The sequence below is a fragment of the Topomyia yanbarensis genome, chromosome 3 (assembly GCF_030247195.1).
Source record: "Topomyia yanbarensis strain Yona2022 chromosome 3, ASM3024719v1, whole genome shotgun sequence".
Classification (NCBI taxonomy): Eukaryota; Metazoa; Arthropoda; class Insecta; order Diptera; family Culicidae; genus Topomyia; species Topomyia yanbarensis.
The window spans coordinates 140,144,657-140,254,063 of NC_080672.1; the positions used below are offsets into that span (position 1 = coordinate 140,144,657).

Genomic DNA, 109,407 nt, shown 5'->3' on the forward strand with positions numbered 1-109,407 from the left:
CAGTTTTGCCTCCCTATTTTGAAAACACTCAATAGGTTTGTTCCAGTACATGGAAGTTACTTCCTGTTGCTCCGGAGCAAAAAATTTTTGCTCCTTTTCACTCCGGTTTGCCACTAGAAGAAGAAAAAAGAGAAGAAGATAGTACAGGAACGATTTTCTCCCTGTTTGCTCCGGAGTACTTCCAGTTTCTCCTGGTACTGGAACAAACCTAATTTCGCCTTGAAGTATCGCCTGCAAACGAAACTACAATGCTTGTTTGGCCCGAGGAGAAAATTAAACTTCCCCTCGGGCGAACACTTAATTTGGTTTTTATTTTCAGGCGGCACTGCCGGGCGAAATTGAGTGTCGTCAAAATAAGAGGACGATATGAAAAAGGCCTAATCAACATTTCATGAACACACGGCGAAATATATATTTCTCGATTTTTCAACGAGATCGTTATTATATAACACAGTTTAGGTATGCTAGTGAAAAGTGCTGTTATTTTAAAGTGTTTTAATACATTAAATTAATTTTGGAAACCGGGTGTGTAACGTTGAAATTGGATTTTATTTTTTGAAGCGAATTTTCAAAGCAGTTTTTCTCGATTCGATGTCAGTGCTGTTTAAACCCTTTGGTTTGTTCACGATATCAGTATTATCTTAAAGAAGGATAAAAATACTACATAATGAAAATAGAAAACATTTAAATAAGTGTTACTATTAATAAAAATCAATAAAATACAAAAACGGCGAAATCTACACTCGACTGTAAACAAACTACCAAACGTGTTACGCCTAATTTTTTCAATGCAGTGTATACGGGCGAAATTGACATCAACGTTTGATTACAAGGCGGAAGCAAAAAATAAAAAATTGTTTGAAATATTTGTAAAGTTTTTATGTTCAATCCAATTAAAATGGAATATACACGTCAAGTAAATTCGGAATTCGATGGATTCGCAATGCTTCTGGGTATCATTAATGAATTGTTAAAAAATGTCCGCTTTACTAATAGAACTTTTTTCACACACCCTAGACGCTGCAGCGCTTCTTCTAGAGCCTAATAATGGCACCAGACTTAATACTTGTGAAAAAGCAAATTCTGCTTCTCTGGTATGTAGTACTCCATCAGTTGGATGTAACGAAGAGATATGCACGAGTGAATTTAGGGCGCATGATACCGACCGTGATGCACTTCGCTCGCTACCTGATGCGTATGTTCCGATTCACCTCGGCCAATCGAATCGGTCCAGCAGGGGACTCGAACCTTCGATCAAGTCAAAACAGTTGCGTGAAAGGTATGGTTTTACATTATTCATCCATTTGTTGAATTTAATGTTCCGTTATAATGATCACAGACGTGACAGTCAGCTACAATGCAGTGCTTCCACTGTGAGCCAGCTAGAAGTTTCGAAGACGCGAGATGACCGCAGTTCACTTTGCTCTCTACCTTATGCGTATCCTCCGATTCACCTTGGAGAGTCGAAACGGTCGAGCGGGAGACTCGAACCTTCGGTCAAGTTGAGAGAGCTACTTGAAAGGTATGGTTTTACATAATTCACTCAATTGTAGATTTTAATGTTCCGTTATAATGATCACAGACATGACAGTCAGCTACAATGCAGTGCTTCCACTGTGAGCCAGCTAGAAGTTTCGAAGACGCGTGATGTTGACCGCAGTTCACTTCGCTCTCTACCTTATGCGTATCCTCCGATTCACCTTGGAGAGCCGAAACGGTCGAGCGGGAGACTCGAACCTTCGGTAAAGTCGAGAGAGCTGCTTGAAAGGTATGGTTTTACATAATTCACTCAATTGTAGATTTTAATGTTCCGTTATAATGATCACAGACATGACAGTCAGCTACAATGCAGTGCTTCCACTGTGAGCCAGCTAGAAGTTTCGAAGACGCGAGATGACCGCAGTTCACTTCGCTCTCTACCTTATGCGTATCCTCCGATTCACCTTGGAGAGTCGAAACGGTCGAGCGGGAGACTCGAACCTTCGGTCAAGTCGAGAGAGCTGCTTGAAAGGTATGGTTTTACATAATTCACTCAATTGTAGATTTTAATGTTCCGTTATAATGATCACAGACATGACAGTCAGCTACAATGCAGTGCTTCCACTGTGAGCCAGCTAGAAGTTTCGAAGACGCGAGATGACCGCAGTTCACTTCGCTCTCTACCTTATGCGTATCCTCCGATTCACCTTGGAGAGTCGAAACGGTCGAGCGGGAGACTCGAACCTTCGGTCAAGTCGAGAGAGCTACTTGAAAGGTATGGTTTTACATAATTCACTCAATTGTAGATTTTAATGTTCCGTTATAATGATCACAGACATGACAGTCAGCTACAATGCAGTGCTTCCACTGTGAGCCAGCTAGAAGTTTCGAAGACGCGTGATGTTGACCGCAGTTCACTTCGCTCTCTACCTTATGCGTATCCTCCGATTCACCTTGGAGAGCCGAAACGGTCGAGCGGGAGACTCGAACCTTCGGTCAAGTCGAGAGAGCTGCTTGAAAGGTATGGTTTTACATAATTCACTCAATTGTAGATTTTAATGTTCCGTTATAATGATCACAGACATGACAGTCAGCTACAATGCAGTGCTTCCACTGTGAGCCAGCTAGAAGTTTCGAAGACGCGTAATGTTGACCGCAGTTCACTTCGCTCTCTACCTTATGCGTATCCTCCGATTCACCTTGGAGAGCCGAAACGGTCGAGCGGGAGACTCGAACCTTCGGTCAAGTCGAGAGAGCTGCTTGAAAGGTATGGTTTTACATAATTCACTCAATTGTAGATTTTAATGTTCCGTTATAATGATCACAGACATGACAGTCAGCTACAATGCAGTGCTTCCACTGTGAGCCAGCTAGAAGTTTCGAAGACGCGAGATGACCGCAGTTCACTTTGCGCTCTACCTTATGCGTATCCTCCGATTCACCTTGGAGAGTCGAAACGGTCGAGCGGGAGACTCGAACCTTCGGTCAAGTCGAGAGAGCTACTTGAAAGGTATGGTTTTACATAATTCACTCAATTGTAGATTTTAATGTTCCGTTATAATGATCACAGACATGACAGTCAGCTACAATGCAGTGCTTCCACTGTGAGCCAGCTAGAAGTTTCGAAGACGTGATGTTGACCGCAGTTCACTTCGCTCTCTACCTTATGCGTATCCTCCGATTCACCTTGGAGAGCCGAAACGGTCGAGCGGGAGACTCGAACCTTCGGTCAAGTCGAGAGAGCTGCTTGAAAGGTATGGTTTTACATAATTCACTCAATTGTAGATTTTAATGTTCCGTTATAATGATCACAGACATGACAGTCAGCTACAATGCAGTGCTTCCACTGTGAGCCAGCTAGAAGTTTCGAAGACGGGTGATCTAGATCGAAGTTCACTTCGCTGTCTACCCTATACATATCCTATTCAGCGTGGACAATCTAAACGGTCGAGCATGCTATTCGAACCTTCGATCAATTCGGGACCGCTTCTTCAAAAGTATGTGTTTTCTTCAATTAACCAATTATGGAATTCAATGTTTTAATTCTATTGCAGACATGGTAATCAGCTGCAATTCCGTGAATCCTCTCGGAGCCAATTGGAATACCGAAGTCCTTCTCAGTCGTTTGCTTATACAAGTTCACAAGTTCAGCTCGAACAATTAATCGAATCGGAATCGTTTATCAAAAGGTATGTCGTTTCAATGCATTTTAAATTAATAAAGCCAGACTACGAACGTGCCCCATGTATCAATCTGCTCCTTTCTCTAATGATTTTATCAAACGCTGTTGCAACCGGTGATTGCAAGCAAGTTTCCGGCGATTCTTTGCAGGCAAGAATCATGCAATCGTCACACTCTCTGGCTGCGGACTACTTCGAGCGTCAGTGGTTGTTCAATCACAGAGAACAGACAAGCTAAAACAAACTTCCGAAAAACCTGTGTCAACATTGGAATGAAAATACCTTGAAAATCATCAAATATTCAGAAGCCAATTCTATTCTTTGTAGCAATGAACTGATTTTCCCGTTAGATAACTTTTTGAGCCCGCCAATTGTCATACTTTTTCTCAGTATCAGCAGATGCTCAACTCCATCAATGGATGGGTAGGAAAGTCTTTGAAATCGAGCACTGCTGTAGTCGTATTCCGCAGTCACAGATTTTTGGGGACCTATTCTCACAGTCACGTCACTTGGTGACTAGAACAAAATTTCCTTCTAGTCACTAAGTGACGTGACTGTGAGAATAGGGCCCTTGTTCCTTGAATTCGTTCATTTCTATAGAAGTACTATACACTAGAATAATAAGACTGATCACCTGAAACAGCAACAGCTCCAATTTCTCTAATCAAGATTGAAATTAGTAGGTTTAAAAGGGCCCAGCAATAATACCAGCCTTGGGGGCCGAAGCGGCTCTCGACGGCTCTGTGACCATAACAGAACTTTTGTGGATTGAATTCTTTTTATTTCAATTAACTAGTTTTGAGTTAATACCACTTATTGCGTTATTTCAGATCTGTCAACCAGTCGGTTGGATATGTAAAAGAAACAACCTCCAGTCAAAATTATCTCCGCGATTACACATCACGATCTCGTGCGTGCGCTCTAACCGAGCTGGAAGTCTCGTTGAAGCAGGCACATGAAATTACACACAATCCTCTTCGCTCGCTTCCATCTCCGTATCCTTCGATCCAGGTTGGAAATTCCACATTGAGTCAACTGGGCATTTCGTTTAGGTGATACAGTAAATGTTGCGTATTACAATCAACTCATTGTATTATATTTCAGAGACGTTTATGCATCGACACCACGAAGCTTAAAGCTAGTACCCGAAATATCACATGATGATTCTCCGTGCGCATTATCACTACCTACGGATCTCCCAGAATCAGATTCCGAATGTGATGTAGATGAGAATACGAGAGAAATACATATAGGCGACGTTACGATACTGAACGATTTTATTGTTGACGAGTGCTTCGAAAAGTATCGTAACGAAACCGTTATCGATGATTTGTGCAATGAGGAACCACTTAGGCAGCCTGGCGATCTAGGTTTCGAAGAACTTGAAGCAAATGTTGACGTTAAGCGGAAGAAGCATGATCAACGTGAAGCACGAAAGATTGCAAAAGCTAAAGGGTTAGAGTTCGTACGCACAGACGGAACAATAATACCAGCAAGATGTATTAAACCTCCCTGCAATTGTTCTAAGTTAAAGTGCTACGAAAAATATTCTGCAGAGGTCAGATCACAATTGCTGCGTAATCTGCTCCAGTTGAATCCCTCCGGCCAGAACCAATTTTTGAGTAGTCACATGGCCATTCAGTTTACATCTCGCCCAACGGTACAGTATGACAATTTTGATATTTAAAAAAATAATGAGAATGATTTTTATAGGTACTCAACTCCAGAAGAATGTTCTCGCGTACGTATTATTTACCTGCCGTCAACGGTCGAATTCATGTATGCAAAGGCATGTTCATGGCTACATTCGACGTAAAAGATAAAAAACTTCGTGTTCTCGCTGAAAAGCAGCTAGAAGGAATGGGGATTTCAGCTGACGATCTTAGAGCAAACTGTTCGAATTCAAGGAAGATAACAGAGGAACACATAAACTACATCAAATCACATATTAGATCGTTCCCTGCGTACACTTCGCACTACTCGCGAGAGAAGACGTCCAAGTTATACTTAAGTAGCGACCTATCTGTTATGAAACTGCACCAGCTTTATAAAAAAAATTGCGAAAAGGATAATCTGGAGCCAGTAGCATATAATACCTACCGACGAATTTTCAAAAGCTTGAATTTATCATTCAGAAAATTGAAGGCAGACACGTGCGGAACCTGTGACAAAATAGCGATACGCCTCAAGTTAGCTACGGAAGAAGAGAGGATGCCAATTGAAGAGGAGCGAGACGAGCATCATAGAAAGGCTCGAACTACCTATGCGATGAAAAAAGCTGACGTCCAGGAAGCAAAAAAAAAATATGAAGTTCGCACAGCTTCTTTTGATTTGCAAAAGTGCCTTCCGACGCCTCACAGAGCGGAATAGCATTCTATTCGCGGCAGCTGTACACGCTGAACTTCACGATTTTTGACACGTTCAAGGGTAAAAACAGTGTAACTTGTTTTTTATGGGACGAAACAAAAGCTAAACGCGGGTCCCAAGAAATAGGATCGTGCATTTTGCGCGATCTTAATACAATGGACGCTAGCACAAAAGTTTTAAATTATTACTCCGATCGTTGTGCAGGGCAGAACCACAACCTTACATTATGCATGCTTTTTTCATATTACATGCATAAGTGTCGTGTGGGGAGCAGAGAGCTGACGATACGCCATAAGTTTATGGTCAGCGGTCACTCCCATATGGAGGTAGACTCTGCTCACGCACTCATTGAAAAAGCAAAGAAACGACACACGGGGAACATTGAGACGCCCAGAGATTGGGCTGTGTTTATTGCGTCCATTGAGCGGAAGGTGCCATTCGTAGTAACTGAGATGGAACAGAAGGATTTCCTGGCCATTCGAAGCCTAGAACAGTTTTTTAAGCGCAAAGCACAATGATGCTGGAGAAACTGTCAAGTTTAAAGATATTTCGTATTTTGAGTACCGTTCTATGGTTCCTGGAATAGTGTACTTTAAATATAATCTAGACGATGAACATCTTATGTCATTCGACATGAATCATACATTTTGGGACCCCAAAATAACTTTGCTCCCTATTAATGTGGAACCGCTTCCTTTGGCGAAGGAAAAGTTGGAGGACCTGAGGAAACTCCTTGACTATGTATCGAACAAAGTGTACTACACGTTACTCGACCAGCTAAAGCCGAGAAAAAAAGGAAGGCGTTGCAAAACCGACATCATGGACCACTTCGATAACGATTTGTACACAAGTGATGTAGAATGTGAAGATGTAGTATAAATATACCTTCAAAACGCTCGTTATGGAAGTTCTAGTGTACTAGATCTGAAATATTTATTAAATTTAAAATAAAATACACAGGCTTTCACATATTTTTAGTTCCACTTCGCCATTGTATCCGAAATAACCTGTAAATCACAACCATGTTGCTGTCGCATAAGATCCATAATTCGATCGCGGCGTTTTTGTTTAATTGTTGATGCAATACTATTTATTAACCTGATTTCTGTGTCGGCTCGATTTGACCTCGATCATTATGAGGACTAACGTTTTACTATAATTGCCAACATTGCCGATGATGATAGTAGCCTTGTTTAAATAACGATCGCTCCGCTCAGCGAAGTAATTATTATTACCCGTTAGTTAGTAATCATTCACTAGATTTATGGTCATCATGTTTCCAAGTATACTTGTCTCGTATCGTATTGCGGATATGTGGTTATCCGAACGTTTTTTTGCTTCTGCTTGGTCAGTAGACACAGCAGCTGGAATAATAGAAAATAGACGGATATCAGGTCAAGGAAGACTCAATTTTGGTTAAGTCAATCGATAAGCGGAAGTTACTTACCCAGGAGCAAAAATTGATACTGGCGCTTTAAACCATCTGTCCGATTTTGCGGCCTTTGTCGTTGCAATCGCCACCTAACCGTAACTGAGGTGCCCCGGCATAAGAGAATGCGTTTGCTTCCCTTTTCAATAACTGTAAAAACCCAAATTGCGGATCTGAACGAAGCAGAATTTTTTATAGAAACCGATCCGTATTGTTATGACAACAGTCAATTTCGCCTTGCAGTATCGCCTGTAAACGAAAACCAAATGCTTGATTCGCCTAAGAGGAAAATTAAATTTCCCCTCGGGCGAACACTTCATTCGGTTTTCAATTTCAGGCGACACTGCCGGGCGAAATTGAGTGTCGTCAATACAAGAGGGCAATATGAAAATGGCCTAATCAACATCTAATGAACACACTCGGCGAAAGATATATTTCTCGATTTTTTCAACGATATCGTTATTATATTAAACAGTTTAGGTATGCTGGTGAAAACTAGTGTTATTTTAAAGTGTTTTAACACATTTAGAAACCCAGTATGTAAACAACGTGGAAATACGATTTAATTTTCTGAAGCGAATTTTCAAAGCGGTTTTTCTCGATTTGATGTCAGTGCGGCTTAAGCCCTTTGGTCGGTTCATGATCGAAATGCTGAAAAACGTCGAAAAATATTCATTAATGTGTGCTAAACATTTACTTGTTTGTTTACTCAATTTGTCAACACGAATGAACGTTTTTGCTCTTCTTTCGCTCGTGTACATGCACAACAGCCATCAACAGTCAAACTTGCACTTTTCTACCAGAAGAAGAAGAAAGAGAAGAGAGTACAGGAACGTTTTTTTCCGGAGTACTTCCAGTGTCTCCCAGTACTGCCCAGTGAGCAAATTTTCTGGCAGAGACCGCTCTGCTACACGCTCGTAAAAAGTTACTCAGATTCTGAGTACTTTTAACTCAGTTTTGAATGATGTTCGTAAACGTCAAAAATTGAGTTGTCATGTATAATATCTCTGAGTAACTCTGACTCTATTTTTGGGTATTACACAAGAAACCGTTTTGGAGTTACCAAACGGAAAAGCCGTTTCTCGCCAAGTTAAAAATTCCAAGCGTCATCCGCCATTTTCCATTAGTAGGTACACGCTCGTTTAGTTATCGCTCATCACTTTTTCACAAATAAAAATTTGTTCAAATATTTATAATAGTTGAAGCTAGAGTTGTAGTGTGTAAAATACATTTTAATTGAAAGAGTGGATTTGAACAACCAGCATGCAGAAGATTTCGGAAGAGGTGGATGCTGAAACTGCAATGAAGTTGCGAGGTAATATTCACGTTATATTATATATATATATATATATATATATATATATATATATATATATATATATATATATATATATATATATATATATATATATATATATATATATATATATATATATATATATATATATATATATATATATATATATATATATATATATATATATATATATATATATATATATATATATATATATATATATATATATATATATATATATATATATATATATATATATATATATATATATATATATATATATATATATATATATATATATATATATACTGGAAAAAAAGTGTAAGGTTTCAGGTTTCTCATGCCATGTGCCAAATTGTGGGAAGATGATTCCTGGACACGTGGATGAATTGAAGGAACACTTCCGGTTGGTACACAATTTGAACACCAGCAAAGCAGCCGCTCAACCTTTCCTTTGTTCAGAATGTGGTTCACTGTACCAGAGGTTTAAGAGCTTGAAACGGCACATAGAGAGTGTTCATCCACTAATTACAGAAAATTCTACAAATATTTCATACGACCATGACGCTGTTGAACAAATTCAAAATAATCATCCGGAAAATATGCTCGTAGATGATGATTATCTGTTGAGAATAACGAATACTATATTCTTTAAAACGGCGCCGTCGTTGGATGAAATTACTAAGAAAATTAGTAAATTCGCCACAGATTTGCGAAAAGATGTATCTCTTCCCGAGACAAAAATCAAAAAGTTCTTACAGGTTACCTCGAATCTTATAGAAGATTACGAGTGTTACATGTTGAATCTATTCAGAGAATTTTTGAAATCGAAGTCGATCCCATTAAACGATACCGACGCTTTGAAATTTATAAACGACGCATCTTTGGATGGAATTTTTGCAGACGTAGCTTCTCCAAAAGACAACCTAGCATATTTGTCTGGAGTTGCGGGTTGTGCTGTGCCAAACCCTAGGGAAGAAGTCTTGGGAAGAACTAGAATCACTAAAACTGTCCCCGCGATTACCAAACTAGGCAAAAGAAAAAGTGTACAAATAGTGAAAGACGTTGCTCACTATATTCCACTAACCAGCATTTTAGCACTGGTTATGAAGAATCCCGGAGCTCGCAAGATGATAGCAGAAGAAGCAGTGAATGACGATATCTTGTGCGGTTTCAAAGATGGTCAACGTTTCAAAACACACCCATTCCTGACACGGTTTCCCGATGCATTACGACTCTCGCTTCATCTGGACGATGTCGAATATCTGAACCCTTTGGGATCACGCAAATCAAAAAAAAAACTTACCAATTTCAGTGTTAAAATTGAGAATCTCCACCCCGCAATTAATTCATCCTCCAACAGGATATATCTAACGCTTACAGTTCGCTCAAGAGATGTAAAAAAATATGGCTACAATAACGTTATGAAACCGCTGATTCAAGATTTGCGTGAGCTTGAATCAGATGATGGTGTTGTAGTACAATATGGGAGTGAAAAGTTTACGATGAGGGCAGTTCTAGTGCATGTTTTGGGGGACACGCTGGCAATTCATGAAATTTTCGAGTTAATGGGGCCCCAATCAAGTCTATTCTGTAGAATGTGCTATGCGACGCGTACTGCACTTCATTGTGGAAACATTGGTGATACCTTCCCTCATCGCACTGAAGAAAGCATACAAGGTGATTTAAATGCTCTTCAAAGCGGAACTAAAACACCTTCACAATGCGGAATCATTCGAAAATCAGCACTGAATGAAGTTAAATATTTCAACATAGCGGAAAATAACACGTTTGATCCAATGCATGATCTTTTGGAAGGCGTCGTCATGGTCGTAATCAAATGTGTTTTGAACGAAGCTGTAAATATCCATAAAGTGATAACGATTAGTCAAGTCAACCAAATTATACAGCATTACGAATACGGTATAACTGAATCGGCTGATAAACCTACCGCTAATTTTACTTGCGAGAAGTTAAAAGCACGTGGACATGCTATTCCTCAGTCAGCTTCGCAATGTTGGCTTCTCCTTCGAGCATTCCCTTTTATGTTCAACCAGATTCTCGGATTTAATTCAAATTTATCATCATTGCTTAGAGCTCTCATGAAAATAACTTATTATAGTTTCTCCAATAAGCTAACATTGAATCAGATTAACGATCTGGAAAACGAAATCGAATGTTTTTACAAGTTGTTCAAATCCTGCTTCCCTGCCATCAACCCTACCAATAAATTCCATCACATCTCTCATTATCCCTACATAATTCGTCAGGATGGGCCAGTTGTTAATCATAGTTGCTTACGCTTCGAAGCGAAATTCAAGGAGTCGAAATCCCAAGCGAAGACATGCAACAATTTCATCAATTTAACAAACAGCTTTGCTAAGCGCCTGAATCTAGCACAGATAACCACTATTCTTGACCATTCATACGAAATTGGTACGGTAGATATCGTTTCGTCAAAGCACATACACAAAAAATCTCTAAGTAATTTACTCCTGATCCGGGATCTACCAGATTCAATCAAATATATAAACCATATGAAAATAAATAACACAAGCTTTCGGCCGGGACTGATAGCGAAATACCAAGTATGCAACGAAATGTCCTATGGTTTGATAATAGATATATTGCAATCGGATAATCAAATTGTTTGCCTAATACAGCATCTCGAATGCGAATATTGTTTACAATACAACAGTTACAAACTCAAAACTGACAGTCAAGTTATTCGCATATCACACAAGAACTTGCAAACGAAAAAAACATACAACTTATGGAGTATATACGGAGATTCAGAAGAAAACTACTATATAAGTTTGAAATATGTAGATAGTTAGTAGGGAAATAAACTTGGAAATAAATTTATAATAAAATAAACAACAATCAAGAAGGTAGTGCAAACAACTTGAGATGTCACTTTAAACCTTTATATATACTTATTCGCTCTTTTCAGCCCAAAAAATAAACGATCAGAACCTAGTTCTGCTCAACGATGCCGACCTAGTTGAAATGGGGATAATCGAAAAAGGATCCCGTCTAACAATTCTTAACATAATAAAAAACTATAGTTCTGAAGCTAATCCGACCAAAGATAAAATTGATGAGACTTCCACTAATGTTCAAAATTTGGTAAACTTTCTACTATAATTACTGTAAGCGCTTGTCGTACTATACATATTTAACGTTTTCAGATTAACCGTTCGACATTCGAAGATGACGCAAAATTCCGAATGAAAATTTTGTATCCAATTTTGGATCAAGGGATCGTACCAGATAAGGACGGTTTAAATCATCTTACACGAGTCGCATGCAAGCAAATGGAGACTCAAATAATGGACGGTCAAAGGCAAGTAGAAAGTTTTATTTGTTACTCTACTAGTGCATCAAACTATGAACACTCCTTAAAGTGTGATAGAATGAATTGTTTACATTGAACCACACGAGTCTCTCCGCTAGAGCAACCTTGCGGCGAAATGCGCAATGCCTATACATATTTATAGGGCTTACGGCCAATTTCTTTATCCTCGCTTAAATTTTAAACCGGGTTCACCAGTACGTTTAAACCTGGTTAAGACGTTAGGCGAGAATGAAGAAATCGGCCCTTAGTAGTCCTTCGAGCAAATATGCAGGTGATCTAACACTGTCTATGAGCAGAGAAAAGCAATGCCTTTCGTTGTGAAGCTTCTATTTCAAAAAACATCGTAGTCAATCAGTATCATGCATTATTACTTCATTGAGCCTATGAAACTATGAAGTATGCATAGTAATGAAGCACGGCCAAACAACTTCACTTCTGATTATAAATATAAAGAAATGTATGAAACACAGTACAAACTGCTAGAGGAAACCACATAGTTATCAGTTCTTCGCATCCTGATTTCAATATTGACCATTCTTTACACATCTTCAATCTGGTTCGATTTATAAACTTCGGCATAAGAACGTACATGCGTCTTTGACGGTGGTACTTAGAAAGCGTAATTCGTCATGTTCCGGCACAAAATTATAAAGACGACCGACGACGACGAATTATAATAACTTAAACATTTAAACCAACAGAATTTAAAGGTATACAATTTCTGTTTATAGCGAGCGTGTTTATTTGTTTACATATACAGTTCAATCGTAAATCGACCAAAGGGTCTAACTAAGCCGCAATGTCGTTGAATCGAGCAACAGCGATGCCAGATTTACAGACTGTGGACAGATTTGCTGCACTGAGAAACAAAAATATGCAGAATTAGCATACTTTCATTCCCGTCTCTTTTGCTGTAATTCTCGACGAACATATGATTACGGCCTAAAAGCCAACCGTCAAAATCCACTTTGAATGGAAATTCCAGACAAACCGTTACTAGTCGAACACAGCTCACAACAGTTTATGAAAGAGAAAACTTTTCTCTTTCGTTTACTACCAACATCTGTGATTGGCGTGTAACGGTTTGTCCGGAATTTTCATTCAAAGTGGATTTTGACAGTTGGCTTTTAGGCCGTAATCATATGTTTGTCGAGAATTTTCATGCATTTTCTAGCATATACTTCTAGTAAATATTCAATGAGTGGATAGACCGAATACGTCCAATGCACAAAATTTGCAGCAGAAGAAACGAGAGGCAGATCAAAAAGTATGATATCGGTGATTAAAAAAAAGTTCTGCGTATGCCTGGTCCAGACATTTACAGACTTTTAAAACAGTAATAAACTGACCGATTTTCTTCAGAAAATAATAGATGTGTCCCAGCATGCAAAGAATTACGAATCAAATACCGTTCATACTTTTACCATTTAGATTTTTTTTAAGAAATTTAGAACTTAATCTTTCACGGAATCTTTTTGGTCTTTTTCGGAGTAACGAACCAATGATCTCTAAATGCGCAGGTATCCTTCTGTTGATCAACAGCATGCGGCAGCTGTTCAAATCGTAAAATTATTTCCACAACTTAGTAATACGCGAGTCACACCAACTGCTCCTGATGAGGTTTGTTATTCTATGCTTATTTAATTTCTCTAATATAATTATAATTATTTTCATGCTAGTCATTTTTCTTTTGGCGCAACGGAGGCAAGGAAAAGGGTGCTCATACTGGCATGATATTTCATCGCATCCGGAATGTCATCAAACAGCTACCTGCAGGAAAACATAAATATAATCGAGGAACTATGCCTGTAGAAGAGTCCGTTTCAACTGAACTTGTAGAGCGGGCTCAATTGCTCCGAGTAATGCTTGCATCGGCATCAGTAGCAGAACATATTTGTGATGAAATGGACCGATGCTTTCCAGTCCTCAAACTGTTATTAAAAGAAAAGAAACCCGTTAATGATATCTTGGATATGTTTCCACACCTGTGTTCATATGAAGGATTGGTGGTAACATGTTTATTTTTTATTATTTACTATTTCACTTTATGGTATTCACGGAACATATGAATATTTATATCATATCACTTTTTCTAGATTCGTCAAATGTTTGAGAGATTGTATCCTAACAGAACAGAAGGTCTCAAAATCGAGGATGTCTTCTCTCAGTGTCTATCTTATTCACCGTCCAGATTCTCTAGAGTAGAAGATGGTGAGATATATTTTTTTTTAATTTAGCCCAAAGGTCTGTCATAAAATTTTAAATTTGTAAAACTATTCACAGATCACATTCGAGGATGCTTGAGAATAATTTCTCATATGCCAATTCGCGGACAAAAAAGAACGCTGGTAGGCTGTCCAACTGTAGGCGAAGAACATTCGGCTTCAATTTTAATTCGTTGGATTGGGGTAAATGCAATATAATATACATAAGGTTAGATGTAATGATTTTATATCATCATTAGGAGTGCTTAGATACATACGTGGCATCCCCCGCAACTGATTCCAAACTACACATGGTGTGCGTAGCAAGCCCGATGAAAAGAGGAAATTATGCCGTCATTTGTGAGAAAAAAGTTATATTCGAGACTAACAATTCTATTCATGCAGTGGAAATTTTATTCAAATGCTACGCAGTTCTCGGAGTGGAGGTGCCACCTAATTTTAGAATGTTTTGGGACTTTCTGGCATGTGCCATATATAATATAATTCCGCACAGTCAGAGGACAACTGTGAATAGACTCGTCCAAACTTTTATTGAAGTTTCCCGCGCACGTATTGACAACAAATAAAAGGACAACTTTTTTATACAATACTTACTAAAAACCATATAATTTAATAAACAGAAGTTTCTTTAATTATTATTGTAAAAATATTCCATAAGAAAAGAAAGACTGCATTGTGTTGTATCCAAAACAAAATTTTGACGGCCAATTTCTTCACTGGATGTAAACCGGTTTAGTTCCAGTTCAAATGCAACAATCGATCATGAACCAATTTAAATAGGAATCGGTTGTTGCATTTCTTCTTACAGAAACCATTCAGAATTGCAAGTCATAATCCGGATGTTTCTCAGTAAAGTTCAGTCAGAAATGAGCCGGAATTCCGGCTGGCTCCAGTCAGTATTCCGGCTCCAGTGACACAACCTATTCTAACTAGAATCGGTTGTGTCACTGGAGCCGGAATACTGACTGGAAACAGCTGGAATTCCGGCTCATTTCCGGCTGAACTTTACTGGGTTTTAATGAAATATTGCACTCATAAATTGGGTAATATTCTACCCAAAAACTGAGGAATTACAACTGGCTTTGTTGTCTACTCAAAAATTGGGTAAGCTTCTGCTCATAATATGAGTAAAAATCGATCAATTTTTGGTTTTGTTGAAGTTCTACTGAACCCAAAATTTGAGTAATGTTCAACTCAAAGTCTGCGTAATAATTACTTAATTTTTGGTTTTGTTAAATTTGTACTGAACTCAAAATTTGAGCAATGTTGAACTCAAAATCTGAGTACTAGTGAAGCACTTTTGGGTTTAGTGTAGATAATATTGTACTCAAAAACCGAGTAATAATTACTCAGTTTTTGGTTCATGCTGGCTTACTCAAATTTGAGTAACTCCGGAATTACTCAATTTAAGGGTTGTTCCACTTTATCTGGAAATGGGTGGGATTAAACTCATTTTTGAGTAACTTTTTACGAGCGTGTAGATTTTTGTACGGTGGAAAAAATAGTGTGCAATGGATTTTTGACGTAAATTACGCCATAATTACACTAGACACTAGTGGATAATCAGTGCATCTATGTGATTATTAGCGTAAATCGGGAATTTGGATGCATGCCATAGAAAACATCTCACCGTAATTTTCTGATCATAGCAAAGGTTTTGGACATCCGCATAGCTTCCTTGTGATTTACCAGGCGCCGATCATTCGTTAGCAGCAAACAATATATGAATTTCATGTAATTGTTTTCGCCGACGATTTCTATGACGCGCTCTCGTCCAATGTTTACACTCTAAGAGCATGTTCAGGAGTGTTTCAGTTCTAGATTCATAATTTTGACAGTTCTATTATATAAAACTGAAAATTTTAAAACTAGAACTTTGTAGCGGATGTTCTATTCAGTTTAAAATTCATGTCTCACCATTCCTTCAGCATTATTGCATTCAAATTTATTTTTCCCCAGTCTATCGGGTCTAAGTGTCTGTGCTGAAAACTTTGCATGTATTTAAAACACAGTTCTAAACGTGTTTTAAAATCAGCAACAAATAGAACGGAGTCGTATAACGGTTTTGAATTTTAAAACAAAACTGTTCGAAATTATAAAACAAAACGCTCTGCTGGGGATGTGAATGTTTCAGTTCCAGTTCTACTTTGAAACTCCTACACAAAATAAAACGCTCCTGAACATGCCCTAACGAGCTAGCCTAGTATCAGAGTTTTTAATAGTAGAGTTGCGTAAAGAGGATTGGCAACATTGGACCAATCATTGGTCTTTTTTAAATTTTGGCAACCTTTTATTTTTAGTTAAATTTCAAATGACTTCACCCGAACGCTTCAGTTAGAAGTTAACTTTGCGCATTTAAAAATTTAAAATTAAGTGTTTAGTTTTATTTTGTAAAAATCAGTACGATAAATAACATCGTATAAAGAATTTAAGATTAAATTTAAATTTAATTAAATTAAATTTAAATTTAAGATCCGCAACTAAGAACGAAATGCATTGATTTTTGCCGCTTGTCGTCTGATTGGGGTGTGACAAAAAACAATCGAATTTGCAGCGTAAGATAAATTTGAATAAGTACATATGTAAAAGTGGAATGCATACACAAATTTGTCAAAATTTTAGCTGCACTTTAACTATGAGAAATACCTTCATATTTCCACTGTCGGTGGAAGATTATTAACATTACCCAGAGCTGTTCCGGTGTTTGAAATAGTGCCAAATTTGAATATCAGTGAACATATATTTTTTAATAATTGTCATTAAGCGAAGTATTCCTGGTTTTAAATAATGTTAATATCACATCATTGAATTTTTTCTCATAATTATAATCACATAATAACGATACTCCCCACGCATTCGAGCATTGTTATTCTTCGTGTCCGATAGGTAGACGTTTTGAGTGTTCAATAGGTAGATTTGCTTCAGTCTTTGCGCAACTGTTCTTTATGAACTGTGCCTAGTATATGTAAGCCGTGTTGCTCGGTTCCTGTCAAAATTTGCCAGAAAACGCAAGCGAAACCGAGTTCGCCCTAGCTCAACTAACCCGACAGGATACGCGCAGAAATCTGACAGGGCTGCCAAACCAAGACTTACAGAAATCTAGCAGAGCGGTCTCTGCCAGAAAATTTGCTCACTGGGAAACCTATTATATTATTAGAGCATGTTCAGGAGTGTTTTAGTTCTAGATTCATAATTTTGACAGTTCTATAAAATAAAACTGAAAATTTTAAAACTAGATCTCGCTGTCCCCAGCAGCAGTTTCAGCGGATGTTCTATTCAGTTTAAGGTTGCACAGGGAATGCGCAAAATTCGCAAACGAAAAAAGCAGTTTTTTCCACACCGTATGTCAGATCTTCATAAAAATCAATCAGCAGTACTGTAACAACATTCTACATACGCTGATTGATTTTTGTGAAGATCTGACATACGGTGTGGAAAAAACTGCTTTTTTCGTTGGCGAATTTTGCGCATTCTCTGTGCAACCTTAAAATTCATGTCTCGCCATGCCTTCAGCGTTACTGCATTCAAATTCATTTTCCCCTAGTCTATCGGGTCTAAGTGTCTGTGCTGAAAGCTTTGAATGTATTTAAAACACAGTTCCAAACGTGTTTTAAAATCTGCAACAAATAGAACGGCGTCGTATAACAGTTTTAAATTTTAAAACAAAACTGTTCGAAATTATAAATCAAAACGTACGTTGGTATGACGAAAGCAAGTCGATTTATTCTGTGATCACTCACACGACTCATGTAAGATTCATCTTACGAATACCAAAGTGCCATCTTCTCCATTTTCCATTCATTTTCAATTTCTTTGGTTATGTGAATATCTCTACTGGCAGTAGAGAGATATTCACATAATCAAAAAAAATTTAAAATGAATGGAAAATGATTCAGCGATTGGGCTGTTCGAATGAATGCTGAATTCTAGTTAGAATCGGTTGTGTCACTGGAGCCGGAATACGAACTGGAACCAACCAGAATTGCGGTTCACTTCCGGCTGAACTTTACCGGGAAGGTTCCCAATTTGTTTTTTTTTCCTCCGTGCATCTCTGATTATGAGGATAGCTAATTTCTTGAGCGTTTTTTCAAAACGTCATATCTGCAATGAGTTACTCTCTGTTTACTTTCTCTTTCGATTTTTACGGCGTCACTATAACACTTTTCACTTATTTTACAGTACAGATCGAAAGACGGTGGTTTTAACTAGCATATTATGCAAAGAGTTGAGGGATAAGTGTTAAAGTGACCGAATTATTAACAGAAGAGAAAGTAAACAGAGTAACTCATTGCAGATATGACGTTTTGAAAAAACGCTCAAGATTTCTTGAGCGTTTTTTCAAAATGGCGTCTACAAAATGAGTGACTCAGTTTACTTTCTCTTTTGATTTTTGCGGCGTCAATATTGAATACTTTACGCTGACGTCACAAATGAACGGAGTGTTCATTTTTGACAGTTCGCTTGTACTGTTTACATGAACTTAGAAAAATTCTTTACGATTTTCTTTAAGCGAATCTAGTCGTCCACAAATTTTTCTAAGTCCATGTAAACAGTACAAGCGAACTGTCAAGAAAAGTGAGGTTAACTGTGCCAGTAAAGAACCTAATTAGGCAATCCATTAGGGCATGTTCAGGAGCGTTTTATTTTGTATAGGAGTTTCAAAGTAGAACTGGAACTGAAACATTCACATCCCCAGCAGAGCGTTTTGTTTTTTAATTTCGAACAGTTTTGTTTTAAAATTCAAAACTGTTATACGACGCCGTTCTATTTGTTGCTGATTTTAAAACACGTTTAGAACTGTGTTTTAAATACATTCAAAGTTTTCAGCACATACACTTGGCCCCGTTAGACTGGGGAAAAATAAATTTGAATGCAGTAATTCTGAAGACATGAATTTTAAACTGAATAGAACACCCTCTAAAACTGCTACTGGGTCCCAGTTAAGCTCAGCCGGAAATGAACCGGAATTCCGGCTGGTTCCAGTTCGTATTCCGGCTCCAGTGACACAACCGATTCTAGTTAGAATCGGTTGTGTCACTGGAGCCCGTGTACGAACTGGAACCAGCCAGAATTCCAGTTCATTTCCGGCTGAACTTTACTGGGGTACAGCAAATTCTAGTTTTAAAATTTTCAGTTTTATATTATAGAACTGTCAAAATTATGAATCTAAAACTGAAACACTCCTGAACATGCCCTTAGACGTTTGTTTGAAAATTCAGCGGTGGGTTCTGTCAACAAATCTACTGCGAACAGAAAAACCAGGTATCTGCTACGCCGCCATGATTTTTACCAACATCTAAAACGTCGCGTTAGGGTCGATCCACAATAAACAGAATCAATTTCATTCGGCACAATTTGGGATAGTCGAGTTCGTTTAATTTATTGGTGCACCATGGTGTAACGTTTTTGTTATTCACTGACATGACCAAACAACACATTTCTTTAATTAGCTATCCAATATTTTCGCTTTTTAACAAATGCCTAAAAATTGAGTCATGCCGTACGGTATCTGACTAGTAAAAATCGAGCTTCGAGCAAAACAAGCAGAACAATTTGAACTGTCAGTGGGGCCCATAATTTGTGTGCCCGCTGAGATGTTGACTTATGTCAGTTCAATACAAATGGGTATAGGACATTGCAAGGTGACGTAATATGAGTAAAAATGCTCGAAAAAATGACAGTTCAGCGAGCTTGTTTACATGGTGTTAGAATTCGAACCGAGTTTCTTGTACTGGGTTAAACCAAAAATTTTCTAAGTCCATGTAAACAAGCTCTCTGAGCTGTCAGAAAAGTGAGGTTATACATTTTCATGCAATGCTCAATGGGTGCCATATACGTGAGAAAAACACGCCCGACAAACATTTTTCGTTAGTCCGATTCGTTTGATGTTGGATCGAATCAACGATATTGTCGGACGTCGCACCCCTCGGAGTAACGTCAGAATAGGTAAACAAGAAATCTAGAGAAAATTTTCAATAGGACGTAAGTAACAATAAGAGATTCTCTTTGGGGTCTTTCTCTTCTGTTCATTACTCGGCCATTTCAACATTTACTACTAAACTCTTTGCATAATATTCTAGTAAAAACCGTCGCCTTTCGATATGTACTGGAAAATTAGTGCAAAGTGTTGTAATGGCGTCGTAATAAACGAAAGAGAAAGTAAACAAAGAGAGGCTCTCAATGTTACTTACGTCCTATTGAAAATTTTCTCTAGAAATAATCAGCTGATTAGAAACGTCTCATGGATTGCCTAATAGCCAGGGCAGGAAAATTTCGAAAAATGAATTGATTGCTGTTCGAAGCTTCACGAAGCACCTTCTCAAGCATACCACATGCAATCGATGAGTTTGACACAATCGCTGCGAACTAGACCTGTGCGCCGCCACGCCACGCCGCCGCCGCCGGTAAATTTTAGCAAACGCCGACGCCGAAAGGTAGACCGGCGGCGCGCCGCCGATGCTTTTTTCCCACGCCGACAATTCGCGAACTCGACAATCGTTGGCTCAAAATTTTAACCACAAATCTAGAAACATTGTCTATGGTCCGAATATACGACGTTAACTGATTCATGATTAATCACATATTGATGTTTATTTGGTATTAGTGGTTGTGAATTAGATCACAACATTAACAAAGTCTTGATATTTTCTCGCAAATCGTTACACGACACTCGGAATACAATTCATGGATCTATTCTTGCTTCGTCAACTGGTAATGATTGCGAGCATATAAGTTACAATTCGCCATTCGTGCGCGTGGAAATGTCCACAAATTAAAAAAACACTTCCACTTTCAAGATATAAGTAATGAAATTTACGATAATTTGCCTGATCTTAATCTTTGCACGTAATCAATTTCACTGGAATACAGTGTATTATTCATCGATTTTTTAACCGATTCATGATAGTATGCTAGACACGATTACCCGTCGAGCTCGTGAAACTGTTCATGATATAGTTCATGAAGTAATTAATTTTCCACATAATCTTAATATACTTACGAAAACAATTTCAAGGAACTCAGACTATTATTCATGGATTATTCGCTATGGTCTTTGGTTTTGAAATTTCTATGTGAGATATTGTGTACAAATGCTAGCAACCAGTCTCATAGGCGCGAGCATTAGATACAAGGAAACTACCAGGACCTGTAACCCTGTTATTCTTTTGTTAAGATTCAGTGTAATGTTCGGAATTAAATGAAACTGCGCTAAGCATCAAAAATACATTACTTATCCACAATTCAAATCCGTGAAATAATTAAGAAAACTTTAAGACACGTGACTCTGTGTAAAAAATCCGACGATAAACTCAAGACTAAAATATCACGTTAACACGAAGAGAATTTACGAAAATCGTTGCACATCATTCAATTCTTGACTTTTTTAGTCAATAAAGTTAATACAAATTAATGTATCATCAAGTTATGAACTAGATTAATAAAAATATTAAGCATATTAAGACACAACCACCTACTAAACATTTGAGTATAATGCCATATTTTTTGCGCGAACTAGTTTTTTGAAAACACAAAAATTATTTTCAATGCGAGGTTTACTTATCATTGATTGAATCGTGACTTATTTTAAAAAAAATTTCTCGAAGAATAGTTGGACAGAATGATCTTGACTTTTCGCGACGCTGGTGCACTGATGTGGCGATGCAGAGGGTAAGATTTCTGGTCTCAATAATTATTCATCGTGTGATCTAGCCCCACTCAGGGAAGATTTTCAGTGTCAGTTGCATCAACCCGGTATCACAAACAAAAAAGACGTAACACGAGATGAATTTTCATCACTCGTAGAAAAAACGGTCGTTTTAAATTACAAAAAATCAGCGAGCGTGGTGTTAGTGAAGAGATTTTGACACAGAGCTAAATGCGTTACTTAGTTTCTGCACCCACCCAAAAACGTTGCCGTCTTTTTAATCTCATGCAAACCAAAACAAACAAAATGGGCCGGAAATGTGAAATTCATTCTTGTCGAAGTGCCCAAGGCGGGAGTTTTTCACAATTATTTCTTAAGTTACAACACGATGCCGATCGCCGAGTAAGCACTTAATAGGATGTTAGTAATTTAATTGATTCGGTGTATCGAATCTGACTAGATGTATGCAATGGATTCGAATTTGTTGGTCCCCGGATCTGCTGGAGCAATTGGCGGAGTGCAGGTGCTACGAAAACTAGAGATACGCTCAGACCATTTTCAATCAGACTTGTTTAGTAATCAGTTTCAACCCAACATCAAGTCGTGGAATTATTATGAATGATAGTAACTGTATATTTAGGTTTCGTTATGGTGTAGATCTGTATGACTCCAGCACATCGAGCATATTTTGCACTTTAGATAGAAGCAAATCTTAAGTTAAAAGAAAATGTGGTGTCACGGAATCGTATGCGTTATTTTGTACTTACAAGAAGTAAAAGTAAATGCCAAACAGGAAAATGAAGTAAAAGGTCCTTACATGACCATTAAAAGTGACATTTCTGCGCAGTAATGCCATTAATGCCATTAGGGACCATTCATAAATTACGTAACGCAAAAATTGCCCAAAATTAACTCCCCCCTCCCCCCATGTAACAAATTGTCACAAATTTCTTTATCCCCCCCTCCCCTATTACGTAACGAATTCCTTGAAAAAAAAAATTTCCTGAGGGAAAACATGTTACGTAACGATCTAGCTTACTCCCCCTCCCCCCTAAATGTCACAATATGTAACAACTTGTCGAACCCCCCCTCCCCCCTAAAAGCGTTACGTAATTTATGAATGGTCCCTTAGTAACGCCTCGTGTTAGGGTACCCGATATCTGTGGGATTCTTAAAGAGCGACGGTAAAGAAGACTAAAATGAAACAAAAAACAATGAAACGACAACAAGAATTAATTTCCTCAAACAAAACAAAAACTATTTTACCGTTTTAATTTCCCAAACATAGAACTATAAATAATTATTATGGGTTATTGAAATACAGTCGTTACTCTGCATTCTGTAAATTTGTCCATTGCAATCATTATTTCATGCGAAGTCGTAGTATGCGACATCGACAATTTTTCTATTTCGTTCTTTAAATTTTGCAACTGTAAAATAGTCCCGCCATTCATTTATTATCTTGCATTTGGCAAGCAGGGTGGGCACTTGTGACGCATCAGCGAAATTAAATGCATTTCTTTCCATCAAAATAGAAATTCATAATGCATTTTGCGTTGCAAGTAAGACGTCAAAACCCTACAAAAAACTAGCCCTACATTCAACAAAACATCTAACAAAGTGGATCAGCGTAGGACGATTGTTAAACAATCTTTTCTGCGAAGGAGTGCAAAGTTGTTGCAAAAATGGAAATTAAATGCATTTTTTCTAATTTGAAGCAAATTTGTAATACATTCTGAAAGTGATCTGCCCCTAGGTGGGCACTATTGGGGCTTCAGTTGAAAAAAAAAATTACTTGATATGATTGCGAGAATTCCATTTTGTGCAATGTGTTCAACAGATGTCGCTATTACATCGTGAGCGATGATTTTTTTTAGAATTTTCTTCAAGCTGGTAACGTCTGTTTGTATGTGCTGCGAAGTCTGTTACCAATTTGGGAAAGGAATTTTACTGCCAAGAATTGTTTTTAGTTACATAGGTGTCAATATTCGTCACGCCGACACACGCCGGCGCGCCGCCGCCGATAGGGTCCAACGGCGTGACGCCGCCAACGCCGCCGCCGCCGGCCAAATATGTCGCTTACGCCGCCGCCGATTAAAAATGCATCGGCGCACACCTCTACTGCGAACATTTAGGGGTAAAACTTATCTCTGCTCGGACGAAGCGAGCTTCGCATCTAGTTCGCTCTTTACAATGTTCGAAAAAGTTCACATTAACCTTAGAAGCACACATCGTCGAACACGAGGTGAGCTCTTGGCTCGTGGTTTTTGCGTTTTTGGAACATTTCCACAGAGTTTCGAAGCGATATTCGGTGAACACATATAAAGCGAATGCCTCGTTTATTTGAGAATCGCGAACATCGAAGTTTTATATCGCTTCAAGCATCAGCATCATGAAGCCACCGCGAACATGTTCGCTACGTGACTATCTGTCTTAAAATCATAAACTGTAAATCTTATTTTGAGTATAAACAAAATGGATTATTTTAAGATTATAATTTAGGATTTAGGGATTAGGTGCGTCGCATACCTTACCAATTTATGAGCCACGAGTTTGAATGAGCGTAGTGCCCAGGTAACCAACAAGCATTAGTGTATGCAGTAAAGTAGCGTAAAATTTGCATTTCGGATGCTTCTTGCAGTATGCTGTCATTCGTTATGCATAACTGTTGTTAATCAGCATTTCAAAAACTGTTTAAAAACTTCTTGCCAGTAAGCAGCATTCTGAATGCACAACAGTAGTAAAAAAGCATTTTCATAGCACAGCAGTAATGTAGCCGTATATTTTGCCAAAAGCGACTTTTAAATAGCATTTAAAACGACTTAAGTGCTTATCAAGTAGCCGTTAAGGCGCATTCAGCTTGCTTATTGGTTACCTGGGTGGTAGTGAAATTCAAATTCTTTTTTTCGGAATACAATTATGTTTACTAGCTACTTTGATTGCAAACTCGTCTTTTCTTCTTCAATCGGAGTATATTTTCCCTGCCAAGGAGTTTAGGTGAAGATGTATAAAGTGTGTTTAAGGGGGTAAGGGTTTCAGCGTGAAAAAATGTTTTTTGGTGAAATGACTCTTTTGGATGAAATGATACATTATAATGTACAAAAGTTTTGATCAATTCGCTTCGCCCAAATTTCTAAAAAAATCGCAAATAGTGTTTTTTAACGCTAAAACCATTACCCCTCTCTTAATAATCTCCCTATCTAAAAGAAATTCTTCCTAAAAAGAACAATTTTCGGATGGAATCTCACTACTGACGTCCGAGTTCAGTTAGACGGCGAACTTCAGTTATTTGCCTTCACTGAGGCAGTGGCGTAGCCAGAAATTTGGTTTGGAGGGGGTTTTGATGAAAATCGCAAATTTTTTGAAAAAATGCTAAAATTTAATATGAGTTTGATAAATTATTGAAAACTCAAAAACATAAGTAGTCTAACAGATGTCATTCCAGTCTACAAACAAGAAGGATCAACATGGAACAGTTTTCAAACCTCTATAGATTATTTTCTTGTATAATATGTCAATGAAGTCAAAAATTACGATCTTTTAAAGTGGGATAAATGATCTAAAAAATTTTCAACGTTCAAGATCACCTAATATAATAATCCTTGGCTTTGAAGGTTTGACAACTTCGGGAAGTTATCAACATAAAACAGCGCCTGCTTTGATATAGAAATTTTAGTGATTAATTCTCATAGAGGTAATTATGGTGAATTAATTTTTCAAAAATATTAAGAGACATGGTGCCTTCCCTAATAAAAAAAATTATACACGAACTTTAACCCATATAATCCAACGATTTCACATATTGTTTGGATTATACCCTGAACAGGTCGTTAGGCTCTTGGATCATAAGATGTTTATTAGGGTTCAGCAAAGTTTTTGATAATGTCATTTCAAACAATTTTGTTGAAAATATGAAGGCTACATGAATTCAACATATAGGGATTTAAATGGACTGGGCCTGCTATATTTCTCCTTAGTGAAGAAAAATTTAGGTGAAAACTATTTTTTTCTGTGCTACGGATAAAATTTTTTGAAACAATCATTGCGAGTTGAGAACACAAAACCTATAACTAAATTATGGATGGATGGAACTGAAACTTGCGTTTCGACTTCATCTCATCAGAATCCGACACTAACTTGGTGGGCGGACTAAGCTAGCGCCGAATTGATGCTAACTTCTGAAAATGGAATCACTCTTTGTGTTTTTGAGTCCTTTTAATATCTTTAATATCTCCCTTATTTTTTTTGTGTGCTTCAAAGGCACCTTGAACGCAATGTGAATTTATTATTTAATTACCGCAGAAGAGATTTATCAAATACAGTAATTTCAGAATAGCTTGTTGTAAAGGTTTTCTACTACTATATTTCGATACTCTGAATATGTGAGATATTTATGTCTTTGACAAAGTTGTTTGAAATAGCACTTTCGAAAACTTTGCTGGAGACATTAAGTCTCGACCCAAATATGCTTGAAGAGTAATTCTTCTCTATAATTACTTCTAGGAGGATTAACCGTCAAAATTATTCTAACAGTAGATGAACAGTTTTACGTTTTGAAATTCTTCAATGATACTTAAAATTGAAATTTGGCAGTTTCGAATGAATGTGATCGTGACCGTTAAAAATTTATCGAGCATTAATTTTACTTTTCTTCATTAGTCAACCTCACAACTTGCAGCACTAGTACGTAGCACACAAAATTTTAGTACGCCATTCATTGCATCCTGCTAAGAGGCTATTCATATAGTTGATAATACAACAAAAATCCAATGCTCATAAAACCGATCCTGACCTGCTAGAGACAAAATTACATCAGCTTTCAACTAGTTTCTGAAATGTTATTCTTGTTGTTAACCATATTGAATTGTTGTCTAAACGCTACACAATCTAATAAAATACATTTTCAGCAAATGTTGAAATGTATGCAAGTTTTCGGTAAACAAGCTTATGTTTTATATGCAATCAACCTATTCAAATTTAGATTCCCATTCGAAAAATTGTCTCTAATCCATATTTTGAAGCATCTTTCCAAAAATGTGCTCATAATAATTCAGACAGTTATTTTATTTTACATTGAAGTAATTTGACAACTATGGGATTTTGGCTAAGAGATAAGTTACAAGATCCCCTTCCCACAATTTTCCAAAAGTTCTCATGACGCTTTAAACACAGTTCTCATTGTAGTGATCAGAGAATATTTTTCCAAAAATATTTTGTTGAATAATAAATTAAATTCGTCAGTATCAATTTTTTTTTTTCAATCCAATTAATTTTGGTTTGGGGGGGGGGGTTTACCCCCAACCCCCCCCCCTGGCTAGGCCACTGCACTGAGGGGTAGTTAGGCGTAGTCCGTTGGCCTTTGTTTTCAACTTGTTGCGGTTTCTAACGTTCTTGCGCAACATTCCTAATTCGGCTAGTCATATTCACTCAATAATATGCGATGATTTGTGTGTTAAACGTTATTTTTAATTTTACCAAATGAATTTATTAACAAATACCTACATACTTGAATCCATTATTATTGTCATTAATTGAATTATAATTTCTTGGCATCTGTACCAAACCAAGAGGAAAGCTTCCAAATGATTTTTATAATATTGTTTTATAAGTTTATTGGTTGATTACCTAATCACAAGAGACAAAATATTTATTTTCAAACATTTTCGACAGAATCTGTTCACTTAATAAATGAAGTGTCAAACTTATTGCATGTTCCACTTTTATGAAATTTATTTCCTGACTCCTGTACATGTGTTTTGTGATAAATAATGAGAAGGATATTCCAACTTGTTTGTATTGTATTTGTTAACTAATTACTGATGGAGAAACGCAAAGAACTTACAAACAATGTTCTAGTGAGTTTTTTTTGTTGGAAATCCAAAAACAATTCTGAAAAGGACAAAATTTGGTTTATCTTCTCCATGATGTAATCTTCCCTTATTTGACTTTTACTAATAAAAAATAAAAGAAAGAAATCTTTAGGGCCCCCTGTATTTTTTTTTTGAATCAGTTATAGCCGAAATGCTTTATGTAAGGGAAATCTCGGAAAATGAGAAGCGAAATAATTAACTCCAAGTAGAATGAAAGTCGTTCTAAACTCTAACTTTTTCGAATACTGTCTTTCCATTATTATTCACTTTTTGTCGCATTCCATATTTTGATATATTATTTTGAAGACCCATATTTAAGATCAATACAATAGTAATTCTTCAAAAGGGCTAATGAGACTTTTGTAAACAAACTTATTTCGCTCATTTTTCCGCTACAGAGTTGAATTTTATGAAAAATACACATGAATCAACATCTTTGCCCTTGGTAGAATCGATTTCAAATGTTTTCTCTGTTGAAATGATAACAAATTAAGAGAAATCAGCAAAACAAAAGTTTGTTCACAAATCTTATTAGCCCTAATCAAATGTTGATATGGAATAATAAAATCAATCAAGATCAATTTCGATTTTTTTTTTTAATTTTGCGGTGGTGTAATCCCTTAAGTGGTTGATTTAACGGCTTCTTTCAAAATTTATCGAACCTACTCCCATTCGTTCATTCGTTAGAGTAGTTTATGTTAAAGAGAGTGTACTAAATTAATAGGAACACTTAAATTTAGGAAGTTATGACCCTCGCTCCACAATGCAGTTTGCGACAGAATTGCTCAACTGAAAATTATTAAATGAAATGAATGAAAACAAACATTAGACTATAGCATTTTGTACGCATGCACTTCAGAGGTCCAGGGGTTACAATTTCTGTTCTAGTTCTCGGATCGCCAACACATTTTTTTCGATTTTTTGGCCCAGTTCTCAAGGGAAATCCAGTTTTTAACTTTTTGCATACATATTGCATTGAATGAAGAACTTAGATAATGTATTCATAAAGTATTAGTAATAATTCGATTGTCCGTTCATTTTAAAAGGCTATTTTCTATAACATTACAACTGATTTAATTTCACTTTCAAAATTTCTCGAAATATCATGTTCTAAAAGTTCTCAACCGATATAATATTCGAAAATAGTTATAAAAATGTCTCATCACACTGGTAGATGGATTCAAAGCGTTTTTTAAATAAGTGCACGAAAAAACATGCGCCCTTCTAAAACATACTTCTGAATCAAAATGGTTTTACTGTTAGTCGAAAACAAGATTTACAAAACGACCAGAACTGCCAAATATGAATCGGGAATGGTCGAGTTTATTGACATTCCCTATTTATTTCTAGGATTCATCATACACATCATGACGTTATTTATTTAGCTGATGATCGATTTTTTTCCTTTGAATGGATATCGATATCTTTATCCTCAAGAAACTGACATAGGAACATGACTAATGGCGATTTCGCTTGAACCTGAAACTGAGTCAGGTTCTAACCGCTGTCAGTTCATACATTTTGACAGCAGTTGGGGTTAGGAACTGACTCAGTTTCGCCTCAAACGAAAACCACATAAGATAAGCGAGCCACTCAATACGTTGTGTACATTGTGTTTAACTTCATTTTCTAGCCCTAATTTATTTCATTTGAAAATTTATCCCCGCCCTGTCACGAAATCTTGATTTTATCCCTACTGGTAATATATCAGTAGGGTATCTTAAATAAACTTGTTACGTCACTTTTCAGTTAACCCCAGCATCCATAAGCTACACATTGTCACAATTATTTTTCACCTATTCCACCCTTAATACAAGGCCTCTGTCTAGAATATACTTTTTTTTGCATAACTAGTAGGTAGGTATTTGAATAAAGAAAACTAATATCGTCCGGCGAACATGTTAGCGATGGCTCTCGCGATGCTAAATTGATATAATCCTTCGGTGTTCGCGATTCTGAAATACTTCGAGGTAATCTTTTTTCTGTGTTCGCGAACATCGCTTCGAAGCTCCGTGTAACTGTTTCAAAAATATCGATCACACGAACCAAGAGCTTAGCTCGTGTTCGTCGAAAACTACGCAAAAGCTTTTACATATCTTTCCGAACATCAATGAAATGAACAAGAAGCTTCATTTGTCCTCGCCAAAGAGCATGCAAAAGTATCGCCCAAATGTCCGCAATTACGATGGTAAGCGATTGTGATGCGAAGCTTGTGAATACGAACCAGTAACGCAAAGCTTCGCGCTTTGAAAGTATTCGAACATAGGTTCGGTTCGAATATTTCCTGCCCTGCTAATAGCACTTTTCACTTATTACAGTACAGATCGGAAGACGGTGGTTTTGACTAAAGAGACTAGAATAACAAAGAGACGTATCTTAATTGGCTCTCAAACGTGAAACTTATCCGCTCGACGCGCCAACTAGATTTCATTATTGGTATCAGCACAGATAACAGACGTTTAGGCTAGAACAAAATTTCTTCAAAAACCTGTGTAAACTTTCAAATTGATAAACGTTGGAAATCCGTGTTTCACTATTGCCATCTGCGCAACTTTTTGCTTCACATGTTTGACAGCTGCACTCTAACTGCATTGTATCGATCACTGCGCCATCTGCAAACGTTTGCCAAACGTGTTTCAGACGTCTGATTTATTCGGAATTTCAGTAGCGGGTATTTACACACGATTCAAATCGAGCCTAAACGTCTGTTATCTGTGGTATCAGTCAAATGATGACGGAAGCACAGAGAACAGACGTCCATCTTCAGCATTCAACTTGTGTAAAATCTCTAACGGTTTCGAATGTAGTTTGGATATCTAAACCAGGTGCGCTACTGTCGTCATGTTTTTTTGTGGCTGAGTGCGACAGAATTGACAGCGGTTATTCCTCTACCCAGTCAAACTAGTCCGGAACCGATTCGGACTTCCAGCATGAATTCCAGCTCAAATGCGTCAACCGATAGAGTCGGAATCGGTTGTTTTCTTTGAGGTAGATTCCATGCTGAATCCATCCAGGATTTCGAACCGGTTCCGGAATCGATTTGACGGATAGTTGGGATAGGTTGGTGTGGCGGCGCTAGTGTTTTTCGTATATTAATTCAAATGTTTACACACGTTTTTTAAATATTTTTGTTCGATCATGGATGTCTGTTCTCTGTGACGGAAGTATTTTTTTGCATTGATGATATAGGATGGTTGTTCGATTTTAATTGTTTTAAGATCAACATTGCTTAGTTTCACTAAAAGTTCAATTACAGGTGATAAGAAAACACTCGTTCTTCCGTTTGACGCCAAAACATTCAGTCAAATTTGATATTTTATTGCGAATTACTGAGATCCGGAATTATTTTTGTATTATTGAGGTTAGGTTGATTGTTTTAAATACGAAAAAATTTTACCTGGAAATTGAATTTATCAATGAATAGCCTCGACTGTCAATATTTGCACTCTTTAATCCAGTGATTTTCGCCCACTATCGTGTTTTTATCGATATTTCAATCTCTAAAATTCAGTTTAGTATAAACTGAAACCGGAAGAACGAATTCTTAGTGATGTAACAAGAAATTTATCATTTAGATATTTTTTAGAGATAGGAAACATATTTTCTTCATCAATATTAGTTTTTATTAGATGAAATAACAGTTAGTTATAATATTGATTGAGTTTATGAAATTCAAAATTTACTTTTCGATGCGTTTTGACAGATGGAAATAAAAACATCATCACTGCACTTTCGTGCCATCTTGCGGTCTACATCCAGCTTTAGATCGCGAATTCAGTGAAAACAATTCAACTAGCGACCAGGCTACAGGTCACAGGCAACACTGCAAATGTGCAAGCCTCACCAAACTTTGTTGTTATTCCGTTTATTTCTCCTAAACACTATAACACTATAATATAGTTAATATTATAAATCCGATGCGACTTCTGGTTTGCTGAGTTCCTCGACCAGCTAAATCATAGTTATATCCGCAGGAACCGTATTTTGCAGCAGCAAAACCATATTAGGACAAAATTTATTATTTGCATCATTTGGTATTCGTTACTCTCATGCTGAACTTCGTGCTCCCATCAAACCAAGCCCTTTTCTCAAGCGTTTTTAAACACGATGGTGCAGTAACAAACTTGGTTTGAGGATATAATTTTTATCTTTAAAATATTTAGTAATTTTAATGAATTGCATAACAATACTTCCTTAAAAACAATGCCACATATTGCTAAACATTTACGATTGACAACTCTCTTGTTCGTTTGGAATGACATTGACAGTAAAATTGGAATTTCAAACGGAACGTCTCTTTGTTATTATAGTCTCTTTAGTTTTGACCTTAAACTTTTGACTAGCATATTATGCAGAGTTGAGGGATAAATGAGCGACCGAATTATTAACAGAAGAGAAAGTAAAGTCACTCATTGTAGATATGTCGTTTTGAATAAAAGGTCTAGATTTAAAGTAAAGTTTTTTCAAAACGTCATATCTGCAATGAGTTACTCTCTGTTTATACTTTCTCTTTCGATTTTTACGGCGTCACTATAACACTTTTCACTTATTTTACAGTACAGATCGAAAGACGGTGGTTTTAACTAGCATATTATGCAAAGAGCTGAGGGATAGATGTTAAAGTGACCGAATTATTAACAGAAGAGAAAGTAAACAAAGAGAGTAACTCATTGCAGATATGACGTTTTGAAAAAACGCTCAAGAAATATGAAAACAAATGTAAATATGAGTGCGAATAACCCCTCTTAGGCTTTAACCTCGAGGGGTCATTCGCACTCATATTTATCATAAAAAATACAATACAAAAGTAAATAACGTTATATTATTTATTATTATAACATTTTAGTCGTCATCGCTGCTGTCGGTATACATGAATGCTGCTCCCAGAGCATTAGAGATAATGAGATATAGCAGAAGTGCGTCGTCGCTCTCGTTCTCAGTCGTATCGCAAATGCTGCAGTATCTTGTCGGCAGACCGGTAGCTGTACTACGATAGTAGAGATGGGACACACATGATTTCACACCTGATACAAACTTATTCTTGAAACGTCCGAATTGACGAATATACGGTTGAATACCGCGACCTTGCCACTTAACTGTGAATTGGACGTTTTCCTTGCAACACAATTTTACCTCAGGAAAAAAGATTTTGATCTCGCATAATCCGTTTTCTCTGAAATCGTGTTTGACACGTATGCGTCTGTTGCCAATAAGTTCACCACGGTCGATATTCTTAGCAGAAAAATCCAAATCTAGTTCTAATGGGGACGTGTGAACGTAAATAGGATTTTTTCTTAAGTTCAAAATTACACCACTCAACAAAAGACAGCATTCGAGTTTCAACTTTGATGAGTATGAATGAGCTTTTAGCGATTCAGCAGGATAATCTTTGTTTCCCCGAATCTTCGGTGCCAGTTCCAACTTCATGTTGCGATAAAGTGGATACTTAGATCCTTTGTAGCATTCGGCGGCCCGTTTTTCGGCCCCATTGAGCAGTAATGTTGTGTCCTCACCACTAGCAACATTATTACGCGTGATCCACAATGAAATTGCGTTCACCAATTCCGCCCTAGTGCAGTTCATAGCATTTTGGGCAACAACCATTTGTACCGCAGCTAACGGCAAGTCACCAAACGAATCCAAAAGAAGACTGTCGCTTGCAATATCCGTGAAATGAGAAATACATATACTGGACAGTTCACTCAAATCAAACTCGATTGACAAACTGAGAATACTCCAGATTTCGTCGTCTGATTGGCGTACTTTTACGACCAACCATTTAATAAAATGCGACCGACACTTGCTGTCGATAAGAAGCATCCTTGACAGCGCATAAAACTGTCTTGCTTGTTCCAGAGACATTTGCTCGAATGTATGATCCCAGCCAAAGTATATGAACCTCATACAGTATTCAAAAATGGAGTATGGTACGTTGAATAACCTAATTTCTCGCCGGGTAGCTTCCACAAAAGACCCGAAAAGCATTCTTTCGAAATAATCGGACATAGAAGCCAACACGAAGCGATGTGCGAAAAATGGTTTGGTTTCCGCGAGATCGTCTTTATCGTTCTCCAGTATTATGGTGACATCAGATAAGGCAGAATCGTTGAACATGTCGGAAAAATGTTGCAGGAAGCCACCACCGGTCTTCATTATTGCGTGAAAGAGTGTATTTTTAAACGTTACGCTGTCAATTAAAAAAAAAAACAAAATAAATTCTATTAAAAATTAACGAACATTCTCTGTGGATGTTCGGCGGTTCTTTGGAAATTCGTTGAAGCAACCAGTAAGCCAGTCTCACAGAATATTTTGCAAACCAGTACTTTTTCAAGGGCTTCTTTGCTGCAGACTTGTTGCCACTAAAGAGGGATTCAGCGTCGTTAGTTGCCACCACAATTTTTTTAGAGCAATCAAATGATTTATGACTAATAAAACACTACAGTTTGTTGTTATTGCATATTATTTTCGTTTTTCCGCATTCGTGTTTGCGTTTATCAAAGCCAAAGGCGTTAGTATAAACAGGGTTGCCAACCTTCCAAATTTATCTGGATTCTTCCAGATATTTCTGGAGAAAATTTAAAATAGAACGTAACCCAATAAAGTTCAGCCGGAAGTGAACTGGAATTCTGGCTGGTTCCAATTCGTATTCCGGCTCCAGTGACCCAACCGATTCTAACTAGAATCGGTTGTGCCACTGGAGCCGGAAAACGAACTGGAACCAGTCAGAATTCCGGTTGAGCTTAACTGGGAAGTAGCATTGCGAGCCTCTCCCCAGTGAGCAAATTTTCTGGCAGAGACCGCTCTGCTAGATTTCTGTAATGTGGTTTTCGTTTGAAGCGAAACTGAGTCAGTTCCTAACCCCAACTGCTGTCAAAATGTATGAACTGACAGCAGTTGGGGTTAGAACCTGACTCAGTTTCAGGTTCAAGCGAAATCGCCATAAGTCTTGGTTTGGTAGCCCTGTCAGATTTCTGCGCGTATCCTGTCGGGTTAGTTGAGCTAGGGCGAACTCAGTTTCGCTGGCCTTTTCTGGCAAATTTTGATAGGAACCGAGCTAAACCGAGAGATTGCCCTTCCTATGATGATTCTCAGGGATAGACCATTCCAACATCAAATTATGGTCTTGTCAAATTTTGGTCTTGTCAAACTGCAAATGACGCGAAAACCCAAGATGATACCAGATAAGGTATAGGCATACGTAAAGCGAGAGTTTTGGTTTTACAATTGGCAACATCTATATTGCGTAAATACTGCTTTACTTCCAGAAAAAAGAAGTCGTTGAAATCGAAATTAATTAAAACAATGTTTTGAATATAAAAAAAACTAGTGCTTTCAGCCTTTTTGAGGTTCTCAAGGCGTTTGCCACCAATAATATTATTGTACACACATGCAAGCACCTTATGCAGATTATCTTGAATCTGTTTTGCGCCTGTCAAATCTGCCACTCTTCTTCCGGACACGCTCTTCTTCCCTTTGGGGCAGACCCTCGAGCTAAACCCTGGCATAACTCGGACATAAACTGTGCAAAGATCCTGGCAATTCCTACCTGGTAGAATTTAGCACGAATCGAGCAAAACATCTGACAAAGATGTGGCAGAAGGCGTGCAGAGATCTTGGCCGTACATTTCTGGCTCGATTGTGGATAAAAGTGAGCAGCAGCGGTTGGTTTAACCGCTTCTGTCAGAAACGGTTGTTGCATTTGAGCGAGTTCGTTACCAGAATTCTCGCACAAATCGCGCAAAATGCTCGCAGAAACTCTGCCAGCATCAATTTCGCTTTGCTCAACTTTTGCTAACTTTCTGCTTGCCACGCTGACCGGGTAGAGGTCGCATGTCGCTGTTAACACTGAAAATTTATCATCTCGCTCTTACATATACTAGGCCCATTAGTTTGACACATTGCCCCGGGTATACACCTGTCAAAGTAATGGGATACAATATGCTAGAGCGAGACCCCATGTTTCAGTCCATGAATGCATGGAGACAGTAGCACTTTGCTCCCTCTAGTAGTTATAATCTCTTTTGTCAGGTTAGTTGAGCTAGGCCGAACTCGGCTTCGCTCGCGTTTTCTGGCAAATTTTGACAGGAACCGAGATAACCCTGGCATAACTCGGACATAAACTGTGCAAAGATCCTGGCAATTCCTACCCGGTAGAATTCAGCACGAATCGAGCAAGACATCTGGCAGGAAGCGTGCAGAGATCTTGGCCGTACATTTCTGACTGGATTCTGGATAAAAGTGAGCAGCATCGGTTGGTTTAACTGCTTCTGTCAGAAACGGTTGTCGCATTTGAGCGAATTCGTTGTCAGAATTCTCGCACAAATCGCGCAAAATGCTCGCAGAAACTGCCAGCATCAATTTCGCTTTGCTCAACTTTTACTAACTTTCTGCTTGCCGCGATGACCGGGTCTTTGTTTACTTTCTCTTTCGATTATCAAACGTCAAGCACTTCCCTCTAAAAACGGTTGGTTTCAAAATAGTCCAATGAAGGCCGTTCGTTGGACCAATTTGGACAATGTCCAAATAACCGTTCAACAAACGTCCATCGTTGGACCCGTGTTGAACGATTTTGAAACAATTTTTTGGACGTCTCAATGGGTTTAAACCTAGGGGCAGATCACTTGTGATGCATTTATAAAAATCAGCGAAATTAAATGCATTTATTTCCATCAAAATAGAAATTCATAATGTATTTTGCGTTGCGTGCAATGTTGTTTGCGTTGCGTGTAAGACGTCAAAACCCAACAGAAAAACTAGCGGTACATTTAACAAAACATCGAACAAAGTGGATCAGCGTAGGACGTTTGTTAAACAAAATTTTCTGCGAGGCAGTGCAGAGCTGATGCAAAAATGGAAATTAAATGCATTTTTTTCAATTTGATGCAAATTTGTTATACATTCTTATAGTGATCTGTGATATTTATAATTTGTATTTGGTTGAAACATGAAACGTTTTCGGTGATATTGTTGAAAACTGTGGATTCTGTTTAATTTTAGACAATTATAGATGAACTAATGATATTGAAACTAAATAACAACCCAAGGAATGTAATTACTGCATCAAACCAAACAAATTCAGAGAAACTTGGCAGTGTAGAAGGCAAATACATTAACAGGGTCCAAAATATGTAGGGGTCCAAATTAGATTGGTTACACTGAAAAAATTCCAAGCGTTAATTCTATTTGCTTCAAACCGCTTAAAATTCATATGAAGAAGAAAAGCTAATATTATCACGCGCACACATACCTTCTATATGTCAACTGTATAAACTATGTATGCGCACACATAAGTTATATGTGTATATTGTTATAGAATGGGGTTTTATGTGCCTAATAGTTATGAAATGTGAATGTAAGATTAATATTTCTTATAAATACACACATTGGGTTTATGTACCAGCAAATAGTGTCTATATGCCTCCGTTAATTGCAAAAATCTATGTGTAAAATCAATAGGCATAACGTTTACTTTTTTTTTGAGTGTACGCTAGTGCAACGATTCCACATTTTGTTTGGATGATACCCTAAAATTTATAAAAGTTCTCCGTGTAAAGCGGACCCTACACTAGCGGAAATATTGACAATAAATCAATTATTGATCAATATATTGATCGTGTAAGGACATTTTGGAAATATTGATGCTGTAGAATTCAAATGGGATTGACGTATTGAAGTAGTCTTGTCAATATTTTTATTGACAATATTCTTGGTTCGTGTAGGGTCCGCTTAAGGCCTCTGAAAGAGTGCGTGCACACCACCTTATAAACTGAGAAATCAACTGTGAAGCCCCCACTTTTCACAGGATGGTAGACACGTCTCTGTTCAAATACAATGTAATTTGATTGATATCCTGCGCATTTTCTTCGGCAGCTGTCAATTTTGGCACCGCCCAAACGTCACATATCGTGCGTGTTCGCCATGTTCGCTTTTTCCCAGTCTCTGTCTCGTCGTCTCTCGTACGACGTTGCGTTCACTCGTTCCTTCATTCCATCAAAATTCGGGCATTCCCGGGCGCACAGTTGTACAGTGTGAACCACGGTTCGAGTTTCGATTGATTTTTTTCGTATTTTTTATTTCTTCAAGATTTAATCATAAGCGTGGCTAGCCAGGGAATAAAAAGGTAATTTTCTACTGGAAACGGCGTTTTTCGCCTTGAAAAGTGTGCACGAGCTGGTAACGAATGTGTCAGTGGTCATTTTAAGGCAGTTATCGGCGTTCCGGGCGGTGTCCAATCCGTGAAAAAGCCCTCGGGAAAAATCGACTGAGCGATACGAAATCACTCGTGAATTTCATCAACCATTTTCGCTGTGGCTGCCGCTGGCTGTCAAAAAAAGCTAAAATCGACCTGCTACAAAAATTTTCCGTTTCCCGTCCCGTTTCTGGACACTAATTAGTTGGATTGGACCGAAAACGAACGGGAAACCGATGACTGACGGGATTACTAATGGTTCTGTTTACTTTTTTATTACACTTGCAGGAAAATGAGTAGCTCCGAGGAGGTTTCTTGGATTTCCTGGTTCTGCGGACTTCGTGGCAATGAATTCTTCTGTGAGGTAAGTACTATCATGCGTTCGTTCGGTACTTAGTGTTGATAGTTTAGTGAAAACATGATGCAAATTGTATTTTTTGTAATTAATGTACCGCAAACCACGGGATTAATTCAATTTGCTCAACGAGTTGAAAAAAATAGTGGAATGTTGGATTATGGGTACATACTGTTAATGCATTTTTTATTTGCGTGCGATATTAGTCAACGTATGAATTGAAAACATTTTGGTTTTAGCTAGTAAAATGATTTGGACTGTTTCTAACATAAAATGAAATTACTTTTCAAGCTATTTATTGCCTAATGATGAATGATCGAAAAGTACGCTCAAATGCTGTAGTAGTGCTTCTTAACATTTTACACTAATGTAGTACACTCAGGTTTTTTTACGCGGGGGATACAGGCCGCGTAAATGAAAACCACGTAAATTTCAAAATCCGCGTAAATCAAGACCGTGTAAATTTAAGAATCCGCGTTAATGGGAACCTCGTTAATGGATACCGCGTAAATTAAAAAATCCGCGTAAAGGAAAACCTAAATTTCAAAAACTGCGTAAATGAAAACCGCGTAAATTTCAAAATCCGCGTAGAAAAACCTGAGTGTATTGAAGTGTGTTTTTGTAATTTACGCTTATATGCGTTTATTTACATTAGTATCTATTCCAGCACCTAGTTCCGCTCCTTGTAGCCATTTTGTTCCTAATGACTCACGTCTTGCTACAAGTCAAATCAATCATTTACCTAATTCTGTCATTAGGCAATCGCACATCTCGTGTGTTATCTTATTCCGGCTACATTAAGTCAATTGAGGAAGAAAATAAAATGCAAAGTCAGTTGTTTATGGTGTATTTTGGAATAGTTATTCCGGAGCGATATTTCGTAGCGATCACTGTTCGATGAACTTTTCTTTGCAGAACAATTTCCAAAAGAGGCAATGTTCTCAATAGTTGGATATACCTATTCTACGTAGTAGCCTACTTTCCGATTTTATTTTGAGTCTGTATTGCCGCTATACGCATAACTGTCCCATATTCTATCGGATTCCCTATACACATGGGGCAGTTATGCGTAGAGCTGTAGCGTAACACATACACTACGTATGAGCGTAAGTCAGTCCCATGCAGATAGGGAATCCCATGGAATATGGGGCTGACTTGTGATTATGGGCAGTATATATCTCAATCACATACTATAATACCTTCTAGTTAATGGCCGAGCCCATTTGGCATAAAGACATATAAATTAGGTTTTGCTTTTTTGTGTTTCGAATTCATCTCCTAGCACCATCTGGGTGTCTAGTTAGACGATGTATCTAAACTAGTACCTAAATTAGCACTAGTTAAACACAAAAAAATTCCAAACAGTTCACACGACATATGTGAACGCCCAAAGCCACATGTCCCGAGTGATGTCCCGGGCAGCAAATATAGCTCTGGTTTGCTGACGAGAAAGCGAAGACGAACTGTTGTCTTTTGGTTGAAGAACCAAACGCCTGGTATTATGCAACAAATTCCCGAAAAGGAAAATTGAACTAAACCGTATTGCGTGTTAAGGGCACAAGACCTAACTTAAATTAAGTTTTGCTTTTTGCTTCCCGGGACATCACTCGGGACATGTGGCTTTGGGCGTTCACATATGTCGTGTGAACTGTTTAGAATTTTTTGTGTAACTAGTGATAATTTGGGTACTAGTTTAGATACATCGTCTAATTAGACACCCAGATGGTGCTAGTTACTGACGAGATGAATTCGAAACACAAAAAAGCAAAACTTAATTTAAGTTAGGTCTTGTGCCCTTAACGCGCAAAACGGTTAAGTCCAATTTTCCCTTTCGGGAATTTGTTGCATAAAGGCATTCGGCATAAAGCGTAACCATAGCGAGATTCAAGTGGTTATTTGGCATAAAAACATTTGGCATAAAGGTCATTTAGCATAATCGATTAAAGCAAAATTGAAGATAGATTGCCATTTGGCATAGAAATTGGACATTTGGCCAATAAACCTAATTCCTTCGGTCTATTTGATTAACATGTAACCGAAATAATAGGATACCAAATCGGTATTTTCCTGGGACGCAGTTTCCCGTGAATTATCATTGCACGATATGAGCTACGTCGGTATTCACTGGTTGGTAACTTTTTAACGGGACCGCTTTTTAGCTGGACCTCCGCTAGTTGGAGCATTGTCCAACTAAAAAGGATCTGAATGTCAAAATCTCGTGTCAAATTCACTTTGACAATCAAACTGATAATAACTATGGATGTGAGCAGATGCATTTACGGTCCAACTAGCGAATGAAATTCATTTGTTGGACAGAGGGTGTGCACAACCACCGAATCACGACTGTATACAAATTGCCCGAAATACAATAAAACTTCATTACTCACTGAACTTGTTCTAGAGCACCTGCTTTGCAGTCAATTGCGTTTTTTGGCTTTGCACTTTCTATTGAACATGTAAATTTATATAAATTTTAATCATTTTAAATGCAAAAGAATTTAAAGAACATTATTCTGAATATTCCTCGAAATTTTTTTTTGAATATTGTTTATTTTAATAACACAGTAAGATTCCGTTTTTGGCACACTCCGATTTTGGCAACAAATGGGTTCCGTTTTTGGCAACATTTTTGTTGGTCATAACAAGTCTTTTAGAAATGTGCAAAAGATATTTTTTGTATCAATTTATATCACATTTGACTTCATTTCCAAACATGGGAGTCATATTAACCCTCAAAGTCGCAAATCATTTTTTTTTTAATATTGTAAAAATTGTCTCATAGCTTCAATACATTACTGTGATAATTTTGAGATGTTTTTCGCAATGTTGTTTTAAAACAGTGTTATGTATTTAAGGGTTAGCTATATTTTACACTATACGTGTTTTATTTAATCATTACAATAAGTGTAGAGATGCATTATTTATGTAGGGGAATGTGTTCGGTTGTCGGAACACTTTTGTTTTTGGCTCACAACATTACTCCAATTAAACAATATATAGGAATAAGCATACCAATAGAAAGCTAGAGGCCTTAGCTAATAACTTATCGAAGAATTTAATTTCATTTGTCAACTTAAAAAAAGTTATTAACAATTTAGTAAAATGATAACTGTTTACCATTTTGAAAAATGTGGTCGGTTGTCGGCACCCTAAAAAAATTTACTAAAAATGGAAAAATATTAATGATGATCATCACGATTCAAAGGGAAAAGGATATTTATTCAGTTCAATACCCATCAAAGGCATTATGAACATCATTCTTCATCAGAACCACAATATGTGTATGTGAAAAACTAGTGCGAATATTACGCACTGCAAATGCACTGACGGATCGCATTTATTGCCATTGAGTTAGTTTCAGGCACTCCAGTTTTTTACCAAAGCTTCAGACAGATCAGATAGAAGTCAATCAAAACGGGAAGGGGACTACAGGATAACCCGAGCCCCCCACCAAATTATCTGGTCGTGACAATCTGGTATATACGGTGCTACCTAGCGGTGAAAATACGACCTGGTGGGCTTTCTTCATGTAAATGTAAAACGCTAAACAGGAAGTCGCCTTCCTGGTTTTCAGAATGGTGGCAAAGATCGATCTCTGGTATCTATTCGTAAAGCCCGTTCCAAAATACCCATATTGATTAGGTTATTGAGAGCATTTGCCACAAAAAATTGGGTGCCGACAACCGACCATGTTTGGGTGCCGACAACCGATTTTAGTAATCTTTTTGAAAACTGATCAAAAGAAAACTTGTGGCGAACATTTCGGCGCCATTCAACGTTGAATCACAAAATAAAATAAATTCACATCGTAAATATTCAATGCGCATACTTTTTCGATCGATTGACTTCTTTCTGTAACACTAAGCAAATCATCAAAAAAAAACTTTTGAGTAGAGTTTCACTTGTTCAAAAAATATATTGGTTGTAGAACAGAACATTCGAGTCTGCTTCAGCAATCGACACAAAAAGATCGCGCTAATATATAACACAAATAATATTTATCAGAATGTCCATATCTGGTTTCTGTCAAAAGCTACATAGGGGTGCCGACAACCGACCAGTGCCGGCAACCGACGACTTTCCCCTATAATATGGACAAGTGATTTTTACAACAAAAATGGTTTTCTTCAAACCTAAATATCTTGGTTCTATCACATTCGCCCGAATAACATTCGCCCGAAAGTCATTTACCCGAATGACGTTCGCCCGAAAACCATTTACCAGAATGGACCATTTACCCGAATGTCATTAACCCGAATGGATCATTTACCCGAATGCCATCAGCCCGAATGGACCACTCGCCCGAATGTCATTAACCCGAATACCACATTCACTCAAGCTCTAGTTTAGTGACTTCAGTGATAGAAGTCCGACTTTAATGCGGTTTTTTGCCAAAAGGATGTATTTTAACCTAAATAAACCAAATCCGAGCGGGAAATGTGAAATCTTTAACTAAAGTTTGATAAACTAAACAATAACAAGTGAGCTTATACAGCGGAGCTAGTGTGATGCGGCTTGGCCGCATATCCGAGGCCAAGGATCTGAAGCGGCGCAAAGCCGCTGAGGTTCCGTTGGACGAGGCGTTGATCCACCCGTCGCCGGAGTTATAAGCAAACCTGTGATCCTCTTGTTTGCCCGGTTTACTCAAACATAGGGGCTATAGCTAATTTAAAGCCGACTGAGCGGCAGCGAAGTCGGACAGAGCACCAGAAAGCGATGTGGCGTAGCCACATTAGTCAACCGTACACTGACCACTGTGGCTATGCGACATCGCTTTTAGGTGTACTATCCGACGTCACTGAGGTTCTGTTGCCAACGCCACAAATGCTCTTCAGGTGCAAACTGATGCATATAGGACGCAGTTGTCAGCTCGAGCGGTAAAATCTTGTGATAAACCGGTCAAAATAATAAGAAATCTTTCGGAAACACCATCGATCGAGGTAAATATATATTAAGATGTTCCGTTAGCGAATTGAATCAATTAAATTAGTAACTATATCTTGCATGGTGGAAGTCCATTTGGCACAACACCGTTAGTAAATAGTAGCTCATAAATGTTATGTGGCGAAGCTAGTGTGATGCGGCTTTGCCACAATTACCGAGGTCGAGGAACCGAAGCGGAGGTCCCTGCGGCAAACCTGTGATCCATTGGTATGCTTGGTTTACTGAAATATAGGGGTTGATTCCTTCTTTAAATATCAGCAGTACTTTGAGTTTGTATACCAGATAGCCCTCGCAATCAAACCGGTGATCCACTCGTTTGCCTGGTTTACTCACACTTAGGGATTGATTCCTTCTTTTAAACATGAGCAGCTCTTTTCCCACAATTAGGGGTTGATTGCTTCTTTCAAATATGACAAATCCTTGGATCTGCATGCCAAATAAGTTTGCAAAGAAACTGTTGATCCACTCGTCTGCCCGGTATACTCAAACATAAGGGTTGATACCTTCTTTCAAAACAAGAGCAATTTCTTGAATCTATATACCAAATAGCTCTCTACGTAATATTGGATTTCGAGACAGGATGATTCTTCCATCTAAACCAAAGTTTTTTTTTTGAAAAATAAAACAACTTGGTCGTCAGACAAAATATTCGGAAGATCACAGAATACAACTAATTTACAAACAAGTTGTTGCCTTGGCTTTCTTGCCCTCGGCATGATACTGTACCTTGATGTGGTCCGGGGGCTTTTCCACCAAAGCAGTATTACAGTGATTATATCACAGAAACTTGGGATACGATTAATTTCTTTTTAGTTAAGCTACATTGTGATCAATTTTAGTACTTAACTTGGCGACCTTTATTATCCACTGCCATGGTCAAATAATATACAATGTGGGTTTAGGGCCCAATTCTCTCTGCAGGCACCCTTCATTTCTTGCTATATTTTCAATTAGATCCATGCTAACACTCACTAACACAAATTGCTTATTCTCTCATATACACTAATAATCTCTCATTCCAAACGTACAAACGTGGCCTAAGCGATAACACAAACCTGGTCACAAATACGAACGCCCGCGATCTCGCCAATATTCAAATACCCCGATTGATTAGGTGAACGTTTGAATCTAAGAACCTAAGCTCACGCAATCATGAATCGGTCACCTCCGGAAGTCTCCGCCCTTAATCCTAGCAGCCCAAATTCATGCCTTTAGTTGGACCAATAGAAATAAAACTAGACAAGACGTCCACGCGCGATCATTGAAGAATACGCGAACATGCGAATGGCCACACGATTATAAAAATAATGTGTCCACGAGAAGTTACATACATACTAGCACACGCGACAAAAATGTCCACATACAAACGCTCGAGTCCATCGCGATCATCCACGCACGAACACACCCACGATCTCATAAAAAGTATAACACCCCGGTGATTAAGTGAATGGTTTAGCACTTATAAATTTACAATCCCGGTCTCGAGAGTGAACCCCCAAATGCCTGTGTTCACGCGATCATGAATCGGTTTCGTCCGGAATCCCCTATTCTCGGCCCTAGTAGCATAAGTCCAATGCTTTCAGGTGGACCAATCAAAAATATAATGCTCATATCCACTAAACTACATAAAATCGAATGTATACACACAAAGTCACATACACGCGACAAACAAATATAAAAATGCTTGAGCCCTTCGCGACCATCCACGCAACCTATACTCGCACTCTTCCAGACATTATAACATTTCGGTGATAATATGAACGTCTCAGCACTTGTAATCACTCAAACGCAGTCTCAAGCGTGAACCTACAGTCCCCCGCACTCGCGCATTCATGAATCGTTCACGTCCGGAAGTCTCTATCCTCCATCCCAGAAGTCTAGGTCCACGCCTTAATTGAATCAAATAACTCCACAGCTCCAGTAGGACAACTCTCGAAAAAAATCGTAATATTATTAATACTCAATAACAATACTAACTCTTCTCTTTATTTTATTTTTTTTTATTTTCGGTCTCATGCGTTTTATTCTTGTGATGACCTTCTCGAGCTCATACATCCAAGAAGAGCAACATTGCTGCCAACAATGATTCTTCTCTGCCATCAGACGTCGCCAGATAAGTAGGAACGATCAACAAACTGCAAGTAGTATATAACAAATTTCTTATTTTAACGTATAAATTATTATTCGTATTAGAATATTATTTACAGGCTCCACACATATCTCAACATACACAAATACACAAATGCTTGACAGGTGACTAGGCCAAATGCATTCACTCGTAGGATCTATCATTTCGATGATCGCCTCGATTCTACGAAACCAGTGCACAAGTAAGCTGACATAAGCTAGTCTCATCTGGTGAATGCATGTAACCTGGAAACCCCAGACACGACACGACGAGACTGACAGACTGGACTCGACGAGGCCTAGTTCAGAGTTTGCGGGCATTCTGCAATGCACGGTTAGTGACCTAATAAAAGAAACATTCGGCATGATATCTTTCCTTTTATTACTATATCTTAAGTTAGGTTCATACTCATACTCACTAACACAATCAATAGCATATTCTCCCATATAAACTCACATCCAAAGCGCACAAACGCCCCTAACTTTCGCGATAACAAAAAAACGCGAATTTACATTACAATTTCAATCATCCACACACACCTACGCTCGCAATTTCGCCAACATTAAAACACCCCCTTACTTAAGTAAACTTTTCAGCACCTATAAATTCACAACCGCGGTCTCAAGCATTAACCCACCACTCGCGCGATCATAGCCCAGCTACGTTCGGAATTCTCTACTCTCGACTCATGCCTTCAGTTGGACCAATCAAGAATGATGCAATGAATGATGCATATTCACCAAACAACACGTTCCTCTACCATACACTAAAAATTAATTATCATATTCACGGTCCGCGCGCGATCGTTCAAGAATACACGTGAATATTCGAATGGCCACACGAATCTAAAATCGAATTTATGCACGCAAAGTTAGAGACACGCTAGCATTCAAATGCTCGAGCCTTTGGAGATCACACTATTACACAATTAGTAACCGCCCACGTTAACCCAGACAGATATGCACTCCTGGACTCGAACGCTAAAAACCACACCTTCCACGCATACACCACCCAGGACTGAACATTAGATTCATACACACAAAGCAACAAGTAATAATTGCAGGTATTCGTCTGGCAACCGGGGGAAGTACATCTCAAACGCAGAACTTATCATTTCAATGATGGCCTTGGATCTGCGTTGCCTGTGTTCAAGGCACCATAGCTTTGTCCGTCAGGTCAAGGATGTATGAAACCCGCTAGCCACCACCCTCGGCCCTAGCTGCCCATAAAGGGATAAAAAAAAAAGTTGTTGCCTTGGATTTCTTGCCCCATCAAGGTATTCCAATGGCACTCGAAGAATTGAGGAAAAGTTGTCCAAAGGCTCTCGACGATTTTTTGGATTACATTAGTAAAAATTGTATTTTTGGTAGGAAGGAAACTAATCAAAAAGTTTCTCGATAACCCTTCTTTGTCCCCCGCTTCGTGGTCAGTTTTCGAAAATGTATCGACAAAGATTCCTAGAACCACCAATAATGTGGAAGACTAGCACAATAAATGGAACGGTTTGTTAAGCCGTGTAAATTCTATGGTGTGTTGAAGCAGTTGCAGCTTGAAGAGAAAAACCCTAGTACGTATGTTTTACGTACACTACAAGCGGTGCCAACAGCAAAAAAGTCTAAAAAGAACTCACGAAAGGACTTAAAACTGGAAACCCTAGTTAAATCATACAAACCAGGTGATTGGATTAACTATTTGACTGGTATAGCTTTAGTGTTAATTTCTTCATAGCAGCAAATGTAATAAAATTTGTATTTCATCTTAATAAATTAAATTTTTTCGATTGACATTTCGATGTTTTTCGGGTATATGGAATTCGGGCAAATGGCATTCGGGTTTATGTTGCATTCGGGCGAATGTCTTTCGGGTGTTCGTGGCATTCGGGTGAATGACATTCGGGTTTATGTGACATTCGGGCAAACGTCCTTCGGGTAAATGGCTTTCGGGCGAACGTGACAGAATCAATATCTTCAAGCATGATTTTCAATCTATCAATTCCATTTGAAAGATCAACGATGGGTTAGTTATGGAGAAGCAATAAATTTATTAATTTTTTAAAGGAGCTGTGTTTTTTAAACAAAATTGTTCGATAATTTTCAGAAACAAGACATAACAGCCCCATGAGCGAAATCAACACTACCATTCAGTGAATTGTTCAAGTTTTGACGTTCAGTGGGCCGAAGAAAAGCGATTCGAATTAAATGCTATTTTACATATTCGTAATGAGGGGAATTGCACTCGAGAAGTGCGCGAAGATTGTGAGAATTTTACAGGACGGCACAGTGGGCAGAATGCTACTTTCGACGCTCAAATGCTCTAGCGCCCTGGGTATGTATCCTAAAGGATTTGTGTCTTCGGAAAAGTATCTTGGATGAAAATGAGCATTATTTTGACAACTGACTGATAAACGTTTCTTGCAAAGAATAACCACTGCCTTATGACTGAACTACAATTCGGAAAACTGCAGAAAGGACTAGACACAGCAGTGATTTAAATTAGATTACTTTATAAATTACTTGATAAATTTATTCTCAGTTCGAAATATTATATTTGAATTCGAAAACAAGAAAGTATTTGCATATATTTTAGTCTACTCAAAAATTCTAGCGAAGTAGGAACAATTTAACTTGAATTATATTTTTTTCCTCATTTCATTTGTCTGCAAAAGGCCCACCTTGCCCCACTTTTTTCTCTTCGTGGTTATAAAGTTAAAGCACAGATAACAGACGTTTAGGCTCGATTTGAATCGTGTGTAAATACCCGCTACTGGAGTTCCGAATAAATCAGACGTCTGAAACACGTTTGGTAAACTTTGTAGATGGCGCAGTGATCGATACAATGTAGTTAGAGTGCAGCTCTCAAACACGTGTAGCAAACAGTTGCGCAGATGGCAATAGTGAAACACGGATTTCCAACGTTTATCAATTTGAAAGTTTACACAGGTTTTCAAGGAAATTTTGTTCTAGCCTAAACGTCTGTTATCTGTGGCAAAACCTACTCAGTTTTATCGATCGCGCTATAATAGGTATAACATCTTTTGTTTTGTGTATTTTTTCATTGTAATAATTTCTACATAATAAATTCCCCATACTAGAAAGATCACGGAATCAAAATTTCCAGTTTATGAATTGAATTCTATTTTCACTTTCATCATCAAACTTACGTGTATTGCTTCTGCGATCCTCTTTTGTTTCGATTGCTATGATTAAACGCTTGGGTCATTCGCCTCTTTTTCGGATAAGAAAAATATCTAACCCTATGTGCGGGGTAAGGAAATCGAACTCAGAAGAACTGTGTAAGAAGCAATCGATTTAACAACACTACACGCAGAAAAAAATCAGTAAGAATAAACAAATTTTGGTTTTAAATAACAATTTTCCCGTTTGATATAGTGACAAACCAGATTCAGGTTTGATTTAATCAACATTGTTGCTTAAAATTACCAATAAATTCATTTGTTGGCTTTTCAATAGCTTCAACTAGTGTTTCAAAAATCACTCCAATCAGCATGCGTTGAAAAAACTATAGTTTGACAAATCATTAAAATCCATGAATTCATCACTCATGGTTTTTTTGGCTCCTGGGGAGTGAAAACCGCCAAGGAGTGAAAACACGTTACTAGATTATAACAGCAGCATACAGTTTAAAAGCCCGAATTGAGCTCAATTTAGATTTTTAATTTTCATTTTATCAAGTACAAAAGACCTCGCAGGATAGCATTCAATAATTAGCGTGCACAACTATTACAGTAAATAGTACACTTGTTTTGCATCGTTTCCCTATGCATTTGAGCTTTTGATTTCATCACTCCAGCAGAAAGATATTTTCATCGGATTTGAGACATGTTTCCCCGTGACTATATTGCTAGAATAATATATTTGTTAAAGAAAATTAAGTTGTAAGCAAAGGACTTGCTTCAATATATGCGTACTGCTGGAATAATTGAGAAATTAAACGTACAAATTTTGAAGAACTGTTAGCAAAGTTTGAAATTAAATTCGATCTACGAGCGGCGACAGAACAAGAATCACAAACCGGAGTGACCAGGAAGAGCCAAAACTAAGAGTGAAAACCTAAGAGTCAAAATCTACATGGATTGCATTTTTTACTCACTCCCAGAAACGCGCATAACAATGATTGGTTTCCACCGCTCCTTGGGAAATAGGCTCCTTGGAGTAAAATGTGTGGTTTATTTGAAACACTGGTTTCAACAAAATCATGATAAGTTTAACCTAACAAACAGGTTCGAAGAAACAAAAAAAAAATCTTTGGTGTTAACCAAAGGAAAGAACAACTCAAATTTAGTTGAAATCAAACAAAGATTCTGTTGGTGTTCAACAAAGGGAACAGTTAGATCTAACACATTTTATTTTGTTTCAACAATGTTTCTATTTAAAATGTAAACAGAACTACTTGTTGATCTAAACTAAATACGTGCTTACAAGAAACGCCCATTTCAGTTTGAAACAGTTATTCGTCAAGTTTGAAATTCAACTAAACGTTTTGTTGTTTCAAAATGACTTGATTCTTCTACGTGTATGATATGCTCACCCTTTCCTCTTCTTTGATCATGAACATCTATTACCTTTGAATCGGTTGCAGCGTTGCCATTATTTTTTAGGAAATCCGCAAATGTAATATCCCTGGCTGAAGTAAAAATCCGCGAAAATCCGCAAGCAAGAAAAACATTTATTTTTCTCCGGCATTAAGGACTTTTCGAGCTTTTTTACAGTTTATTAACAATATGCATGAACTTTTTTTCAATTTTCAGATGTCTGGTTGAAATTTCCTCACTTTTCACTGAAGGAGACGCGGGAATTCGACCAGACGTTCTATGTAGTGCTGCGAACCTTGTTCCAGAAATTTTTATAATGGAACATTTAAAAAAATCAAGAATTGGAAATATAAACACAGAATAACAGGCATAACACTCGAAAACAATGCTTCGCCCGCTTTAACAGTCATTTTAAATATATTTGTAGTTGGGACTGTGACCACATTTGCAATTATGGCGCCACTGACATATGAGCAAACGTATGAGGGATAGACCATTTAGTGAAAAATTGTTCCCAAGCCTGAGGGGTAACCCACCAGCAAATGAGTGTTTCGGAATGTGAATAAAATGTTGGGCTGGTGTTCTGGGAAAATTGCCGGATCGATATTTTTTTAGGGAATTCCCTCATAGTGTTATGTCTGTTAGTCTGTGATATAATCGTTGAAAATTAAAGGGTTGAAAAATCACAATTTAACACTTAATTAATTTCAAAAATGCAAAGCAATTCTAATTTAAAAATGATAGTTTCAAAAATTTAAAAATACGCATCATAAACCGAAAAAATATGAAAAACAGAACAAAAATTTAAGGTTTCATGAATCGAATTTAAAGGGGCGGGCGCAGCGTAGTTGGTAAATCGTTTTCCTTGTTCGCAGCCCACCTAGGTTCCATTACCAATCCCGTACATAGACTTAGAGACTTTCCATAGAGAGGGGACGAGCATAGCGTAGTTGGTAAATTGATTCCATTGTACGCAGCACACCTGGGTTCGATTCCCAACTCCGCACACAGGGTTAGAGATTTTTCCAAAGATATTTCTCTAACCCGAAGAGGCGAATGACCCTAAGGTTAAACCCTCTATAGTGAAAATAAAACAAATAAACTTTCCAAAGAGATTTTTCTATTCCGAAAAAAGAGGCGAATGACACTAAGGCTAAAACCTCTATAATCGAAATAAAAAATTAAATTCAAAAACTTATGAATTTAAAAATCCAAGTGTTTAAGAATTTTAAGTTAAATTATTTAATTTTTTAAAAATTAAATAGTTTAAAAATCTAAAAATTAAGATATTTTAAAAACTTGTTATTTAAAACATCAAAATTAAAAACATTCCAAAATTCAAAAGTTTGAACATTTAAAGTTATGAAGAATTGGAAATTTAAAAATATAAAAATTTTTGTAAAATAAAATCTAAGAATTACAAAATTTAAAAAAATAAATATATGGAATGCAAAATTTTAAAAACTAAGATCTAAATCTAAAAAATCAAAAACCAGGAATTCAAAAACATAAAGGTTTATTTGAAAATTTACAGCTCCAAAAATTTAAACATTTGAAATTTTAGAATTCTTAATTTTAAAAATTTAAAAATAAAAATATTTGAGAATTCAAGATTTCAACATTTAAAAGTTAATCGATTTTTAAATTTGAAGGCTTGTAATTTTAAATTTCATGATATACAAATTTGAGAATGTGGAAATTAGGAAGTATATATACACTAGCTGTAACCCGGTGTGCTAGCTAAATTCAACTTAAATTTAAGTAAATTAAACTCAAGGTTGAGTTATGATTTTTGCCGTAGTTAAATGGAAACTACCTTCAACACGGTCTCCTTAATTTTACCTTCCTGCACGATGTCACGAGATTGAGTCAAAAGTACTCAATTTTAGGTAGCTTTTCGGTGGTGTGTGGCGGTGGTGTTCGGTCCTGCGAAGACTATATATTAAGAAGACTGATATTTCTTTCCTTACCCCATACAAACGAGAAGCGACTGAAGTTACAGCGTCTCTATTGGAGGAAGGTAGGAAGCTTAATGTAAAAATGTATATGTACTGTTACTGTCTCCACACTGATAAAATAAAGTACCCATTAATGCGTAGAAAACTACGCATTTTCAGTAAAAGTGGAATAACATATTAAATGGGTAAAGCGTTTGCACCCATTGTACGTCAACCTGGGTATGTTTTACCCATTATTTTTCGCAGAACTATTACAAAAAAATACGTAAAAAATAGCCATTCATGAAAATCGCGCCAGAAGGAAAAATACTGTCAATAGAATTATTTCTGAATTTAAAAAAAAAACATGAATTAACATTCATTTCACATTATTTTCTCCTTACAAAAGCTTGGAATCTAGATAGAGATCCCATTCCAAAACTCCTTAACAAAATAAATCCGCCAACTGGATATATTTTTGATGGCTCGATCTTTCGGCTGCTCTAAAAATGCCGAACTGGTGCATATTTGCAACATCCTCAGTAGTCTAAACGGCCGTTGTTTTCGGAGCATTTCCGAAATGTTCCGTTTTCGCCACGGACTCCGATGCAGGCCGATAATTTGCAGGTTCTGTTATGATCCTTAGTTGTGATATGGATAAAAAGTACCCATTGTCGGAAACAAAAAAGTTACTTTTTTTTTGACAGCTCGACCCGAATAGTATTTTACAATAGCATTTACCCTGCAAACAATCATAAAACAATAAATATTAGTTTTTACTGTTTCAACATTGTTCGACGCAGAGCTCTCGCAGTAGATTTACAATAAAATTTCATGTAGCAATCAATTTTACTATTCAGCAAAAAACTGATACAGTAAATTCACTTGAAATTTTCGTTTTTTCGTTTCGTTTTCGAGAAAAAATGTATAGAAAAAATCAATTGTTTCAATGTTAAGATACATAACCACCCCGTGTTTAAGTGTAAAAGTCGATTTTACATTTACTGTAGAAACGCTAAAACTTATTGTTTTTGTATAATAGCATAACACTAGAATTGACTGTAAATTATTGTAAAATTACTGTACTGTCACAGTGAAAATCATGGGTTTATTATTGGACGACAAAGAAATAACAACTTGCTTAATCAACGGTGAAAAAATGAATGAAATATTATTTTATTTTACATAGCGTCTACAAAATCATGGCAAACTATTGCTCTTGCTATCTTCAACACTCCTCCTCAAGTTCGATGTTTTTCACACCAAATTTCTCCCTCATCATTTGTAGTTTGATAACTCTGAAGACTCCGGATCTGGTCAAATCACGTACGAAATTGTACCGAGTATCGATATGTTTTGTTCTTCTTGATTCACCTTCAGCGTTCAATATACTGATGCAGCTTTGGTTGTCTTCGTTGATTATCACCGGTTGCTGAATACTTTCGCCAAATTATCGCATTAACTTTATCAGCCAGAGTAAGTCCTTACTTGCCTCAGCGAGTGCAACATATTCCGCTTCGGTAGAAGACAAAGTTACACATTCTTGTTTTCGTGCTGTCCAGCTTATCGTTCCATCGCCAAGCATAAACAAAACTCCAGAATTCGACTTTCTATCTCTGCGGTCACCTGCCCAATCAGCGTCAGCATAGCCTTCAAGATTGTTGTTTTTACCTCCTAACTTCAACCTTAACCCGGCGGTACCTTTCAGATAACGTAATGCTCGCTTTGCTTCCGTTCTGTCGCTCTCCGTTAACTTGCTGACTTTACATCCAAAAAATGGATGCCGTAATGGAAATATCAGGCCGTGTGCATACAGCAACATAGAGCAAAGTTCCCACCAGACTCTGGTATTTCTCCGTATTAGACATAATCTTCTCCTTTTGCTTTGTTTTGACATACCCAGGGTGCATAGGAATTGGTGATGGTTTTGATTGTTCCATGCCAAACTTCGTCAACATCCTTTTGATGTATTGTTCTTGGTTTAACAGGAAACATCCATTTTGTTGCTCAACTCGGATACCAATATAATTTTTCACATCACCCAGGCAGGATATCTTGAATTTCTCTTCATGGTGCTTCCGTACTCGCTCGTACTCCTCGACGCCATTGGTAACGATCAGCATATCATCTACATAAAGAAGAATGTACGACAGTTCCCCTTCGTTCTTCACAAAAAGGCAGTTGTCAGCTTCCGTAGCTTTGTATCCCAGCTGCTTCAGAACGTCGGTGATAGTATGGTTCCAGACTCCGTGCAGCGTGCTAGTTATCACCGTGCTAGCGAGAGTTCTCGCTCATCGCTGCTCGTGCTACTTGCTAACTCTAGCTCATCGGAAATCAGCACAAGCCCTAGCTCAATGAATTTAGCCCTGACACATTAGGAGCCAGTGCACAGGAATAGGACATGGAGCAGCACCGTTCTTGTGCATGCCTGCTGCAACGTATACTCATCCTCAATCGGAATGCGACAAACAAAACATAATACAGTCGAATCTTCCTGTACCTTCCGATGGTTTGTTTTAATCTCTCAAGAGTGCCTCGTCAACATCGAAGAAACAATGGTTACCAGCGCTTCTTTTCGGCTTATATCGTCTTTCAATCCGGTACCTCTAAAAGACACATCGATGTTTTGGTTTTTCGGCCCCTACTTGAGTTCTCTTGCTATTGACTTTGTTTCGTCTTACTAGAAATCCATTCCAAGGAAAGAAAAATAGCAACTATAGTGGAATAATTTCATTGAGCGCTCTCTCGAGATGGTGATCATGGAATTACTATAGGGTGGATACCAGTACATATTCACTTGATCTGCTTGTTTAGAGAGCAGTGAATCAAACGAATGTTTCTACCTCTAGTATGATGTCTATATGTACCATGCCATTACTATAAACAAGCAAAGCAATCGAAACATGAAAGTCGTCCCAAGCCAGTGTGAACAATAAAGCAGCGTTAGTTTCATCGCTGCGATATCGATCTTTCATTTCAAGATGTTCGAAACTCAACAGCAAAATTCAACAGCAAATTTGCAAATGCAGTTTAGACTAACGGAAGTCGTCGTTATACAAGCCCACCACACTCGTTACTGATAACGTTTAAAACTTTGGCCATAACGGAAAGCTACGCCATGGAAGATAACATGCAATACGTTGAGCATGATAATGTTAGGACCAAAATACCCGTTTATATTGACAATGACAAGATTGATATGCGTCTGCACGATCTACACCTGGGTATTATTAATAAATTTATTACAACCATCATGTCGGAATACGTTACAGTGGAATCCATTAAGTTTGAAGCCTGGAGAATTTTTTTCTAGATATTTCCAACGGTGTTCGTGTCATGAGAATGCGAGTGACGGAACCTATTCCTTCATATCTGAACTTTCATTTCAAAGCAAAAAGCGTGACCAAATCACGCTGTGCACATATGAAGGACAGACTCCTGCGTGCCCTACGTTGTTACACAAGAAGACACTACGAGAAACCATGTATACAAACCTGTAATGAAACAATATCAACTGCAAGCATACCCATCACACAGCCCTTTATCAACATCAACTAAATCACGCACAGCGTGTGCGATCATTGTGATGCGCCCATTACTTCCCAATCAACTGCCAGCACCACCGATAATAAAGTAAATAACAAAGAACACGGATACGCAATCGTGACCCGTAGGCCCCACAAACAACTCAAACCAGGTAATCGTGAAAGCCCATACAACATCAAGAGCGAGGATAGCATGAACGAAAACGATAAACCGATAGAAAGCGGACTAAGCAACAACAGGAAATGCAGTTAATGGATCTCCAACAAGAAATAAAATCTCTACGCAAAGTAACAAATCGCATACACTAGATTCGACGGATATACAATAAAATGCGATTTATTTATTTTTATATACACATTGTTAATATTAAATGATCCACGGCACAGGTAAGCTAATGCATTGAGCCGTGTAAAATAAATTAATTAAAAACCCGTTTTAATCCACCTAGTGGTGTAATTGTGCCTTTCTCATTTATCCAAACTACGATTCCATGGCTGGTTATGTTTAATATGATGGTGGAAATGTCTATTAGATATTCAGTGCGATTTACACATACGTTTGGACCCCGCCAAAAAATTTCAACTTGTTAGGAAATTTTACATTAAACTTGTTAGGAAATTTTTAAATGAATTGCCGGATTCGACGAACTGAGTCGAATGGTACATAAAAGACGGCCCACCGGGCCGGGATTAGGTTGACGATGTTCAGAGTGATTGCATAACTTTTTTATAGGAGAAAGGCAAAAATGTGAATTTGCTGCGTGTCCGCACTCTTAAACCCGTAACTCCGGAACCGAAACTCGGAATTTAATGAAATTCAATAGCAGCCGATGAGAACGTTGTACCTTTCATTTGAGACTAAGTTTGATGAAATCGGTTCAACCATCTCCGAATAACCGATGTGCATATTTTTGGCATGTATGTGACCAAAAATATGCACATCTCCGAGGAACCGATGTGCATATTTTTGGTCACATACATACATACACACATATACATACGCACACACACGAATTCGACGAACTGAGTCGAATGGTATATGACAGACGGCCCTCCGGGCCGGGATTAAGTTGACGATTTAGAGTGATTGAATAACCTTTCTATAGGAGAAAGGCAAAAAGTACCTAATAGACGATTAACATGGCTCCACGCCTGGACACTGAACACCAACTAACCTGCCGAGCCTAGAATTCTACATAACAGAGAATGTGGAATGTCGCGCTCAAACTAATATTATGTACACCGACCTATCCGCCAATTTTCATATAACAATCGATAAAATGGAGAAATTTGGAAACAACGGTAGATTTTGAAGTTGTTTCTATCATAGCTCTCAGATCGAGAGATAATGGTTGCCATTGGAAATTGCCAGGCATAGCACAGGGAAGCTACTTGAGACCGTATTTTTTATCTAAAGTTTCATTCGAAACGGCTCAATGCGTTAGTACAACTGAGCCGTAGGTCTTCAATTTTTTCTTACAATAAGTAAAAATAAAAAAATAAATTCTAAGAATATCGGTCTGTCAGATCTTGTTTACGCAGTTTGCTGCTGCGTGTTGAGATCCTTTTCCTTGGCGATGAAGCCGCTTGGGGGTCATTCAGTCTGCCTTCTTTCGCGTTATCGTTCCCGTCCATGTCATCATCAGTACTGCTTTCTTGCTGTTTCTTGAGGGGCACAAAACACCGACTACATACGGGGAACGTGCCATTTGAGCCAATATATTCTGATTCTGATACTTGCTGTTCACGATCACAGGTTCTTATTTGTGTCTTGTTCTTAAGGGTCGCTGTTGTAGATCCGTCTTCATCGGTATTTTCTTCTATATTGGCGATGCTAGTTGTTGGTTTGGGAGCGGTTGTCGTGGTCGTGGTACCTGCATTATTGGTTAATTGGATCGTTGTTTTTGGTTTATCTGAAGGTGTCGTTGGCTGCTTGTTAGAGTTGGCTGTAGTAGATGAGTTTTGACTAGTTGCTTCGGTGCATGTTTTTCCGTGATGGGCTGTACAGTTACAGAATTGGCATGTTGGGGTCTGCCCGGGATATGTGATTAGCGTTGTTTGCTTATAGGTCACGCCATCCTTCGGTGATTTGCATTCGATAGTCATGTAAGAAGGTATTGCGTATTGGTTTAGTCACTCGCATCCTCACAATACGAACGTCGTCGTTGAGAATGCCGGCGAAAAAATTCTCCGGGTGATATTCGTAATAGATTCTACTTCTCCATATTGCGACATGATTCGTTTGATGTAATCTTCCCTAGCGCGCGGGTCCAAATCATGGATACGCACGTCCACCATGTCGTTTTCCATATGCACGGGGAACTTTATTCTGGTGTTATTAAATTCGACCTCGCGTTGCATGTTGTTCTTTGCAATGAAGTTTTCGGCCTGTGCTAAGTTTCTAAACGTGATAAAGACACAGTTTTTTACGTGATGGAGCTGAATCTGCTGAAGACCGTTGATGTTTCTGCTCTACGTCTATGACGTGTATTTAGCGCTGAAAACTCCTCGCCGGTTCTGCATGCACGATTTTAATTATTTATTAACAGATTAAGGCCGAAGTGGCCTGTGCCGTATACAAAAGATTCCTCAATTCCACTCGGTCCATGGCCGCGCGTCGCCAGCCACGCAGTCTGCGAAGGGTCCGCAAATAGTCTTCCACCTGGTCGATCCATCGTGCTCGCTTCGCGCCACGTCTTCTTGTACCGGTCGGATTGCAATTGAGAACCGTTTTCACCGGGCTATTGTCCGACATTCTGGCTACGTGCCCGGCCCACCGTAGTCGTCCGATTTTCGCGGTATGACAGATGGGCGGCTCCCCCAACAGCTGATGCAACTCATGGTTCATTCGCCGTCTCCATGTGCCGTCTTCCATCTGCACTCCACCGTAGATGGTACGCAGCACTTTCCGTTCGAAGACACCAAGTGCGCATTGGTCCTCCACGAGCATGGTCCAGGTCTCGTACCCGTATAGAACTACCGGTGTAATCAGCGTCTTGTAGATGGTCAACTTCGTACGACGGCGAACTCTGTTCGACCGAAGTGTCTTGCGGAGGCCAAAGTAAGCACGATTTCCTGCCACGATGCGTCTACGAATCTCTCTGCTGGTATCATTGTCGGCGGTCACCAGTGAGCCGAAGTACACGAACTCTTCAACCACCTCGATTTCGTCGCCACCGATGCAAACTCGAAGCGGGCGGTTCTCATTCTCTTCTCGTGAACCTCTTCCTATCATGTACTTTGTCTTCGACGTGTTGATGGCAAGTCCGACGCGCTTGGCTTCTCTTTTCAGTCTGATGTAGGCTTCCTCCATCTTCTCAAAGTTTCGTGCAATAATATCAACGTCATCGGCGAAGCCAAGTAGCTGAACGGACTTTGTGAAAATCGTACCACTCGTGTCGATCCCTGCTCTTCTTATTACACCTTCCAGCGCGATGTTGAATAACAGACACGAGAGACCATCACCTTGCCGTAACCCTCTGCGTTATTCGAAGGGACTCGAGAGCGTCCCTGAGACACGTATTACGCACATCACCCGATCCATCGTCGCCTTCACTAATCGCGTCAGTTTGTCCGGGAATCCGTACTCGTGCATAATCTGCCATAGCTGATCTCGATCGATAGTGTCGTATGCGGCTTTGAAGTCGATGAACAAATGATGTGTGGGCACATTGTACTCGCGGCATTTCTGCAGTACTTGACGAAGAGCGAACACCTGGTCCGTGGTAGATCGTTCGGTCATGAAACCCGCTTGGTACTGCCCCACGAACTCTCTTGCAATTGGTGATAGTCGACGGCATAGTATTTGGGAGAGTACCTTGTAGGCGGCGTTCAGCAGGGTGATTGCTCGGTAATTACAGCAATCCAGCTTGTCACCCTTTTTGTAGATAGGACACACGACACCTTCCATCCACTCCTCCGGTAAAATCTCCTCCTCCCAAATCTTGGTAATCACCCAGTGCAGCGCTTCAGCCAGTGGCTCGCCACCGTGTTTTAGTAGCTCGCTTGGTATTTGGTCAACCCCAGCGGCTTTATTATTTTTGAGCCGGCTGATCTCCTCCTGGATTTCTTGGAGATCCGGAGCCGGTAGTGTAATGTCTTCCGCGCGTGCTCCCAGGTGCGTTACCGTGCCATCCTCGTCGTCTGCTGCATCGCCGTTCAGGTGTTCTTCGTAGTGCTGCCGCCACCTCTGGATCACCTTACACTGGTCCGTGAGAAGATTCCCGTTTGTATCTCTGCACATGTCGGCCTGTGGTACGTGGCCCCTGCGCGAGCGGTTCAACTTCTCGTAGAATTTCCGTGTGTCTTTAGCGCGGTACAGCTGCTCCATCGCTTCGCGATCTCGGTCTTCCTGCTGGCACTTTTTGGTCCGGAAAACCGAGTTCTGCCTGTTCCGTGCCTGTTTATATCGCGCCTCGTTCGCCCTCGTGCGGTGTTGCAGCATTCTCGCCCATGCTGCATTCTTCTCTTCGACTAACTGCTCGCATTCGCCGTCGTACCAGTCGCTTCTTCGGTCCGGGCCCACCGTACCTAGTGCAGTGGCTGCGATGCTACCAATGCGGATCGGATATCTCTCCAGCCATCTTCAAGGGCAACTGCGCCTAGCTGCTCTTCCGTTGGTAGTGCCACTTCCAGCTGCTGCGCGTATTCTTGAGCCACTCTGCCATCTTGTAGCCGCTCGATGTTTAGCCGCGGCGTTCGGCTTCGACGAGAGCTATGCTTTGCGAGGGAAGAAGGTGCTTCGGATTACCATTCCACGGGAGGCTGCGAAGATCACACATCATTGGCCGTTGTCATTTGATACGGAATGCAGGCTGTTAGGCCCGATCACCGGTCTGTACATTGCCTCCCTTCCTACCTGTGCGTTCATGTCGCCGATGACAATTTTCACGTCTCGCAGAGGGCAACCGTCGTATGTCTGCTCCAGCTGCATGTAGAACGCTTCTTTCTCGTCGTCGGGTCGCCCTTCGTGTGGGCAGTGCACGTTGATGATGCTGTAGTTGAAGAAACGGCCTTTGATCCTCAACTTGCACATCCTTGCGTTGATCGGCTGCCACCCGATCACACGTTGGCGCATCTTACCCAGCACTATGAAGCCGGTTCCCAGCTCGTTGGTTGTACCACAGCTCTGGTAGAAGGTAGCCGCTCGATGCCCGCTTTTCCACACCTTCTGTCCCGTCCAGCAAAGTTCCTGCAGCGCCACGATATCGAAGTTGCGGGGGTGTAGCTTGTCGTAGATTATCCTGTCACATCCTGCGAAGCCGAGCGATCTGCAGTTCCATGTTCCGAGTTTCCAATCGTGATCCTTTATTCGTCGCCTGGGTCGTTGCCGATTGTTCTGGGTCGTATTCTCTTCTGTATTGTTCGTTATGTGGGTTTTTTTAAGGGGCCGCTTATAGGGCCTACGCCAACCACCTGTCTCGCCGGTGGGCCGTCGTGCCAGGACTGCTTAAGGTCCCACCTGGACACCAGGACAGGTTTACACCTTCCGCAGAAGGGTAACCCCCCTTCCCTGCCAGCATACGACCAAAGTTCCCACCGGGGTTGGTTACCCGATCTTCACTAAGGTTACTCGTATCCCAGTCGACGCCACGAGGAGGCCAGGGCTAGGAGTTACTGGGCAGGAAGCTAAGGACCGCAAGTGGGGTCTATTTTATGCCTTCAGGTACAAGAGGCTTACGCACTGCCCAGTCATTGTCGACCAACATGCACGATGTCAGCATGAAACTTTCGCTGATGAAGGTGTAGAAAGAATTCCGTGTTTGTATATCCGAAAAACTACTTGGTGATCGAATGCCGACGAAAGACTTTCTGGCAGAGCTCTTCCTCCCAGACCCCCAAAACTTTTTTAATGCCGTAGCTCTGCATGCCAGACCCCAGAGCTTTTTAACCGTCGAAAACATGTGGAGAAGGCACAGTCAATTGAGAGGTGACGGGGGAGGCAGTACCCTTTCGACTGTCCTGGTTTTTTACTTGCCTGATATGGTCACCCCACAATTATTCTGGGTTATGCCAATATGATGACCGTAGTGGTCTAGCGAAGATTAGTTCAAATAGCATAACAAGTATTTTAAACTTGTTTGCTCGACCCCTGGGTGTCTGTTCTCAGTGATTTAGCTGTAACATAATATTCCTAATTGAATCGAATAAGCAGATAGTATAGCCGACGGGAGAGGCATTTAACAAGGTTAGGAAAACTAGGAGTGAGGACGAGAGGACGTCTGATGAGGAGGATCACACCTAACAATATCCACTATATTGAACAAGCATAGTGTTGTTACAACAGGATAATTCAATCTGATGCAACAATCATTTAAGCAATCATTAATACACACCAGAACAGAAAGAATTATTGGTAGAATAGCTGGAGGGAATTTAATATTCGTGGACATTACGATTGACAGCGCTCTCTGATTTACTTACGTCGATTGATCCGCTTCAGACCTAGAGGACCCAAGAGGAGATCAGGAAGAAGCGAACAGAAGCGGAATCAACGCGAAGTTTTAATTGCATCACTGACGACTTAGCACGCGTTGTTAGGAGCAGGATAACTTGGACTAAACTATCCTATCAGCCGTTGAGGATAACTTGGACTAAACTATCCTATCAGCCCGCAATATATGAATACGTATATTGACTAGAACAGGGATAATCGAATTCTGTTATAAGATAGAGCTGAAACAGCACAGTTGTAGAAAAAAGTACTAGCGAGTAAGGACTAATACTACTAGTATGTTTGCCGTATCAATTAATAGTCGATTGATTCGCTTCGGACCTAGGAGACAAAGAGGAGATCTGATAGAGACAAAAGCGGATTCAATGAGAAATTGGCCAATATGACGTAGACCCCAAGGTGATGGTAGGATGATTTTCTATAGGATTACACAGACTACACGCTTCAAACTTGTGCCAAATAGTATGTATGTATGTATGAATGCAAGCCCGTATGAATGCCGGTATGCATGGATGTGTATAGGAGCAATGTATCCCTGAGCAAAGGCACCCTCCGAGCCGCCAAAACGCTCATGGGAAGCCGGGTGCGCGGTAATAGGTGTGATCATAAAGCACTGCACACACTGCCAAGTGCAACGGTGAGACGGTAGGTGTACAGTTAATGCACATAGGTTGCAGAAATAGGTTGTTGAGACAGCCCGATTGCACACTGTTGAATAACAATAACAATGACCTGTACTGCCCATAACAGCATAAGAGTCCCATGTTGAAAAATAGCAAGCCGAGAAAAACGCTGTTCAAGATTGTCCCATCCATTGAGCCAAATGGATGGGACAACCATGTTTTGGTATTTTTTTGATATTTTCTGAACAAACCCGGTAATCTTATTTGTGCAGTGTGATTCAGTGGTGATACAGAATACAATCCAACGGATAACTCATTTTCGACAAAAATCCACATGGGACTCTTATGCGTTTATGGGCAGTGTAGTGTTGGAGTAATTACAATAGTGTAATATTACGAAAACTTATCTGGGAGGGAGGGAGAGGTCGAAAAGTTACACCACTGTAACAGGGCATAATAAAGTTTGATTTTCTGTACACGTAAGATACGCAATAATTGCACCATGTTGTGCAAATAACTCGATTTGTTTACCTTCACTAAGGATAATTTGAATCAGACTCTTGAAGTAATCTTTTTGTTTTATTCTCTCCGTAGGTGGACGAGGACTACATTCAGGATAAGTTCAATTTGACCGGACTGAACGAACAAGTGCCGAACTACAGACAGGCACTTGATATGATTTTAGATCTGGAACCGGGTAAGTAAACAAATGTCTGTCAACATTTACAAATGTCTGTCAACATTTGCCGAAACTGGCCGTTTGCCAATGTTCGCGTTTTTTTTTTGACTTCAACTTTCAAACGCAGAAGATGAGATAGACGACAATCCGAACCAGTCCGATCTGATCGAGCAAGCGGCTGAGATGCTGTACGGTCTTATCCACGCTAGGTATATCCTTACGAATCGCGGTATAGCTCAAATGATAGAGAAATATCAAAGCGGTGACTTCGGCCACTGTCCGCGGGTGTACTGCGAAAGCCAACCGATGCTTCCATTAGGTTTGTTCGTTGGTTTGTCAATGCTGAACGATTTGCACCACTGATTTCATTCTGCTCTGTTTGAAGGTTTATCTGATGTGCCTGGTGAGGCCATGGTGAAAAACTACTGTCCCAAGTGCATCGACGTCTACACACCAAAGTCCTCGAGACACCATCACACGGACGGGGCCTACTTTGGCACCGGTTTTCCTCACATGCTGTTCATGGTACACCCCGAGTATCGCCCGAAACGTCCCGCCAACCAGTTTGTGCCGCGGTGAGTCACCCAGTATATCAGTGCAACGCGGTGTAACACCCCGGGCAGACCTGCGATTCCTGTACTGAGCAAAACGTCATTCTCGCTACCTATGAATGAGATTACCGTTCTACTGGGTAGCAGTGCGCACATGTCTGTCTGTAGTATAAACATTACAGGAAATATGACAGCCGGTTTTTCTGTTCTCTTGTTCCAATTTCAGCTTATACGGCTTCAAGATCCACTCGTTAGCCTATCAAATTCAGCTTCAGGCAGCTGCCAACTTTAAAGCGCCATTGCGAGGGGTAATGAACAGCAATCGGGGCCCTTTGGAAAATGTACTAGTGTCAAAAGCCCCGAAAACCGAATGCAAAGCTTAATCGTTTGAATGAGTTTGCACTGTGCATTGAGTATACATATTTTTTACATTGTTACAAAATTTGGCATCCGAGGCACATCATGTCCTTGTGTGATTCTGTATCTGAACATTTTTTTTCCGTTGGTATAAACATTGAAAATATCTATACAGCCAGTTGTATGGAGGTTATTGTACATAACCGAATTGAGCTAAAAACATTTATTATATTTTATTTCAAATTATATCATTGCACTTTTGGTTTTTCACACAACGTCGTTTCGATACCGGAAAATCATAACGGGATCGTTTGCATGGGTTACCCGTGGAGATTGTTCTAGGACGTTCCCAGAAACTACTTACTATTATTCTCGAGGATTTTTTTTTCTTTAGTCGAAGTCAATAGCTATACATTGTTCTTTAATTTCTCTATAACTGGAGCTTTTCCGGACAAATTCAAAATGGCCTGAGTTAGATAGGATTAATGTAGTATAACTAGCAATAATTGTGTTAATGGTGAAAACGCGAAAATCACGTTAGCTTCAACACAGTGTAATCGACCGACCGATCCTGCAAAGTTTCCTTCATATTCACCAGAAATCCCTTACTGATTTTAGTGCACTGTACAAAAAAACGTGTTAAATTTTATTAAGTAGACTCTGGGTACAAATCCTTGAATAACTTCCAGGAGTGGCCCAAAGCGTGCACGGTCGTTTGACGTAATGAGTATTTGGCTTACATCTGTTGTTTTTTCAAGTTTGTATTTGTGAGGCATAAACCAGCGTTGCTTGACTACCATGATAGCAATCTCGTCATTTTTTGAAAATTTTAATTCTGAAACTGACAATCAAGTCTTGGTCCACGACAGAGGTTCGAAGTAAAACAAAGTGATCGATGAACGGATCTCAGCTTGACCCGGAAGTTTATATTAGGAAAATATTTCGAGGATCCGAAAAACCAATCTTTGAAATGTTACTAATGAAGACAAAACAATTAAATTGGATTCAATCAAGTTGACTGGTTGACCAAACTTACAATGATCTAGTGTGTACTGAAAGTAAACTAAATTAACATTTCGAATCATATTTTTTATGTATCCGCTCATCACTTTCAGTTTTTTTTCTATAACTTCAAAAGGAGCGTCAAGCAAAATCAACCATCGACCGCAAATCCTTAAGTTATCTCAGCCTGCGTTTTAATGGAATGTTTGACCGTTAGGAAGACATACTAAGTTTGTCGAAACAGAAGATACAAAATTCCTCACCTGGTTACTGCCAATGCGTGGCCTTTTGTCGATCATATTTGCAGTTTTCCATCGATAATTACCATTATTTTTCTAATGTTGATAGCGGTTGTAGCTTCTTTCTTTATGCCATGCACAGATTTTTTGTAAAGTGCTATTACTGTCGCCGCGTAAAATTTCCTGAATTTGGTCGTGATTAGCTCAATTGAATTTGATTGTTTCATTATTTTTAAAGTTTTATGTTTCTAACGGTTCTCCAAAAGTTCTAGCGATCAAGGTTAAAAAATTGTTTAAAAATGCCATTTTTTAAATCTTGCTTCTATGAGACCTTATTTTAATTCAAACAATTCTTGTTACGTAAACGTCTAGAACTGGATCAATGTTTACTTGCTATGCATCACATAAATAAATAATTGACCTCACAATATAACTGATACCCCTTCGTATATTCTATCTCTAGTAGCGATTTTGATAGGTTAATTACCTTCGAGATTTGCGTGTAGACGGTCGCCTCCATACTATCCGAGTATCCCCAACAACTCCCAAACAAATCGATTGTAATACTTTTTTTGACTGGTTTAAGGTAAAATAAATAAAGAAAAATGATGCCATCTTACAAGATTGTTGCTCATTCTTTCCGAAAAATCATTTTTTCAGAAAGAACGATCATCAATGCGAAGGAAATGTTATGGTCAAACCCGGCGCTTAAGTTATGTCTTCGAATGAAAAAAAAGCCACGGCCAACCAATAAGACGAACAAAAACAGTTAAAATTATTTAACTGCTATTGTTGCTTAATTAACAGTCTTGTGATTTGCTGTTTATTTGGCTGTTATTTCTTCAAATGAAAATTATGAGATTATTCGCTCTGGCCGCTATTATTATTCTCTCTCCAAATTCATCATGATCACACAGTAGATTGATTTTTTTTTATTTCATCCTTAGATTCATTCTCCTCGTTTTTGGGGTAGTAAAATTGCTAGCCCCATGTGCGGGTTTGGGAATCAAACCCAGATGAACTGCCCGTAAGGCAATCGACTGGAATGATTTGGTCGAATCCGACTTTTAGAAGCTTATCTGAGCATGTCTATCATCATATATTTATGTTATCTGCATTCGTTATTCCGTTCTATAACAACTCAAAGAGCTCCTTTCATCTAAAAGCCACTCCTATACGACCAGTCAATAGTTTCAGTTTCCAAGAAAACCTTTGTGTCGCACCCACACTTCTTACGTTGGTGATGTTTTTTTCACGATTATTTTTTGCTCACATATGCTGGTCTGAAATGTAAGTCAGTCCATAATCTGATTTTTTCTCGTGTGTCGCACTCTGATGATAAACATCGAACCAACCGCTTCACTGATTTCGGAATATAGCATCTAACATTGTTATACCTGTAGAATTGATAGCCTTAGAAACCTGCCGCCATACTGCGTTTTATCATGTAGATATGGAATGTTTTATATTTGTTACATTTTGTTGGTATATAAATTTGTATGATAAAGATAAAATATGACTTCATTATGCAGTGTGTCCTCTGGTTGTCCGTTCCGGGAAAGCCATTGCTGATAACTTCGGAACGATTTGCTTTATTCTCTTTGATCGTATCATACCATTTTTCTATTTCTTAATTTCCAAACAATTTTCAAATATGACAGTTATCTTCAGTTGACCGCTCTTTGCTTTGTTCGTTGATATTCTACGGCAATGCTTCGAGCCTACGGTCACTGTATTTTTAATCGCATGGTTGATTCCGATGGTCCTGAAGTCGAATAATTGTGATAAATGGGCGTTAGTCAGAACATGTTCGATTTGAAATTTTTATGTGTTTCCACGTCTGCTGGTGAGTTGAGATTTGTGCAAATAGGTACTATTTGATATTGGTGGTTATTTGATGCACTCCTTCCAAATAACTGAGCGAAACAACTCTTCCATTTCGACCTGTGCATTTGCGTTCTCGAAAATGAGTTTCCCGGTCATTGTCGGGTTCTCTCGCGCGCCTGATTATCCTTTTGTTCTATGGAATACTCTATATACGTGGGACAATCATGCTTAGATCGGCAGCATAGAACTTGTACAGACTTCACCCTCTGAAGACAGATGACTTCCGTTTAATTGCACTATGTTAATAATCAAATGCAATTGCATTTCACCATCAAACATCAGATACTAGTATTTCGACTAAAACGTATAATAGCATAAGAGTCCCATATGAATTTTTGTTGTATCAATACTGAATCAAAATGCATACATAAGATTACCAAGTTTGTTTAGAAAATATTACTTTTCCTTTCCCTTTGCTTATCATTTTGGTACCATCCGAGGAGCACTTGGCCTTGTACCCACTGCTCTTCCACCATCCTAGTGGTTTTCTCCATTTATCACTGGCGTCACATGTGATATTTGGATACGGAAAATGATTTTCTGAGCAGGCAATCAAATGAAAGAAGATTGCCAGGTAATTAGTACACTTTCTGCACCAGGTATCATATCGCATTTGTATATACACATATTAAGTGTATCTACTATACGATATGATGGCCGGAAGGATAGATAAGCAACCCAAGCTCCCCAAGATTACCAAGTTTGTTTAGAAAATATTAAAAAAAAATACCAAAGTATGGTTGTCCCATCCCTAAGGCTCAATGAAAATGTAAATCTTGAACAGCGTTTTTCTCCGCTTGCTGTTTTTCAATATGGGACTCTTATGTTGTAATAGGCAGTATACCGCCGTTCTACGCCGAATTGTCTCATGTTGCAAAACTGGCAACTGAAAAAAACGCGATTGAAGATAAAACTTGTATTAGCAATCTGGAGAGAAACGATGCAACGAATAAAGTTTTATTGTCTAGAATTACGTTCATGGCAAACGTTTCTAATACAATCAGTCCAGGGGTGACATTACGCATCTCGAAACGAAAGGTTTATTGTAGGGGAACCCGGGGTTATTCGGACCTACTTAAGCAAATCTCCCGTTTAGGTGGATAGATGTGAAAAAAGTTACCGATCAAAAGTCCTAATTGTTAGTTTGAAACCTCAGCTACATTTTGGTGTCATAAAAGGTTCATTTGCACCACTCAATGGTAGCACTAGGCGACGATTTGCAAACCTCTATGTTTTTCCATCCTTTTACAATGTAGGGGTAATTCGGACCTCCCTACGGGGAAATTCAGACCGTCATTTTTCTCATATCATGTCCGAATTACCCCCACTGTCTTAATAGCCCCGGGTCCCCCTATACAAACTTGTATGAAAAAGTCGAGTCGAATTGGTTGCATTATGTGGCCCCAGTTTTTCATTATTTAAATCCAATTAATGTTTTTACAAAAAAATGTTAAATGGCGAAAAATCGGATAGACACCGGCCGCATATTTACGCATATCAGTCCTACCACGATCTATGCAAACGATGTTCGTTACTCATTTGGTTTACAAAGGTGTATGTCGAGAGTTTTCTTGTTACTCGGAAGATTGTTGGCTTCGTCAAAATCGGAAATAAATGCGTTCGTCATGTTATAAGTATTTGGAAGCAATAATAGTGATGAAGAGATTTGCAGGATTGATCTTACTGTTGTAACTATTATCACCACACCCATCTCTTTTTTAATGAAACTTTCTTTTTGCCCGACATCTAGCCTAATGTATTTTATAACTAAGCGCTACATAATTATTTTTTATTGCATGTTTTTTAGGCTTTTTGTTAGTGGGACAATTATGCGTATGGGACAAACTGACTTGTTATTTTTTCACGGAGTCTTCGAACAAACTGTATGATTTGAATATCTTCTGAAAATATACTTCAAAAAGGAATGTTTGATGAAAAAAAGTGAAAATGCTCAAAAAGTGACATGGGACAATTATGCGTAGAACGGCAGTATAGGGTCATCCAAAAAATGACTGGCAAATAACAAGGCAGCAATTCAAACATAATAAAGGTTACGGACCTGACCTGTGGTTTATCAATTTAACCCTATATAAGGCCCAGAGTTTGGGGGTAATAATGAATGTTATATTTATAGAAACGCGGTTGTTACACTTAGTTTAGAATATATTTACATTTATTTCGCAATAAAAACTGTTTTGAAAAAGGTGGCAATATAGTTGGTACCGCCCGGTAAAAACATTTCACGAAACTCTATTTCTGAAGGATAGTATGCTGCCCATAATCGCACGTCAGTCCCATGTTCTACGGGTTTCCGTATCTAAAGGGCGAACACGAAATTATTGCGGCACCGAAAATGTCATGTCAATTTTCTTATAATGTTTAAAATCAAACCAAAATTTTAGGGTAGTTTTATACATATATTTACTTCAAAAATCGAAAGAAAAGTTAATCGATGGAGCCTTGAGTGTAAAGTTGAACGCATTTTCGCTTGATGCCCTCCATCAAAGTCTTTACAGTGTCATCCGGTACCAGTTTCTCAGTTTTTTCCATTTTCTTAACATGTCCTTCTCGTCTTTGACTGTCTTCTTGCTCTTCCGATGTTCCCGCTTCATCATTGCCCAGTACTGCTCCACCGGGCGCAGCTCCGGACAGTTTGGCGGATTCATGTCCTTTGGAACAAAATGGACAAAATTGGCCTCATACAACTTAAGGACACTTTTAGAATAGTGGCATGATGTCAAATCTGGCCAAAATAGCGGAGCTTCGTCGTGCTGCTGCAAGAACGGCAAAAGGCGCTTCTCGAGGCACTCAGATTTGTAGATCTCGCCATTTACTGTGCCATTTGTCACAAAAGGCTCAGTCCGCAAGAGCAGATGGCCTGCCAAATGAGATATTTGTAGGCGAACTTCGACATTTTCTTCTTCTTAAATTTGTCGTCCACATAGAACTTGCTCTTGCCGGTGAAAAACTCCAACCCCGGAATTTGCTTAAAATCGGCTTTTATATACGTTTCGTCGTCCACCACACAGCTGCCATATTTTGTCAGCCACTTCTCGTAGAGCTTCCGTGCCCGAGTTTTAGCCGTCGATTGTTGCCGCTCATCGCGGTTTGGGAAGCTCTGTACCTTGTAAGTATGTAGTCCAGCTCTCTTCTTTGCATTCTGGACGTAGCTCTGCGAAATGCCGATCTTTTTAGCCAAATCACGGCTTGAGACGTTGGGATTTGCTTTAATCATCCGCTTCACCTTTCCCTCCGTCTTTTTGTTCTCCGGTCCCGGTTTTCTTCCAGCTCCCTTACCGTGGTCCAACGTCAACCGCTCCTGGAACCGCTTCAACACTCTGGAGACGGTTGAATGGTGAATGTTCAACATTTTTCCCAACTGCCGGTGCGACAGGTCAGGAAATTCCAGGTGTTAGGAAAGAATTTGTTCTCTCGACTCGCGTTGGTTCACCTCCATTTTCGTTGAATCGAAAAACACGACTTCGAGTTTGTTGTAAACAATACACATCAATGAGAAAGTGTGCAAAATTTGGTTGATTTTTACCCAATGGTAAAAAAGTTATGCCCTGTTGAATGTGTAGCAATAATTTCGTGTTCGCCCTTTATATGGGACTGGCTTGTGATTATATGCAGTATAGGAAGACACCCAAACAAAAACTTATGCTAGTCGCCGTCATGCCCGTTTTTATAAAACTATTTTTGTAATTGCTAGGTTTACTATGTTTACCTCCACCTCTACGCAGGCCAGTGCGCAGGTCATTTTAAGAGGGGGGGGGGGTCAATTTTCTTTGTTTCTTACAAAAGAAGGGTATACCAACCCTCAAACTTTGAAGATGTTTTCTCAGGTCTAGAGGGCCTATTCTTTTGTATCAATCAACTCAGCTCAACAAATTGGGACGATGTCTGTTATCGAGAAGGAATCTTCAACAGACACTTCCGCTCGTGATAGTGCGGATTCTTACTGCAGTGATTTGTAGTAAACTTACCGACTATACCTAAACCTTTTGTTCTTCCCAGCCTTCATCCTTGCGCAATCACCGTCAGGCATTACTTCAGTAGAGAATGTGCGCTTGCTCTTTTCATTTTGTGTTAAATGTTCGTAGTTTTCCCATTGCATGCGTTTCTGAGGTCTGCTGTAAATATTGATACCTGTCGAGACACGAAACGAACCCGCGGATGAGTCCCATATGTTATTTACGAAGCAGCTGAAGGCTTCTAATATGATGTCTGCAGTGTAGCATAGTTATTTGTATGCCACCAGGATTCATTGTACGGTAAAAGAACAAATTAAAATAATATATTTATTGTATCCTATAACATTGATTCTGAATAGAAATCTTCGGTTATTTGTTCCGCCATCAGAAACGAAATGATCGCGTGGGTTCGTAAGGTCATAGTACATAGTATTTTATTCTCATTCTCTCTGGTACCCACTCGATATCCCTTTTCGCAAATCTTAGTTGACGAGGAAAAAGATTTTCAAATTTAATTCTTTTGAGTGGTTTAATAGCGCGGATAAGGGGTAATTTGTTTGTCAACGAAAATATTCTCCGGGTGGGGGATTTATGGTTCAATTGGTCCTGCATGTAGCTGCACAAATTGATCCACGTAGATGAATCTTAATAATCGGCTTCTCTCCCGGTTATGACATACAGTCTCCGGATATCTGACAAGTGGACTTGCTGAAACTGACTGAAATCACAATTGTTTCTGTTCAAAAATTGCGGCTCGGTGCATGAAATTAGCGGAAACCAATCACGAACGAGCTTCGATCAGATGAATTAAAATCGGTTTTTTCATGTGTGTATGCTACCTTCCACCCTTTTGTAAACGAAAATGATGGCCGTGTACAGCTTACAAATATTTCCTTCTCGGTAGTGTACAGCCATCCGTTCGTCCCAAACAGCCAAATACGAATAATAATAGGAACAATTCTGCAACGGATCTATATTTAAATCTTTTCATCATTAAAGTGTTCGGTTGGTGCACCATATTGACGACCCTGGCCGAGATGAGCTGAAAATTTCTACCATTTTCGAGTAGTTCTCGAAAGATTTTTTGAGACACAGTTTTTTTTCGTTATTAATGCATGGGAACATGAGGAGACTTGACCAAGCGCGAAGTTCAACAATTATCAATAACGTGTTCTATTTGGTTCTTATTTTTTTTTTTATTTTTTATACTTGTTTCGATCCCGTCAGGTAATTTTGAAAGTTTGGAGTGAAAAATCCTTTCCTCATAGAAAATATTCCGTAATTCATGAATTTGTGTTAAATTATGTAATTTTTTATCAAATTTTGTATGGAGATATCATCTAGAGTAAGGATTTTTTCATAGATCTCATATACCATATTAATCCTTATGATGTAGTGAAATGATTCTACATTAATCGGAATAATGGAGTAGTTATTTATAAAAGTAGCACGTCACTGGACGTCAGAACTAATGTTGGGAAGACTTGACCAAGTGCCAATATATGGCAGAAAGATACAAAATTTCTGATATTTACTATTCTGTGGTACCTACTGTGAATGTTAATCACGTCACAAAAATCCCAACTTAAACACCAGTTTATTTTTTTGTAGTACTAGTCAACAAAGTTAGCAGTTATATGGCTGATTTCGTGACATGTGAACATGCAATGTAACCAATACAGTTAATCCCAAAAAGAAAATAGGTTTAAAAAATCCAAATCCATAAAATTACTCGTTTTATATTTTTACTGGTACTAAGGATCTCGATCTCGAGATTACAGCATGTTTTCAGGCCATTAAGTTTTTGATCTGATATTTTAAAATTCGCTCGATCAAGTCTCCCCGACTTGACCAGAAAAAACTTTTATAACTTTTGAATAAAGTAAATTGACAATTCTGCAAAAAATCATGTATACGCCCAATACTTTTGGACATTACATTTCAAGGAATAGAAAACTTGAATTTAAAGGATAGAAAACTTTTTTCAGAAAGTCATTCTGTCAAGTATAATGGAAGTTATTGACGTTTAAAAACTAACACGACTGTCAGAGCCTATATTTTGAAATGGGACTCCTAGAGCGAATTTGGACCATATTAACACGTGCCCAAAACGATTGAAGTTTTATATGAGAGTTACATGTATTTTTTCATACGTTTTAATTTTTAAACTTGGTGGAGCTCAAAATGGTGCAAGATTTCAAACGGATTGTTTTCGGAATCTCTAAAAATGAGATTTTAAAAATACTGCATTATAAAAATGCTCATATTTCGGGTTTTTCTTTGCAAATTTTTTTTTTTTTTATTTTCTATCATTCATATTTTTTTCTCATGGTGTGCGCGAACTTTACCAAATTTTAAAATTTTTCGATTACATTGAAAAAAGTTATAAACGAATGGAAAAATAGTGTAATTCCAATATAAAACTTCAATCGCTTTGGGGCACGTGGTCCAAAGGTCCAATTTCGCTAAAATTTGTTCCATTTTTTTGGATATCTTGATTCATCTTTGACCGGCGATGGACAAAATTTCAACATCGCAAAAATAACTGCCACCCTACTCTGCATGACCCTTTTCTGCGATGCCTAAAACAGCGCAGAATCGTGTTGCTTTAGAAACAGTAAACGTTTTCGGGTACTCGTTCACACAAATTGACGATCACTGAATATGTTACTTTATAAGCCACGGGTGCAGATAGCCCGCCACACCAGCTATTTCCTAGCGACCTGCGACAGTTTCATATCCATTTTGCATGGCGCGAAAAAAAATTATTGATGCGTGGTTCAGCTTGCTTGAACACACCTACAAAATGTGGGGTGCTCAGGATCACACTACGACTAATTTCTGTACTATCGCTCTACGCATATTTGTTCCATGTGTATAGGGAATCCATAGCACATAGGTCAGTTATTCATATAGCGGCAGTTGATGAGTTGTAATGAATATAGTTCATAGGATCTTGATCTACTCGGAAAGCAATTTTTAGGTTAGTCTGGGCTAGTTTTTAGATCAGCCTTCAGCTTTCTGACAATTGAAAATAATTAAACCTTGTTTCGATGATAGAAGTCGGCTTAATCTGCACTGCTACTGCACTTATTAATTTCTATCCTTGTAGTTGGTGGTATCGATGTATTAGTCATGCGAAAGAGAAGCTTATTAATTTTTATCTGAAACGGAAAACATTGAACTTCAGCTCCGATCTTTGTAGGTTTATGGAGTGGGATCAAAATCATCCAGTATTCCAAGAAGGATAGCATCCATAGATTGACATAATATTTAAAATTGAAACAATCATCAGATTGTTTGATTGTAGTCCACTCAAAAGAGAAAAAAAATACCCTCAAATTTGAGCCCGTCGAAAACCTCAACCAAGACTATGGGGCCATCGTTGAATTTGATTGTTTAGTTCCATGGGTTATTCCAACAATCGTCAGTTCAATCAAGGTTGACGTAAATCATGCTTTCGCACCTTCCAAAACCGTGAAGAAAAAATTTTACTCTTCTGTCGTACCTCAAATACAGTGAAGACCCGTTTTTATTAGACCCTTGGTGATTTTTGGGCTGATAAAACGGGGACATTAACAAAATCGGGACATATAATTTTCTTTCTTTTTGGGAAACCGAAGTCTTCTTTAGTCCCTAGATAAAGCCTCATAACTTTTCCCGATCATTCAGCTTAAATTTTCCTTTAGGGGGTCTGATAAATCAAAATATTTTTTTGCATATTTCGGATCTCGAAAATAAGAACAATATGGTCAAGAAAGGATTTACTCGAATTCAATTTGATTCGTCTGCTAGAGCCCATCAAACTACCAGCTATCAATTTTCATAGACGGCTGATAAAATCGGGTCTTCATTGTATATTAGAGTGAATCATGATTCTTTAATCCCAACCTAATGTGATAGTGTTGAAACTTTTACTAAGCCAAATAGCCATTTCGCCAAACGACCAAATCTTCGTATAATTTTAGACCTTAGAACTGTCAACCTGAAAGCAGACAAAGCAGTGTATCTAAATTATTTCTTCTCCGTCTCCTTCCTCCTCTCCGTTACGGCACTTTGGCGTATGGATCATACCATTAACAATTACCGCACCCGAATCACCCCTTGCTCACCTTCCCGCGTCGGTATTATTACCCAGTGAAGTGTTCGGCAAAGGTAATGGACAACTGAGGCGCCGGGCGTTCAGTCGAGGAAAAAATAGTTTGACATGCATCCGGTGGCGACGAAGAGACGATGAGAGGACGCGACGACTTGGACACTAAACAATAAACCCAATGTGAATACAACAACAGCAAGTGGTTGTTAAAACAATGAGAAGATTAAAACTAGGGACAAATACAAAAACACACGCAAAAAATAGGGGAAGAAATGAAATTTCTAGTTAAATAAGCGTAAAAGCAGAGAAAACACTAGCAAATGAAGCAAACAATTGTACATCCTCTATACCACCAAAACCAAGAAGTAAAAAAAAACAAACCTAACAAAGGCGAATGAAAAATTGAGGAGGACATCTTTCTAGGAAAATGAGATCTTATGTCTCACTAACAGTCATAACACTATTGTCATTTCTCCTACATACATTTGAACGCGAACGCTAAACGAAAGCATCCCATGCACGAGTCGGGTCTTAGTGGAATAACTTTTTGAGATGTAAGTGGAAAACAAAAACTAAATTAAACTAAAAAAATAAACGTAAAAAGTACACAAAATATCAGTCGGAAGATAAACAAAATTAATTGAAACGTGATTGAAAAAAGCAAACCCGACTAGCGAGGGAAATATACACCAGGGTTGAAATTGGGGTGGGCCAGGGGCCAAACCAATATTGGAAAAACACAAACCGAAATCAGGCAGCATGTGCATTTGGCTCCACAACTCAAAGGCGACAGTCGAGCACGTGCATGAAACATTTTGTAAGCCCCTTTTGTATATTTTTCTTTTAAATAATGAAAAGTTACTAGACCACATTTTTACGGACAAAACGAACAAAAAGAAGATAAAAACACTTTACACCGAAGACCTTTAGGCAGTCTTCTCTTGAAATACTATTTGTTCATCAGTTTTATTTGCCGAGTTAAGTTTGATTCTCTCCCAAATCCTGTAAGTTCGTTGTCTAATTTGTCTATAAATCGTAGGTGGACAGAACAAATGTAATATTGTAAAATAAGTACATTTAGCTAACAAACACAACAAAACCGACCTGAAACTCAATGCGCGTCGTATCGATAGCCAGTTGACCTACATCAAATCAGGCACCACGCGAAAAAAGTATCTCATTCAGCATTGGTAACCTAAAACTAACAAATCTACCTATCGTAAGAAGATGAAGAAGGAGAAAAAAAAACAGTGGGAGGTGCCGCGCATTCTGATCGATTTGGTGAGTTGGTGCAATGCATAACAACAAACTCAACAACCAAATGTAGATCGTTTGAGTTACTAATTATCATTATTGATTAATTACAGACATGATTATTTGCAAAAAAATATACAATACAATACAAAACAGAAACTGAAATAGAATAATTATTGCTCTAATTTTATTATTATTATTGCAGGAATGAATAAATTTTAATAAATTATATTACGAAATGAATCCATGGGTTTAAACTACCTATTTGATGTGTTTGATAAGTTTTTTCAGCTGCGCTCAGCCAATTATGTATCTCATTCCCTGTTCTAAAACGTATTCGCTGAATGAAATCGACTCTTAATCTTTGCTGTACTTCACGTCGCTGCTGTCGCGTAGCTCCGTCAAGCCTGGGACCAGTTATAACTATATTACTATATTCATAGTTAGGCGGACACAAAAGCCAGAAAACTGGCAACTCTCATTTCAGGAAGAAAGCACTGGCATCCCTTGCAAATGTTCAAGCCCTAGCTTAGTAGTTTCATTGTTGACGTCTTGGGAAAGTACTACATGTACGTATAGCGACACGAGATCGAAGAAATGATGTGGTTTTAAACTTGTGCGAATATCTTTCGGTGTTACAGAAAACTATTGTTTCTATATCCATATTAAATTTGCAAAAGGGCGAATAAGATTTGTAAACAAACTTTTATTTAGATGGTTTCTCTTCATTTACTAAAATTTTGAAGCAGAAAATAATTGAAATTACTTTTACGAAGAGTAAAAATTTACATTAACGCATATTTGTCATGAAATTCCACTCTGCAGCAGACTAATGAGTGAAACTAGTTTGTTTACAAAAACAGTTTCGCCCTTTTGACGAATTAATATTGATATGTTCGATAACACATGGAAAGAGTAGAATAATTATCAGCATAATGACAATACCTTTTCCATATACACCCAAAGAGAATATGTTGTGTGAGGTCATGCGTGATTGGCTCCGGCATATGACATGTTCAATTGGCTCCACTCAGTGTATTCTCCTAACTATGAATATAGTAACTATAGTAATAACGTTTTGCTTAGCTTCAAAACTGAGACATGTTCCAACCCCAACCACTGTCAGTTCACGCTTTGACAGCATTTTGGGCTAGAACCTGATTCAATTTTACTGCAAGAAAAATTAACATTACAAATAACAAAATTTAACTCGTGAAAATGGCTCCCCAAATGAGCAACCGCTGATGCTACAAAAAGATTTCGGCAGGGTTCCGGAAGATGTACAAAAGCGCGAGTGCTGGGGAAGATTAAAATGGCGATAAATGCCGATGCCCAATCTTTGATTTTAGCAACAGTCATCGTTCGAGTTTCTCCATACGCTTTCGTAGAAATATGATCGATTTCAGTGACGCGCTAGACCAAAACTGGAAACAATACCTTTGTACACGCTAAACGACTTCTAATTTACGTTGCCCCGTAAGAGAAGTTCTGTTTGCTGATGAGAAATATGGAAATCGAGCCTTGTTTTTCACCAGCGAACTAATGCGTAGTCATATAAGCAATATTCTTCCCTGAGGCGAAATTTGGTTTAAAAATTCTGTATGGGAGGAGCACAAAACCTAGCTATATAAGTTCAGGGGTATACAAGTTTGCCGTTCGATTTTTTCTCTTCAGAACCATGACACTTGACCATGGTTCTGAAGAGATGAAGTCGAGACGCAAATCCCTGGATTTATATAGCTAGGTTTTGTGCCCTTTATGTACAAAGTGGTTTTAAACTAATTTTCTTCTCTGGGAGTAGCATCACAGATTTTTTTTGTTTTAAATTATAACTTTAAAAGGATGGGTAGGCAATGTCAAAGACATAACCGCATTGAAGTAGAATGCACATAAAATTATTTATGTGAACATGTTAATTTTTGGGAAAAATAGGAGTTGACATCATCTTTCAATTGTGAATTTTCGATAGTTTGGACCATTTGTGGTTGCCCCGATTAAATAATAGAACCTGCAATTCCAAATCCGGTTTCATCGAAGTACGATTCGCACGTAGTCAAGTGAAAGGTGCGTTCTGGTTATCAAACAGAGTTGCAGACAGAGCAAGTGACGTGTACACTTCCGGAAGCAACGTGGAACGTGTTTTTGGTAGTACAGAGGATATAGAAAGGATCTCCGCATGCTGGATACCGGTGAGACCGTTGCATGTATTATTTCCAAATATTTTAAATATGGCAATATGGCCTGTATTGGGAAATAACATTTTTTTCGCCTTTTGATATCTCCGTCATCTATGAAGACTATTTCGGTTCCGAGCGTTTACCTTAAGTAGATGATAAGACTATTATGAAATAAAAACGCTTGTAAAGACGTGACCAGGTGTGTGAAGTTGAGTGGGTCTACCCCAACTGCTCTGTCATTGATGTTACGCGATATTCGTTATAGAATATTGTTTTTTGTAGTACAATGTCTCGCATACATCTCAAATACACGTCTTTCTCAAGCATACTACAAATTGTTTTATTATCTTCGCTCAACCAGTAAGACTCAAATTCATTTTAAGTTTTTATCTTGGTAATTTATGTTACGTCACACTTTTCCCAAACTGTCTATACGCGACATCATTTATGAACAATCCAATGAAAAATAGGATTGACGGGATTTTAGTGCGGTTTAAGCACCTTGTGTCACATTTTTATGTTTGTTATACATACTAAGAATACCAAATCATGATGTGATGGCCGAAAGATTAGAGAAGAAACCCCCGTCCCCCCATACATAGAAGTCATACATACTTCGAAAAGTTAATTCAAAATTGGTCAACCTTTTTCCTACTGATTAGCAAACATAAGTCTGTTCAGTACAATGACAGCTAATAATTACGGCAGTTATTTTAATAAATTCATGATTCTTGTGAACTGAGTTGACTACAGCTGTTTTGTTTGCGCAGGAATCCATACACTTGGGTCGCATATTCAACGTTAACCAACTTCCGCCTATGAATGGTTTCGAGGTTGTGAATAGCTGTAACTCAAGGTGTGTTACGATTTTGATGAAAATTAGGGTTTTTTTAATTCATTTCGTTTATTTGATAGGCACAAATGCGTTAGCTTGGCGGTGCCAAATTCTTTTGTTTTTACATTTTGGATATTTTAAAACTAGGAGGTTACAATGGCGAAATATTTTTTTTTTAAAAAGAAAAATTTTACAGCTATCTTAAGACTAGAAATAAGATTCTATATACAAGAGAGGGAGCAAAAGATTTTTTTTATGAAAAATTTTAAAACAAGGAATTCAATAGTAATAGTTTTTTAGGAAATATTTACAGTTATCTTAAAACTAACAATATAGTTTGGTACACAAAAGGGGGAACAAATATTTATGAAAAATTTCACAGATGTTTTAAAACTAGGGATACAATTCTATTTACAAGACGGGGGACAATAGTTTTAACAAAGAGTAGAAATTACAACTATCTTAAAACTAGGAATACGGAATACAAATTTGATTTTTTATCGGATACTTATGCTTGGTCGTTTCCAAAATCGGTGTAGAAGTAGTTGTATCAAGGACAGGGGAGAGAAGGCGTAGATGGTGACCGGTAGAGAAGAGCAAAACTTGCAACTTTCGGGCAAACGGGAGATCAGCGAAACAAATTTGCGCCTCAGTCTAGTAGGTCGGATTGGCGGATGGTATTCTTCGGACCCGCGGGGAATCCTTCAAAGGGAATCCTTCGGACCTCGAGTCGCTCTCGCTTCAGATTCCGTAGTGATAAGGGCGACGGCGGTTACATAGTGACAGTCTGGAGCTTATCGGTTCCACACGGCAAGAGGAAACTTCTAAAAACGAGAAATAAAAAGAGAGGGGCTAAATTGGGATATTTATCGTTTTTATGAAAGTATAAATAAGGGACATATAGGGGAAATCACGATTTGCCAGCATATCTCGGACTGGGACATTGGGTGGTCTACCTCGTGCCCGAAGGGAATCCTTTAACTGAGACCTGGCGTCCAAATACCCGGCGCATACCCAGACAACGTGCTCGATGTCGTGATAGCCCTCGTCACAAGCGCACAGACTACTCTCCGCAAGCCCAATACGCCGCAAATGTGCATCTAAGGTGTAGTGGTTGGACATAAGTCGGTACATTACACGAATAAAATCCCGACCCACATCCATCCCCCTGAACCAAGGCTTCGTTGATACCTTTGGGATAATCGAATGTAGCCATCGTCCAAGTTCACCATTGCTCCACGAGGTTTGCCAACTGTTGAGTGTCCTCTGACGACAAATACTAAAAAATTCGTTGAAGCAGATTGGTCTTTCGTATATGTCACCATTTAATGCGCCCACCTTTGCTAATGAGTCGGCCTTTTCATTGTCCGGGATAGAACAATGAGAGGGGACCCAAACAAAGGTAATCTGATAAGATTTTTCAGATAACGTACACAAGGTCTCCTGTATCTTCCCCAGAAAATAGGGGAATTGCTTTTTAGGCTTCACCGCACGAAGAGCCTCGATAGAGCTGAGGCTGTCCGAAATGATGAAGTAGTGATCTGTGGGCAGAGTGTCGATGATCCCAAGGGTGTACTGAATTGCAGCTAACTCTGCGACGTAAACTGAAGCGGGATCATTGAGCTTGAATGAAGCGGTGATAGTATTGTTGTAGATACCGAAGCCAGTGGACCCATCGAGATTTGATCCGTCAGTGTAGAACATTTTGTCACAGTCGACTTCTCGGAATTTATTATAAAATATATTGGGGATCACTTGAGGGCGTATATGGTCCGGGATTCCACGAATCTCTTCCTTCATGGATGGAATACAGTAGAATCAGAAGTATCTAGGAAACGAACACGGTTGGGAGTATATGAAGAAGGATTAATGCTCTGTGCCATGTAATCGAAGTACAAGGCCATAAAACGGGTTTGAGAATTAAGCTCAACGAGCCTCTCGAAGTTTTCAATCACCAACGGGTTCAGAATGTTGCATCGGATGAGCAATCGATATGAGAGTTCCCAAAATCGATTTTTAGCGGAAGAACGCCCGCCAGCACTTCGAGACTCATCGTATGGGTCGAGTGCATGCAACCCAAGGCAATGCGCAAGCAACGATACTGGATTCTCTCCAGTTTGATGAAGTGTATGTTTGCGGCGGAGCGGAAACAGAAACACCCGTACTCCATCACCGACAATATCGTTGTTTGGTATAACCTGATCAGGTCTCCTGGGTGAGCACCCCACCATGTTCCAGTTATTGTTCGGAGAAAATTGATCCTTTGTTGGCATTTCTGTTTCAGATACCTAATGTGACATCCCCAGGTACCTTTAGAGTCGAACCAGACCCCGAGATATTTAAATGTGAAAACCTGGTTGATCGTTGCACCCATTAATAGAAGCTGGAGTTGCGCCGGCTCACGCTTCCTAGAAAAAACAACCAACTCAGTTTTCTCCGTGGAGAACTCAATACCCAGCTGAAGAGCCCAAGCAGACAAATTGTCCAAGGTATTTTGTAATGGTGCTTGCAAGTCGGCAGCTTTGGGCCCTGTAACAGAGACCACCCCGTCGTCTGCAAGTTGCCTTAGCGTGCATGAATTGGCAAGACAATCGTCAATGTCATTCACGTAAAAATTGTAGAGCAGGGAACTTAGACATGAGCCCTGGGGAAGACCCATGTAGCTAAATCGCGATGTTGTTAAATCGCCATGCGAAAAGTGCATGTGCTTTTCAGACAACAGGTTTAGCAAAAAGTTATTTAAAATTGGTGAAAGACCATGCTGGTGCAGCTTCTCTGACAGAATGTTGATAGAAACTGAGTCAAAAGCCCCCTTAATATCCTAGAAGACTGATGCCATCTGCTCTTTGTTAGCATAGGCCATTTGGTTTTCTGTAGAAAGCAACGCAAGGCAATCGTTCGTCCCTTTGCCTTTGCGGAAGCCAAATTGTGTATCTGACAGTAAGCCATTTGCTTCAACCCAATTGTCGAGGCGAAACAAGATCATTTTCTCGAACAACTTCCGAATACAGGACAGCATTGCAATCGGCCGATACGAGTTGTGGTCGGAGGCTGGTTTTCCTGGTTTTTGTGTGGCGATGACCTTCACTTGCCTCCAGTCATGAGGGACAATGTTACCCTCAAGAAACTTGTTAAATAAGTTCAGCAAGCGCCTTTTTGCAGTGTCAGGCAGATTCTTCAGCAAGTTGAATTTGATTCTGTCTAATCCTGGGGCGTTATTGTTGCATGACAAGAGAGCAAGTGAAAACTCCACCATCGAAAACGGTGTTTCGTTCGCGGTATCGGGAGGAGACGCGGCGCGGCACGTTTTCTGTACCGGGACAGAGTCCGGACAGATCTTCTTGGCGAAAGCGAATATCCAACGGTTTGAATATTCCACATTCTCGTTGGTACTGTTTCGGTTACGCATACGTCGAGCCGTACCCCAAAGAGTGCTCTTCGCTGTTTCTCTCGTTAATCCGTCGACGAACCGGCGCCAATAACTGCGTTTTCATTAGACTCTTCATTCGCTTTTCTAACGACGCGTACTGTTGATAGCTAGCGGGTAACCCGTCTTCCCGGAAGGCCTTATATGCAGTGGACTTCTCCGCGTACAGCTCTGAGCACTCTTTATCCCACCACAGTGTGGGAGACCGTCCATGGGTATTCGCGCTGGGTACTGGTTTAGTCTGAGCTTGATTCGCACTGTCGAGAATCAAGCCAGCCAAAAACCTGTACTCTTCCTCCGGAGGAAGTTCTTGAGTGGATTCGATTTTAACGGATGTCGCGGTCGCGTAACTCTTCCAATCAATGTTTCGTGTGATGTCATACGAGGCATTGATTGTTTTCGATGGTCTTGAACCGTTAGCAATTGAAATCACGATAGGCAAATGATCGCTACCGTGGGGATAAGGGACACCTTCCACATGCAATCTAACTGTAGCGATGTCGAGCAAAGCGATAAATCCAACGCGCTTGCGCGTGCTGGTGGTGTAGGAATCCGCGTCATTTCTCCCGTGTTTAAGATGGTCATGTTGAAATTGTCGCAAAGATCTTGGATTAATGTTGATCTATTATCATCATGAAGACAACCCCATACCGTACCGTGCGAGTTAAAGTCTCCCAGAACTAGCCGCGGTGCCGGTAAGGATTCCGTGATATTACAAAGCGTTCGGTGCCCTCCCGAGGCTCTAGGAGGAATGTAGATGGAAGCAATGCAAAGGTCTTTACCTTTGATTAAAACTTGACAAGCGACAATTTCAATGCCTGGTGTTGAAGGGAGGTTAATTCGGTTGAAAGAATAGCACTTTTTGATCCCCAAAAGTACTCCCTCCATAGGGGTTTTCTCGATCCAGACGAATTATATTAAAGTCGTGGAAGTTGAGATTTACATCGGAAGTTAACCAAGTTTCACATAATGCGAAAGCATCACATTTTAAACTATTTAGTAAAAATTTAAAGGAATCAATTTTCGGGAGGATACTTCTGCTATTCCACTGTAGAACAGTGATCGAATCGGTGACCTCGTTCGATGACTTAGCCATCGAAGGATACGATCGCTGCAAGGAGGGGCCATTTAGTAGTCAACTGCTTCAAAAATGTTTGCACTATAGGGAGAAAACGTATCAGAAGGCTTTTAAGAGGATCAGTAACATTGAAAGCTGTGAAAATTAAGTCCACTATGTCAGAAAATTTCATTAGTCCGCTACTGGACTGAGCATCTGTTTGAAAAAAGGGGACACTTGGGGTTTTTGGTGTCCCTGGAAGTGGTGTGTACTCCTTGTTAGAATTAATATTTCCAAGTCCTGGAGCAAATTACTTCGGCTGTAGTGCATCACTTCCGTTGGATTTATTGATTGTAGTTGCGCACTGTGAGGGGACGACACCTTGGCACCCTTACGAGGCAATTTAGGGGAGGCTAGATTTCTCCTCTTCCTGGATTCCCCTGGGTTAACCAATGATGTTCCCTCTTGTGGGTCGTCAGATTCTTGCTCAACGCCAGCCAAAAGAGCAAAGGAATTTTCGGAAGGGACAGATGGCGAAGCATTCTTTAGCATTTCTGCATAAGAGTGCCTCGAGCGATCCTTAAGGGAGCGCTTAATTTTATCCCCGCGCTGCTTGTACGCCGGGCATGACTTAAGAGCATGCGGAGGGCCCCCGCAGTAAATACACTTCTCAGTTTCTCCACCGCAAGCGTCATCCTCATGCTCTCCCTCGCATTTGCCGCACCGTTTTTTATTGCCACAATAAGTGGCTGTGTGGCCCAGTTGCTTGCAATTGCTGCAGTTCATTACCCGCGGTACAAACAGGCGAACAGGTAGGCGAACCTTATCCAGGAGGACATAGTTGGGAAGAGCAGACCCGGAGAAAGTCACCCGAATCGAGTCTGACGGAGAATAAGTTGTCTTATCATTTTCAGTTTTTGCGGAATACAATTGCTTGCATTCCAGAATCTTCACCTCTTGAAGTGAAGGGTCCTTAAAGCAGCCAACCCCGTACTTCAACAGGTCTTCGCACTTTAGACCCGGTTCGGCGACGATTTCATCGATCTCCACTGCCCTACAAGGCACATACACCCTGAATTGTTTCGTAAAACGCTCGCTGCGAGCAATCTGGTTTGCCTGATCGAGGTCATTTACTATAACGCGTATCTTATTAGCTCGAACACGTGTTATCTGAGCTACGGCCGGGTAGTTAGCAGTCAGCTCCCGTGATATTTCTAGAATATTGGGCGATTTCGTGTTGGGCCGGAAATACACCACCCAGGGTCCATTTGAACTGGCTGGGTATGTTTTAATACGGGAAGGACTGGGGGAATCAGGGGAGGGAGTAATTTAGGGTTTATCCGGTAAATCCATGGGAATATCATTCCCATCCAATGTTCCTTAACCCTCGGCCATTAAGGCACGAGGATAGCACGTGGTGTAAACGAGAGATGAAACTTGTATTCAGGGGAAAGGGAAAAGCAGAGACCGATCGGGGAAAGGGAAATGAAAGAAAGAAAAATAATACTTAGCTTATATAGCGGTGTGTCCGGCTATTCTGGCTTCACCAGCCTGGGCACCGGCGAACAAAGACTGCCTCAAACAATGGTTGACCTTCACTGACAATATATATTCTTGTTCACTTTATGCACAGCACCAGAAAACGAACTGCTTCGATCGAGAGCTCGGAGAGTTATGAAATTTAGATTTTTTAAATATGTACGTATACCGTGAATACCGGTTTTTATCAGCCCCTTGGTGAATTTTAGGCTGATAAAATCGGGACATATATTTTTCTTTCTTTTTAAGAAGCCGAAGCTCTTAAAATATTCTTTAGTCCCTAGAAATAGCCTCATAACCTTTCCTGATTATTTAGCTTAAACTTCCCTTAAGGGGGTCTGACAGCGCAAAATAAAAAAAAACTTTTTTTGCATATTTCGGATTTCTAAGATAAGAAAAATATGCTCAAGAAAGGATTTGCTCGAATTCAATTTGGTTCGTCTGATAGAGTCCATCAAACTACCAACTATCAATTTTCATATGAAGCTGAAAAAGATGGGTGGGTAATGTCTGCGACATAACCGGAGAGATGTAGAATACATAAGGAACACGTTCTTCAAATATGTTGATACTCATTGGAATTTTCGGAAAAAAGGTGATTTGGGCGAGGAATATTTCAAATTATTCTTTACAAAAATGATGGTGGTCCTAAAAAGGACCGGTTTTGTTGGCGTTGTTGGCCTTGGTGAGGGAGATGGCTAACGATGAAATTAATTGTTAGCATGAGGAAGTCGCGTAGTACTGGCCAATGGAAGAACAGATAATAATTGATTCCTGAAAATCAATTTTTCTTTATTCATGTAAATTATACATACTTACAAATCTAATAGAAGATTCCTGGTCATATTTCTGAATCATTAGTGCGAACATTGTGTAATTTGGTTAAGTACAATGAAAGTTACAAACTTTCCAAACTCGACCTTCTGTTCCTTCAGAAATATTGAAATGGGGTGTCTATATTAAACCGTTAGTCGTGGTCACAATAAAAAAAGATGGGTGGGTAATATCTGTCACATAACCGGAGCGTCGTGATTTCAATTCGAGACGTTAATTTAAATCTAATAATATTCAACAGAACCACGTTTGAATGGGAAATTTTCAAATAATTCTCTATGGTAATAATGGTGGTTCTTAAAAGAACCTTTGGTATCGGCGTTGGTGTTGATGGTGATGCGCTGGATCGTTGGATATTTTTGGCATGATAGTTACGTGCCTGGCGAACTGTTTTGTAGCCTCGAACAAAACGACAAGACTGGCTTCTTCGGGTACCATTACGGCTGAACTTTATAAGCTTAGCTCGACTTTGAAATCCTGCACAATCTCACGAATCAGACACTGGTAGGGCCATTTTGTTTGCTACTAGCACGGGGCTGCACAAAAAATTATTTAATGCAGTTAGTTCACAGAGGCTGCTAAAAAGCTCGAATAGAAGCATGCGACTTCAACATTTCTCTTAAACACATGCAACAACACATTCGTTTTGGTAATACTGATAATAACAGTAGAAAGGAATGGAAAAACAGTGCACGAAACGAGCGAGAGGATAATTTAATTTTTTGTTCCGTGTGCAAGCTGCTTCTTTCCACACAACGTATTATGTTGATTGTTGAAAATTTGTTACACACCTTAAAATGAAAGTTTCAGTTTAACTCTCACTAGAACACAATTGATTGGTCCTGAAAAGAACCGTTGCTTTTATTATAATTTACGCCCACTCCCAGCGGACACTGTGAGCCAGTTTGATTTCTTTTGCGAGAAAGTTACGTACTTGGCGCACTATTTTGTATCCTCAAACAAACCGACCAAGTAGACATCACTGGCTTCATCACGGCTGAGTTTTGTAAGCGTAGCTCGACTTTGAAGTAATACACAACCTTACGAACCAGACGCTGGAATGTTAGCCAGCGGATTAGTTTCTTTGTTGCCCTTTATTTGGGGCGAAATACTGGCATGGCGACAGTTCCTGATCGGTAATTGGTTGCGATGGGCCACCAGTAGCTGGGGCACTTTTGCGGACCGTCATCATTGCCAACTGTTTTCCTCCGGTGGACTGGCTGCTTGCTAGCGCTTGAACGAATACGAATGATGAGAAAAACCGACCGACCAATATTCATATATGAAAACACGAGAAAGCACTACTATCACTCTCTCGCTCGTTTTCGTGCCATTCCTGTGCCTTTCCTTTCCGTTCGGCTACCAATACTAGCATAACCAAAACGAATATTCTGTTTTTCCATCGCCTTCAATCTAGTGGCCAGTGCTAGCAAACTTGTAGGGTTACTGCTCCCTAATTCATCTTAGCACCTCTATTCATCTCACCCATTTGAACACATTAGTTAGAGTAGTATCTGCTATCTCTATTCAACGCATTAGCTCAAATGGTAAGATAAATAAGGGTACGTTGTACTCGACTTTTCGTTTCGTTCAAACGCGAGCATTTTACATTTTCCATGCAAAATTTTTAACTGTGCTGCTTCTTAGTAACAAAGCAAAGATGATGATACCTATTTCAGCGCAATCCAGTAACTTTAAGTTGTGTTATCAACAAAATAGTGTGATATCCTGACTAATGAGATGAATAAGGGCTCGTCTACCCTATGTTCAGTTTTTCAATAACAACATTCCAACAATATTTTCAAAGAATGTTGCAGATTTGAAAAGAAGGAAGGAAAAGATTTTCACAAATTTAAATTCTTTTGTCTTATTTGTTAGCGGTGATACTGGCCATGGGATGGTGGGGAACACCCACATTCGTTTGTTATGATAGTATTAGCAGCAGAAAGGAATGGAAAAGCAGTGCACGAAAACGAGCGAGAGAGGATAATTTAAATTCTCTTTCTTTCTTTCCACACATCGTATTTCTTATATAGCTTTCTGAAAATTATTTGTTATACACCATAAAATGTAAATTTCAGTTTAACACTTATTAGAACACAATTAATTGGTCCTGTAAAGAACCGTTTATTGTTTTATTGCGGGAGCATAATTCAGACGCACTCCCCGCGGACACGGTGAGCCAGTTTAACTCTTATTAGAACGCAGATTAGTTTCTCTGTTGCCCTTTAGTTGGGGCGAAATTCTTGCAGGGCGACAGTTCCTGATCGGGTTGCGATGAGTCACCAGTAGCTGGGGCACTTTTTCCGACCGTCGTCATCGCCAACTGCTTTCCTTCGGTGGACTGGCTGCTTGCTAGCGCTTGAACGAATACGAATGATGCGAAAAACCGACCGACCAATATTCATATATGAACACACGAGAAAGCACTACTATTGCTCTCTCGCTCGTTTTCGTGCCATTCTTGTGCCTTTCCTTTCCGTTCGGCTACCAATACTAGCATAACCAAAACGAATATTCTGTCTTTCCATCGCATTCAATCTAGTGGCCAGTGCTAGCAAACTTGCATGTTCAGTTTTTCAATAACAACATTCCAACAATATTTTCAAAGAATGTTGCAGATTTGAAAAGAAGGAAGGAAAAGATTTTCACAAATTTAAATTCTTTTGTGTTATTTGTTAGCGCTGATAAAGGATATTTAGTTTGCTACTAGCAAGAAGCTGCACAAACAAATCGATTTATGTAGTTAATCAACGGAAGCTGCCAAATAGTTCAATAAAATAATTCAAATTGTAATAGCGACATGCAATTGTGGCAACACTGGCCATGGGATGGCGGGAGAATACGCACATTCGTTTTCGTTATGATGGTATTAGCAGCAGAAAGGAATGGAAATGCAGTGCACGAAAACGAGCGAGAGAGGATAATTTAAATTCTCTTTCTTTCTTTCCACACATCGTATTTCTTATATAGCTTTCTGAAAATTATTTGTTATACACCATAAAATGTAAATTTCAGTTTAACACTTATTAGAACACAATTAATTGGTCCTGTAAAGAACCGTTTATTGTTTTATTGCGGGAGCATAATTCAGACGCACTCCCCGCGGACACGGTGAGCCAGTTTAACTCTTATTAGAACACAGATTAGTTTCTCTGTTGCCCTTTAGTTGGGGCGAAATTCTTGCAGGGCGACAGTTCCTGATCGGGTTGTGATGAGTCACCAGTAGCTGGGGCACTTTTTCCGACCGTCGTCATCGCCAACTGCTTTCCTTCGGTGGACTGGCTGCTTGCTAGTGCTTGAACTTGAACGAATACGAATGATGAGAAAAACCGACCGACAGATATTTTTATAATCGCGCTATTATGCACTACTATCGCTTTCTCGCTCGTTCTCGTGCCGTGCATGAGCCTTTCCTTTCCGTCCGGCTTCTAATGGCCTAACCAAAGGAATATGCCGTCTTTCCCCCACCAACTGCTCTCGTCAAGCAACCCAATGCGAATAATCATAGGAACAAACATGTAGTGGACCTATATATAAACTTTTCATTATTTTATTGTTCGGTTGGTCTACCAAAGTGACGGCTGTGTGCGGGATGGGCTGAAAATTTTCACTTTTCCGAGTCGTTTTCGAAAGATTTTTCAAAACACATTTTTTTGTTATTAGTGCATGTTATACATACTTCAAATTTTAATACAGCATAGAGGAACATATTTGCAACAAATTGGTCTAAAAATCAAATCATTCTGTTAAGTATGATAAAAGTTATTAACGTTCAAAATCTGACGCGGCGCCGCAGCCGATATTTTGAAACGGGACCCCTATATTGAAACCTTAAATGTATTCTACATTAAAAATGGGGTGCTGATAAAATCTGGTCTTCACTGTATTGTCAATTGTGTTCGACCAGGTGCTGATGAAAGCCGATTTCAAACAAATTTCGTGGCTCAAATTTTTCGCGAATGGGTTCGCGAAGAAGTTATGATTTGGCAAGGAATCTGTTCCTGTGGCAAGAAAAACAACGTCAAGTGGAAAGTAAAAGAAGTTCCTCAACAAACGGATGTTACCCTTCGCTACACACAGAAAAAATGTTAATAAATAAGATAAATAAGAGTTTTTCACTCTTAGCAAAAAACAACCATACGCATACTCTTAGTTTGAAAACAAAACTTTTATTGCTATTATTCATTAGCTTAAAAGGAAAACTTATTTTGATTATTATTCTTGATTAATTTAAGAGCGGAACACTTACTTTTATTCACTTTCATTTTGGACATTGTAAGAAATCGAAATAATTACCAGCATTCAATGTAATAATTCAATATCTTGTCTCATATACTAGATACGAGTAATCGTCCTTGATTTTGTTGGCATCCAAGGTTTGAGTCGGAAGGCTTAAATCACTCTATTCCGAGCCATTAGTGGTTTTTTCATGCCCCTTATCCAGAATTTAACACGTTTGCCAATGCATGCTTTTGAGTAATCTTGTGTCCATTTTAATGTAAGTGGATCGACTCGCCCTTCCAGTTCTAATGCATCAGCAACTTTTTCGTCTAATAAGGTGACCGATGATCCTGTGTCCAGGAAGGCATATGTGCTGCAGTAGTATACTTGCGTAGCAAAGTAAATGAGAAGATATACGTACGTATATTAGCAACAAAGGCAACGGTAGGACCAATCCATCAACTTTCTATTCCTAAAATGGAATTACAAGCAGCTCTTTTAGGATCGATATTAACTAATACGGTATTAGAAGAACAATGTATAAACATCGGCAAAGTTACATTCTGGACAGACTCGGAAAACCTATTAGCCTGGTTGCGACCAAAGAACTGGAAATATAAAATATTCGTCACTCATCGAATTGCTGAAATTTTAAAAAACACCAAGGTAGATCAGTGGCGATATGTACCTACAAAACTGAACCCGGCAGATGAGGCAACAAAAGAATTATTAAACCTTCAATATGGTTAAGAGGAACACCATTTCTGAAGAAACCAAAAAATGAATGGCCAGCAAACAAATCTCATATGGAAACAAAGGAAGAAATGAAACTTGTGGTTGGATTCACCAAATGCACCCATGGCACATTGGAATTGAGCGATATTCTAGTTGGACAAGATTGATTCACCATATATGTATAGTAAAAAAATATATCAGTTGGCTGCAGTACAAAATCAATACAAAGAAAGCTAATGCTGGTCACACAGTAACATTTAATCGTCAAATTACATACAAAGATAGACAACTGGCAGAACGAGTAGTAATTCGCAAGATACAATTAGATAATTTTTCGAAAGAGATTATCGAATTACTAGGTCATATCAATGAAAATAGCACACGACTTTTATTAACCCTGACTCCAAGACTAGATGAGTACAACATTTTAAGAGGCGGAGGCTGCCTAGAAAATGCTAAGGATCTGCCAATATCATCCAGACATCCTATCATCTTACCAGCAGAGCATCACGGTATACAATAGTTTCTCAATATCATCAAAGATATTTACATCAAGGACATAATATAGTGCTTGGAGCATTACAGTTACGATACTATATAATAAATATGCGTACTGTCCTCAACAAGGTAAAAACGAAGTGCCCTAAATGTATCATAAGGAAAGCAAAACCAATGATACCTCAAATGGCACCACTACCAGCAGCATGGTTGGATTTATACGCTTACCCATTTACAAACACTGGAGTAGGCTACTTTGGTTCGGTTGAAGTTTTGGTACGACGTTCGGTAGAAAAACGATGGGAAGTAATCTTCACTTGCATGACGACAAGAGCTATACATATCGAGATGGCTGAGAAATTAAATACGGATCACTTCTTGATGTGCCTAAAAAACTTTCAAAATCGTTGTGGAAATATTAAGCATTTATTCAGCGATAACGGTACTAACTTCGTAGGAGCAAAAAAGGAACTAAAGTCCCTACTAAACGAAATAAATGAACGTTAATAAATTGGAGATTGATTGGACGTTTAATCCACCAGCAGCACCGCATTTTGGAGTAGTCTGGGAACGACTCATTATTAAGGACAATCTATACCAAATGATGGAACCTGAAAAAACACCCTACCCCGAGACATTACGATCCGCGTTAATACAAGTGGAATTTATTTTGAATAGTCGTCCACTAGCGCACTTACCAGGTAATAATATTGAAGACGAAGTACTGACTCCATTCCACTTTCTTATTGGAAGGGCTGGTGAGTACATCCCACCACAAAATTTGGATGATAATAACATCACACAATGGCGGCTAGTTAACCATTATAGTAAACGATTTTGGGATCGATTCAAAAGAGAATATATACCCACATTAATTGCAAGGTAAAAATGGTTGAATAAAGTTGTACCCATTAACATTGACGATATAGTGCTAATAACTGATAACACTATACCTTGGGGTCTATGGTTAAAGGGAAGAGTTATAGAAGTCGTCAAAGACAAAGACGGCCAAGTACGTTCCGCATCGGTTGAAACCAGCAGTAATAATAGCTGTATTGAACATACGCAAACCGGAGAAACCACCAACACAAGACGTCAATTCAGATGTTTCATTTAATGGACTACATCACGTAATAAAAGACAACAGCAGCATCATAATTAAGCCTAAGGATAACAAGGAAAACTATGCACCAAAAAGGAAAATACAACGAATCCAACCAGCTACATGGTATGGCCACAAGCTATCGGCAGACACCGTTAATGTTAAAGTACAGGTAGACTACACCCAAAAGGAGGAATTAAGGAGAAAGATCCAATGGAAGACGAATACCATGCATCACATAAGTTTAATGCAGCTCATAATTTTTTCGCTATTACTTATGGGAAGCAGCGTTTTGGGCGCAGCAACTCACGGATTGATTGCTTACGACGGTGCAAATATTGAAGTGAACATGACCACTTACTCTCTGATGGACGTAGCATCTTGCATACCACCAACAAATAATCTAACAACGACGGTGCTTAGAATTCAAATGCTTCAAAGGAATTCACGAATTGAAGCAAAGGTGTTTCAATGCAAGGTAATAATAAGGAGATCTATTCGTCATTGCGGAATACATTCACATACTTCAGATTACGAGCACGGCTATGTGTACATAGTTAAGGGGTTCACATCTGAAGAATGCCGTAAGACACACATGAGTGGAACTGTGATATTGGCGGACAACGTGGCAATTCAAGAATTAAAATTAAATAGTACTACTAGAGGTCAGGAATTAATAGTAGGAAGCACATTTGGAAGCTCATGTGGCGGAGGCGTCTACAGAACTAAGTTTTATACCTGGACAGGAGCTTTGGTCTACTACGAATATGCTATATCACTTCATGACTATACAGCCACAGTGGACATCGAAAACAATCAAATCAATCTGAAAGGAGATCTAACTTGTCCTTACACTCATGGACGTTGTTTAGATGCTGAAGAAGGATATTTAACCTGGGACATCGATATGAATCGACGATGTGAAGACAGCGAATTCGAAGTCATATTCGAAGGAGTTGTAAATAAGACTAAAAGCAATCAGATAAAATCAATAGGAGAAGCCGTAGTAAACAGTACAATATCAGAAAAGCATCTAAATTCGATTAAAACGAAAGAGGAAAACACTTATATGCGGACATACTGATTTCAAAACGGATCACCCGAGAATTCTGATTATGGAGTTATCCGACATTAGATCGCCGTTTACCAGAAAACCGACAACAGGAGCCAACAACAATTTATTCACATCTTTCAACTCCAAGATTACATTTGTGGAGAACTACATTGGTCAAAAATTGGACGACGTTTACCAATCTGTGATGGTAGAGATGTGTAAGCTGGACAAGGCGCTTATGGAAACCATACGGGATACACAGTGGTTGTAGCTGGTGAAGTACACTGAAAAAAATCCAAAAAATAATTCTATTTGCTTCAAACCGCTTAAAATTCATATGAAGTAGAAATGCTATTGTTATCACGCGCACACATACCTTCTATGTGTCAACTGTATAAACCTGGGAGGGAGAAACAGACTCAATAAATTTGAACGTCATAGCCAGCCAGAACGAAACTGTCACTCCGAGCCACAAAGAAGTGAACATCGAGGAAAGGAAAGTATTGTTATCGTATTCTTGCTTGAAAATGTTTACGAACAATAAGTTTCCTTGATTTTTTGTCTAGATTGGGCAAAATAGTTAAATATTGTCAAAGTTTTGCTGTGATTTTAAAATCTTATTCACATTAACCAGATGATTTTTTCGGGAATCCGTATTGCCATCATCAAATATATTGTATTTCTATGTATTCAATGTTGAATAAGAATTTGGATGCGTTCAAGCGCTTCGAGCATCATTTTAAGACAATACTGCGATCTTGCTATAATGTAAAATATTTAAAACGCATAGATTATATGAATATTTCAAATAATCTTTACATTTCAATAGAATAATCAAATTACCAGACAGAACGACAGTTTTTGAACATAAGGAGCAACTAATCACTATAAAAACAACTAGTGGAAGGATTCAACAAAAGCGTCTTTTTCACTTGGATTTTTATTAATCTTAAAAAGTCGTTATGATGTTTGAATTATGTAATTCTGTATCGTCGCTTAAATGCTCAATGAACTATTCCTAACGTATATTTTATGCTTGTTATGTAATTATGGAAATGAGACAACGCTGTAAATGTTCTCTGATCCAAGAAATGGGAATGTAGAATAAAAATAATATTTTGTGACGCAGGTTTTTTGATAATTTAAAAATATTTTTTTGTTTTAAAATAATTTATATCATCTTTGTATTAAAATCTTTTTTTTTTTTGATTTTTATTATATAGATTTCAACCTTAGGGTCATTCGCCTCTTTTCGGGTTAGAGAAATTTCTTTTGGAAAAATCTCTAACCCTATGTGCGGGGTTGGGAATCGAAACCCAGGTTAGCAACGTACAAGGCAATGGATTTACCTACCACGCTATGCCCGCCCCCTGTATTTAAAACATGTGAATTAAAATCTATTTTCATATCTATAGTAAAGACAAGTAATAATGACGAAAATCGTGTGAAGAGTTTTAAAAATTTGTGGCTCATTAAACAATTTTAGAATGAGTGACACTTTACTCGTCAGATTTGGCGATGCCCCAGTTTAAAGTTTCTTTTGAGGGTGTACTCAAAAAATGAAAATCATCAACGTAGGCCTAGATTCATGCAAATAAATATGAACAAAGTTACTTCGACATGAGGTTTGACATCGACATAATATTTTTAGTGTTTGGGTGCTCATAGCTTAATCAGATGATCCGATTCATTAAAATATTCTATTTTTATTTATTAGTTAAAAACTTACACTTCGAAAGTTATTTGCAAAATAACCCTGTTGTATAGCATGGTTGAAATTGACAGTTCGACAGTTAAATAATTGTTGTTTGGAGGATGTGAAAAGAAAGGTGGAAACAGTTTTCTGTACTTTATTTAGGTTGTCGATATTTTTCAGTAGAAAATAAAGGGCAAATATGAAAACGAAAACATGTTATGTCATATGTTTTTTCGGCTATTTCATTAGTGGATATTTAAGTTCCAAAGCTGTGAGTGACATAATTTAAAGCTGTTTTTACAGCTGTCAATTCCAAATACCTATCCATTGGTCAACATTTGGAATGGGTCGCTCTTGTGGTTGGAACTGTTAAATTTCAATCAAAAGTGAAAAAAGTTCGCCAAATGGTCCACAGCCTAAAAGTGTATATGACGTTTTTTCTAGACGTAGAAACTGATTCTGTTTACAACCCAAATTGCTATCAGTTCATATACTTAAGTTCGTGATTTTTTAAAAGAGTCATGTAAGTTTTATTTGGAAAAGCAAAAGGCAATTTGTTAGTCATACTATCGAAGAAAATAAAAACAAGTTGCATGAAAAAAAATATTGCAAATTATCGGCATTATGGCCGCGTCCCCGCACAGTGGCACGACGAGTGACAAAACCCCAAAAATGAATGTCTTGTAAATCTTTTCAAAATATTTATTTTATTTTTCTCCCAGTTTGAATAAAAGTATCTCCAAATGTTACCACAATCGGATGAAAACTGAGGGTTTCTGTTCAATTCCATTCATTAAATTTGTTAGTACCTTAGAGCTTCAAATGATATCTCAAGAACTACACGGCCGATTGGAATTATTTTGAGTTCTTTGGAAAGATGAATGAATATGTGTTACGTAACGGTGTCGTAACGTTTACTTGTGGTGGTGGGGCCACACTGTACTCACCAGCTATTAGGGTCGTTTCACTACGGTCTCCTGGAGAAATTCACACTGGGCGGACTTTTCTTCCCACACTATGGTCACTGAGCGAATCGTAATTAATTTTCGGCGGAAACAAGTACCTAAAGGAATGCACTGTAAACAAAATGGACGACACAACTTGTATATAGAGACCTTACACTTTTAATTTATTATTAGTTATTCTTTTGAAAAAGAAACAGAAAATATTTTTTTTGAATTTTTACTTGCGCACTTTTATTCGACGAAAACTTTCTCTTGGCGATACCGTTGTGGCCGTGATGATCGTTGGTCGACTTTCTTCATGCTGGATGCGGGATGGGCTTCGAGGGTGGTTCAGGAACAGACGGACGATGGCGACGGGGGACTCCAGATGAAGCAGCAACTCGGCCTATTCGTAGCGGAGGCCTGCGTTTCACTACGGGGCCCGGGGAGTGGTACAATGCGCACTTTTAAAACACGAGTGTCTAACACTAAGTCGAGTGGGATGTTTAGCTTTTACGGTCACTACCACCAAAACCCTACCGGTACTTAGAGAATGGTGTCTTCAACGGCGTTCTTTGACTTCGCCAAACACTGACCTTTTGTTGCACTCGCGACGTACTCGTACTTCTGTAGTACTATAAAAACCGGTAACCACACTTATCCCACTCGACTGGCCGAACAAAACTTTGCGTTCGTGTGGCGGTTCTGAACGGCGGGAAATTAGATCCTAAGGATCGACTGGCACAAATACCGAAAACTTTCAACGAAACGCGCGGTCACTTTGTGGTCGGTGACTATCGCTGCTGCGGGTCTTCACTCCTCCGGGCCGGTTAACTATTAGAGACCGCATTCTGTTTTGGCGGTGGATTTTATCATTGCCCTGTCCACTTTCCAACACATACCCTCCGCGCCTCGCACCCTGTCACCCCGCATTTGATGACGATGATGATGCGGTGACAGAACGATGACGGTTGACATTTACAAAATTTTTATCGTTTTGGTTGGTGTCACAAAATATGCTATAATGTATTGACATGCTAAACGTGCGGTACTTGTTTCCTTGATTTTTTTTATAATGAACAATTATAACGAATATAATAACAAAATGAATAATAAATAAACAAGCAAAAAAATAACAAATATAAATAGATAAATAAATAAATAAATAAATAAATAAATAAATAAATCTCTGAACAAATAAATAACGAAACCTACATTTGACACCAACCTGGGCTATTAAGCAGAATTTAAACGCGACTCAAACATGCAAGCACGGAGTAGTAATGGTTTGACGTTTAAATTCTACTTAGACATTTACGAACAATAATTTCAAAGTATAAACAAAGAACAGGCGTCGTCAAACCGTACACTGTTATTTATTTATACGACAAAAAAAAATAACAATATTTACAAATATATACAAGCTGGGCTCAGTGACCAAAGCGACGATATTGTGACCTAAGAAATCACAGGTCACATATGCTAAACTATAGATGTGAGCTTTTTGCACAAAAATGATCCACGTCTGTCCTGCACCAAGAAAAATTAATTGAGAAATCCAATGTCAGTTCAGTAATTTATCTTTATACGTCTTCCAATTTTTGAGATGGTCTCCCATGGGTCACTTATCAATCTGACTCAAAATTTAGTGTAGTTCCAACATATAAAAGTCTCATCTTACGCATTTTTGCGCCGAAGGTGTTATGTCTATGTTTTTGAAAATACCCGTATGGAGACGCCCTGTAGTTCATAAATCTTCTTACAAATTGATTGCCTACAGAACATCATACTACTGAAAAATTAGTAAGTTTTACCTGGTTGTCAACCATTTCTGTCATCCGATGTGATTCACTTCTGTTATTAACGTGTATATTAACCCTTTAACGTCCAACGCCTTCAAATAGGTTTATATAAAAGTAGTCGAAAAAAGAATTATGGAATTTCAAAACTGATATCAGAAATGGATTCAGCGACCCAAAATTAGTTAAAAACCCGATTTTTAGCCACATAAACCAATTTTTATAATTTTGTCACAACTTTATATGAACAGGCCACTGCTGTGACCGAAGCGCATTTTTTCGCAGCGGCTTACGGTGAACACTCTCCCAGACGAACCGCTCAACTTAAATCGAAAAAGTAAGTAAGCTTTTATAAAAAAATGTATTCTGGTGTACTTGAACGGTTTCGGCATTAAAAAAATAATTCGGCATTAAAAAAATAAAAAACTGTGTTGATAACAAAATTTATGTTTTAGGTGTTCAAAATTAAAAATAAAATATTACAAAAAATCAAAAAAAAATAATAAAAAAAGAACCATTCAAGTACACGAGAATATAAATACGAACAATTTAAAACAAAATTTATGAAAATCGGTTGAGTAGTTTTTGAGATGTCATGTTCACCGCAACGGTCCTTTTCAAGAAACTCCATTCTCAGATAATTGCGTTCAAAGTTTTGTGTTAACTACATACGAGGATGGAACCAACGCGCTTCGAACGGCTGTAGTTCTAGCACAGAGAACAGACATATAAGCTAGAACAAACTTTTCCGAAAAGCCTGTGTAAACATTTAAATAAAAATACGTTGAAAATCACCATCGCATACAGGTTCGCATGCGTGAGTCACCATTGTATCCAAGTTCGCACACAAGTCCCGTATAGCGATTGCTGGCCGATCGAAGCGCCAGCCAGTGGCAAGTTGCTACTTGCTGTTGTCATTTCAAAGCGACAGTTTTATTTCTTACACAAGTCAGGGGTGGCATTACGCATCTCGAAACGAAAGGTTTATTGTATGCAAGCTTGTATGAAAAAGTTGATTCGAAATGGTTCCATAATGTCGCCCCAGTTCTCAGTGGTTCTAGTGCTCCGATTTGGATGAAATTTCGCACAGATATTTTCGTCAGTATGTACTTTCAGAATAGGCAATATTTTTTGAACCTTAACCACTTAAGCGATTTGCAGGCATTTTGTTTAAAAAATATCATGCTTTGAAGTGAAAAGGACAAATAGATATTTTTCAACCAGTCGTCAGATGAATTTCAATAAATGAACAGCTTAGGAAGAAAATAACGTCACATGTTTCTATGGGATATGAGGTGGAGCCGTCAATCGTAAATTACACTCGAATGTAACATTAAATAAATAAGAACTTTTTTGCAGATTCTTTTTTACATTTGGAAAATAAACCGGTACATTTCTCTTATTCAATGGTGGTCGACATTTCACAAATCAGATAAACGTGCCTCTACCGGCGAGATTCCTTATTCAAGGATTCTGTTAGTTTAATTTTTATAAAATTAAATTCTATTTTCAGCTTCAATTTAATAACGGTTTTTAATAATCAGTGCAAGAAAATTTTTAGGAAAATGTGGTAGAATGAAGGAAAAGAACGGCACAAACATCTTATTTTTAAAATAGAAGGTGAGACACATCGTTCCGAAATGTGTTCCTTTTCACTCGAATACTGGAACCAATCTGTCGTTTGACTTTATCTTCGAATCAATGTAAAGCACCCGGAAAAAAATTTTCACTGATTTTATACTGTCCCTAGCTCTATTTCCATCACACGATTGAAGTCATGTGCCGGTCACACGCTTGCATCAATGACACGCAAAAAGAAATTTGCTCATTTAAGCGTCGCCCACCTTGATCGATTTTTACTGTCGGAAGTTTTCTTGCTTCGTGACAAGTGCTTTTATTTACACTTCGTGTGTAGTGTCTGTTTCTCCCTCCCAGGTATAAACTATGTATGCACACATGTAAGTTATATGTGCATATTGCTATAGAATGGGGTTTTATGTGCCTAAGGGTGCGTTTACGTAAACTATGCATAAAATGCATGTATTTGGTTTTCTTGGAAAAACACTATTTTTAAACTGGGATTTCAATGAAATCGATTTTTGGATATATTTAAACAGGATTGGCATAAAATGTTTAGCATTTTAAAGAGGAAATTGTTGAAAATAGCCAATTTTTAGTTTTTGCAATGTTTGCTTACATCTACCGCAAATGCAGGTATGTAACGCATAACGATGCGGAAAAATCACAACCCTGTTATTCAAAGGGTTGGCTATTATTGCACTTTTGACATATTATCTGTCAAATTGTTGGCTGAAAGGTGTTTGTTTTGCTCTTTCTTTCGTAAGCAAGAGTATATTTTTTACGACTATCGCAGTCGATAAACAAAAGAACATTTTAGTCAGTTTTTCATCCTCACATTGCAGACCGGCTCGGAGAGCCTCTGGATCCTATCGCGGCTATCCAACTGCATCGATACCTCGAACAAGTGCCTTTAAAATTACGAGTTTGCCCTGGCCACAAACGCTTTGGATAAACGATCTGTGCGACGTGTACCTGGAGTGTCTTAAACCCGTGTTACAGTCCGGCTCGGAAGAAGCTAAGGCTTCCACTAGAAGATCGTTGTATACCTGTCTGAACCTTGGCTTGAAATTGTTTATCACGGAGGAATTGTATCAGATGTTGCCTTGTGCCGATACCCATTATATTGCCAGTATTTGTGTTGCACCGTATCCGGAGCTGGCATAATGAGGTACTGGACAGGCCCGTAGCCAGGATTTTGCTTCGGGAGGGGCTTGAAAATTATTGAATAAATGTGTAAATTATTATCTGATGACTTGAGATAGTCATCGGAAACTGAACGTAATTATGAAAAGTTATTAGTGAAAACAATTCCAAAACTAAGACAATAGACACTAAAAAAACCCTAAAAATATGTTGTCTGTTACAAGAAAGGCTATCGACTAATTAAATTTGATTATTATTAATTTACAAGTTAGAAATTTCTCTAGTTACAAAAATGAATATTCAAGAGTTCAAAGTATTTAGGGCTGCTTGAAAATACTACGCATTCTAGACTAGTTTACAAGGTGTAGAAGAAGCAAAATTCTCGACAAACATATGATTACGGCCTAAAAGCCAACTGTCAAAATCCACTTTGAATGGAAATTCCAGACAAACCGTTACTAGTCGAACACAGTTCACAACAGTTTATGAAAGAGAAAACTTTTCTCTTTCATTCACTACCCACATCTGTGATTGGCGTGAAACGGTTTGTCCAGAATTTCCATTCAAAGTGGATTTTGACAGTTGGCTTTTAGGCCGTAATCATATGTTTGTCGAGAATTGGAATGAGTAGAAAAATATCCAAAAACCCGTCTCACGAAACTTTACACGCATTTGCTAATCAGGAGAACGAAACAAACGTCAAGGTTGTCTCCATGGATAGGAATATATCAGTGTGAAAACCAAGTTTAAATTTGCTTCAAATCTTCTGATAAGGCTGGCGATTTGTAGATGCGGAAAATAGGTTCAACTCCTATTTTCATGATCGGGCGTCTTGCTACTATTACTAGTTATGTGACTTCATCCGAAGTTTACGTTAACTCAACTTTGTGAATTTTTTTATTTAAATGATACTGATCATGTCGTAATCATAACAACCCTGGGAAAAACACATGTTTTTTTCATTTGACTCTCGTGGGGAATGGGTTAAAGACTATCTTCGACAATATTATCAGGCAACTGAGAATAACTATCTATTTATCTATTTGAGTAGATTCTTCTGAGATACTTTTTATATCATTGGACTTGCGAATTAAAAATATCGTAGAATGATTTTCCTAGATCACTGAAACTATAGTAAAAGTCAAAATGTAAAGTGAATGCAAAAAACTACTGATTTCACTACAAATCAAGAATAAGAACCTTAGCTCTATTGACTTTCAGCAATCTTGCAAAACCGTTGGAACTTGAGAAGATTACCTAGATTAAGTAAATATTATAATTGAACATTTGAAGGTTTTATTTCGGAATTCATGGGTTTTTGGACAATGTAAAATATATATTTCAATGATTTAATCTACTAATGGAATCTACCCAGAATTTAAGCAACTGAGCGAAACTGCTAAGAACTTGTTCACTAATCCAAAGAAAACTACTTAGCACTGATTAGTGAATGCTTCTAATTTACGTAAAATTTGGTAAATATAACATTGATGACACCACCAAAATAACTAGAAACTATAACGATAGGTGAGCTTAATAATTTCAACATCACTTGCTTCCGACACATGGGAGAGAACACATCGCACTTACGTCTAATTTGCCAAAGAGGCTTTGTCTGTTTTTAAATTACAGCAAATTGTCCGTTTCCTGTGAAACTTTTGTAAAACTTTTTGTGAATTTGTTAAACAAATATGTGGACGCTAATCTGCTCAGTAATTGGTTCGTTTTTGAATAAAAATACTTAGCTCTTGATTTTTTTTACAATCATCATCAAGATTGGAAGAGATATATGACTTCTTGAAGAATGTTGTAATGTTTGTTTGATTACAGGTTTGTTTAACCACTATTTGTAAAAAAGTTTCAATTAAAGTTTGTTGCACCTAACGCATCAAAGTTGTACGGATAACAAAGACGAAATGTAAGATCAGAGCGCAATTCCGAAAGCACTGTTTAGAGTATAGAAAAGATAGAAGAGTGATCTTGAGTCGATTTCGATTGGTTGTTTTTTTGACATTAAAAATGTCTTACTCCACTATCTGGGGCTAGGTGTCATTCTAAAATCTAAACTATCTCCCATGTAACGAAACTATGTAAGGTTTGCACGCTTATAACTCCGATATTACTTGATGGATTTTAATCATTCATACACCAACCGATTCAGAAACACCTAACTTAAATATTGGTAATAATTTAATATCTCCCCAATAAAAGTAGACTTTTGGAAATTGATAAAATTAAAAAGTTCACGAAAATGGGAAAATTACCATTCGTGAGGCAGATTTCTCAGACACAGCCGTCCATAGAGGGCACCTTATTGGCTCAATCACACACGAAAAGTCATAAATAGAAGCGACGCATGTCCGTTTAAATCAGTTGTTGCTCTTATCCCATGCGAGCAACATCGTCTCCGGGCGATGCAATAAGCGCTATCGATTTTCGGCAACGTTGGCATTTGCACACACTCGCACCTAAGTGACTAAACCATATACGGTTAGTTTATAAATAGAGGTGACGCGTACACGTTTGAATCAGTTTTTTTCTTATGTCGAACGGGTAAGATCATGGCACTACAATAAGCGGTAGACGCTATGCATTTTCGGCAGCGGTGGCCGTGTGCGGATTTGTCGGGTACCAGCATGGTGTCACAGAATGATTTGCAAAGTGGGTGGACGGGGTGGTTTGGATTTAATTCAATACGGTGTGTGCTGCTTAAGAGTGTTGCGTTTGAAAAAAATATATTGATTTGTTATGCATGCGTGTGCGTTGTAACTTGTTAATCCATGTTTACGGCGCTTTGTAGCTGCGTAGGGTAAAGAGCCTATTGGTTTTCATATGTTTCATATTTCGGTTATATGTTTTTTTATCAGTAAGGCATCTGACAACGTGCTTCCGTAGTTAATGCACTGTTCAGCAGCGTAATATTTTATGTAGGAGAGTGCACTCAGGTTTTTACGCGTTTTTTTTTGCGCGGTATTTTTTACGCGGATTTTGAAATTTACGCGGTTTTCATTTACGCATTTTTTGAGATTAACGTGGTTTTCATTTACGCGGCCTGTATTCCCTGCGTAAAAAAAAACTTGAGTGTAATTGCATCGGAAACAATCACATTCCCAGGAGAACTTTTTGTTTTCTAATTTCCAGCCTATTTTTACTAGATGGATCAGCAAAATAATGCCAATCAGCTAATGAGATACTTGATTAATTGTCATAATAGATTACCGTTAAATGACCTTCAATAAATTATGTTTTAATGGGGAGGGTGTATAGCAAATTGTAACATATGAAAACAGGAGAGTGAGCAAGAACGTGAGTCGATATGTGTGATAGATAAAATTCATTTGCACGCTCTTGAAAAAAGCTACATTTTTAATGTCGCCGTGGTCGTGTCCTGTACACAACCCTTTAATTTTTTTCTCTCTTTTCTCTCTTATTTAAGATTATCTCTCTCATTTTATTCCATGACGAGCAAAAACAGAACGAAAGACTGTCACATACTGAAGACATGAAATCAAAACACTTATCCCAACTTATTGGCTTATAGATTCAATCAGTCCCAACATTTTAGTCGCTCTTCGTGATTGCCTATTGTTTTGCCACTTTTTGATCCGTCCACTTTAAAAAAAAAAATTTAACACGTTTGTTGCTGATATCACGGATTTACGGATTAACAGTGTGATTTGTACGGAACGAATTCCTCGTAAAAATAAAAGCAAACGTCAATAAAAATGGTATTTCGTTAAAATGATGCAAAACAAAAACTGTTCTCGGCTGAATTGTTCTCAGACAAATTGAAATACTTTTTGTGTAGCACAGTACAGAGTACAGAGTGCACAGTGTGCACTGACCTAATACAGAAATTCAAATTTGTGTGCAATTCAAAACCTTATCATTTAAAAATAACAAACAGGACCGTGGGTCTTTTTTATATTTCCTTCTGCAAACAATAAAAATATTATAATGAGTTTAAATGGTTGTCTAGCAGATCTCGCGCAAGCGTTTAGTCATTGCACGTGAAAACCTGTTTACGAGTCGAGGAAACATTTTTTTCCTCGCCAACTATGTCTTGGGGGGGGGGGGGGGGGGAACATTGATTTTCTCATCGTCCATATATAAAAGTATCTTAATTATAGCATTGTCACACACAACCATGTGTTTTAAGTTGTTCGAAATAAATGGGTTTCGTCTGGGCTAATTTGTTGAGCGCGTAAAGCCTGACATGGTAGAACTCGATAAAGGCGGCTTCCGAAAGTCTAACCTCCATTTACACCTTCAGGAAATGTTCCACATTATGAATGCTCGGTCCTATGCGAATCATCAATAATTTTTTAATCACCGTATTTGGCTGGAGCACCACTTTTTGCTTCTGCTACTCACTGATCTCGACAGATTACTACAGCAACAATTATAGTAACAGTTTCTTTTATTCTTCAGACAAGGCACACAATATAAAAGTTACTATTTTTGTCGTTCGCTTCGCACTGGCTCGAGTAAAAGCATAAAGCACACTGAATTTCGTGTTCATTGCCTTTGGTGGTTAGAAATACCTTCTTCAACTTTTTCTCAATAATTTGTTCAAACCAATTGAGTAACAAATTTTGTTAAAAGTCGCCGGTTTTTTTAATTTATTTTTGAAAAATTTCGGGAGGGGCTTTAGCCCCCTAGCCCCCCCTCTGGCTACGTGCCTGGTACTGGAGAAGGAATTTGAGTTTGTCAAACGTGTGGCCAAGGAAATTCGGTCTCCTCGAAGCGACTATAACCTACCTAATAAGACCAAGACAAGCGTACATTGTCTGCAGCGAAGAAACTGAAGACCACACTTGACAGGTTTGCAGCTGATCTAGCAACAATGAGTTATTCGCAGAGCCACCTTACCGGCGACGAACGGCCGTCTGGCTGTGCGATTCTTACCAATTCTGGGGCATGCATTGTATATCTTTTGTTGAAGGGACTTATCGAGGCTTCTTCCGTTTATTGCACGAAAGTTCCCGAGGATGTCAAAACCGCTAACGAAGATAAATTGGAACAGTCGAAAATTGGAATAGAACAAATCATTAAGGTAAGATTATATTTCTGCACATTGATATTATTTTGTATATAATACGAATGGATCGGGGAGATGTACATCATTTCACGGAATACCAATCCGTAGACTATGATTTCCGAAAAACCCGACAATTTGTTATGCGACGTTGATTGTATTTCATCTCGATAGTAGTGTACGAGGATGCTGCTGGGGCAGCTTGTAGGTCCTGGATAGTATTTTGATGAGTCGATAGATAGGGTGCAAATACTGATACTCGTTTTTTTGAACCACCTGTGCACTAGGCGAAAAGCGTTAACGTTAACGTACAAACGCTCGTTTATTTTAGTTGGCGACGTTGCCTGTCTTGTCTGTAATTGTAGTGTGTGATCCTGACGGAGAGCTCTTCCAAGAACCTAGCTATACAGCTCCAGTAGAACAACTCCCGAAAAAGAAGGGACTTGCCTTTGAATGAGTCATTAAAAAAAACAACTTTTTTTTGCAATTGGAGATGATTTTTTTCAAGAAAGCTACTACTTTCGCCCGAAATTTTTTTTTAAAAAAATCATGACATTGATATGAAAATTTAGACGAAAAAATAAAATCGTTCAAGGACACGGCAGTTAAATTACGAACAAATAAAAAAAACATGAAATCGGTTGAAAAGTTTTTCGCCAATCATGGTCATAAGGGATTTGAGTTCTTTTAAGTTATCTGAAACGAGAATTTTTTTTTCTCGGGTGTTTCTACAGGAGCTGTTGAGCTAGAATCTCGGAAGGGCTCCCCGTCAGAATCATTCACTACAATTGCAGACGAGACCGGTAATGTCACCCACTAAAACACTGCTTAAGGCCTATTGCAGCGAGCCGTGATTATGAATGTGATATTCACTGTAAAGTTCAGATATGTGTAGGCTTAGGGATTCCGCGATCGCATATATCATCGCGAGTGTACGTTTGTATGTCTCGTGTGCTAACGCGTATGTAACTTCCTTTTGTATAAATTCTATTTTATAACCGTATGCCCTTTCGCATATTCGCGTGTGTTCTTGGACGATTGCGCGCGGGCCATTAATCTGATATGTACTTAATTTTTGGTGTACGGTTCAGATACTAGAAGAAAGAGAGTTCTACCATTTCACTAGAGTTCCGTCATGTCGCCATGGAACGTGTTATTTAGTGGATATGAGCGATATTTTTTGATTTGTCCAACTGAATGTATGGACCTAAGTTGCTAGGACCACAGATAACAGACGTCCATCTTCAGCATTCAACTTGTGTAAAATCTCTAACGGTTTCGAAGGTAGTTGGGATATCCAAAACAGGTGCGCTACTGTCGTCATGTTTTTTGTGGCTGAGTTCGACAGAATTGACAGCGGTTATTCCTCTACCCTGTCAAACTAGTCCGGAACCGGTTCGGACTTCCAGCATTAATTCCAGCTCAAATGCATCAACCGATAGAGTCGGAATCGGTTGTTTTCTTTGAGCAAGATTCCATACTGAATCCGTTCAGGATTTCGAACCGGTTCCGGAATGGATTTGACGGTTAGTTGGGATAGGTTGGTGTGGCGGCGTTAGTGGTTATCGTATATTAATTCAAATGTTTACACACATTTTTTAAATATTTTCGTTCGATCATGGATGTCTGTTCTCTGTACTAGGACGGAGGGCAAAGATGATCGTGCGAACACGAGCGTTTTTAGGTTCGCGTTTGTAACTTGGTAAGTACTAAAACGTTCACCTTATTACTGGCATATTATCAAGCTTGCGCGATTGCGGGCGTAGGTGTGCGTAGACGATCACGAAGGGCTTAAGAGTTTGTATTTTAACATGTTTGTCGCGTGTGCTAGCGTATATGTAACTTCGCGTGGAGGAATTCGATTTTATAACCGTGTGGTTATTCGCATATTCGCGTGTGTTCTTGAATGATCGCGCGGACCGTGAATCTGATGCTTAATTTTCAGTGTACGGGTTCAGATACCAGAAGAAAGTTTCTCCATATCATTAGAGTTCCCGGTCATGTCGCTATGGAAGGTGTTGTCTAGTGGATATGAGCGACATTCCTTTATTGGTTCAACTGAAGGCATGAGTCTAGGCTACTATAACCGAGGGAAGGGACTTCCGGATGTGACCAATCCATGATCATACTCACGCCCGCGATCTCGCTAATGTGTCATTTCCCGGAAAACCGTTTTCTGAAATGTATCACTTCCTAGTAAACAATTTTGCGGAATTTCCCGGAAAATAAAAAAAAACCTCGTAACTCACCGACCAAACTGTGTTCTAGGAGATTTTACCTACTTTAGAACATAAAAACACAGAGAACAGACGTCCACCTTCAGCATTCAACTTGTGTAAAATCTCTAACAGTTTCGAAGGTAGTTGGGATATCCAAACCAGGTGCGCTATTGTCGTCATGTTTTTTCTGGCTGAGTTCGACTGAATTGACAGCGGTTATTCCTCTACCCAGTCAAACTAGTCCAGAGCCGGTTCGGACTTCCAGCATGAATTTCAGCTCAAATGCATCAACCGATAGTGTCGGAATCGGCTGTTTTCTTTGAGTAAGATTCCATACTGAATCCATTCAGGATTTCGAACCGGTTCCGGAATGGATTTGAAGGATAGTTGGGATAGGTTTGTGTGGCGGCGCTAGTGTTTAACGTATATTAATTCAAATTTTTACACACGTTTTTTAAATATTTTTAATGTAGAATACATTTAAGGTTTCAATATAGGGGTCCCGTTTCAAAATATCGGCTGCGGCGCCGCGTCAGATTTTGAACGTTAATAACTTTTATCATACTTAACAGAATGATTTGATTTTTAGACCAATTTGTTGCAAATATGTTCCTCTATGCTGTATTAAAATTTGAAGTATGTATAACATGTACTAATAACAAAAAAAATGTGTTTTGAAAAATCTTTCGAAAACGACTCGGAAAAGTGAAAATTTTCAGCCCATCCCGCACAGAGCCGTCGTTATGGTAGACCAACCGAACAATAAAATAATGAAAAGTTTATATATAGGTCCATTACATGTTTGTTCGTATGGTTATTCGCATTGGGTTGCTTGACGAGAGCACTTGGTGGGGGAAAGACGGCATATTCCTTTGGTTAGGCCATTAGA

At 38.7% G+C, this 109,407-nt stretch overlaps 2 protein-coding genes and 1 long non-coding RNA gene across 9 annotated transcripts in view; 2 read left to right on the top strand and 1 right to left on the bottom strand.

The window, feature by feature from the left end:
- The window catches only part of LOC131690382 (uncharacterized), a 1,219-nt gene extending 871 nt beyond the window's left edge, over positions 1–348 (bottom strand). The window contains exons 1-2 of one of the 2 annotated variants that reach the window (XR_009305573.1): positions 209–348; positions 1–113 (exon numbers count right to left, since the gene is read on the bottom strand). The exon at positions 1–113 is cut by the window's left edge and continues 183 nt beyond it. This is a non-coding gene — a long non-coding RNA (uncharacterized LOC131690382). Of the gene's footprint in view, positions 114–179 lie in introns of both variants that reach the window. The other variant, XR_009305574.1, reaches the window with a different exon arrangement.
- A 12,874-nt stretch (positions 349–13,222) lies between these two features.
- Positions 13,223–14,930, top strand: LOC131691705 (uncharacterized). Its single transcript, XM_058978313.1, has 5 exons — positions 13,223–13,730; positions 13,790–14,119; positions 14,207–14,321; positions 14,394–14,518; positions 14,575–14,930. Exons 1-5 carry the CDS (start codon positions 13,623–13,625, stop codon positions 14,899–14,901), a joined length of 1,005 nt encoding a protein of 334 aa, XP_058834296.1. The 5' UTR covers positions 13,223–13,622; the 3' UTR covers positions 14,902–14,930.
- Positions 14,931–37,779: 22,849 nt separating this feature from the next.
- LOC131693642 (casein kinase II subunit beta) lies at positions 37,780–75,977 on the top strand. 6 transcript variants are annotated; one of them, XM_058981633.1, is made up of 7 exons: positions 37,781–37,970; positions 38,328–38,403; positions 63,172–63,274; positions 63,384–63,575; positions 63,642–63,831; positions 64,034–64,220; positions 75,405–75,977. In XM_058981633.1, the coding sequence occupies exons 2-6, from the start codon at positions 38,332–38,334 to the stop codon at positions 64,188–64,190; spliced, it is 714 nt and encodes a 237-aa protein (XP_058837616.1). In that variant the 5' UTR covers positions 37,781–37,970; positions 38,328–38,331; the 3' UTR covers positions 64,191–64,220; positions 75,405–75,977. The 6 variants fall into 6 exon arrangements, with proteins under 6 accessions (XP_058837617.1, XP_058837616.1, XP_058837615.1 ...); XM_058981632.1 differs by having other exon boundaries at positions 75,410–75,977; XM_058981636.1 differs by having other exon boundaries at positions 37,782–37,970; positions 64,034–64,115.
- The last annotated feature ends 33,430 nt before the right edge of the window (positions 75,978–109,407 follow it).

Excerpts from the sequence above, each read along its gene's own strand:
- LOC131691705 (XM_058978313.1), top strand. The coding sequence starts at position 13,623 with ATGCGCAGGTATCCTTCTGTTGATCAACAGCATGCGGCAGCTGTTCAA. Across the intron at positions 13,731-13,789 it reads CACCAACTGCTCCTGATGAG|TCATTTTTCTTTTGGCGCAA; the intron begins GTTTGTTATTCT and ends TTTTCATGCTAG. Across the intron at positions 14,519-14,574 it reads TTTTAATTCGTTGGATTGGG|GAGTGCTTAGATACATACGT; the intron begins GTAAATGCAATA and ends TATCATCATTAG.
- LOC131693642 (XM_058981633.1), top strand. The coding sequence starts at position 38,332 with ATGAGTAGCTCCGAGGAGGTTTCTTGGATTTCCTGGTTCTGCGGACTT. Across the intron at positions 63,576-63,641 it reads CCAACCGATGCTTCCATTAG|GTTTATCTGATGTGCCTGGT; the intron begins GTTTGTTCGTTG and ends CTCTGTTTGAAG. Across the intron at positions 63,832-64,033 it reads GCCAACCAGTTTGTGCCGCG|CTTATACGGCTTCAAGATCC; the intron begins GTGAGTCACCCA and ends TTCCAATTTCAG.